The 144,179-nt window shown below is 43.9% G+C and overlaps 1 pseudogene; it reads left to right on the plus strand.

Moving 5' to 3' along the window:
- Positions 1–46,341: 46,341 nt before the first annotated feature.
- LOC141026029 (NAC domain-containing protein 75-like) lies at positions 46,342–106,462 on the plus strand (annotated as a pseudogene).
- Positions 106,463–144,179: the final 37,717 nt, after the last annotated feature.

Consider the following 144,179-nt stretch of genomic DNA (forward strand, 5'->3'; position numbering starts at 1 on the left):
ATGATGTCTTTAGTAAACAAGTTCGCATCAGATAATTCACATACATGTTATCTAAGTAATCAAGATCGCATGGTATAATTAACATATGTGATTTATACACTAAACAGATGGCATTCACATATATGATGTCTAAACTAAGAACATGGTGTTGAATATTGTGTATATGATGTTTAAACTATGCAATGCAAGACACCATATGCATGATATGAGCAATGTAACCGTGCCAAGTTAGAGCATACACCTCGGCGGGGGAATAGGACTGGTCATCTATCTATGAATCCTTCTCCGACGAGCTATATGGACCCAGCAAGAGATCTGCTTTGACAGGTAGCACTGTCTGCTCTGAAGACCTTGTTTTCACTCCAGATTTTTGCATGACCCACTCAAATGGCTGATTCACGGGTAGAGTAGTTGACTGTACAAACATTGTCGACAAATGGAAATGTAATGAAGAAAAGGAATGGCAAGATATAATTCAAATATATGATGTCTGGCTAAACAAGATGGCATTGCATATTTCACATATATTATGGCTAGCTAAAAAATATGAGATTGCATAGTTCACATATATGATATAGAAACTAAACAAGTGGCATTACAGAAAATGTCTAAACTAAGCAGATGACATATATGACATCGAAAAGTAAGCACTACAAGGCAACATATGCATGATATGACCAACATCATCATGCCAAGTTAGAGCAAACACCTCGTGGGGTAAATAGGAGTGGTCAGCTCCATTTGAATCCGCCTCTAAATAGATATCTTCCTCTGGATTACAATCTGGAGGGGGGGGGAGGGTTTGCCATTGCACCGACCATGGAGCGATGTTTGCATGACATTGTATTGCCGCGCAAAACTCTTCTCTTTTTCTCTACATGTTCAGCATGACTGTGTAAAATATCTCACATGAATACGAAAAAAATAGTGAGATTATGTAAGGAGAGCATGCACAAATCTAGAGTGATGGTAACAACCAGTGGATAGATCCAAAAACAATGATAGCAAGCTGATGATAACTTTAATTTAATAAAAAAACAGATGATGATTGCTTTACTGTTTGTTCCCCACCCAAGATGAATGATAACCCACAAGTATAGGGGATCAATTGTAGCCTTTCTCGATAAGTAAGATTGTCGAACCCAATGAGGAGCTAAAGGTGGAACAAATATCCCCTCAAGTTCTGTCGGCCACCGATACAACTCTACGCATGCTTATCGCTCACTTTACCTAGAACAAGTATGAATATAGAAGTACTTTATAGGTGTGATAGGATATGTTTGCAAGATAATATAGAGTGCAAGTAAAATCTAGGGGATGTTTAGATAAAGACACAACTAAGTTAGTTTTAGTAGAGAGCTTTTTGTCACAAGAAAGTTATTTGTCCTTAGGCAATTGATATCTAGACCGGTAATCATTATTGCAATTTTATATGAGGGAGAGGCATAAGCTAACATACTTTCTCTTCTTAGTTCATATGCACTTATGATTGGAACTCTAGCAAACATCCGTAACTACTAAAGATCATTAAGGTAAAACCCAACTATAGCATTAAAGTATCAAGTCCTCTTTACTCCCATACGCAAACAACCTACTTACTCGGGTCTATGCTTCTGTCACTCACGCCACCCACCATAAGCAAAACATATTGCAAACCCTATAGCGGGGATCGCTCACGCTTGAGCGACACGGAGAGCACCATAGGAAATCACCAATAATAAAACATGCAACTCAAACCAATCATGATCATCAATTAACCCATAGGACAAAACGGATCTACTCAAACATCATAGGATAGCCATACATCATTGGGAAGTAATATATAGTGTTGAGCACCATGTTTAAGTAGAGATTACAGCTGGGAGAATAGGTGTTACACCGCTGCATAAAGTGGGAGAGAGTTGGTGATGACGGCAGCGACGTTGTTGGTGTAGATCGCCGTCACGATGATAGCCCCAGCAGCGTTCCGGTGCCACCGGGAGAGAGGGGGAGAGAGCCCCCTCCTTCTTCTTCTTCCTTGACCTTCCGCCTAGATGGGTGAAGGGTTTCCCCTCTGGTCCATGGCCTCCATGGCATTGGAGGGGCGGGAGCCCCTCCGAGATTGGATCTCTCTCTGTTTTCTTTTGTTTCTGCGCTCCCCGATTCTGGCCTTTCACCGTTTCTAAAACTCCCGGAGATCCATAACTCCGATTGGGCTAAAATTTGAACATGATTTTTATCCGGATATTAGCTTTCCTGCTGTCAAATAAGGGCACCAACCGCCTTATGGAGTGGCACAAGGGCCTAGGGCGCGCCCTACCACCGGGGCGCCCCCCTCACCCTTGTGGGCCCCTCGGGCATCATCTCGCGCTGATTATTTTCCCCAAAAATCAGATATATTACAAAAAAATCTCCGTAAGTTTTTATCCCGTTTGGACTCCATTTGATATGGATTTTCTGCAAAACAAAAAACATGCAACAAACAGGAACTTGCACGAGGCACTGGATCAATATGTTAGTCCCAAAAATAGTATAATTTTTTTCCAAAATTATGTAAAAGTTGTAGAATATTGGCATGGAACAAAAAAATTATAGATACGATGGAGACGTATCAGCATCCTTAATTACTGCTCGTCCTCGAGTAGGTAAATGATAAAAAACATAATTTTTGATGTGGAATGCTACCTAGCATAATCTTGATCATATAATCTAATCATGGCATGAATATTAAGACTCGAGTGATTCAAAGCAATAGTCTATCATTTGACATTAAGAAAATAATACTTCAAGCATACTAATAAAGCAATCATGTCTTTTCAAAATAACATGGCCAAAGAAAGTTATCCCTACAAAATCATATAGTCTAGCTATGCTCCATCTTCACCACACAAAGTATTTCATCATGCACAACCCCTATGACAAGCCAAGGAATTGTTTCACACTTTTAATGTTCTCAAGCCTTTTCAACTTTCACGCAATACATGAGCGTGAGCCATGTATATAGCACTATAGGTGGAATAGAATATGATGGTGGAGGTTGTGTGGAGAAGACAAAAAGGAAGAAAGTCTCACGTCGATGCGGCTAATCAACGAGCTATGGAGATGCCCATCAATTGATGTCAACGCGAGGAGTAGGGGATTGCCATGCAACGGATGCACTAAGAGCTATAAGTGTATGAAACCTCAAACCTCAAACTAAGTGGGTGTGCATCCAACTTGCTTGCTCATGAAGACCTCGGGAATTTGAGGAAGCCCATCATTGGAATATACAAGCCAAGTTCTATAATGAAAAATTCCCACTAGTATATGAAAGTGATAACTCAAGAGACTCTCTATGGAAGAACCTGGTGCTACTCTGAAGCACAAGTGTGGTAAAAGGATAGTAGCATTGCCCCTTCTCTCCTTTTCTCTCATTTTTTTGGTTTTCTCTCTTTTTTTCTTTTGGGCTTCTTTGGCCTTTTTTATTTTCATAACCTCACGTGGGACAATGCTCTAATAATGATGATCATCACACTTTTATTTACTTACAACTCAAAATTACAACTCGATACTAGAACAAAGGTATGACTCTATATGAATGCCTCTGGCAGCGTACCAGGATGTGCAATGATCTAGCGTAGCAAAGATATAAAAAAACAGGAAAGCCATGGAAATATCATGCTAGCTATCTTATGATCTTGCAAAGCAATATGAAAATGAATGCTCAAGTTATGTATATGATGATGATGAAAGTTGCATGGAAATATATCTCGGAATGGCTATGGTAATGCCATGATAGGTAGGTATGGTGGCTGTTTTGAGGAAGATATTAGGAGGCTTATGTGTGATAGAGCGTATCATATCACGGGGTTTGGATGCACCGGCAAAGTTTGCACCAACTCTCGAGGTGAGAAAGGGCAATGCACGGTACCGAAGAGACTAGCAATGATGGAAGGGTGAGAGTGCGTATAATCCATGGACTCAACATTAGTCATAAAGAACTCACATACTTATTGAGAAATTTATTAGCTATCGAAAAAAGTACTACAAACATGCCCCTAGGGGGATAGATTGGTAGGAAAAGACCATCGCTCGTCCCCGGCCGCCACTCATAAGGAAGACAATAAAAAACAAATCATGCTCCGACTTCGTTACATATCGGTTCACCATACGTGCATGCTACTGGAATCACAAACTTTAACACAAGTATTTCTACCATCCACAATTACTCCCTAGCATGACTCTAATATAACCATCTTTATATCGCAAAACTATTGCAAGGAATCAAACATATCATATTCAGTGATCTACAAGTTATGTAGGATTTTATGACTAACCATGTGAATGACCAATTCCTGTTGACTCTCTAAATAGATATAAGTGATGGAAGAGAGTTTAATTCTTTCTACAAAAGATATGCCCACGCTGTAACAAATATAAGTGAAGCAAAAGAGCATTCTACAAATGGCGGTTTGATACGTCCATATTGCATCATGCTTTTATATTGATATTTATTGCATTATGGGCTGTTATTACACATTATATCACAATACTTATGCATATTCTCTCGTATTTATAAGGTTTACATGAAGAGGGAGATTGTTGGCAGCTGGAATTCTTGACTGGAAAGGAGCAAATATTAGAGACCTATTCTACACAACTCCAAAAGTCCTGAAACTTCACGAAGCATGTTTTTGGAATATATAAAAAATATTGGGCAAAGAAAGTACCAGAGGGGGGCCACCAGCCAGCCACACGGGTGGAGGGTGCACCCACGGGGGCATGTTTTTGGAATAAAAAAAAATATTGGGCGAAGAAAGTACCAGAGGGGCCCACCAGCCCGCCACAAGGGTGGAGGGCGCGCCCTACCCCCCTGGGCACGCCCCCCGATGTTGTGGGCCCCTGGCAGGCCTCCAGTGCCCATCTTTCACTACTGGAATCTGGCAATTTGCCGTCTGCCACCTCTTTGCCGTCCGCCAGCTGACGTCAAAGAGCCTCTTTGCCGTCTGCTTCCACAAAGAGGACGACAAAGAAAGTGCAGATGGCAAAAAGTCTATTTGCCGTCCGCTGCTTCTTTGCCGTCAGCCAGCTGACGGCAAAGAGCTAGAAGGCAGACGGCAAAGGGCCACGTGCGCCTCACAGGGCACGGCGTGGCTAGGTTAGGTTATTTACCGTCCGCCAGAGGATGACAAAGAGGAGACGTGGGCCAGCCCTAAACGGCCGCCCTCTTTGTCGTCTGTTAGTAGACGACAAAGAAGGCCCACTTAACGGGCCGAGCCGTCTCCCCTCTCTCTCTTTCTCTGTCTCCCTCCCGCGCGCCCGCCTCTGTCCTCCCCTGCCGCTCTGCCGCCGCCGCCCGCCAGCCCCGCCCCCCGTACCCAGCCCCCGCCGCCGTCCAGCACCCCCGCCCCCGCGCCCCGTCGCCCCGCCGCACCGCCGCGCCCCCTCGCCGGAGAGGCCTACGCCGGGCCACCCCGGTGCAGGACCCCTTCCCGCGGCCCTGCATCGCCCTGCCCCGCTGCCGCCCTCCTCCCCGCGGCCCCTGCGCCGCCCCGCCCCACCGGCCGACCTTGCCCTCCACCGGCGATCCCCTGCAAGTTGGTTCTTCCCCCTTTTTTTAGTTTATTTTTTAGTTTCTTTTAGTTTAGTTTCTGTTTTAGTTTTAGTTTTAGTTTTAGTTTTAGTTTAGTTTTAGTTTATTTTAGTTTAGTTTATTTTAGATTAGTTTTAGTTTTAGTTTAGAAGAAGAAGAGGAGTAGACGGAGGAGGAGGAGGGAGGAAGAGGAGGAGAGAGAAGAAGAAAGAAGAAGAAGAAGAAGAAGAAGAAGAAGGAGAAGAAGAAAAAGAAGAGAAGAAGGAAAGGAAAAAAGAGGGCGCCCGGGGACGAGCGGGTTAGGGGTTCGTCGGTGTCGATGGAACCCTAAATAGCAAGTATCGTCGGTGCGAGATACATGTGGCCGTCGGTGTCGAATACTACATCCATGTCCCACAAGTGACGCCGACGTCTGTCATCCCAAAGCAACTGTTCTCGGTGTCGATGGCGGTCGAACACCATTGCAAATTTGTCTAGCAGCCCCTGCGATGACGATTAAAAGGCAAGTGGTAAAACTTGAAACACCCAAACTGACTCAAGTCGGTTTGGTTGTTTGAAATTTCAAAACTTGGCTTTAATCCTCATCGCAGAGGCTGCCAGACAAATTCGCCAAGGTGTTCGACCGTCATCGGCCACCTGAACTATTGTTGCGGGACGCCGGGCGCCGGCTTCACTTGTGGGATGTGGATCTAGTGTTCAACGCCGAGCGCCACATGTATCTCGCACCGATGATACTTGCTATTTAGGGTTCCATCGACACTAAGGACCCCCTAACCCGCTCATCCTGTTGTAAAAATTTAGTTAGGTCGACGGAAGAAACAAAATTGCTATGTTATTCATCTTTCGATTTAAATGTGTAGTTATTTCGTCGCTGCGAGGGTCTGGTGTTCGACGAGCTCTGCCCCTGCATTAGTTGGTGAGCACAAATGACATCTCCTCCTCCCCCCTTCATTTGCTCTGTTCCGGTCTTCGTGCCGATGAAACTTGCTAGCTATAGGTGTCAATCATCAGTAGGCGTAACCACTATGCGTCTCCCGTTCGAAAGGGTTACATCTATATATATGCATGCATTTGCATATTTATAATCGTGATTCTTTCGAATTGTCCAACGTTATCCATGGACAGCCCGAGTATGTGTAGATTGGGTTCGTTTTCCCATATGCTCTGCTCCAGATCCGATGCAGAATTTCGTCAGTGCCTCCCTGTTGTTCTCCGGGTACACATCCTCTCTGCTTATTGCCGAGACGTGTATCAGGAGAACAGCGGGGAGGTGCTACCGAAATTTTGCGTCGGATCCAGAGCAGAGCATGGGAAAACGAACCCAATCTACAGATACTCGGGTGGGATTAGGACCTATCTTTACCTATTAGCGTGTAGGTTGCATGGACGTAATAAAACATACAAACTCCATTAACTGATGGATATGCATGGTTTGCTTAATTATGTATATATTTCTTGTGTGTCTAGTAGGAAGTCAATATGAGTGATCGTGCATGGATGTACACCGGTTACACTAGTCAGAAAGTTTGGACTGAGGAATGGTTAACAAAAACCAAGGGGTTTGTTAGAGCCGCATTTGCAAATGGCCAGGAATTAAGCTGGTGTCCCTGTGCCCGTTGCGACAACTATAAAAAGAGGTAGGAGCTTGAAATGAGTAAAGACCTGCAGAAGTTTGGTTTTACGCCTGGTTACACGGTCTGGACATTACATGGTGAGTCTGCCCAACGTGCCAGAGCCGAGGTGGTCCGTCGTCGCACCGACGAGCATGGTACTGGGACCGCAGACATGGTGCAAGACTTTGACGATGCTCGGGACTCGGACGAGGAGATGGTGGAATCTGCAAAGGCCTTCACTGAAATGTTGGAGTCCTCAAAACGTCCTCTCCACGAGCACACTGAGCTTTGTCAGCTGGATGCCATCTCACAAATAATGGCTCTGAAGGCTCAATTCAACTTGGGCAGAGAATGCTACGACGCGATGATGACAGTATTCAGACGATTTCTACCCAAAGGCCATGTGCTACCTCCAAACCTGTACTAGTCAGACAAAATCCTCCGTGCTCTTAAGATGCCCTATGAGAAGATACATGCCTGTGAGAAGGATGTGTCTTATTTAGGCTTCAGTATGAGGACTTGAACTATTGTCCCATTTGCAATTCTTCCAGGTATGTGGTGGTAGACAATGGTATGGGTGAGAAGACGCAGACCAAAATACCCGTTAATGTTCTTTGGTATATGCCAATCGTACCAAGACTTCAACGTCTTTTCATGGTCGAAGAGACGGCCAGACAGATGACATGGCACAAAACGGGCAAAAGAACCGAATTAGATGCAGATGGGAATGTGATGATGGTGCACACATCGGATGGTGAAGCGTGGAAGCGCTTCGATGCATTACATAAGGAAAAAACGGCAGATCCAAGGCATCCTCGAGTCGCCGTCAGCATAGATGGGTTCAGTGTGTTTGGTCAGATGGCAACCCCATACAGCTGTTGGCCCGTGTTTGTCATTCCAGTCAATCTTCCCCCCGGGCAGATTATGCAAAGAAAGAACATTTTCCTGACGTTGATAATTCCAGGGCCCAACTATCCGGGGAAAAATATGAATGTGTACATGCAGCCGCTTAAGGACGAGTTGCAAGAAGCTTGGGATAATGGGTTCAAGACATACGACGCCTTTAGCAAAGAGAACTTCATAATGCATGCCTGGTACATGTACTCGATGCATGACTTGCCGGCGTATGCGCTATTCATTGGCTGGTGTGTGCATGGAAGGTTCCCGTGCCCCACATGCAAGGGAGCTCTTGAGTTTCGTTGGCTGACGGCAGGGCACAAGTATAGTTGCTTCGACTTGCATAGACCGTTTCTACATCCTGGCCATAAGTTCAGGAAAGACAAGAAGTCCTTCATCAAAGGTAGAGTTGTCAAACACTCTGCACCACCTGCGTTGATAGGCCAACAGACCCTAGATCAGTTAAACGCTCTCGAGCCAGATCCAGAGCGTCCAGCGTATTTCAAGGGGTATAATAAGGAACACGCTTGGACTCACAAGACATGCTTCTGGGATCTACCTTACTTCAAAGACCTCCTTTGCCCACACAACATCGACGTGATGCACACTGAAAAGAATATTGCCGAAGCCATTTTTGGTACATTGTTCGGCATAGAGGGGAAATCAAAGGATAATACTAAGGCTAGAGTCAATCAAGAGGAACTATGTGATAGACCGTTACAAAACATGAAAGAACCGAAAGGAAAGGGGAACTGGATGAAGCGAAAGGCATGGTTCAATCTTGGAAGGCCAGCTATGAAGGAAATTATTTTGTGGGTGAAAATGCAGTTGATGTTCCCCGATGGGTATGCAGCAAATCTAAAGAGGGGAGCGAGTCTTCAAAAATTGAAAATATTTGGTCTAAAAAGTCATGATTGGCACATATGGATTGAGCGGATAATGCTGGTGATGTTGCGTGGCTTCATCCCTGAGGATGAATGGCTAGTACTGGCAGAGCTAAGCTATTACTTCCGTGTTCTTTGTGCGAAAGAACTATCGCCTGGCCTCCTAGAAGAAATGGAACAGTTGGCGCCGGAGTTGATCTGCAAGTTAGAGATGATCTTTCCGCCAAGCTTCTTTAATCCAATGCAACACTTGATTTTGCATCTCCCGACCGAGGCACGATTGGGGGGGCCCGTGCAAAATTGTTGGTGCTACTCAACTGAGAGGATGCAGAAGACACTTCGAGGAAAATGTAAAAATAAACGTAGAATAGAAGCATCGATGGTGGAGACATTCATCACTGAGGAGGCGGCAAACTTCGTGACATCACACTACGAAGCCAAAAAACGTCATTTGCATAATCCGAAGCCTCGGTACAATGCTGACGAACCTCAAAAGGGTCAATCCAACCTCAGCCTATTCAAAGGGAATCTCGCACCAGCCAGTGGTTGGAAACCAGTAAGGTTGGATGGTGAAGAATGGCGGACCATTTCGCTGTATCTCTTCAACAACCTAACAGAAGTGCGGCCGTACATCGGGTAAGATCTCGGTACATTGTTTCACAACTTCTAATTCCTTTGAACTTCTCTTATTCCTGGATATTTGATGCAGTGATACATCGCCATATTCTCGTATGGAGCGGTGATCCAAAAGGATCCCGTCGAAGAGTATGAGCTTCTGGCAAAACAAGGAGCCGAATATCCCAGTTTCATCTCTTGGTTGAAAAAAGGGTAATTTCCATTTGACCCTTTCATTTATTTGGCTAATTTGCGACTAATGCAACAGTCCTTTCGTATTAAACTTGTAGGCTAATTCAGAGATTATGGATGCCGAATTGAGACAAGTAGCTAATGGTTTTGACTATAATGTCCATTCATTTGACAAATACGGCATCAACGGGTATCGCTTTCGTACCTATGGAAAAGAGCTATCTATGGTCGACCGAAAGTCTACAAATTGTTGTGTCTTTGCTATCGGCGAAGGAGGTATCGAGTATTATGGAAGAGTTGAAGCAGTTTATGAACTTGAATTCTATGGTGAAAACCCACCAAACGTCGTAGTCTTCAGATGTTATTGGTTTCAGCCGAGGGAGACTAGAAGGACTCATGAACATATAGGACTAGTCGAAATCAAACAAAGCACCCATTTGGATGTTCCCGATGTCTATATTACGGCTCAACAGGCAACCCAAGTTTTCTATCTACCGTGGGCTTGTCAAAGTGATCCAAATCTCAGTGGTTGGGACGTCGTTTATGAAGTGCCGCCACGTGTTAGACCACCTCCCCCCAATGAAAAGGATTATGAACCTCACATTAACCAAGATACATATGACGAAGGAGAATTCTTCCAAGAAACACGTCTTTCCAAAAAATGTTTCAAGAACCGCTCTAATCTACCCCAGAACATTGGAGTAGACAACGATAGTGAATCCGACTTCATCCCTGGGCCGGAACAAGAAGAGCCGGAAGAAGAAGAAGTTACTGCTGCAGATGACCTGTCAATGCTTGAACGATTACGTAAAGGTGGCCTTCCACATGATGATGCATTTATTAATGATGATGATGAGCACGTCATTACCGATAGTGATGATGATGATGCTTCTATTAATGATGATGATGAGCACGTCATTACCGATCGTGATTATTAGGTATTCAAATTTTTACGTTGTACTTGATTTATATAGTTATTTGTATGATTGTATGATTTATATAGTTGGTATTTATAATTTTCTTAGTTTGCATGATTGTTTCTTATACATAGTGCCATGGTCTTGATGTCCGTCCCGGTCGGCCCTCGCCCGCTTTATGATTCGGATGTGGTAAATTCTCTTTTATAACTATTTGTTGCATTTCGCATTTATGACAATTATGGCCATCAAGTTGACATAGAGATATTTTAATCTAGGAGGTATGTGAACCGGAATTTGAAACGGACCCTCTTGTCGAGAAGTTAAATTTAGTTGAAAAAGAAAATGAGTATTTGAAAGAAAAAATTAAAAGAATTGAAGAAGAGAAGATGACATTAGAGTTGTATGTTGCCGATGTCATCGATGATCACAAGATGAAGATGAATGCAATGCGCCTGAAGCTTAAGAAGATTAGAAAATATGCCATTGATAATGAGGCTTGGTATCATTATGCCGTTGGATCAATTGTTACCTTAGTTGTGATCTTCATCACATTTGTTGTGGTGAGGGTAAGTTTTCTCTAGTGTTTTGCTTTACAAATGGATACTTAGCTTATTTTCCTCCTAAATGGCATAATTACCTAAGTTAGATAAAAAATGAGCTATACTTAGCTTATTCAGTTCATTTATGACATACTTAGCATACTTAGGTAAAAAATGGCATGATAATCTTTGTTAGCTCCAAAATGATATAGACTTAGCTTATTTTCCTCAAAAATGACATAATAACCTTACTAAGCTCCAAAATGACCTATTTACCTAGCTTAGCTCTAAATGACATACACTTAACATTTTTACCTAGCTTAGCAATAAAATGACATTTTTACCTACCTTAGTTAGAAGAAGAAGAAGATAAAGAAGACGAGAGGAGAAAAAGAAAGAGAAGAAAAAAATCTTCTTCTTTTTCTTCTTCTTCTTCTAACTAGTCTTCTTCTTCTTCTTCTAACTTTCATCTTTCCCAATTTGCAGATTTGCTTTACATGAGGAAGCTTGGATTCATGGAGTGTACTATTCTTCTGGTGCTTCCTCGTTGTTTATGAAAACTTGTTTGGATATGTTGCTGGAAACTTGTTTCTGGTTATGTATATATGGATATGTTGGACTTTGTTGACCTATGTTGTTGGATTTGATGAAATATGTTGTTGGACATGCTGTTGGATATGTTGGATATGTATGCATGTATATCTGTGTTTGAAACCATGTCTAATTAATGGGATTTAAATAAAAACAAGGGATATATAGCCTCTTTGCCGTCCGCTAGCAGACGGCAAAGAGGACACGTGGCAGTCACCTGTGCAAACTGGGAACACTGGCTGCCTATTTGGTCATTTTGCCGTCCGCTGGCAGACGGCAAAGTGACCAGCTATATCGTCTGCCGGCAGACGGCAAAGATTCAAACCTCTTTGCCGTCTGCTGGCGTACAACATATCTGGACATGTGGCAGCTTCCCAGTGCTGCCTAGCTAGGCTCTTTGCAGTCTGTCAGCGGACGGCAAAGAGCTTTGACTCTTTGCCGTCTGTCAGCGGATGGTAAAGAGCTTTAACTCTTTGCCGTCCGCTGGCAGACGACAAAGAGCGCCGTTAACCCCCTAATGGCCCTCACGCCACCGCACTGCCGACCGCTGTCTTTGCCGTCTGCTGGCCTCGGATGGCGGATGGCGTAATCCTTTGCCGTCCATTTCTAAGAAGCGGACGACAAAGCAGGCCTTTGCTGGCATGTGTACATCCGGACAGTTTGCCGTCTGCTAGCAGACGGCAAAGAAGTTTGCCGTCCGTGATTTATGCCTTTGCCGTCCGCCATGGCGGACGGCAAAGAAGCTGATTCTAGTAGTGTTTGGCTATATGGTGTGTTTTGACCTGAAAAAAATTAGAAGGAAGCTTTCGAGACGAAGCGCCGCCATCTCGAGGCGGAACCTGGGCAGAACCAATCTAGGGCTCTGGCAGGGCTGTTCTGCCAGGGAAACATCCCTCTAGGAGGGGGAAATCATCGCCATCATCATCACCAACAATCCTCTCATCGAGAGGGGGTCAATCTCCATCAACATATTCACCAGCACCATCTCCTCTCAAAACCTAGTTCATCTCTTGTATTCGCTCTTGGTCCCAAAACCTGAGATTGGTACCTGTGGGTTGCTAGTAGTGTTGATTACTCCTTGTAGTTGATGCTAGTTGGTTTACCCGGTGGTAGATTATATTTTCAGATCCTTAATGATAATTAATACTCCTCTGATCATCATCATAAATATGTTTTGTGAGTAGTTAGGTTAGTTCCCGAGGACATGGGAGAAGTCTTGTTATAGGTAATCATGTGAATTTTGTCTTCGTTTGATATTTTGATGAGATGTATGTTGTCCCTCCTCTAGTGGTGTTATGTGAACGTCGGCTACATGACACTTCACCATTATTTGGGCCTAGGGGAAGGCATTGGGAAGTAACAAGTAGATGATGGCATGCTAGAGTGACATAAGCTTAAACCCTAGTTTATGCGTTGCTTCGTAAGGGGATGATTTGGATCCATATGTTTCATGCTATGGTTTGGTTTACCTTAATTCTTCTTTCGTAGTTGCGGATGCTTGCGAGAGGGGTTAATCATAAGTGGGAGGCTTGTCCAAGGAAGGGCAGCACCCAAGCACCAGTCCACCCACATATCAAATTATCAAAGTAACGAACGCGAATCATATGAGCATGATGAAAACTAACTTGACAACAATTCCCATGTGTCCTCGAGAGCGCTTTGCTTTATATAAGAGTTCGTACAGGATTATCCTTTGCTACAAAAAGGATTGGGCCACCATGCTGCACCTTAGTTACTTTATTTACTTGTTACTCATTACGATTTATCTTATCACAAAACTATCTCTTACCGATAATTTTAGTGCTTGCAGAGAATACCTTACTGAAAACCACTTGTCATTTCCTTCTGCTCCTCGTTGGGTTCGACACTCTTACTTATCGAAAGGACTACGATAGATCCCCTATACTTGTGGGTCATCACGGTTTTCTATGTGAAGAGACATGCAATCCAAACTTCAAATGATATAAGCGAAGCACATGAAGCATTCTATAAAGACATACTCAAAAGATATAAGTGAAGTGCATGAAGCATTCTATAAATCAACCAAGGACATCTCATACAAGCATGGTGCATTATTAAAATAAAAGTGAAAAGCACACCATGCTCCAAGATTTATGCATATCATGTGACGAATAAAAATATAGCTCCAAGTAAAATTACCGATGATCGTTAGAAGAAAGAGGGGATGCCTTCCGGGGCATGCCCAAGCTTAGTTGCTTGGGAGTCCTTGAATATTACCTTGGGGTGCCTCGTGCATCCCCAAGCTTAGGCTCTTGCCACTCCTTATTCCTTCATCCATCATGATCTCACCCAAAACTTGAAAACTTCAATCACACAAAACGTAACAAAACCCTCGTGAGATCCGTTAGTATAATAAAACAAATCACCACTTTAAGTACTGTTTCAAACTCATTCATATTTTATTTTTGCATTGTAGCTACTGTAATATAACTTTTCCATGGCTTATACCGCCGATACAATCGATAGTTTCATCAAAACGAGCAAAACAATGCATCAAAAACAGAATCTGTCTTAAACAAGATAGTCTGTAGTAATCTGAACATCTACAATACTTCTGCAACTCCAAAAATTCTGAAAAATTAGGACAAAATAAAATATTTGTATAGAAGTACTGTGCAAGGAGTTTCAGAAACATTCGACGTTCGAGTAAAAAAATATGAAAATTCACGCACTTCAGCCAAAGTTTCTGTTTTTGCACTGCACAAACCAAATAATCAATCTAATCATCCTAAAGGAAAATCTTGGCACATTATTTTTATAATAGAATGTATTTGTACAAGGGTATAATTATTTTTGTTGAAAAGTTTATGTAATTCAAGATTTGCAAAGTTTCCATGGGCATGAACAAAGTTTAAGGAGCTCCTCCACTTCAACGGTGCTCGTCCTTCATACTTTCACTTCTCTTTTTGAAAAGGTTTTAGGTTCCCCACTTTTTTTAAACTTTATAAAAGCACACAACAGAAATAAATGACTCTCTAAAACTTCCGGGTTGTCTCCCTGGCAGCGCTTTCTTTAAAGCCATTAAGCTAGGCATATAGTTCTCAAGTAATGGATCCACCCGGATCCCAAGGTATATCAAAGCCAATTTTAATTTACAATGATTTGTAATTTAGTAGTGAGCACAAAGTAACATATATCATGTAACATCAAAGTCTAACTCTCTTCCTATGCATCGGCATGTCATAAAAGAACAATTCATGCACACATAGTGAAGGCCGATACATAGCATAAACAACTTCTTGCAATTTTATCGTATTGGAAACATAGAGAGGCGGTGATGTAGTTCCTCTCTCATAATAATTACAAGTAGGAGCAGGAAGCACATGCATATTATATTTATCAAAATCATCATGTGCAATAGTAGAACGCAACCCATCAATATAATCCTTAATAAGCGCAAACTTCTCTAATATAGTGTAGTTGGGAGAATTCAAAAAGATAATAGGACTATCAAGCGTGGGTGTAATAGCAACAATTTCATTAAAATTATCAAAGTAACGAACGCGAATAAAATTATCAAAGTAACGAACGCGAATAAAATTATCAAAGTAACGAAAGCGAATCATATGAGCATCATGAAAACTAACTTGACAACAATTCCCATGTGTCCTCGGGAGCGCTTTGCTTTATATAAGAGTTCGTCCAGGCTTGTCCTTTGCTACAAAAAGGATTGGGCCACCTTGATGCACCTTAGTTACTTTATTTACTTGTTATCATTATGATTTATCTTATCACAAAACTACCTGTTACCGATAATTTCAGTGCTTGCAGAGAATACCTTGCTCAAAACCACTTGTCATTTCCTTCTGCTCCTCGTTGGGTTCGACACTCTTACTTATCAAAAGGACTATGATAGACCCCCTATACTTGTGGGTCATTGAGACTCTTCTCTGGTGCCGTTGCTGGGGAGTGAAGTGCCTTTGGTAAGTGGAATTTGGTAAGGAAACATTGATATAGTGTGCTGAAATTTATTGTCACTTGTTACTATGGAAAATAATCCTTTGAGGGGCTTGTTCAGGGTATCTTCACCTTGACCGGAAGAAGAAAGAGTTGCTCCTCAACCTACTTAAAATATTTATTATGAAATTCCTTTGGGTATGATAGAGAAACTACTAGCTAATCCTTATGCAGGAGATGGAACATTACATCCTGATATGCACCTAATCTATGTGGATGAAGTTTGTGGATTATTTAAGCTTGCAGGTATGCCCGAGGATGTTGTCAAGAAGAAAGTATTCCCTTTATATTTCAAGGGAAAGGCATTGAAATGGTATAGGCTATTGGATGATATTGGATCATGGAACTACAACTGATTGAAATTGGAATTTCATCAGAAGTTGTATCCTATGCATCTGGTTCATCGTGATCGGAATTATATATATAATTTTTGGCCTCATGAAGGAGAAAGTATCACTCAAGTTTGGTGGAGGCTTAAGTCAATGTTATATTTATGCCCAAATTATCAGCTCTCAAGAGAAATTATTATTCAAAATTTATGCTCGGCTTTCTCATAATGATCGATCCATGCTCGATACTTCTTGTACTGGGTCCTATATGAAGAAGGATATTGAATTCAAATGGGATTTATTGGAAAGAATTAAATGCAACTCTGAAGATTGGGAACTCGACAAAGGTAAGGAGTCAGGTATAAACCTTAAGTTCGATTGTGTTAAATCTTTTATGGATACCGATGCTTTTCGTGATTTTAGCACTAAATATGGACTTGACTCTGAGATAGTAGCTACTTTCTGTGAATATTTTGCTACTCATGTTGATCTCCCTAAGGAGAAGTGGTTTAAATATCATCCTCCCATTGAAGTTAAAGTAGTAGAACCTATTAAAGTTGAAGAAGAAACTATTACTTATAATGTTGATCCTATTGTTCCTACTGCTTATATTGAGAAACCACCTTTTCCTGTTAGAATAAAGGATCATGCTAAAGCTTCAACTGTGGTCAACAAAAGTTATATTAGAACACCTACACCCCATGAGCAAATTAGAGTTGAACCTAGTACTGCTATGGTTAAAGATCTCTTGGTTGATAATATTGATGGGCATGTTATTTATTTCTGTGATGAAGCTGCTAGGATTGCTAAACCCGATACTAAAGATAAACATAGACCTGTTGTTGGCATGCCCGTTGTATCTATTAAAATAGGAGATCATAGTTATCATGGCTTATGTGACGTGGGTGCTAGTGTGAGTGCAATTCCTTATACCTTATATAAAGAAATTATGAATGACATTGCACCCCCTGAGATAGAATATATTGATGTTACTATTAAGCTTGCTAATAGAGCTACTATATCACCAATTGGGATTGTTAGAGATGTTGAAGTCCTGTGTGGGAAGATAAAATATCCAACTGATTTTCTTGTTCTTGCTTCCCCACAAGATAATTTTTGTCCCATTATATTTGGTAGACCTTTCTTGAATACGGTTAATGCTAAGATAGACTACGAGAAAGATATTGTTACTGTTGGTTTAGGGGATATGTCTCATGATTTTAATTTTTCTAAATTTCGTAGACAACCCAATGATAAAGAATTGCATAGTAAGGATGAAATTATTGGTCTTGCTTCTATTGCCATGCCTCCTAATGATCCTTTAGAACAATATTTGCTAGACCATGAAAATGATACGTTTATGAAGGAAAGAAGGGAAATAGATGAAGTATTCTTTGATCAAGGACCTATTTTGAAACACAATTTGCCTGTTGAAATCCTTGGGGATCCTCCTCCACCTAAGAGTGATCTTGTATTTGAGCTTGAACAACTACCTGATACTCTGAAATATGCTTATCTTGATGAAAAGAAGATATATCATATTATTATTAGTGCTAACCTTTCAGAGCATGAAGAAAAGAAATTATTGAAAACTCTGAAGAAGCACCGTGCCGCTATTGGATATATTCTCGGTGATCTTAAGAGCATTAGTCCCACTCTATGTCAGCACAAAATTAAATTGGAGAAAGATGATAAACTAGTTGTTGATCATCAACGACGACTAAATCCTAAGATGAAACAAGTGGTAAGAAATGAAATATTAAAGCTTCTGGAGGCAGGTATAATTTACCCTATTGCTGATAGTCAATGGGTAAGCCCTGTTCATTGTGTCCCTAAGAAGGGAGGTATTACTGTTGTTCCTAATGATAAGAATGAATTGATTCCTCAAAGAATTGTTACAGGTTATAGAATGGTAATTCATTTTTGCAAATTAAATAAAGCCACTAGAAAAGATCATTACCCTCTACCTTTTATTGATCAAATGCTAGAAATATTATCCAAGCATACACATTTTTGTTTTCTCGATGGTTATTATGGTTTCTCTCAAATACCTGTATCAAAAGATGATCAAGAGAAAACCACTTTACTTACCCTTTTGGTACCTTTGCTTATAGACGTATGCCTTTTGGTTTATGTAATGCACCTGCTACCTTTCAAAGATGTATGACTGCTATATTCTCTGACTTATGTGAAAAGATTGTTGAGGTTTTCATTGATGATTTCTCCGTTTATGGAACTTCTTTTGATGATTGCTTAAGCAACCTTGATCAAGTTTTGCAGAGATGTGAAGAAACTAATCTTGTATCGAATTAGGAGAAGTGCCACTTTATGGTTATTAAGTTATTGTCTTGGGGCATAAAATTTCTGAAAGAGGTATTGAAGTTGATAAAGCTAAAGTAGATGCTATTGAAAAGATACCATGTCCTAAAGATATCAAAGGTATAAGAAGTTTCCTTGGTCATGCTGGTTTCTATAGGAGGTTTATTAAAGACTTCTCTAAAATTTCTAGGCCTCTCACTAATCTCTAGCAAAAAGATGTTCCTTTTGTTTTTGATGATGATTTTGTAGAAGCATTTGAAATACTTAAGAAAGCCTTGATTTCTGCACCTATTGTTCAACCACCTGATTGGAATTTACCCTTTGAAATTATGTGTGATTCTAGTGATTACGCTGTTGGTGTTGTTCTAGGACAAAGAGTAGATAAGAAATTAAATGTTATTCAGTATGCTAGTAAAACTCTAGACAGTGCCTAGAGAAATTATGCTACCACTGAAAAAGAATTTTTAGCAATTGTATTTGCATGTGATAAGTTCAGACCTTATATTGTTGATTCCAAAGTAACTATTCACACTGATCATGCTGCTATTAAACATCTTATGGAAAAGAAAGATGCTAAACCTAGACTTATTAGATGGGTTCTCTTGCTACAAGAGTTTCATTTGCATATTATTGATAGAAAGGGAGCTGAGAACCCGTTGCAGACAACTTGTCTAGGTTAGAGAACGTTCTTGATGACCCACTACCTATTGATGATAGCTTTCCTGATGAACAATCAAATTACATAAATGCTTCTTGTAGTACTCCTTGGTATTCTGATTATGCTAATTATATTGTTGCAAAATTTACACCACCTAGTTTCACATACCAGCAAAAGAAAAAGGTTTTCTATGGTTTAAGACATTACTTTTGGGATGATCCACACCTTTATAAAGAAGGAATAGATGGTGTTATTAGACGTTGTTTACCTGAGCACGAACATGAATATATCCTATGCAAGTGCTACTCCGAGTATTACGGAGGACACCACGCTGGAGACAAAACTACACATAAGGTATTGCAATCCGGGTTCTATTGGCCCACTCTCTTCAAGGATGCCCGTAAGTTAGTCTTATCTTGTGATGAGTGCCAGAGAATTGGTAATATTAGTAGACGTCAGGAAATGCCAATGAACTATTCACTTGTTATTGAACCATTTGATGTTTGGGGCTTCGATTACATGGGACCTTTTCCTTCCTCTAATGGGTATACACATATTTTAGTTGCTGTTGATTACGTTACTAAGTGGGTAGAAGCTACTCCAACTCGTAGTGCTGATCATAACACTTCTATTAATATGCTTAAAGAATTTATTTTTCCGAGGTTTGGAGTCCCTAGATATTTAATGACTGATGGTGGTTCACATTTTATTCATGGCGCTTTCCGTAAAATGCTTGCTAAGTATGATGTTAATCATAGAATTGCATCCCCTTATCATCCTCATTCTAGTGGCCATGTAGAATTGAGCAATAGAGAGATTAAATTAATTCTGCAAAAGACTGTTAATAGATCTAGAAAGAATTGGTCTAAGAAACTTGATGATGCTTTGTGGGCTTATAGAACTGCTTATAAGAATCCTATGGGTATGTCTCCGTATAAAATGGTTTATGGAAAAGCATGTCATTTACCTCTTGAACTGGAACATAAGGCATATTGGGCTATTAAAGAGCTCAATTATGATTTCAAACTTGTCGGTGAGAAGAGGTTATTTGATATTAGCTCACTTGATGAATGGAGAACCCAAGCCTATGAGAATGCTAAGTTATATAAAGAAAGAGTTAAAAGATGGCATGACAGAAGGATACAAAAACGTGAGTTTAATGTAGGTGATCATATTTTGCGATACAACTCTCGTTTAAGATTTTTTGCAGGAAAGCTTCTCTCTAAATGGGAAGGCCCTTACATCATCAAGGAGGTCTATCATTCCGGTGCCATAAAAATTAACAATGCCGAAGGCAAAAATCCGAAGGTGGTAAACGGTCAAAGAATCAAACATTATATCTCAGGTACTCCCATAAATGTTGAGACTAATATAATTAATACCGTAACACCGGAGGAGTACATAAGGGACACTTTCTAGAACGTTTCGGACTCCGGAAAGGAATAGGTATGTGGTACGGTAAGTTAACCGACTCCAAAACGTTTCTAATGATAATTTTTCTCCGTTTTGGAATATTTAAAAAATTAGGAAAATTAAAAGTAGTCCGAAAGAGACACGAGGCGTCCACAAGGGTGGAGGGCGCGCCCTACCCCCTGGGCACGCCCCCATCCTTGTGGCCACCTCGTGTGCCCTCCGAACTCCGTTTTCTTGCATGATACTCCTTATGGTCGGTAAAAAATCATTATATAATCTCCCGGAGGTTTTAACAACCGTACCACGACAATATCTCATGTTTTTGTTTTGAGCTGTTTTTCTGACAGATCTAGATCACCATGACATCTCCAAGCGCCCCCAAGGACAAGATTTTTGAGAAGGTCATCAACCCCTACCTTGCGGAGGTTCTGCGACACCCTCAAGCCATTGAGATGCTTGAGGGGGTGCTGCACATCCGCGATGTTGAGGGGCCGAAGAAGAGCGGAACCATGGAGACAGGACTCGAAGCAATGGAGCAGCAAGTTTTAAAGTGTCATGGGATGGTGGAACGTGGACTCAACGCCAACCACATGATGAGCGCGGAGTTCAACAACAAGCACAAGCTGGACCCCAAGAGCTTTGAGGAGGCCATCTTCAGGCTTCATGAGAAAATCGAGCACCTCCAAGCCCAGATCTATCACCTGCAAAACCAAAACTGTGAGTATGAATATAGATTCAAGAGGATGAGTTTGACTGCAGATTTGAGGATCCCGGAGACCCGCTCATCTCTCTATGATGGTGAGCCTATGCCTTGGTAGATGGACGATAAACCTGCTTCATCAACAACCCCATCATCATCACCTCCGAGGAAAGAGACATAAATACATGGGTATGGGAACTCCCCTTGGCAACTGGCAAGCTTGGGGGAGGTGCCCCAGTATGGTATCATCACCACATCTTTATCTTTATTGTTTTTCTTAGTTTGATCCTTTTGATCTAGTAGAATAAAGTTTTTAGTATGATCTAGCTTTGAGTTTTGCTTCGATCTCTATCTATGTAATCGAGTCCTTGAGATTTATAATAAAGAGTAGTTTTGAGTAAAGGGCTTTGCTTTCTTGCTATGATCTTGAGGGAATTAAATAAAAGAAAATAATAAAAAGAAATAAAAAAGGATCATATATTGATCTTATGGAAAGTAATGACATCACATATATAGAGTATGTTGAATAGAAGTTGTTGAGAGTTGACAAACATAGTTTTGGTCATTGTTGCAATTAATAGTAAGTAATAAAGAAAGAGAGGCTTCACATATAAATAAACTATCTTCGACATCTTTGTTAATTGTGAGCACTCATTAAAATATGACATGCTAAAAAGTTGATGTTGGACAAGGAAGACAACATAATAGGTTATGTTTCCTTATAATCGAACAGAAGTTATATTGTCAAGTATCATCTAACATGTTGAGCTTGCCTTTCCCTCTCATGCTAGCCGAATTCTTTGCACCAAGTAGAGATACTACTTGTGCTTCCAAACATCCCTAAACCCAGTTTTGCCATGAGAGTCCACCATACCTACCTATGGATTGAGTAAGACCCTTCAAGTAAGTTGTCATCGGTGCAAGCAATAAAAATTCCTCTCTAAATATGTATGATCTATTAGTGTGAAGAAAATAAGCTTTATACGAACTTGTGATATGGAAGAAATAAAAGCGACGGACTGCAGAATAAAGGTCCTTATCACAAGCGGCAATATAAAGTGACGTTCTTTTGCATTAAGATTTTGTGTATCCAACCATAAAAGCGCATGACAACCTCTGCTTCCCTCTGCGAAGGGCCTATCTCTTACTTTTATCTTCTACCCGTATACTAGAGTCATGGTGATCATCACCTTTCCTTTTTACACTTTTTTCCTTTGGCAAGCACTATGTGCTGGAGAGATACGGATATATATATATCCACTCGGATGTAGGTTATCATAAAGTATTATTGGGACATTACCCTTGAGGTAAAAGGTTGGGAGGCGAAACTATAACCCCCTATCTTTCTCTGTGTCCGATTGAAACTTTGGACCCACAAATATTGCGTGAGTGTTAGCAATTGTAAAAGACTAAATGATAGTTGAGTATGTGTACTTGCTGAAAAGCTCTTTCATTGACTCTTTCCGATGTTATGATAAATTGCAATTGCTTCAGTGACTGAGATCATAGTTTGTGACTGACATAGTTTGTTAGTTTTCAATGAAGTTTCTGATTCATACTCTACCTTGTGAACGAATTTTTACTTTAGCATAAGAAATTATATGGCATTATATGTTGCTATTCTAAAGATGATCATGATGCCCTCATGTCTGTATTTTATTTTATCGACACCTCTATCTCTAAACATGTGGACATATTTTTTTATTTCGGCTTTCGCTTGAGGACAAGCGAGGTCTAAGCTTGGGGGAGTTGATACGTCCATTTTGCATCATGCTTTTATATTGATATTTATTGCATTATGGGCTGTTATTACACATTATATCACAATACTTATACCTAATCTCTCTTATTTTATAAGGTTTACATGAAGAGGGAGAATGCCGGCAGCTGGAATTCTGGACTGGAAAAGGCGCAAATATTAGAGACCTCTACACAACTCCAAAAGTCTTGAAACTTCACGGAGCATGTTTTTGGAATATATAAAAAATATTGGGCGAAGAAAGTACCAGAGGGGGGCCACCAGCCAGCCACAAGGCTGGAGGGCGCGTCCTACCCCCCTGGGTGCGCCCCCCGGCCCTGTGTGCCCCCTGGCAGGCCTCCGGTGCCCATCTTTGGCTATATGGTGTGTTTTGACCGGAAAAAAAATCAGAAGGAAGCTTTCGGGACGAAGCGCCGCCGTCTCAAGGTGGAACCTGGACAGAACCAATCTAGGGCTCCAGCGCAGCTGTCCTGTCGGGAAAACATCCCTCCGGGAGGGGGAAATCATCGCCATCGTCATCACCAACGATCCTCTCATTGAGAGGGGGTCAATCTCCATCAACATCTTCACCAGCACCATCTCCTCTCAAACCCTAGTTCATCTCTTGTATTCGATGTTGGTCCCAAAACCTTAGATTGGTACTTGTGGGTTGCTAGTAGTGTTGATTATTCCTTGTAGTTGATGCTAGTTGGTTCATCCGGTGGAATATTATATTTTCAGATCCTTAATGATAATTAATAGTCCTCTGATCTTGATCATAAATATGTTTTGTGAGTAGTTACGTTTGTTCCCGAGGACATGGGTGAAGTCTTGTTATAAGTAATCATGTGAATTTGGTCTTCGTTCGATATTTTGAAGAGATGTATGTTGTCCCTCCTCTAGTGGTGTTATGTGAACGTCGGCTACATGACACTTCACCATTATTTGGGCCTAGGGGAAGGCATTGGGAAGTAATAAGTAGATGATGGCATGCTAGAGTGACATAAGCTTAAACCCTAGTTTATGCGTTGCTTCGTAAGGGGATGATTTGGATCCATATGTTTCATGCTATGGTTTGGTTTACCTTAATTCTTCTTTCGTAGTTGCGGATGCTTGCGAGAGGGGTTAATCATAAGTGGGAGGCTTGTGCAAGGAAGGGCAACACCCAAGCACCGGTCCACCCATATATCGAATTATCAAAGTAACAAACGTCAATCATATGAGCATGATGAAAACTAACTTACAACAATTCCTATGTGTCCTCGGGAGCGCTTCGCTTTATATAAGAGTTCGTCCAGGCTTGTCCTTTGCTAAAAAAAGGATTGAGCCACCTTTCTGCACCTTAGTTACTTTATTTACTTGTTACTCGTTACGATTTATCTTATCACAAAACTATCTGTTACCGATAATTTCAGTGCTTGCAGAGAATACCTTGCTGAAAACCACTTGTCATTTCCTTCTGCTCCTCGTTGGGTTCGACACTCTTACTTATCGAGAGGACTACGATAGATCCCCTATACTTGTGGGTCATCAGGGTTTTCTATGTGAAGATAAACTGGCAATCCAAACTTCAAATGATATAAGCGAAGCATATGAAGCATTCTATAAAGCCATACTCAAAAGATATAAGTGAAGTGCATGAAGCATTCTATAAATCAGCCAAGGACTATCTCATTCCAGCATGGTGCATTATTATAAGAAAAAGGAAAGGCACACAACGCTCCAAGATTTACGCATAACATGTGACGAATAAAAATATAGCTCCAAGTAAAATTGCCGATGATCGTTAGAAGAAAGAGGGGATGCCTTCCGGGGCATCCCCAAGCTTAGTTGCTTGGGAGTCCTTGAATGTTACCTTGGGATGCCTCGTGCATCCGCAAGCTTAGGCTCTTGCCACTCCTTATTCCTTCATCCATTGTGATCTCACCCAAAACTTGAAAACTTCAATCACATAAAACTTAACAAAACCCTCGTGAGATCCGTTAGTATAATAAAACAAATCACCACTTTAAGTACTGTTGCAAACTCATTCATATTTTATTTTTGCATTGTAGCTACTGTAATATAACTTGTTCATGGCTTATACCACCGATACAATCGATAGTTTCATCAAAAGGAGCAAAACAATGCATCAAAAACAGAATCTGTCTTAAACAGGAATAAAAAAAGTGTATAGAATTACTGTGCAAAGAGTTTCAGGAACATTCGCCGTTCCAGTAGAAAATGAAAATTCACGCCCTCCAGCCAAAGTTTCTATTTTTGCACTGCACAAACCAAATAATCAATCTAATCATCCTAAAGGCAAATCTTGGCACATTATTTTTATAATACAATGGATTTGTACAAGGGGATAATTATTTTTGTTGAAAAGTTTCTGTAATTCAGGATTTGCAAAGTTTCCATGGGCATGAAAAAAGTTAAAGGAGCTCCCCCACTTCAACGGTGCTCGTCCTTCTTACTTTCACTTCTCTTTTTGAAAATGTCTTAGGTTCCCCACTTTATTTTTTGTTTTTAAACTTTATAAAAGCACACAACAGAAATAAATGACTCTCTAAAACTTCCGGGTTTTCTCCCTGGCAGCGCTTTCTTTAAAGCCATTAAGCTAGGCATATAGTGCTCAAGTAATGGATCCACCCGGATCCCAAGGTATATCAAAGCCAATTTTAATTAACAATGATTTGGAATTTAGTAGTGAGCACAAAGCAACATATATCATGTAACATTGAAGTCTAACTCTCTTCCTATCCATCATCATGTCATAAAAGAACAATTCATGCACACATAGTAAAGGCTGATACATAGCATAAACAACTTCTTGCAATTTTATCGTATTGGAAACATAGAGAGGCGGTGATGTAGTTCCTCTCTCATAATAATTACAAGTAGGAGCAGCAAGAACATGCATAGTATATTTATCAAAATCATCATGTGCAATAATGGAACACAACCCATCAATATAATCCTTAATAAGCGCAAACTTCTCTGATATAGTGTAGTTGGGAAAATTCAAAAAGATAATAGGACTATATTGCGTGGGTGAAATAGCAACAATTTCATTCATAACATAAGGAACTATAGCAAGTTCATCTCCATAAGCATAATTCATATTGGCATCTTGGCCACAAGCATAGCAAGCATCAAATTCATCAAAAAGGGATATTTCAAACAAATCAAAGGGATCATAGCAATTACCATAGCAATCTTCCTTCGGTAAGCACGAAGGGAAATTAAACAATGTATGAGTTGAAGAGTTACTCTCATTAGAAGGTGGGAACGGGTAGCTAATCCGCTCTCCCTCCTTTTGTTCTTTGCTCTCATCATCATCTTTTTATCCAATCAGCTCATAGTGTCATCAATTTCTTCTTCCCATAGACTCCTGCAAAATATTAATCTCTTCTTGGACAGCGGAGGATTTCTCAATAAACGCATCAATATCGACATTGTATTCGTAATTATCTTAACAATATTTAAGTATAGCAAAATCTCAGGCCTATAAACATCATCATCAAAAGCTTCATACTTCTCAAACAAGGATTCAATTTCATAAGCACCCTTAAAAGCAACGAATTATTCTATTCGTTCCACATCATAGTAATCATATATACCATTAGCATCAGAAGCCAAGGTTTCATTATCATTAAATCTACAAGAAAAGGGAAGGTGTAGAGCCTTCATCCTAGAGCAACAAGTATAATCATATCTCTTCCAAGCATACCAATGCAACATATAAATTTGATCCCATAAAAGTTTCCCTTTTTGTGTCAAGCGATACTCCCCAAAAGTATTCACGTTGATCCAATGTGTCTTCCATTATATAATTGAATGGGGTTTTCTCAGGATTGTTAAAGTAGTGCATAATATCTTTCACATAATGAGCATCGAGGGTTTTAGGAGGTTCCCCATCTCCATGAGTAACAAGTACACCTAATTTTTTGGTATTTCGTGTTCCATATCCATAACTAAAGATAGAGAACAACTTAGAACAACAAATAAAAACTACTTAGTGATAAATCAAACAAGCACACACGAGAATATTCACCCCACACTATTGCTCCCCGGCAACGGCGCCAGAAAAAGGTCTTGATAACCCACAAGTATAGGGCATCAGTTGTAGCCTTTGTCGATAAGTAAGAGTGTCAAACCCAACGAGGAGCTAAAGGTAGAACAAATATTCCCTCAAGTTCTATCGACCACCGATACAACTCTACGCACGCTTATCGTTCACTTTACCTAGAACAAGTATGAAACTAGAAGTACTTTGTAGGTGTGATAGGATAGGTTTGCAAGATAATACACTACATAAAAAAGACACATCCGTGACATTTTGGGCCGAACAATTTTTTTTTCTGTCATACTTATGACACTTCTATGACGATAATTGTGACAAAACCCGGTATCATCATAGATGTAGTGGGGTCCTACTTCTATGACAAAAAATCATGACAGAAAATGGACTTTTCGTCCTGGGCGGGCCGGAGACGCAGCTGCATGACATTCTTTGGGCTGTCCATGATGGAAAAAATCTGCGGTAGAAGCGAGGGCAAGGAAAATATCGGGGAGTTCTCAGTTACGGTGGGTGGTTGGGGGCAGAGCGATGCGTGTTTCTCTCATACGTACGCGCGTGTGTGAGAGGTGTTGGGCTCTAACTGAACCCGAGCGAGGCGTTGGGCTCTAACTGAACCCGAGCGATTGCACTAGCTACTTTACTGAACCCGAGCGATCGATCGATCCCTTGTTGTTAACTGAACCTGAGTGATTCCTTCGCTACTGCTGCTAACTGAAGCCGATCGATGCTGCCTCTGGATGAACAGTGAGTGTTGTTGGGGGGGGGGGGTTTGGATGAACAGTTCCCGGTGGGGGGTTGGATGAACATGACCCCGTGGTAGTAGAGGCCGTTGCCGCTAGATGAACAGGACCCCGATCGATCAAGCCGGTTGGGGGGTGGATGAACAGGACCCTGTGGAGGGCTAGATGAACAGGACCCCGTGGAGGGCTGGTTGAACAGTAGCCGGTGGAGGGCTTGATGAACAGTAGCCCATGGAGGGGTGGTTGAACAGGACCCTGTGGAGAGGGCTGGTTGAACAGTAGCCGGTGGAGGAGCGCGCGGTGGAGGCTGGATGAACAGGAGCCCGTGGATGAACAGTCGCAGGTGGAGGTTGGACGAGGTCAATGGTGGATGAACAGTAGTCCATGGAGGTAGTCGATGGTGGATGAACAGTAGCCCGTGGAAGCAGTCGACGGTGGAGATGAATAGTATCCCGTGGAGTCCCGTTTTGCGGTACGCCACACCCCTCCTAATGAACAGGACCCCGTTTCGACCGTAGCGCTCCAACAAGTCCGTTTCCTCCGTTTTGCGGTACGCCACACCCCTCCCAATCAACAGGACCCCGTTTTGACTGTTTTACGGTACGCCAGACCCCTCCCGATGAACATGATCCCATTTCGACCGTGACCGGTCGAACACATTGCCGTTTCCTTCGTTCTGCGGTACGCTAGGCCTCGTTTCTGTCGGCTGTTCCGTCCAAGCCGGTTGGCTCCCGATGAACAGCACGCGTTTCGTGGCCTCCCGATGAACACGACGCATTTCGTTGCCTCCCCATAAACACGACGATGATGCAGTTTCTCCATTCCGACCCAACCATGTACACGAGCCCTGGCCATACGTATGCGCGAGTAGGCATTCGAGACCCCGCCCGTATGTACGTACGTGGCCGTATTTACTTTCTTGCACCCTGGCCGCTGTACGTATGTGTACATGCTACGTGCGCGCCTCTACTATGACACATACGCGCCTCTACATCGACCAGTATGTACATACACATTCGCGACCAGAATGACAATGCTACGTACGCTTCGAGCAGGTGGATCCTGACTGTCACGCACTTCCTTCCGTGCGAAGATGTAGCTGGTGGGTCCTAGCAGTCAGGGGGCGAATCATTTTTTTTGCCCGTAAATATGGATGCACTTCCTTTCGTGTGAAGATATAGCTGGTGGGTCCCAGTAGTCAGGGGGAAACATTTTCATGAAATACGGTGGCCCGTCCGGTGGGTCCCTGCTGTCAGGTGGAGGAATTATTATTTTTCGCATAATAAGGAGGCACTTCCTTGCTGCGGCCGTGGTCCTAGCTGTCGGCCTCTCCACGTACAGTACTCTTCGGACGGAATTCGGTTGTTAACCACATTGACCACGCCACGCCGAGAGCACCAAGGCGGTGGATGATGGCGAGGCCTGAGAAGGGGACGACGCAGAGCCGGGGAAGACGCGGCAGTCGATGCCCACACGGAGAGGAGTACGAGGGTTCACTGGTTCGGCTGCGGTGTGAGGCTGCCGTCGCCGCAGGGCTGGCCAGCGGTGGGAGTAGTAGGGGGCGGTGAGGCCTCCGCGGCAGCACAGCCGGCCACGGGAGGCAGGAGCATGCGGCACGACCGACGCTGCTTTGGGCGGCTGGAGCAAGAAGACCAGAGGTTGAAGAAGCACTATGACCGTTGTATGGACATCGTACGGTCACTGGAGCTAGAATTGTTCATATTGACTAAGTTGACAAAGCCCTCCGTCCCCGTCAACTTAGTAGGCCCACATGTCAGCCTCCCACTATGCTAGGTCCCAGCTAGCAGGGGGAGTATTCATTTTTTTGTGCGTAATAATGAGGCACTTCCTTGCGTGGGAAGATATAGCTGGTGGGTCCGACCTGTCAGTGGGGGGAACATTTTTTTCACGAAATACAGAGGCCCTTCCGATGGGTCCCAGATGTCAGGTGGAGGAATCATTATTTTGCGCGTAATAAGGAGGCATTTCCTTGTGTGCGGCCATGGGCCCAGCTGTCAGCCTCTCCACGTACAGTCCATGTCCGATGGATGTCGTTCATTAACCACGGTGCGCCGAGAGCACCAGGGCGGTGGACGACGGTGAGGCCTAAGGAAGGGAACAACACGGAGCCGGGGAAGACTCGACAGTGGTCGCCCACGCGGTGGGGAGTACGAGGGTTTACTGGTCCGGCTGCCGTCGCCGGAAAATAACAGGTGGTGCGGGTGAGTAGAGGAATTGCCTGGCCAGCAATGGAGTAGGGTGGGGCAGTGCGGCCTATGCGGCAGCACAGCCGGCCACGGGAGGCGGGAGCAGGCAGTCCCACTGGCGCTGGTTTGGGCGGCTGGAGGAACATCCAACGGTCACTACTGCTAGAATCGTTTGTGGACTAAGTTGACAAAGCCTTTCATACACGTCAACCTAGTAGACCCACAAGTCAGCCTCCAAATCTGAACCAAACAGCATACAACCCGAAATTTCTAGCCAGATTCAAATTAATTTAAAAACTAAACACACCTTAATCTAAATCCAATGAAATTTTACCCGCACAAAAACAATGAAATTTAAAATATCAAAATCCAAAAGAAAAAAGTATTTTGGAACTAATTGCTTGTTTGTTGTATTTTTTCATTTTACAGCCCATTTAATATTACTTATAGCCCATTTTCTGGGCAAAATGCATCCCCTCCTCGTCTTGAAAGATTTTTGGCCCAACAGGGCGTAGAGAAAAAGTAGGCCTACGTTGGTTATTCTGCAAAAAAAAAGCTGGGCTAGCCATTTTCAGAAAGGAAAAAACAAACTGGGATGGTCATGTGCTAGACGGGCCACAGCTCCCGAACAACCCAGTTGATACCCTTCTCCGTCCTGAAAAAACAAAATTACTACGCGTGCTGCTGGGTCCCTACTGGCATCCTCACCATGTACAGTCATCTCCTTATTCCTCTCGGTTGTTGACCATGTTGACAACACTGGAGGGCGGCGCCATGGCGAGCGAACCAAGGCGGGGGATGATGGTGAGGCCTCGGATGGGAACGAACAGGAGCCTGGGAAGATGCGCAGAGTTTTAGGGTGTGATGTGGCCACGATGCGTGCGCGGCAGCACAGCCAGCCGTGGGAGGCGGGAGCAGGCGGTCCCGCCGGTGCTGGTTTGGCTTTGACGGCTGGAGGAAGTAAAGACTGAAGAAACATGACAGACGTTGAATGTCAATCCAATGGTCAAGGTTGGCACAATCATTTGTTGACTAAGCTGACACCAAGTAGCATACTTTTTTATATATAGGAAGAAAAGAAAAACTGGGCAGGTTCGCCTGATAACATTCCCGAAACTGCGACCGTTCGATCTTGCGTCGCAACTAAAATTGGGAGGAAAATGCGTTTGTCTGCTGTCCTCCTCCCAGGGAACGTTCGCCACATAAGTGACTAGCACCCTTGGTTTTCAACCGAGAGGTCTTGGGTTCGAGTCCCAGGAAGTCTCAATTTTGTCCTCCTTCCTTCCTCACAAAAAAGAAAGGAAATCAAAGACTTGAGAAGGCTTATAGAACAAGCTAGTGTACCAGTAAAGAGACGTTGCTGAGTTTTAGAAAAAAGAGAGACGTGCTCCTGTAGCTGCTTCGAATCCAAACCTAGACTATGACTATATATGGTGCTATGCTACTCTGCAAGAAATGAAACTGACATATCCAACGTTCGCTTCTCCTCTTCTCTACTTACTCTACCTAGCATCAAAAGCTCTGGCCGCAACAACCATGTCCGCTGGCTGCTCGTCCACTTGCTCTTCAGTAGGCAACAACCAGATATGCGCCAAGTCGCCACCTGTACCATCGCCTGTGGGTCTCATCACACCCCCGCCGGCACACGCACCGCAGCCGGTTGCTCATCGCAACCCGCTGTCGTTGTTGTGGTGCCACTGCTGCAAATCATGCAGAGTCATCCCTCGCATCTCAACCACAATCCTCAACCCTGGCCGAGTCTTCTACAAATGCCCGAATCATGGGGTAATAATATGTTTAAGTGTTGTTCTGCTGCTTTCAGTTGCTGATTTTTTTAATAGTTTGGTTGATGATCTATCAATTTGATGTGTGCAGAAAAGGGAAGATTCGTGTGATTTGTATTTCTGGTAAGTTGCTGATGTGGGGGAACACAACTATGTTGATTATTTGGTTAGCCGAGGAATCCCAATACCAGCAGGTTGGGGTGTTGGACATGTAACTGAAGGAACAGCAGAAGAGGAAGATGCAGAGTAGAAGGTTAAAGATGCAGTTCCTCTATTCATGGCCCAGCAACAGCTGCTGAATGGCCTTGACAACAATGAGGAGATGAAAGAGCTTGTGAAGATAATGGGCAAAATCGATCTGCTCTGTAGGATGATTGTCTCTTTATTTGAGTGTATGTAGCACTCGTGATGTATTCAGTGGCAATGACATGAGCACTTTGCTGAAACTAGTAATGAATAAAACCTGTGTAGCAGGCTGGGCGTAGTGTTGTGAACATCTAATGACTTCTATTAACAGAAATCGGGGGGTATCCCCTTTTTCTCATAAATAAATAAATAGCATAGGCCCTTTTGGTAATAAATAAATAAATTAGCAGAGGCCCTGTCGGGTCAGCTTTGTTCCCATTTGAAGACGTCGAGCAAATTGCAGTCCAACAACAAACTATGTCATCAAATTCAAGTTTCACAGCCAAATATGAGTACAACTAAACAACATTGTCATCGTGTTTTAGTCGTCATACAATCACCAAACACAAATGAACATACATAACAAGTGATGTTCTCACAGCAAAATACTAAACAACACGTTCATCAGGTTTCAGTTGTCATAGCAAACACAATTTCACATAGTAGATAAAAAACATCTTCTGACAGGCAAATACGACAAAAGAAATCTAATCATCATCCGCAGCAGCAACGTCAACATCTTCGCCATGTGTATCAGTCTGGATTGTAATTCCCCAGAGTGTCATCTTCTTCTTCATCCTCAATGTCCTCGAACTATGGCTTCTTCTTGATCAACTCTTGTATGTCCATAGCACGACATGCAATCTTTTCGCCAGCGTCATTGACGTGATGGTTCTCAAAGATATTAGGAACATCTGTGGAATCTTGTACATCAGGAGCAGTGTAAGCATCATCTTGTTGTGCAACTTCATTAAAGGAATTCCTCTGCTCAAACCTTTGCAATACTCTCCAGCCATCGCTACGTGCAAATGTCTCTTCCAAGAAAAGTATCTGTGTTGCTTGATTTGCCAAAATAAAAGGCTCGTTGGTCTGGTACGCCGCTTTGACATTAATTGATTTGAAATAATCATCAGCTCTGGGTTTTGCGATCCTGGAAAACATGTTATACCAATGACAGCACAACAGAACCACACACCGATGACTCGAAACTGGAGATATACTGCAACTAAACAATGTCTGTTATGTTAGCATACATTTCAGTTGTCTCTCTGTCGTACGTATCTGTGCTCATGATGGCACTGTTTTGTGTCTTCCAGCCTTCGTCGCGTGCAAGGGCGTTGTACCGCACATCTCCAACAACGCAAGATTCATAATGTCTTACCTGAGTATCAGGACCCATTGCTAGTGCGTAAAGGGCATCATCAACTGCCTGCCCATCCTCCCGCATCTTCTTAACCTATGGTTAGAGAATAGACAAGCTGATCATCTTATGTACTCAATATATTAAGAAAAACTGACAGTGCAATTCCAAAGCTTACATGGCTCTTGAACCATTTCGCAAGTCCTGCCATAACCAGTTTGTCAATGTTTCTTGGATTTTGCGGCAGTAACTCCTTTTTGTAGATGTTGCACAACATAGTGATCGCATCAAACATCTAAATATATAAGAATGTGCTGCAAGTTTAGTAGATTATGATGTATAAGCTGCAGTACTTAGCACTTACTTGATATAAGGTAGTATCTCAAGACATTTATTCAACACATACCAAACCATTTTGTCCAAATCTTCAGGTTTCTCCTCTTGTCGACTCTTCCCTGTAACTCGAACAGAATAATCGAAAACATTGAGCCCGGGATTGTCTTCACCCACCTCTTTGCTAAGCTGATCAGCTGTTTCAATGTATTTTGAGCAAAATGTCAACGCTTCTGTAGCAATGTAGGCCTCTGTAATGGAACCCTCGGGTCTAGCTATGTTCCTAACATAGCCCTTGAAAGTGCCTAGCCGCCTTTCAATAGGGTACATCCAGCCATACTGTACTGGACCTCTAAGTAGTGCCTCATCAGGTAGATGAACAGCCAAATGCACCATCACATCAAAGAAGGCTGGAGGATATATCTTCTCAAGGTCGCATAGGATAGTTGGTATCTTGTCTCTAAGATGCTCCAAAGCATCTACCCTGACATTTCTACTGTAGAGTTCCTTGAAGAATTGTCCCAACTCTGCAACTGCTCTGTATAAGTCAGGGCGGCCCAATCCTCTAAGGATAACAGGTAAAACCCTTTGAAGTAGGACGTGGCAGTCATGAGTTTTCAACCCTTGTACCTTGTTTCTATCTGCACTGACTCTCCTTTCAGTGTTGGAAGAAAATCCATGTGGGAATCTCACACGTGACAGGACCTCGCAGAATTCTTTTCTTTTTACCTTGTCCAAGACGTACACACCTGGTGACATATCCCGTGGTTTGCCTTCATCTTCCACCCGCAAATCCTTTCTGATACCCAGGTGTGTCAAATCAATCCTAGATTTTAAGGTATCTTTCGTCTTGCCTTCAAAATTAAGAAGTGTACCGATAATGCTGTCACATATATTTTTCTCGATGTGCATCACATCAAGATTATGCCGTAGATCCAAATCTTTCCAATACTCCAAGTCCCACAAAGTGGACCTGCGGGTAAACAATAATCTCTCTTCTGCCCTGCCACGCTTCCTTTTCCTGCTACCATTACGAGGATGGTTTCCTGGTGTAATATGCCTGACCTTCTCTAATTCCACTTGCAACTCATCAACGGTGAGCCTCTTTGGCGCATCGTTGTTTTCATGCTTTGCATTGAACACATGTCTTCGGTATTTTGTAGGACGCAGCTTGTCCTTGGCAAGGAAACATCGGTGTCCAATGTAACAAATCTTGCTAAGTATTGCGTATGACAGCGGATTCCTGTCACAGCGAACACATGCATTGTGACCATGTGTCGTTCGCCCTGACATAGTGCCCAAAGCCGGATAATCATGGATGCACCAAATTATAATAGCACGTAGAAAGAAATCAGCCGGTGGGCTGCTATATAGGTCTCGAGTGAGAACACCCCTCCATAGCTATTGAAGTTCCTCCACAAGAGGCTCCATGAATAAATCAAAATCCTTTTAGGACTTTTTGGACCTGGGATGAGCAAGGCCATCATGTAGTATGATTCTTTGGTGCAGACATTTGGAGGCATGTTGTAAGGGATAACAAGCACTGGCCACATGTTGTATGTGGCGCTTTGGTGGCCAAATGGGTTAAATCCATCTGAAGCTAAGCCAAGTCTAATGCTTCTCGGGTCAGCAGCAAGCTTTTTGTGTTTCTGATTGAAGCTTTTCCACTCACTACCATGTGATGGATGGCTCATTACATTCTGATCTCTGTACTCCTGGTTCCTAGAATGCCACAGTATATCCTCTCTTGTTTCAGCATCATGAAACAACCTCTGCAATCTTGGTGTAATTGGAAAATGTCACAGAACATTATGAGGAATCCTCTTCACAGCATCGCCATCTTTCCATCTTGATGATTTGCATTTCGGGCATTCACTTAAGCTGGCATAATCCTTCCGGAACAGAACACAATTATTCTTACAAACATGGATCATATCATATCCAATTCCAACTGCACGAAGGAAATTCTTTATTTTACTGTAGGTGTGTGGTAGCTCAAACGCATCTGGGAAAGCTTTGCAGAAAGCAGCCAACATCGCATCGAATGATTTGTTGGTCATCCGCTCAGATGTCTTCACCTGAACAAAGGTGACCATAGCTGAGAATACTGACAGCTTATTTCCTGGGGTGACAGCCACGTTGCATTGTTCCCACATGCGGGCCCATTGTTTTTCTTCTGCAGGTGAAAGTTCATGAAATGCATGAGCATTTCGTAGCATTGTTTCAATGCTGATCAAACTCACTGGCTTCGCCACCACCACCTCCTCCTCCTCTTCCACCTGAGCATCAGGCAGATCAAGATGGTGATCTGCTGCTTCCACATAGTCAGTAACATTGGCGTTCACAGCATCACCATGATGAACCCACCTAGTATATGTGACCGACATCCCATACAAGTGTAGATGATTTTGCACAGTTGACTGGGGTCTTGTAACTGAATTCATACAACTGCTACACGGGCAGAGCACATCTGATTTCGGACCACCGTACTCAGCTCTGATAAAGTTTATGAAGTTTTCAACCCCCTCGACCTCGTCTTCCATACCTTCAGCAGCGGCTCCGACGCCTTTTTCATCGTCTTTCCCGGCACGGGGCACTCCTTCCAGTTTTTCAACAGCTCATCGATTTCGGCACCGCTCCGCTTACGTGGAGGTCCTCGATGCTCAGCGTGACCATTGAATAGGTCTCCACGGTTTCTCCACGGGTCGTCCTGTTCGAGCCATCTTCGATGCCCCATGTACACGATTTTCCCAGACCAGCCATCTTTCCTTGACGTTAGCTCCTGAGACATCGTATCATCCATGCACCGCGTGCATCCGCAATATCGATGGCACACCTGGCCTGCGACATATCCGTAAGTGAGATAGTCGTGCACCATCGTGATCAGCGCGGCTCTCATGTAGAAATACTCGCCTTTGCTAGCATCCCATGTCTTGGCCGGTGTTTTCCATGACGTGTCTAACTCCTATTGAAGTAGCCCCAGATACAAATTAATATTATTTCCTGGTTGTTTCGGCCCTTGAATAAGCATGCTCATGTGAATGTACTTCAACTTCATGCACAACCAGGGGGGAGGTTGTACATCCATACAAACACGGGCCATGTGCTATGGTTTGTGTTCTGGTTGCCAAACGGATTCATGCCATCGGTACACACGCCGAGCACGATATTCCTTGCATCACATTCGAAATACCGATAGAAGCTGTTCAACACTCTCCACTGGCTTCCATCCTTGACGTGTCTCAGCTTCGGATCATCTCCATCGTCGGGCTTCTTCCTCTCCGCGTGCCAGCGCATTAGCTTTGCTTCCTTGGGATCTACAAAATACCGCTGGAGGCGGGGAGTGATCGGTAAGTACCATACATCTTTCTGGGGACATTTCTTCCCGGCCTTCTTGTATCGAGAAGCATTGCACACCGGACAGCTTGTTTTTTCCGCGTGCTCCTTCCGATAAATTATGCAATCGTTGATGCATGCATGGTATCTAACGTGCGACAGATCAAGAGGGCACACGATCTTCTTGGCCTCATGGACACTAGTAGGACATAGATTCCCCGTAGGAAGAACATCCTTTAGGTACTTGAGATGCTCATTGAGGCTAGTGTTGTTCCATTTGTTTTTAGCCTTCGTCTTCAGGAGTTGGAGCGTGAAACTCAAGCGGGTCACCTCAGGATTGCAACCATCATATAATGGAGTGTTCGAGTCTACCACCAGTTGCTCTAGCTTAGCCTCCTCTCTAGAAGCAGCTCTCTCAGTACTCGTCTCCTTGCGAAGCAGTGCTTGAACATGAGGGTCCCGCACGATTGAACTTAGTACCGACGAACTCTGCTGCGTGGAGTCCACGTCGTTCTCTCCGCCGCCATGTCCGGCCCCTTCTCCTCCGCCATGTCCGTCCCCTTCTCCGCCACCATGTCTGGCCTCTTCCCCGCCGCCATTATCGATCATCTCTTCATCTTGCCCCGTCTCATCATTGCCTGCCCCGCCGGCGTCCTCAACATCGTCATCCTCATCTTCAATTATCCACCGAGTATAGCCATCCATGAAACCAGCCATGAGCAGGTGCGCTTCAACATGACCATCATCATAGGGGTTGAGCCAAACTATTCCTTTGCATTTTCGACACGGACATAAAACCTCTGTCAGGTTATTTTCTTTCATGTCTTGCACCGCCGATCGCAACCACTTGTCCACCATCGTTCCACTGACCATCATGAACGTCTGCACGGTAATAATAAACAAATTGATTATAAAAATGCGTGCATGCATCAAATTCATACAAAAATTCGGTATGACCTTCCCGAAAAATAGGATATATATAGATCTAGAGTTTGCCCGGAATTCGCCGAAACGGAAATAAATCGACATTTCGGCAAAACATAGGCAACTCAAAAGCACAATTTGGCATCAACTCATGCCACACACACAATTTCCATCATATTGCCCAATTATCATATCACACACACATACACATATTTCCATTTTGCAAAAGCATGAAATTTTAATCACCTCTATCTCGAGATCGGGCACACGGTGGATATGATGATGTAGGGAGATCAAAAGTGCACAAAGCTCTTCTTGACAAAGATAGATCTAGTTAGGGGGCAAATAGGTCACTTGACTAAATGCTACATCTACCTAGCTAGCTAATTTGGGACGAGACAACTTCAACTAGTGGAGGGGGAAGGAAAAGTATAAAGGAGATGCATTAATGGAGGTGGTGTAGTTAGCTAGGAGTAATGAAGAGAGAGAAAGGTAGGTAGAAGAGGGAGAGTAATGGGGGGAGAAGTCTTGAGGAAGAAGAGTGAGAGAGGGAGGATGTTGGAGGTAGGGGAAAGGGAGGAGAGGAGATGGGGGAGGGGAGGACGGGTGGGAAAAGGTGGTGGGGTGCTGCGCCTTAGTAGTAGCGCGGGAGAAAAAGCGCGCTACTGCTAAGGGTGTAGTAGCATCGCGCTTTTCTCACATGCGCTACTGCTAAACGGGCCAACCGTGTGGACAATTTCAAAATTAGCAGCAGCGACGTGACCAAAAAGCGCGCTACTACCATTGCTTTAGCAGTAGCGCGCATCGTGCCACCGTGCTGCTGGTAAACTTAGGTTGTTGGGTACTGTCGGTACATTTTTGTAGCAGCGCGGTTTATCCATCACGCGCTACTGCTAAATTTTCATCAGCAGCGCGCTTTTCTTAACCTCGCTACGGCTAATTAGCAGTAGCGCCTCTTTTTGTGCCACGCTGCTGCTAAGATTCTGTGTATAAGGTTTTCCCTAGTAGTGCCTAGTGCTTCACAAGTAGATCTGTATGATGTGTGGACAACTCCATTTACTGTTCTCATGTCTTAGAAACATGTGCATCCTTTCTTGAGTGTAGTAGTATTCACATGTACTATTTTTTCTGATTGCTGGATGGGCATAATATATCCTTCCAACTGATCTTCATTTCTTCCTTTTGCTTCACTTCATGTATTTCTTCTTCAATACCTATTTTGACGGGAACTCTGCATATGTTAATTCTCTGGCTTCTTCACACATCTTGTGTGTCTCCATCTATTGTGTAAATTTAGTGATTCTCCCTCCTTTCCTTATTGTCTTTGTTTAATCTGTAGAATATGCTAAAATGACTTGTTGCTCATTTTCCAGGTGGAAAGTCAATCTTTCAATGTAGGGATCTCTGAAGTGCATTTCAAATTGAAATATTCTCCAACACGCGTCATCTCTTGATCTCATTGTTTTGTATTAGCACCGTGGATTGGTCATCGCCTTTATTTATGTATTTAAAAAGGTATCTTTTTTTATAAAGATCATCTGCACACCTCTTCATTTGTATGTGCTTGATATTTTCCAGTAAATATATGTTGTATGGGGTACATAATGTTGCTTCATGTATACTACTACCAGTCGTGCATCATTAGTGGTAAAGTTTAGAACCAAATGGATGATAATACACATGCGAGTAGAACTTTGTGAAGATTTTCTTACCTCACTTGTATCAAAGGTTGTCCTTTTGGTGTAGTTGCGTAGTGTGGGACATCCTCATGTATGATCAAAGACTGACTATTTTTCTTGTCTGCAATATCATTATCCTTTTCAATCTTGCCATTTTTGTTGATTGTCTGGATTTGCATCAATAAGATAACAATTCAAAATATTGTTTTTCTTGTCCAAGTTGAAATCAATTAGGAACCTCTTGTGCCTAATTGGAAGTGTTACCTTTTTAGCTGTAACATTCTCGTGGTATAAGATATAAAAGATTCACAATTAGTAATGGGTCACCTTGTTAGATTGCATATTTGATTTGTTTTAACCACCTTGGTAGGTTTCTCAAATTCCTTGCTGTGTGGACGACCTTTTGTTTTCATTCTTTATTCCTGCACAATAGAATATGCAAATATAAAGTTAAAGAGGACCATATTATAATATTATTACACAAAGTGGCACGCGACGGACGACTACAAATATCAATGGCGATGCGCCTGCTATTCTTTGGACTGAGGAGAGTACCTTGCTCTGCTGCTTCAGACCTGGGCCGGCCTTGCTCGTCCAAATGGTTGGTTGACCACTGATTACATATTACTTCTCTAGTTTAGGATGATCTGTTATTTTTTTACTTTTTACCTTCTAAATATTCATTTTTCACTGAAGTAAAGGAGACCAACTTTGTGCCGAAATCTTTAATGTTAAAGAGGATCTTAAGTTCCAATCATCACACGAAGACACAAATATTGAGTATTTTTTTAGTAGCAGTCGGCTGAAGCCATATGTACCTGATTAATGAGGTACTTCATTTAGACATCATTATTGAGGTACCGAGTCAAAATATTATGTGAACCATTATCTGTTCTACAAACTCTAAATGGATAGTGAACAGGAGATTTAGGGGCTGGTGACCGATGCAGGAAGACTATGCTGAAGTGCCACTTGTTGGATTCCCTACTAGCTTGCTTATGAAATAGAAGATTGATTAGATTGTCATATTACCAAATAGTCTTGATGCAAGCTTCCTTTTGTGTTTAGTGTTAACATGACTGTGAATAGTGGGCATAAAGTAATTCGACATTGTTAAATCACAACCATTAAAATTCCTAGATGAGGTCATGTGCTAGCTGAGAATGTATGGGTTACATAGCGTCTCAAGAAACCAAAATAGTTAGCAACATGCAATGTGCTTTCTCACCATTTTCAGTTTATCCCTTTCTAGTTGTAGAGCATTGGTCTCGTGTTAAACTCAGCACCGTCCTACATGTGTAAACATTAGTAAACCAAAACTTAATCATTAAGGTATGCAATCGAGGGTGATGTTTAGTTGAATTGATGTGAGAGATAAAATTCATGACAAGGGACTTACCAAGGGCATGCATGCGTGTATTAGACATCATCAACTTCACCTTCTCATGGCCATCCTTGGCAAAGTGTATACGTTACATCTCAGGTCTTTTTATTTACAAGTATAATTTCCTCTTTGTATGTCGTTGGTGTCTAACATGTTTGGGGCACAGGCTGCAGCCATCTGCACTGATGATCGATGTCATATGGAAATCATGTGGGAATAAGCATGCGCTCTCCAATCTCCATGGACGCCTCCGGTGCCTCGTCTGCCTCCATCTACACCCGCCGCTGCAGCGTGGCCCTGGCATCTTACTCTCCGCTGTTGTTGATGCCATGGCGTCGTAGGCATCTGTTTGCTGCTCAACTGCAGCATACCACCACTTGAAGCGGCTGTCAGAGTCCTAGGGCAAAATCCATCCCCATGCAAGCTCCCTCCACAGGGCATGGTGGCGGCGTGCGTAAAAAGGAGTCGAAAACCTGGGCAAGGGATCTTTTCCTCTTATTTTTGTGTTTGTGAAATCGTGTGGATCCTGAGAAATTGCATGGATCTGTGTAATGTGAATGTAATTTTTTTCTATGTACGTGTAAGCTAAAAAAAGATTTCTGTATGTGTATATGCCAACTCACGTGCACATACGGGTCATTTTTTAACAGAATTGAGAGATTGTTTAGAATTGAGAGATTGTTTATGATTTGGTGCGTAGGGTATATGGGTCCACCCGGTTATGAAGATCTAACAGTTCTAGATTAGGCCCACTGAATTAAAGGTCGGATGTTTCTAATTATTGTGGTATTTTCTAGACTAATTATCTTTTTTCTGGTTAACCCGTCAAGTACTTTTAAAATATAAATAGATGCACGCATGCGTCGGTTTAAAACACTATGATAAATTCTTCAAATATCGAATTCGCTTTTTATAATGAATTATGATCTCTATTCGTCTTTTACACCCACACAATCCTCTTATCTTTGTAGCTAGCGCTAACTTTCTCTCGTGCATGGACACGCCCGCATCCCTGTCACCCTCCCTCAGCATTCTCTAGCTTCATCACGCAAATTCGTCTTTTCACTTTAGGTCGTTCACCCACGGTGTGTGTAGGCCCCCCAGATCCTTCTTTACAGCACACATCGATCGATATGCCTCTCTAGGCAGGTGTGCCTACCACAAACACAAGCTTCCCCTCTTCTCTTCTCATCGTCCATGCCTCACTCCCACCACTCTTTTCATCTATCTCGTACTCGCACAATCCTTCCCCCTCAATATAGTATGCCTCTCGCACCACCTCTGAGATGCATCCCTCTCTCTATCCTTCTCCCCTCGCCTTATTTGCTTCTAACACATAAATGCATGTATACCGATCGATCTCCCTACATATACCTAGGTCGACTTTAACTATTTTACCCTCACCCATCGATCAACGTACCTCACAAGTTATGTCTCTCCTTTCTCTGACAGAGGACGATTGATCTTCCTATGTAGTTATGTCTGCTTACCACAGCCATATCGTCCCCCCTCATCATTTGCGCATGCCTCTTGACCCGTCTCTCACACGCACGCGCACAGACAAGCAGCCATCCCCTCTCTTATTGATATTGCAGGCGTGCCCTCCGTTTGTCTAGCAAGCCTCTCCCACCATTTGTTAGAAGCAACTCCACTACCACCCCCTCCAACACTCTAGCTCTGTATCTCTCCCAACCTTATTCCTCTCCCACACATATGCATGGATGCCGATCGATCTCCCTTAATACATAAGGTAGGACTCTCTCCTCCTCCACACATATACCAACCATTGTACCTCTATAGTTAATAAGGCCTCCCCCACCACACACCGATAGTCGAGCGTGAAAGTGCTAGTTATCGACTAGAGGGGGGTGAATAGGCGATTTTTATGAAAGTCTTCAAAACATGATAGTTTCAAAGACAAACAAGAGAAATGAACCTATTGATATGCAGCGGAAGGTAGACTACACAAAGCAAGCCATAGTCAAGTATTCAATGAACTGATAGCACGAAGACTAATAGCAGCTAGGTAGCAAAGATCAGGATGGAAGATAGTATGAAGCCAAACAATGATAGTAGTCACACAGTGAAGTCAAACAGGTAGTGTAAGCAGGCAATGACTTCACGAAGACAAACTGTAAGTAAAGAGAGGGAGATGATAAAACCAGTCACTTGTTGAGGACACAGGATTTGTTGGACCAGTTCCAGTTGCTGTGACAAATGTACGTCTGGTTAGGGAGGCTGAGATTCAACTCAGAAGACCACGTCTTCACCTTATTCCCCTTGAGCTAAGGACACCTAGTCCTCGCCCAATCACTCTGGTTAGTCTTCAGGGTAGACTTCCAAACCTTCATAGACTTCGTTCACCGGCGATCCACAATGACTCTTGGATGCTCAGAACGCGACGCCTAACCGGCTGGAGGATTCACAGTCCTCAAGTGTAACAAGTCTTCAGGTCACACGGACAGAAAGACTTCAGTGATGCCTAACACTCTTTGGCTCTGGGTGTTTGGGCTTTGTCCTCGCAAGGATTTCTCTCTCTCAAAAGCTTCGGAGGTGGGTTGCTCTCAAACGACAAAAGCCGTGCACTAACTCTGAGCAGCCACCAATTTATGGTGTAGGGGGTGGGCTATTTATAGCCACTAGGCAACCCAACCTGATTTGTCTGAAATGACCCTGGGTCACTAAGGAACTGACACGTGTTCCAATGGTCAGATTTCAAACACACGCGACAGCTTGACTTGGGCTACAAGTAAAGCTGACTCATCCAGCTCTGGATAAGATTTGCTCTCATTGTCTTCCCTCGAAGACATAGGATTTGGTTGAGCATCACTTCAGTCACTCTGACTTTGTTCATTGGGACCCCACTTAACATTACGGTGGTTCCTATGACTCAACAAAGAAGAAAAGGAAACAACGAAACAACTAAGTCTTCGCGCTGCATAGTCTTCATGCGATGTCTTCTCTTGCCATAGTATTTAATGTGAATATCTTCACATACCACCTTTGTCTTCAATGTCTTCATACATTTTTAGGGGTCATCTCCGGTAGGTAAACCGAATCAATGAGGGACTACTACCTGTTTTATCCTGCAATTCTCACAAACACATTAGTCCCTCAACCAGGTTTGTCGTCAATACGCCAAAACCAACTAGGGGTGGCACTAGATGCACTTACAATCTCCCCCTTTTTGGTGATTGATGACAAACTGGTTGAAGTTTTCAACGGGGATAAAAGTATGTGAAATTGTAAAGGATCTAGGTATTGTCTTCATAAGTAGCAAAAGGCTCCCCCTGAAGATGTGCATATAAGTAATTTGCTTTTGGAATGCAAATGCACATGGCAGGTTGTACTTGTGGAGATCCTCTTCAACTCATGAAGACAATTCATCATGCATGATTTGATATAACGAAGAAAATGACATGCATAATGAAAAATGGACGTCTGCAATATGACTTTGTACGGGATTTATCATCGCACATGCGGAATTTATCATCGCATCACAGAATAGCAAACAAGTAGCAGACGACCATCAAGTTTAAGTTACAACTCAAAGAACCAAATGTATCAAAAGCGAGAGTTGTAAACACTAGGCAAAATATAAAGCAACCACCCATATGGACCCGCTTGAAGACTATCAACTCATATGCTTCTCCCCCTTTTGTCAGTAAGGACCAAAAAGGTTTGAAGACATAGAGCCTCTACACGTTCCCAGAAGGAGTAGGAGAAGATGCAGGGTCGGCGTCAGGGTTTGGCGGTGCAGAAGAACTTGGTGCAGTGTCGATACACGCCGAAGTAGGAGGTGGTGAGGTAGCATCATCTTGGTCATCTATGACTCGTGCATTCACCGTTGCAGCTGAGGAGGAATAATCAGACTCTTCAAGAGACGAAGTTCATCGCAAGACATCATTCCTTGGAGGAGTGGAGTCAAACTTGAATCTTTCAGTGAAGCCATCGTCTTGAAGATCTGCTTCAGCACTCAGCAATGTCAAACTCTTCCATGACCTCCGACAGGTTTCATGTGTGACAAAGGCATTCTTGGTGGCAAGATTGCGAATGCGATTGATGTCCACCAAGAGGCTTTGCATCTGACGCTTCAGCCAGTAGTGATGTTTATCCTGTTTCTGATGCAGAGCAACGAGAAGCTCTCGGTCATTGAGAACACGAGATCGCTTCCCAGGCCTTTGAGCAATACTGCTTTCAGTGGCTTTAGTTTCAGCACGGTGAGGTAAGCATGTATTGCCAGCCAACAGATAAACACGGGTGACTGTCGGGACTCCTTCAATGGGTTGCGTTAAGCTTTGATGATCAGCGTTGTGAAGATAAATGGGCTCCTTGGCAGGCTCTGGGTATATGGCTTCAACTGACATATCAACCTCTGGCAAAAATATCAGATGGTTGCGAGCAGAGGGCTGATACTTGACAGCTGAATGAAGCTTGATGAGGCGCATAACCCATGGAGCATAGAATTTCAGTCCAAAGAGAGCAGAGCTTGATGCAGCCAACTGCCTGATAAAGAAGTCTTGAGCATTGAAGCTGATGCCTTTGAAGATATAAAAGACCAAAGTCTTCATTGCTCCTTCAAGTTTTGCTGCTGAAGAATGTCCTTTGACAGGCCATAGAGTTTGCCTGATAATATGATAAATAGTGCGGGGCAGATACTCGAGGTCTTCAACAAAGAACTCCTTTGGGTAATCAGCGTCATGTGGCAGAGGCTTGATCATGCTCAGCATTTGGCTCATGTTGGGCTCTGGCTTCTGAAAGATGCTCTCCAAAGCATTGCGGTGAAGCTGTCAACCAGGTTCATATAGTTCACCTGGAGTGGGCAGACCAGTAAGCTCAATAATGTCAAGAGCTTTAGCTTCATGGTGTACATTGCCTGTCATCCACTCAAGGACCCATGACTTCGGATCCCTGTTGTAGCCGCGAATGTGGAGGGTGGCATAGAATTGCAGCAGAAGCTCTTCATTCCAATGCTCCTTATCAGTCACAAAATTCAGCAATCCAGCATCACGGAAGCAGTCAAGGGCTTCTTCAAGGCATGGCAATCCAGCAATGCCTTCACAGTCGAGACGCATATGAGGGAAAATGCGCCCTTGGTCATAAAGAACACAAGAATAATAGCTACGCTGCTGATAGCTCCAGAACCGATCAGATGAAATACTTGGCTTGGAGTAGGGGTTCTTTGCCCTATCAAAGAAAGTGTTGTGCGCAATGAAGCCATTTGCATTGAAGGACCCTGGTGAAGTGGCAGTACCTGGAAACCTGGGCAGTCTTGGCTTCGGCTTCTGGACCTGAGGCCTGTGCTCGACATGGTAATCAAATTGCGGACCAGCAGCAGGTGGAGGAACCAGAATAGGCCATCTGACAGTGACCAGCTGACCATAGTTGTATGCTTGCTCGATAGTATGTGGCCTGCGAGGCGGTACAGGAGCTGTGGCAGTGACTTCAGGCTGCAAATTTTCATCAGGTGCAGCATTGACTTCAGGTGCTATCACTTCGGGCACCACATTGACTTCATGTGCCACATTAGCTTCAGCCATGACAACGTCATTGGCTTCATTGTTGGTGTTGGTGGTCTCCTCAGTATTGTTAACCTCCACTTGAGGAGCTGGAGGGTCGGACACGTTCTCCTCGAGAACAACTTGATTGGTTGGGGGTGTAGCAACACGTTCTTCTTCTTCTCTTGGTTCTTCTTGGTCATCGGCTGATGCAGCCGGAATATCTTCAGCCGCTTTGGCTTCAGACTCAGGGTTGTTCACAGTTGGAGAGGCTTCAGGAAATACTTGGCGTGAAACCGATTGGCGCTCTTCTCCTTCTGGAACACTTGACAGAGTGACCTGTGGCCTTGGTCCTTTACGAAGCCTGCGGAACGCTGGCGACGCTTGTGGAGATGGAGTTGGTTGGGCCACAAAGTCTTCATCTTCAAGCACCGGAGTGGTGACTTGAGTTGGGGGAGTAACTGGTGTTTCTGCTTGACGGGGGGAGTCTTGAGGGTGATCAGCCCATTAGTCATCCTGAGCAATTGGCGTCAAATGACAACCAATGCTGATGAGTTCGTTGTTCGTAAGAACAGGCGATGATACCACATTGTGCTCGATTTGAGGAAGGACTTCATCATCTTCAACCTTGTCTTGATGACCAATGTCTTCAGCTGTGGTGGCGTCAACAGCTGGAATGTCTTCAGCTTCAGGAGCCTCTGGGGAAGCAGGCTCATGAACTATCAAACGACGTTCTTGTTGTGCAGATGCAGGACGAGCAACAGAAATTGGCTCGACGACAAGGGGCTCTGTGGGAGCAGCCCGATCTCTCTTCTTGGTCTTGCGCTTCTTGGTGGGTGGAGCATCATCAGTGGTGTTCCTGGTCTTGCACTTTCTAGCTTTGGCTTCAGCTGCCCTTGTCTTCTGAAGTTCTGAAGCCACTGTGGGGACCTTAGGCTTCACGCCTGTCATACTGGCTAGGAAGACAATGTGAGGTTCTTCCCGCCTGGATGGTTCAGCTTGGTCGACAGATGGCTTCTTCTTCTGCTTGGCAGCCACCTTAGGGTCGATGCCAGGACACCCAAGTGCCTTGCGCTTCTCAGCTTCATTGTAAGCTTGAACACACTTGGCAGCGAGAATCTTCACGCGCTCACGAGAACCTTTGGCTTCATCACGTTTCTTGTGAAACGCTTCCTTGAGCTCATGCAGCATGACCTTGAAGTTTTGGACGTCTGCTACACTGAGCTTGGCCATGTGCTTCTTGAACTAAGCCTTTTCATAATCAATCTTGTGCTTCAGCTCAACAATTTTCTGAGCAAGAGCCAGCTCAGGAGCAATGGCGCCATGGAAGGAGACGCTTTGGCCAATGGGAAGTTGCAGATTGTCAAAGCTGAGATTGGGGGTGTCAAACCACTCATCAATGAAGTTGTTCAATACTTCCACGTCAAAGAGAGGCAAATCATTGAAGATTTCTGCCTCTTGCTTGCTCTTTATCAGCTGCTCAAGAGTGTCATCAGCAAGATCGTCGTCACTTGACAGATCAATGGCGTCGTTTTCATTCCTCAGAACAGCAGCAGGGGTCAAAGCTAGGCCATTGGTGTGCATGGGCTTCTTCTTCTTTTTCTCAGACTTGGAGATGCGTGAGAGATCTTCAGACTGCACACTTGGTGCAGGAGGAGTAGTGGCCAGAGGCTTTACTCGCGAAGCTTTTGGTGCAGGGGAAGGCTTCGAACCTTTAGGTTTCTTCAGCTTCTTAGGCTTCGGTGGTGCAGGCGCCTCGTCAGATTCAGCGTCATCTGCAAGTTGATCCACGTCTGTCCCTTGAACCATAATATGAGTGATGAGACCTTCTAGATTGTAGAAGGGCCCAACAAGATTGGGTTCAGCTTCGCGTGTGCCATCGGCACGAGGAGCAGAGGGACCTGGGTTGAAGTCTAATCCCCACAACTTGTTTTTTTCCTTGGCCGAGTTCTTGGCAAACTGGAAGTTGCGCTTGAACAGATTGTCATCACGACACCATAGCAATGAAGATGGGTCGGCATCTGCAGGCTGTGGTCCACGGACCATGCAAGGGTAGAAGCCTTGTTCAATGGCTTCAACTCTGGACCTGCGAGGAAGATTTTTGTACAAGATGTCTCCCCAGGGTCACTTGATGGCATTCTTCTCAGCATATTCCTGGGTCACAAACCTGTACTTGTACCATTGTTCTGCCCAATATCTTCGAATCCATTGGATTCGGGTTTTTCGCTGATTGTAGTCCTCCTCTGGATCTGTCTTGTACAGCTCATAGAGGCCAGGAGGCAAATCTCTTGATGTATTCCGATGGTGATGTCTGCCACCGTTCCTTGCAGACTTCTTTGTTGCCATGAAGTTCAGACTGAATGGCTTCAACACTGTCAAAGGCTTTCGTCTGCTGGTCAGACAGGAACTGGCTTCGGGAGAGTTGATGTGATGCTGTAAGAATTCTGCAAATGAATGCAAACTATGAGAACCAAGGGATTCTCCCACGGACATGTACCTGTGACAGCATTAGAGATGCGAGGGAAGGGGAAGAGGTCATATGCATTCTCAGAAGATTTTGAAGATAAATCTGTTTAGAAGACATTGACCTCATAGCGCGAAGACATTCACTTATATGTTGAGAGTTGGTTCCAGATTTGAACAAATCCAAGAGTAAGTACAAGTGAGGAATCTAACTACTTGTGAAGCATAAGTGAATACACTAGGCATCATATGAGATGCAGACATGATATATCCAACTTTGTGGAGGAAGAAACCACTTTTGGTAGAAATGATGAATCTATAGGATCAAAAAGATGGTAAAAAGAGGGTTTTAATTTACCACATGATGAACTGCTAGACGGAGTAGAAGATGAGGCTGAGCAGTTCGATCTTCTGTGCCCTAACTTGGCGACGGAGGACACCTACGGCGGCGGCGGAGAAGACGATGTCCGCGGCCGGCGTGAAGACGGTGTCGTAGAGGTCGCGGCAGCTAAGCGCTTCGTCACCGGTGTCGTCGAGAGCTAGCGGTGGCGCTAGGGTTTGTCGAGGTGATGAGGTGGAAGAAAGATTTTGACCGCGATTGGATGTGCATTTATAGGGAAAGGGACGGCACATCACAATTACGCAGGTGCCCCTGGCGGTTCACATCTGAGGGACACGGCGAACATGCAACACATTTGGAGTTGTCCCACGTTCCCACGCCCGCCTGGACTGTCGGATGGTCGTTCCGACTTCTCCGGGTTTCAGGCAATAAGAATTGAGCATTTAAAATATATTTAATGTTTGTCTCTATATCTTCTGCTGACAAGGACGCAAAGAAGACATTCGACAGTTTCAACAGAATGCATATGATTTGGATAGATAGAGTTTGAGGTAGAAAGCATAGAGTGGTACTTGTTTCAGATGGTTGCCATAGTCCTTGAGTGTTTGCTCCATCCATAGAAGCTGAGTGCAGCAAGATCCAGCAGCAATGTATTCGGATTCAGTAGTGGAGAGTGACACACAATTCTGCTTCTTTGAAGACCAACAGACAAGTGATCGTCCCAGAAAGTGACATGTGCCTGATGTAGACTTGCGATCCACCTTGTCACCAGCATAATCAGCATCCGAGAATCCAACTAGATCAAACTTTGAGCCCTTTGGATACCATAATCCTAATGTTGGGGTGTAAGCCAAATATCGAAGAATTCGCTTCACAGCTAAGTGATGCGATTCCTTTGGTGCTGCCTGGAATCGAGCACACATGCAAACACTAAGCATAATATCTGGCCTAGATGCACATAAATAAAGTAAAGAACCAATCATGGAGCGGTATACCTTTTGATCGAACTCTTTACCATTTGCGTCAGGACCCAGATGACTCTTGGTTGGCATTGGCGTCGTGTAACCTTTGCAGTCTTGCATTCCAAACTTCTTCAGGCAATCTTTGAGGTATTTCTCTTGAGATATGAAGATGCCATTGTTTTGTTGACGAATTTGAAGACCAAGGAAGAACTTCAGCTCACCCATCATGGACATCTGATATTGCTCTTGCATCATGTGTCCAAATTCATCACTATATTTCTGGTTGGTGCAGCCGAAGATAATGTCATCCACGTATATTTGGCACACAAACAGTTCACCATCATATGTCTTCGTGAAGAGAGTGGGATCCAGGGAACCAGGTTTGAAGCCTTTGCTCTTCAAGAAGTCTTTGAGTGTATCATACCAAGCGTGAGGGGCTTGTTTGAGTCCATACAGCGCCTTGTTTAGCTTGTACACCATATCAGGATGTTTTGGATCTTCAAAGCCAGGAGGTTGTGCAACATACACTTCTTCTTCAATCTTTCCATTGAGAAAAGCACTCTTTACATCCATTTGATATAGCAGGATGTTGTGATGATTTGCATAGGCTAGTAATATGCGAATAGCTTCAAGCCTAGCCACGGGAGCAAACGTTTCATCGAAGTCAATCCCTTCAACTTGAGTGTATCCTTGAGCAACGAGACGAGCCTTGTTTCTGACAACTTGACCATGCTCATCTTGTTTGTTGCGAAATATCCATTTTGTGCCTATTATGTTGTGCTTGCGGGGGTCAGGACACTTGACAAGTTCCCAGACATTGTTCAGCTTGAACTGTTGAAGCTCTTCTTGCATAGCTTGGATCCATTCAGGTTCCATGAAGGCTTCAACAATTTTCTTGGGTTCAGATATTGAGACAAAAGCAAAGTGCCCACAGAAATTTGCTAGTCGTGTTGCTCTTGAACGAGTGAGTGGACCAGGCGCATTGATGCTATCAATTATCTTCTCAATCTGTACTTCATTTGCAACACGAGGATGAACTGGATGAAGATTTTGCTCTTGCTGATCATTGTCATCGTTGGGAGGATTGTCTTTGGACGTCTTCTGGTTGATTAGGTGCAGAAATGATAAGTTCCTCTTCAGGCTGTGTTTCAGACAGTATGATTTCTCCAGTTCCCATGAGTTGGATGGATTCACTAGGTGGAACTTCATCTAGCACATCTGGCAGGTGCTCTCTTTGCAAGCCATTAGTCTCATCGAACCGCACATCCATAGTTTCAACCACTTTATAGTGAAAGAGGTTGAAGACTCTGTAGGAGTGTGAATCCTTTTCGTAACCGAGCATAAAACCGTCATGTGCTTTCGGTGCAAATTTTGAAGTGTGATGTGGATCCTTGATCCAGCACCTAGCACCAAATACTCTGAAGTAACTGCCATTTGTCTTCTTACCAGTGAAGTTCATAGGATGTTTTCTTCAGAAGCTTGTGAAGATAAACACGGTTGATGACATGACATGCAGTATGAATGTGCTTTCATGGAGTCTTGTATTCATCAAGCATTGTCCGTGCCATCTCAATGAGCGTTCTGTTCTTGCGCTTCACGATGCCATTCTGCTGAGGTGTGTATGGAGCAGAGAACTCATGAGTGATGCCTAATGTATCCAAGTAAAGGTCGAGGCCAGTGTTCTTGAACTCTGTGCCATTGTCACTTCTGATATGCTTGATCTTGACGCCATAATTGTTCATGGCACGGTTGGCGAAGCGTCTGAAGACATCCTGCACTTCAGTCTTGTAGAGAATTATGTGCACCCATGTATATCTTGAATAATCATCAACAATGGAGAAGCCATAGAGACAAGCAGTGGTAGTGAGAGTAGAGTAGTGAGTAGGGCCAAATAAGTCCATGTGTAGCAGCTCGAAGGGTTGAGATGTCGTCATGATTGTCTTCGAGGGATGCTTGGCCCTAGTCATCTTTCCAGCTTCGCAGGCACCGCACAGATGATCCTTCTTGAACTTGACGCCTTCGATGCCTATGACATGCTTCTTCTTTCGAGAGTGTGCAAGTTCCTCATGCCAGCATGCCCTAGCCTCCGATGCCAGAGCCAACACTCTGAAGCTTTTGCAAGAAGACATACGGCAAGTTGTGGTCCAGCTAAGAAATCTACCATGTACAGATCATCTTTCCGGTACCCTTCAAAGACTAGAGACTTGTCAGATTCCACTAAAAGAAGGCAACGATATTTTCCAAATATCACAATCATGTTCAAGTCACAAATCATTGAGACAGACATTAAGTTGAAACCAAGGGATTCAACAAGCATCACTTTATCCATGTGCTGATCTTTGAGATGGCAACTCTACCTAGACCCAATACCTTGCTTTTACCAGTGTCAGCAAATGTGATGTGACCCTTGTCAGATGGACGTAAGGTTGAGTCCATGAGAAGACTTCGATCACCAGTCATATGATTACTGCATCCGCTGTCCATGATCCATTCTGAAGCATGAGGTGTCATACCCTACAGTACAGTTAGGGGGATAGGCTTCACCAAGAGTATTGTGAAGCATAAACATTTGACGGGCAAGAGGATTATCAAAGCTCATATCAAGATTTGGACTGATAGGATGATTGGCAAGCGATTCAGGAACAAAATACATAGTAAGACCATTTGGGCATTTGATCTTGCGCCCTACAAGATGTTTTAGGTCCCCAGCAATAGCATCATACGCCTTTGATTTCCGGCTGGAGACCTTTCCCTGCAAAAGAAATTTAATTCTTTGTAACCACCCACATTTTCAGGGGTGGCTTAGAAGCAATGAGTCTAAGTGCAGCACCTGAGAACTTCGGCTTTGAAGCCCTAGCAAATAGCCTTGCAGGAGGTGAATAGTACTCATATGAATAAGCAGAATAGTTCTTAGTTTTATGAACATAGCGGTTTGAAGAAACACGCTCATATTCATAAGTCTGAGTATGGTTTCCCTGCAAAACATTGGCATTAGGGTGACTCAGGTGAGTCCTCTGTCTGTATGAAACCTTTGGACCATATGAAGCCTTTGGTCTGGGATTTGTCTTCTTCCCAGGCGGTGTCATGATGACATTCACAGGAAGATTCTCAAGACAACTTTTGGGAACCCAGATCTTCTTCATAGGTGGTCCATTCCTGCAGTTAGTACCAATATACCTGGCAAACACTTCACCATTCTGATTCTTAAACACTTTATAGTTTGCATCAAAGGATTCATCAATGATAATAGGGTTAGCACAAGTGAAGCCAGATAAGGTGGATGGATCCACTGAAGGTCCCTTTGCAGCAACCCATGTGGTTTTGGGGTACTGCTCAGGCTTCCAGTAGGAGCCATCAACATTCATTTTCCTCTCGAACCCAACACCCTCTTTCCTAGGGTTTCGGTTCAGAATCTGCTTTTTGAGGACATCGCACAGTGTCTGATGCCCTTTGAGACTTTTGTACATCCCTGTTTCAAGCAATGTCTTCAACCTAGGATTTTCATCAGCAATAGTAGTGGTATCCTCAGCAGAGGGGTTAGTTACCACATCAGCAGTTGAAGATATTGCAACTATAGCAAAAGTAGAACATTCAGCAACAGAAGTAGCGTTATCACGCTCAAGGCATTTTAGACATGGTGGTTCAAATCCTTCCTGAGCGGAATTGATCTGTTGAGCGCGAAGTGACTCATTCTCTTTTTGAAGATCTTCATGAGCCGCTCTCAATTTCTCAAGCTCTTGCTTCCTTTGAAGATAATCATAGGAGAGCTTTTCATGAGTGGTTGAGAGAGTTTCATGACGACTTTCAAGTTCCTAGTACTTAACATGAAGATTTTTTATGTCTTCAATTAAGGACTGAGAACGGGTCATTTCAGCGTCCAACAGGTCATCGCTTTTGTCTAACAGTTTTGAGTATGTTCCATAGCTTTCTGTTGTTCAATTGCAATTTTAGCAAATGTTTTGTAGCTGGGTTTGGATTCACAATCAGAGTCATCTTCACTTGATGTTTGAAAGTAAGCATCGCGTGATTTTACCTTGGCACCACGTGCCATGAAGCCGTAGGTGGGAGCAGAGTCGTCCTTTTCATTAGCTTCAGCGTTGGTGACGGGGCCATTGTCTTCACCGTTGAAGATGGACTTGGCAACGTAGGCTGTAGCTAGACCCAGACTTGCAACGCCAGGGTCGGACTCCTCCTCAGACTCCACCTCCGCCTCCTCAGAAGCAGACTCCTCCTCTGAATCCATCTCCTTGCCAACAAAAGCACGAGCCTAGCCAGATGAGCTCTTCTTATGAGATGAAGACTTGGATGAGGACTTGGAAGAAGACTTTGAGGATTTCTTCTTCTTATTGTCATCAGAATCATATTCCTTGCTCTTCTTCTTCTTCTTCTTCTTGTTCTCATTGTCCCACTGTGGACACTCAGAGATGTAGTGTACAGGTTTCTTGCACTTGTGACATGTTCTCTTCTTGTAGTCATGAGTGGAAGCTTCATCATTTCTTGAGCTGGATCGTGAAGACTTTCTGAAGCCCTTCTTCTTAGTGAACTTCTGGAACTTCTTCACAAGCATAGCAAGTTCCTTTCCAATGTCTTCAGGATCATCAGAACTGTAGTCAGATTCTTCTTTAGATGAGGAAACAACTTTTGCCTTCAAAGCACGAGTTCGGCCGTAGTTGGGACCATAGATATCTCTTTTCTCAGATAGCTGGAACTCATGTGTGTTGAGCCTCTCAAGTATATCAGACAGATCGAGTGTCTTGAAGTCAGGGCATTCTTGTATCATCAGGGCAAGGGTGTCGAACGAGCTGTCAAGTGATCTCAGTAGTGTCTTGATGATTTCATGCTTGGTGATCTCAGTGGCGCCGAGAGCACGAAGCTCATTTGTGATGTCAGTGAGGCGATCAAACGTGAGCTGGATATTCTCATTGTCATTTCTCTTGAAGCGGTTGAAGAGGTTGCGAAGAACACTGATCCTTTGATCTCTCTGGGTTGAGACGCCTTCGTTGACCTAGGAGAGCTAGTCCCAGACTAGCTTCGATGTTTCAAGAGCACTCACACGGCCATACTATCCTTTGGTCAGATGACCACAGATGATGTTCTTGGCAGTAGAATCCAGTTGAATGAACTTCTTGACATCAGCAGGGGTGACACCTTCACCAGTCTTGGGAACGCCATTCTTGACGACATACCAGAGGTCGACATCAATGGCTTCAAGATGCATGCGCATCTTATTCTTCCAGTAGGGATATTCAGTTCCATCGAAGACGGGGCAGGCAGCGGAGACTTTGATTATCCCTGCAGTCAACATAGCTAAAAATCCAGGTGGTTAAACCGAATCACACAGAACAAGGGAGTACCTTGCTCTGATACCAATTGAAAGTGCTAGTTATCGACTAGGGGGGGGGGGTGAATAGGCGATTTTTATGAAAGTCTTCAAAACATGATAGTTTCAAAGACAAACAAGAGAAATGAACCTATTGATATGCAACGGAAGGTAGACTACACAAAGCAAGCCATAGTCAAGTATTCAATGAACTGATAGCACGAAGACTAATAGCAGCTAGGTAGCAAAGATCAGGATGGAAGATAGTATGAAGCCAAACAATGATAGTAGTCACACAGTGAAGTCAAACAGGTAGTGTAAGCAGGCAATGACTTCACGAAGAAAAACTATAAGTAAAGAGAGGGAGAGGATAGAACCAGTCACTTGTTGAGGACACATGATTTGTTGGACTAGTTCCAGTTGCTGTGACAACTGTACGTCTGGTTAGGGAGGCTGAGATTCAACTCAGAAGACCACGTCTTCACCTTATTCCCCTTGAGCTAAGGACACCCAATCCTCGCCCAATCACTTTGGTAAGTCTTCAAGGTAGACTTCCAAACCTTCACAGACTTCGTTCACCGGCGATCCACAATGACTCTTGGATGCTCAGAACGCGACGCCTAACCGGCTGGAGGATTCACAGTCCTCGAGTGTAACAAGTCTTCAGGTTACGCGGACAGAAAGACTTCAGTGATGCCTAACACTCTTTGGCTCTGGGTGTTTGGGCTTTGTCCTCGCAAGGATTTCTCTCTCTCAAAAGCTTCGGAGGTGGGTTGCTCTCAAACGACAAAAGCCGTGCACTAACTCTGAGCAGCCACCAATTTATGGTGTAGGGGGTGGGCTATTTATAGCCACTAGGCAACCCGACCTGATTTGTCCAAAATGACCCTGGGTCACTAAGGAACTGACACGTGTTCCAACGGTCAGATTTCAAACACACGCGGCAGCTTGACTTGGGCTACAAGTAAAGCTGACTCATCCAGCTCTGGATAAGATTTGCTCTCATTGTCTTCGCTCGAAGACATAGGATTTGGTTGAGCATCACTTCGGTCACTCTGACTTTGTTCACTGGGACCCCACTTAACAGTACGGTGGTTCCTATGACTCAACAAAGAAGAAAAGGAAACAACGAAACAACTAAGTCTTCGCGCTCCATAGTCTTCACGCGATGTCTTCTCTTGTTATAGTCTTCAATGTGAATATCTTCACATACCACCTTTTCTTCAATGTCTTCATGCATGTTTAGGGGTCATCTCCGGTAGGCAAACCGAATCAATGAGGGACTACTACCTGTGTTATCCTGCAATTCTCATAAACACATTAGGCCCTCAACCAGGTTTGTCGTCAATACTCCAAAACCAACTAGGGGTGGCACTAGATGCACTTACAGAGCGCTGTAGGTAGGTATCCATGCCACAGAGACAAACTGCACCTGTCCCCTCTCACGTTCCAGTAGGCTAGCCACCCTATATCTTTGACGTGGGCACACACAAATTCGACGGCACTCTATTTTGATCGCGCACGCGCACACACACACACACACATCATCCCTCTCTTCGGTTCTATGGATACCTCAAGCCGATGATACCTCCACTCTCTTCTCGTCATCGCCCCCTCTATATATATGATATATCCAGGTCTCTATTTTCACACACATTACATATGTTACATTTTTTGACTGACACCCCCCCAAAAAAAACACTCACGAACCCACACACTATATCTCTCTACGTTTGTATCTCTCTCACACAACCCCACATAGGTGGTGTATGTACACGAAGAGAATAGGTGCACGTACTCACGCTTCGTGCCCAGCCACACCCGCGCGGGTACACGGTGGAGCTCATTTCTCTACGAAATGGCAGCCCACGTGCTAATTTGAACGCGTGTAGCGGTTGTTTACCTACGGAGGTCGTGTACCACGCGTGCACGAAACAAAGTTCGAATTGATGCGTTGGCACGTTATTTTTAAATAAAGTTATATCGCTCACTGGCACGTACACAGAATATAAAACAATTTTTATGGAGAAAAAGGAAGTCCGCTCCACTATATATAATGGAGCCTGCCTGTCTGGGTTTGTCTCTGTTCAGAGTATCTCACACAAGGCGGCGGTGGCCTCTCTCTCTCTCTCTCACTGTTGGTCACTGATCCGGCCGCATCCTGTCTGCCGGCGGAAAGGGAGGATGTGCATCATTTCTCCGTTCGATGGCGCCGAGGCAGCACGTCCCGATCTGCGGTACCCGCCGTTCTCTCTAACCAAGCTCTGGCGTGGTAGGGCCTACGCCACCTGCTCGCTGCCGCAGAATGGGCAGATCCCGCCTGCCGCCGCTCACCTAGTTACATCCTAACGACCCCCAGGTATCCCCTCCGTCCTTGCTCCACTCCCCGTCTTCCCACATCGCTGCATGTGGATCTAACATAGTTCTTTGCCCAAAACGTAGCTCGTCCGGTGTACTTTCCATATTGCAACCTCGTTCTCTCACCGTTTTAGACAAACACGACCGGGTTGTTATCTTCCCTTAGGTGGAATATGCTTCTTTTTTATCGTCGCATGTGTCATCAACTGTTATTGGCCAGTAATTGTTTCCTTTCTGCCTCTTTTTTGCAAACAGGGCTATCCATTTCACCTCGTTGCTATTGCGACCTTTTGGTGAACTGCACAAATCACTTTTTTCTTAAGAGTGTTTTGTGCAATTGTACTAAAATGTCACACGGGCAACGTCTACATTTCAGTGCGACTGCACAAAGGGAGATTGGTTTTGCTCTATCCTCCTCATCCAACTCCGAGCCCAATCTTCTCCAATTATTTGCTTAATCTTCTCTAACTAGTTAGTCTTAAGAGAGACTGCAAAGGTGACCAGCTTCTATTTGTGTGATTATTGTTTCATCAGCAGTCCTCTATTATCATAATCACACTTAATATCTTTGGAACAGGGATGCTTAGCTCTATTTTAGTGGAACTGCACAAAATGATCGGAATATTGCATGCTCCAGACGTCTACCTTTTTTTCCAACATGCCTTATTGATTTAGACAGAGCTGGGGGGACATTCCTGCCAATGAAAGCATGGATCAATTTTAATTTAACACCTTCTCACAACTTTGTCTTCAGTTGTGATGTAAATATTAGCTCTGATCTGCTAATCATTGAGATGCATTAGCATGGAAGTTAGTTTTTTATTGTTTCCGAAAGAGCATCGATGGCAAGACACATGAAACAAAAGCTGAAAGCACAGAGCATTGTACAATTTCATGTCGCTGGAAAATGATTTGTATAGTACGTCAATTATGTAAACAAATGCTGGAATCTTGATAGCATTGCCAGAAGCCTCTAAAGCATCTGGGTCCATGTGCCATGCACAAAATTATACTTCCTCCATTCCTAAATATTTATCTTTTTACAAATTTCAAATGGACATATTTTAGAGTGTAGATTCACTCAGTTTGCTTCGTATGTAGTCACTCGTTGAAATCTCAAGAAAGACAAATACTCTGAAGTATATTTAAGAACGGAGGGTGTAGTGCACAACCGCATGGGAGACTCAGCCCGGTTGTTGCGCCGCACTAATAGTGAGTAGTAATGAGCAGTCAAATCATAAGCCCCACCTTTTCCACTGTAAGTTGCTCTGAAGAAGCAACCATCAATACCCTCTAAAGTCTCTCTGCTGGTGGAAATGCATGGAGAGAAATGCATCAGAACGAAGTGCGCCCTGTAAACTGTGACGGAGGGAGGAGTAGTATGAGGCCCTGTTTGGATCACCGTTTCTATTTTGAATACACTTGTAAAAAATAAACACCTGCGGCCGTTGTTTCAGTTCCGACTGGAATTTGCACAGCGGCCAGTAACTTACAAGTGTAAGTTATATGCCTCCGTATTGAAATACAACCATTCCAAGCATGGCCTGAAGGTGCAAAACCAAGTACGCGTATGGCCAGTCGGTCAATGCACTTCCTCTTGGCATATCACTGACATGTGGGACCGGAGTGTGAGCAAACCGATCTCAATTGACGGCAAAATTGCCAACCCGCCGTTCCTTGAGAGAGACGAGGAGCGAGAACACATGGACGGCTCGCATGGAGGCCAAGATATATTCGAGCATGGTTGATCGATATCATCATTACATGTTCGATGTTTTTTAACACTACCATTGGGCTGCCGTTTTCCCCCTTCTCCCGAATAAATGTGTACTTTATCAGAGATTAAAAGAAAATAAGAGTACAGACGCTCTACCATGTGGTTCTAGTAGTAGTACTACTCATACAACTATAAACCTTGCGCTTGGCTCTTCGCCTCTTCGTGAAGTCGAACAATGATGGTACTCCGCATGTTGGGTACTAGAGTGTATGCCTGTGGCAATCTGACACTGAATGAACTGCTGCATGTCCATCGCCTGGGCGAGGGTAGGTTGCATTAGTCAAAAGGCATAAGCGAGCTTCACCTTGTCCTGCAAGCTTCTCCTCGTTCTGCGAGTTGACGCGAGACACCAAAAAGTAGTGCTAGTCCATACTCCCTCCTTTCCGGTTAATATTGCTTAATCTTTTTTGCGGGTAAATGAGAGAGCTTTACTCATATATAAGCATTCTTAGGACACTCAGCCAAGAGACTGGTCACTAGGAAGCGAGGTACCCCACAAAAAAATAAGAAGGAAGCGAGGTGTTTCATCAAGCCAGCTCTTGGCCACATTGAAAGTGCAGCAAGCACGGTTCGCACAAAGATGCGCCGCAAGGTTTGCTGACCTGTTTACATGCTGAATAACAAAAAAAGAGGAAATAGTACCGAGCGCTCCTATTTGTAAAAGGATCTGAGCCAGAATTAAGCAAGAATTGTGGCGAGTGTTCCATGCAATCAACTTCCATTATCACATGCGAGAACCCTCAAAGAGAACCAAATGTGTTGAAGATTGCTTTATCACAATTTTAAAATATAATAAGAATGCAGACGCTCCTCCATCCGGCTCCTAGTATAGTATAGTACATACATCTATAGTAGTAGTACTAGTACTAGTAAACTTTGCGCGTGGCTGTTCGCCTCTTCGGGAAGTCAAACAATAATACTAGTACTAGTATAGTGTATGCTTCTGGCAATCTGACACCAAATTAACTGTTGCACGTCCACCGCTTGAGCAAGGGAGAGCTTGCATTAGTAAAAAGTTTCTCCATGTCCTGCGAGCCACCGCGCGCAAGCTTCTCCCGTCCTGCAAGCTTCTCCTCGTTCGGCAAGTTGACGGGACACAACAAAGTAATGCTAGTCCATACTACCTCCTTTCTGGTTAATATGGCTTAATTTCAAACGAGATAAGTACACTGTCTGTCACTGTATACTTGTAAAAATACGGTCAGTGGACTTCATAATACGCTCATTGCGCTCAATATATACATTTTCCGGTGTTTATACGGTCACTAGCTCACCCTGGCTGAGTATGTGTGTGCATGCACGTGTAGGTTGAGCAGTTGAGCGTGACCGCGTGTGTTTCCGTCGTGTGCTCGAACATGCATGCATTAGGGCGTCTCGCGCTTTTTTGCGTCCATGTGTACGTTTCACTGTTGCATGCATGCACAAGGTTGTAGTCCCTTACATTCACATGTTCATAAGTCAATGCTTTGTCAAAACGTTACATGCAAGGTTTAATTATTTGTTGTTCACGCATGCATTCCCGATATTAATACATTGGTAAAGACAATTTCTTAAGGAAAACGAGCCCATGAATTGAGTACAAAGGGGACCAATAAGCCAGGACGGAGGGAGTACTAGTAGTGAACCGGAAGGAGGGAGTAGGTACTAGTAGTACAATACTACATAACAATGTGCAGTAACAAAATTCCTCTATGCGCATCCTGTCTACTCACGTATCATGCAAGAAAATAGAGATAAGTACAAGTGAGACTCAGGAACGGTCATACACGTAGGGGGAGTACGTGTAGGGGCCACTAAGGAGCAGTCAAATCACACAGTAAGTTAGTCGGAAGAAGCAACCATCATTTCACTCTTCAATGACACGTACGCAATATAAAGTGGTTGATATGGAGAGAAAAAGAAAACCACTATATATAGACCAGCAGGAGCCTAAGCTACAAGCCTGCTTGCTTGGGTTGCTCTCTTCACAAGCATAGAACAACAGTGGCCACACCGCTGGTCACATATCCGGCCTGATCCCGCCGCTGGGGGAAGGGAACAATGTTCTGCGTAGACGCGGTCGACATCAGCGAGGGAGAAAACCCACAGTCGGTGCATCCCAACCGCCCTTCTAGCTACAGCCCGACGTCCGAGGTAGTAGTACATCTTCCTTTTGGAGCCGGCTTGCTCCACTGCCGCAGCTCCCCACGTAGCTCCATCTCCATGTCGATCTTTTCTACTTCTACCGGCTTCTATTTGTGATGAGTTTATTTCTCATGAACTAGTGCCAGTACTATTATTCTAATCACACTTCTTCAATATCTTTGCCATCAGGGATGCTCAGCTCGATTTTAGTGGAACTGCACAAAAGCATCGTATGACCCGAGGGTGCCAGCCGTCTTTCCTTCGATAGGTTCTACCTAGCCAGGAAATTAAATCCTGTTTAGGGTTTAGGGTTTAAGTCATAGTGACCCCATCAGTAGTTTTTCTTTTGTACACGCTCTCACAACTTTTGTCTTTAGTTGTGAAGTAAAAATTGGTTATGATCTGTGAATCATTGAGATGCATCAGCATGCGTGTTAGTTTTCCTTTGTATTTGATGGAATGTTGTAACGGGGCAACCTTGGAGTAGGAATGAAAATGGAGTGGAAAGTTTCCGTTTTTTCAGAGAAAAAATGGAAACGGAGAGAAACCAATGTTTCGTTTCGTTGGATCGCGCCATCGAGCAAAACCAACGTTTAAATCACGTCTGTCGCATTCATGTCTCACCCTCCTCCACGGCTCCACCCCACACGGTCGCTCGGCATGCCACTCACCACAAACTGAGTATACGATAACTTTCCCGCCTGCTTGTCGATGGATCGCGCCATGGAGTACTAGCACTAGTGGAAGAGATTGACTAGGTGGGGGAGGACAGCTAGCTGTAGCACGGACTCCCAAGAAATTTCTACATGCATGTTGTGGCTGGCTATTGCGACTTTTGAACGTGGAGCAGTCGCGTGCACGGGGAAGCAGCGCGGGCGACGCTCTCTCGGCCGGCGCGCCGCTTCAATGCCGGCGCTAGTGAGAGGTCGCGTCCGCTCTGGCCGGTCATGTATGCGGCACTGACCGTTTCAGGCGGGAAGCACGCACATGTGATGAAGAGGGTTCGGGTTGGTCAGGAGCGGGCGTGGCAGTGGTCCGGACGCCCGCAAACAAGAGATGTTGTACGTTAATATTGCTGCGTATATAATTAACAATGTAAATAATGTGCCAGTTGGACAAATATGATTGGAGATGGAGATGGAATTTTACGTAAACACGGATATGCATGTCTATGTCTTTTTTTGCGGGAACAAACTTGTATTACTCACGTAGCCAGGCTACACTCGGAGTTACAAAGTTTGACAATGCCATCAGGGCCTGAACCTAGCCAAACAGCGATATGGCCACTAGTCCTACCATAATGAGCTAATGTATGACTGACAATGTTGTTGTTTCATCGAACATGAGCAATACAAGTATTTCGGAGTGCCATGAGCGATCTAATCTCACGCACCAAAAAACCAAACCGAGATCCATTAAGATCTTCATTCCTAATCCTCACCATATTTGTAGCTTCAAGGCAGTCGGTCTCGATATTGATATTTGGAGCTTAGACTCCCCATGTACTTTATTATATTAATATAATTTACCGTAGAAATACGGTGTGTGGGTCAAAAAAAGATTACTCCACCGCAATGCGAGCGACAAACCCTCTTTGATGGCCAACAATTCTGCTTCCATTGCGTTCGTGCAATAACACAAGCTTCTACATGAAGAGAAAATTATAGCACCCCCATGATCCCTTAGTATCATGCCTGTACCAGCAGTTCCGTTCTCTGGCAAGAAGGAACCATCCGTATTCAGTTTTACCGAGCCATCCTCAGATGCATGTCTATGTCTATGTGTGTGTGCGTGACGACTCTCGCGACCTGGAAGCGGGGGCGTGTTTTTGATCGAGTTTTCTTTCTTGGTACGTTAAAAAATTGTCCGCCAGTTTTCGTTTCTTTTTTCCGGGAACGCGCGTATTGTATTTAAAACCACTGCTATGGAGAGATTTTTTTACTCCATTGTATATATAGCCTCTTGTTTGATAGGGTTTCTCGCGTCTCGCTCTCTCACCCTCTCCATATCAAAACAAGATGACAGTGTCCACTCTATCTCTCTCCTCACTGGTGGTCACAGATCCGGCCGAATCCCGTCCACTGCGGGAGGTGAGGAGGTGCAGCGTTGACGTTGTCACCGTCGGAGATGGAGGAAGCCGATGCGCACCGTCCTCTCGGAGCCGGCGCTGGCGCGAACGAAGGTCCTCCGCGCCCTTGTTCGCTGCCGTCGTGTGGGCAGATCCCGCCCGCCTAAGCGACATCTCGCCCACCTGAGGTATAACTTCTTGTACAGGTCCAGCTCCCCAGGTCGCTGCATGCGGGTTTTCTTCTATGCGACTACTCCCCAGCTCCCCATGTATAGTAGCTAGGGTTCGTCGGCTGGTCCAACACCACTTACTATTATAGAGGAAATGCCACTCGAAAAGTTGTCCTGATTTATGCCTCGGTGGAGGTATACATGTTGTTTCGACAAAAAGTACATGGTGGTTGTGCGGTCATTGTCCATATGCTCCTATTGCTGCTGCTAATCTAATACTATCACTGGTTAAATGAAGAAATGTTTTTTTCTCAGGTATCCTGGTTTAGTTCCCATCAAGATAATCATGATGCTTCTGTTTGTTGGTGTACTTTTCATTAATTCTTTTTGACAATTGAGATGTCGTTGTTAATCTTGTACCACTGCCAAAACAAAGTAACAACACTACGTCCCTTTTTTATATTTTTGCAAACAACGATGCGTATCTCCATACCCGGGCATGTCTTCCTCAATTTTAGTGGAACTGCACAAAATTGGATGGCCATTGTTGTTCCGCCTCACTGTCCTCTGCCACGTGGTTCTTCCTTCCTCGAGCTTGATTAATGAGAAGAAACAGACCACAGTGAGGATTTGTCGAACTTCATAGGTTCCTCACCCAAACTTGATGCCAAATGGATGATGCATCACCACGATGACCTATCGATGCTCATGGTTGCGTCGGCTGGTGAAGCTAATCGATTTTCCACGAAAAACAAGCCATCTTCCACCAGTGCTCTTTGCTTGTTACCCACAAAGATGATATCCTTCATCAGTTCACCTTGGTTGCGTTGGAGACATAATCGTCTTTCATGTTAGTGCAATTTTATCACACAATTGGCTATGAACCAAATGTTTCCTCGAAGAAGGATCAACGTTGGTACTATGGGCATAAGTTTTGTATTGATTTCTAAGCCTTCTCACAACTTTGTCTTCAGCTCCCCTGTAATTTTATTTGTCCAGCTATTAACTTTGATTTAAAAAATGGTGTGGACTAAAAACCCGATGGACGTAGTAGCCCTCCATTTTTATTTACTCTCCATATTAGATTTGACTGAAGTCAAACTTTGTAAAGTTTGACCAAGTTTAGGCCAAACACAACAAACCATAATTATTGAGAGAGGGAAAACTGTACGTACTCTCAAACCATTCCGATAATTGAAATTAAAATTCTTTATTTGTACACACTCTCACACGTGTCCGATAATTTGGCGCATGTGTGGTTGTTCACTTAAGGGAGTGTAGTGTACCGCACCTGAAGGACAGGAAGTGCGACCAGGACGCGTGGATCGTTAGTTCATTGAAAGTAGTAGTTTTCTTCACTGGTACGTTAAATAAAGAGTTTCGTTTCGTACTTACACAATTTAAAACGATTGTTATGGAGAGAATAAGAAAACTACTCCGCTATATATTAGTAGTATACACGAGTACTATATGGACGCAGCTTCATTGACTTAGTGCACCTGCCTTTGGGTGTATGACAGGTGGGCCCAAAATGTGGCTGGCCCGCCTGTCATACAGCCAAAGGATAGTGCAGTTAAGGCACTGGAGCTCAGTCTGTAATACAGTATATATGTAGTACACTATATAAGGTGGGGCCTTAGTGCTTGTTCGCTAGGGTTTGCACTCTCCACACTCTCGCCGCACTACATATATGTACACGCTGGAGGCTCAGCGTTCCTTTTCTAGGGTTTGCTATATTCACAGTCTCTCACCATCTTCACCAGATCTAAACAAGACTGCGTTGTGGCCTCTATCTCTCTCACCCCCCACAGCTGGCGAAGGAGGCGTCCGGATCCCGTCGCACCGGGAACGGGAAGAGGTCCAACGTTCACTCTATCGCCTTCGGCGAGGGAGGCAATCCACTGCCGGCTGCGCTTTTCTCTTTCACCCAGCACCTGTGCGGGAGGGCCACCGACCCCTTCTTCCTCGCTGTCGTACGTAGTGTGGGTAGATCCGGCCTCCCACCGCATGCCTTGCCACATCCCGACGGCCCTAAGGTATAAGTTTCTTTGAAACCGTCATTGCTCTAGCTGCATGCGGATCTTTTTCGATTCTCTAGTCGAATCTAGGTCTTGGTTCAAAGGGGAAAGAAGGGTGCGGTGGGGTGGAGCATGAATCTAGGACGTGGTTCAATGAGGAAAGGAGGGAGGGAAAGTAGTATAGACTAGCTATCCAGCCGCTTTGTTGGTCGAAAAGGGAAAAAGGGGGTAACCCAGTACACACATCTGTAAGGAACCAAACTCTTTGTTGAAAAGGGAAAGAAACTGGGGGGGGGGGTCGGGTAGTTTGTGCAAGACTAGATTTGCTGCCCTCCCATTGGAAAAAGTTTCAAAGAGAACAAATATGGGACCAACGCGGATATGCTGCTTGGCTACATACTCTGCATCACCCATTTATACGTGTGGACGCACATGGTGCTGGCATGTCCCATGTCCCATGTCATGTCCCATACAACTATTTTGCTGTTGTTAATCTAAGAATGCTACTGGGAAATTGAAGCAATGCCACTGTTAAAAGTAAATTACATTCTTACCGAATGTTGTTTTGAGAGAATGTCTCTTTTAATATGAATCAATGCAACCGTTTTAGAAATGCTACTGTCCTACTTTGTTTTCCATCAAGATAAGTTAGATGCATCTTTTTGTCGTCGTTTGTTTCATCCTCCTTTATTGGCCAGTAATTGTTTCCTTTTTTGCCTCTATTAAACAGGGATATTTAATCAACTTGTTGCCTAGCAAACTTAAACGTCACACCGATGACTTTGCTTGATTTCAGTGCAACTGTACAAAACGAGATAGGATTTCCTATTCGTGTTGGCAGGTTCGTAGGTGATCTTGTGTGCGTCATGACAGGTTGGTACTTGCCTTCATCCACATGATCGTGCAGTTTGTTTTGAGATGTTGTGCTACTTGTATTGGTACTGTTTTAAATAAATGTTGAATTGAAGCTATTGTATTGCTGTCTTTTCCCATTAAGTAGTGAACAAAAATGGGACCAACCCAGACATTATGCTTGTTGCTTTGTTACAACAAACTCTGCATCACCCCCTTTATATGTGGATGGAAGCACATGTTGTTGTTGCGCCCACTCTCCCCTGGAACTGTTTATGCTTTTTGTTAATCTAATGCCGCTAGTAAAATTAAGCAATGCCACTCTCAGAATTAACTATTGAATCTTAGTTCAAAACTGCAACACTTGTTAGGGATTGGCGGGATTACCATTTTTGTGGCCGCATGTTTCATCCTCCTTTATTGGCCAGTAATTGATTCCTTTTTTTTCCTCTGTTAAAACAGGGATATCTAATCAACTTGTTGCTATTGCGACATTTTGCTTCGCTTAATTTTGGTGGAACTGCACAAAATGAGACCGGATTTCCATATATGTGTTGAGATCTCTTTTAGATCTTCCTCAGGAGTTGTTTCAAATCTTGGTCTTGAAAGGTCAGTACCTACTTTCCTCAAAATTAACTACTGAATCTTAGTTCAAAACTGCAACACTTGTTAGGGATCGGCGGGAGTACCATTTCTGTTAGGGATCGGCCGGAGTACATATTTAAGAAATGTATTGTTTAGATAATGTCTTTGTTATTATATATCAGTTAAAGTGTTCTACAAATGGTACTATCCTGCTTTGTAGTTCTTTCTACATGTTTAACCAAGGTATTGTTAAGATAATGTCTCTGTTAAAATGAATCAGTCGCATTGTTTTAGGAATGATACTTTTCTGCTTTATCGTTCTTTATACATGTTGAAACAAGGCATTGTTAAGATAATGTCTCAGTTAATATGAATAAATCACACTGATTGAGAATTTCTACTCTCCTTCTTTGTTTCCCATTAAGACAAGGTAGATCAGTAGATGTTTTTCTTCTGGGAGTACAAGTCATCAACCATTATTTCTCAGTAATTTTTCCCTTATACCTATTGTTGCTTACAGGGATATCAACATTAAAGCTCGGTTTTATTCCGACTTTGATTTTAGTTGAACTGCAAAAAAGGAGCCAATGTGTCTAAGGCAAACTGCTGCATTAGTGGGTCCAGTTGGTCTTACCACTTTGCAGAAAGAAGCAGTCACTGTTTGCGCTACATTACACCAGGAATGATCGAGAAGCTTTACAGAGTATTAGTAGACGTTGGTGACATGACTAGTCCGCAGAGAGCATAGGAAACTCTACAACACGTGGAGTGCACTGGGCAAAAAGTGCCCAAACAAGTACGAGAAGCCAGGACAGGTCTCCAAATCTGTCAATGTCATTCTAAGCAAAAATGATGGGGCATCTGGGTATGGTAATCTGTTTACCGTACTTTCAGTTTGTTAGTCCACCGATTGGTGGGTTGACACTGGGGCCAATATTCATGTGTGTGTTGCTGTGTCTTTCTTTTCTTGCAGCATATAAATACGATATCCACAGGGATGCTCAGCTTGATTTTAGTGGAACTGCACAAAATGTCCAGATGGTTTGTGTCCTCCATAATACATCATCATGCACAATACATCGAATGGTTCTCTAATCATTCATCGTCACCTTGAGCCACCGGACAATATGTTTGAATGGTGCTGCCAGCATCGGCCATTAAGAAGGGTAATAAGAAAGACAAAAAGAGAGATGGCTGCTTTACTTGTGGTTCGGAGGAACACTGGGCAAAGAAGTGCCCAAACAAGTACCAAGAAGCCAGGCCAGGACTCCAAGTCTGTCAATGTCACTCTAACCAACAATGATGGGGCATCTGGGTATGCTAATCTGTTTACCGTACTTTCAGTTTGTTAGTCCACCGATTGGTGGGTTGACACTAGGGCCAATATTCATGTGTGTGCTAATGTGTCTTTGTTTTCTGGCAGCATATAAATACGAAATCCACAGGGATGCTCAGCTTGATTTTAGTGGAACTGCACAAAATGTTCAGATGGTTCATGTCCTCCATAATATTTCATCATGCACAATTACATCAAATTGTTCTCTAATCATTCGTCGTCACCTTGAGCCACTGGACTATCAGATGACAAACCCTGCCCGTTCCACAATCATAGGCATTACATATTTTGAATGGGAAAAGCTTGTCAAAGTTGACATTATTTTAATATATTGGAATTGGAAAACCTTGTCAATTTTTGCTCATTGATGTTAGCCAGAAGACATGCATTTGATATTTTTGAGTGGGACGCCCTTTGCTGTGAGCAACGCCGATCGTTTTTTCCTATTCCTGTCTTCAGTTTAGAAGTAAATATTTACTCTGCTGAGATGCATAGTCACATGAATGTTGACTTATGTAAGATATCTTAAGAGTTTGTTCTGAATGTTTTCTATGTAATGCCAGGCCTTGTGAGTTTGATTGCAAAGTTGAGCTTGGAATGCTGTGGCATGCGGCATCATGAGCTGTTCAGCGTGCCTCCTGAGAATAATGCTTCATATTATTTTGCATGTTGATCTAATGCCCGTGATTTGCATGTCAAGAAGATCATCCTCTTCTGTTGTTTCTGTGCTTAAGAAGTTCATTGTCTTATGATTCATTCATAGCCTATACGACAACTCGGGTAGGTTAGAGGTGAAACCATATGATTTTCCAACAAACTCATCATCTTAGGCCGTAATTGGATCGTCGTTTTCCAACCAAAACCGCTTGTAAAACTGATGCTTGTAAATAAAAGCACATGGTCTCGGGCGAAGTGCTTGGTTGGTCGATTTCGACTAGTAAAATATACACTGGTCTCTCAAATTACACGCATAACCCGCCGGTTTTACTTACAGACCTCGGGCCCTTGGTTTCATTACACCTATAGTTTATGCGTTGTTTCTGATGACGAGTAAATTACACTTGTATCTTAATACAGGCATGAAATAAACCAGAGCTCCCAAGCGCGGCCTTACCGTTTCATGCCATCTCAGTCTCTCGAAGGTGCTCATAGGTGTCCGATGATCCTGGCTTCCTGAATGAGCAGTGGACGCTGTATCAGACCATCCGTAAGGCCCGCGAGGCCCTCTCCGTCGTCCTTCGAGTTGTTGCGCTCGCCGTGGCGCCGAGCATTGTCAACATGGTCAACGAACATGAGGATTCAGGAGATGACTTTATTTTGACTAGATGACAGTAGGGACCCACTAGGGCCATAGTCGTACGTACGCAAGTGCCTCTATTTTTTTTGCTTCCTCCTGGTTTCCTGACATCACGGTCCCACACCATTGTCAACCTATGTAGTCAATAAATCAGAGAATTGCACAAGGAACGGCCGACAACTGGGACCAAGCAGCTCGAGTAGTATTTGTGTTTTTGAGGTGTGAGCACTGCTGAGTTTTTCTTGAGCGATGTTTTCGTCGTTGTTTGGAGGAGAGCAGGGTATTAACTGGGTGGGCTGTGGCCCGTCTAGCCCAGGCGAGATATCCAGCCCAGATATTAATTTTTTTCAAGCTGAAAATGGCTAGCCCAACTATACTTTTTTTAGGAATACCTAGGCAAGGTCAACTTGTTATTCTCCGCCCCGTTGGGCAGCAAATCTTTCCTAGGAGGGATGCGTTAGGATTAACAGGAAAATGGGCTTTAATAAATATTAAATGGGATGTAATTATAAAAACTGGGCAGTAACTATAAAAATGCACCAAACACGTAATTAGTTTATAAAATATTATTTTTGGAATTTGAAAATTTTAATTTCATTAATTGTTGCGCACGCAATGTTTCGTTGGATTTTTACGTAATCCAAATTTATATTGAAATTGTATTTAATCTGACTAGAAATTTTGGGATAAAAATATTTTGTATCCCATCAAAACGTGGGATTTTTTTTGAATTCAGTTTTGAACGGTTGGTTGAAATTATTAATCGTTGTCCTTGCTAGAAAATGGGCTGTACTTTTAACAAACTGTAAATGGGCTGTAGTAAATTCCATTAGAATTCAAAAATGGGCTGTACATTCTTACAAATCGCAAATGGGATATAAGTTCTCTGCCACACACTTGTGGGCCTACTAAGTTGACGCGTCCCCTAAGAAAAAGTAAGTTGACGCGTATGCAAGGCTTTGTCAACTTATAGTCAACACACAGTTCTAGCAGCAGTGGCCATTGGATGTCCATCCAACGGATGTTGTGCTTCTTCTTCAGTCTCGGATATTCTAGCTTCAGCCATCCAAAAAATGATTCCTCCCCCTAACATATGGGGCGCACCATTTTGGAGGCTCACCTGTGGGGCTACTAAGTTGACGCGTACCAAGGGCTTTGTCAACTTAGTCATTATAAATGATTCTAGCTGCAGTGACCGTACGATGTCCATCCAACGGCCGTCGTGCTTCTTCAACCTCTGGTCTTCTTGCTCCAGCCGCCCAAAGCAGCACCGGTCGTGCCGCCTACTCCTGCCTCCCGTGGCCGGCTATGCTGCCGCAGAGGCCTCACCGCCCCCTACTACTCCCACCGCTGGTCAGGCCATCCCTCTACTCACCCACACCCCCTATTATTCTACAGCGACGGCAGCCTCACACCGCAGCCGAACCAGTGAACCCTCGTACTCCTCTCTACATGGGCATCCACTGCCGCGTCTTCCCCGGCTCCGCGTCGTCCCCTTCCTTGGCCTCGCCGTCGTCCACCGCCCTGATGCTCTCGGTGCGGCGTGGTCAACGTGGTCAAGGAACGACATCCATCGGACGTGGACTATACGTGGAGAGACTGACAACTGGGTCCATGGCCGCACACAAGGAAATGCCTCCTTATTACACGCAAAATAATGATTCCTCCACCTGACATCTGGGACAAACCGAAAGGGCCTCTGTATTTCGTGAAAAAAACGTTCCCGCCGCTGACAGCTCGGACCCACCAGCTATATCTTCGCACGCAAGGAAGTGCTTCCTTATTATGCACAAAAAAATGAATACCCCCTGCTAGCTGGGACCCACCATATAGGAGGCTGACTTGTGGGCCTGCTAAGATGACAGGGACGGAGGGCTTTGTCAAGTTAGTAAATATGAATGATTCTAGCTCCAGTGACCGTACGATGTCTATCCAACGGCCGTAGTGCTTCTTCAACCTCTGGTCTTCTTGGTCCAGCCGCCCAAACAAGCGTCGGCCGTGCCGCCTGCTCCTGCCTCCAGTGTCCGGCTGTGCTGCCACCGCTGGCCATGTCATCCCTCTATACTCACCCACACCTCCTGTTATTCTGCGGCGACAGCAGCCTCACAGCGCAGCTGAAGCAATCAACCCACATACTCCCCTCCGCGTGGGCATCCACTGCTGCGTCTTCCCCGGCTCCGCGTCGTCCCCTTCCTAGGCCTCGCTGTCGTCCACCGCCCTAGTGCTCTCGGCGCGGCGTGGTCAATGTGGTCAACGAACAACTTCCATCGGAAGAGTACTATACATGGAGAGGCTGACAGCTGGGTCCACGGCCGCAGCAAGGAAATGCCTCCTTATTACGCGCAAAATAATGATTCCTCCACCAGACAGCAGGGACCCACCGGACAGGCCACCGTATTTCATGAAAAAAAACATTTGCCCCTAACTCCTGGGACCCAGCAGCTACATCTTCGCACGCAAGGAAGTGCGTCCATATTACGGGCAAAAAAATGATTCACCCACCTGACTGCTGGGACCCACCAGCTACATATTCGCACACAAGGAAGTGCCTGACAGTCGGGACCCATCCGGTCGAAGCATACGTAGAGTTGTCATTCTGGTCACGAACGTGTACGTACATACTGGTCGATCGGTCTGTTTACAGGCTGCAACGATGAACCGTGGCCGTGTAAGGAAGGGCACGTGTGGTAGTAGAGGCGCGCATGTAGCATGTACACGTACGTACAGCGGCCAGGGTGCAAGAATGAAAATACGGCCATGTACGTACATACGGACGGGGTCTCAATTGCCTACTCACGCATACGTATGGCCAGGGCTCGTGTACATGGCTGGGTCAGAACGGAGAAACTGCATCGTCGTCGTGTTCATGGTTGGGCAACGGAATGCCTTGTGTTCATCGGGAGGCAACGGAACGCGTTCTGTTCATCGGGAGCCAACCGTCTTGGACGGAACAGGCGATGGAAACGAGGCTTGGCATACCGCAGAACGGAGGAAACGGCCTTGTGTTCGACCGGCCACGGTGGAAACTGGATCCTGTTCATCGGGAGGGGTTTTGCGTACCGCAAAACGGAGGAAACGGACTTGTGTTGGTCGTAACAAGGGTCCTGTTCATCGGGAGGGGTGTGGCGTACCGCAAAACGGGACTCCACGGGATATTGTTCATCTCCACCGTCGACTGCCTCCATGGGCTACAGTTCATCTACCATCGACCTCCTCCAGCCTCCACCTGCGACTGTTCATCCACGGGCTCCTGTTCATCTAGCCTCCACCGCGCGCTCCTCCACCAGCTACTGTTCAACCAGCCCTCTCGACGGGGGTCCTGTTCGACCACCCCTCCATGGGCTACTGTTCATCCAACCTCCACCGGCTACTGTTCAACCAGCCCTCCACGGGGTCCTGTTCATCCAGCCCTCCACGGGGTCCTGCTCATCCACCGGCTCGATCGATCGGGGTACTGTTCATCCAGCGGCAACGGCCTGTACTACCACGGGGTCCTGTTCATCCAACCCCCCACCAGGAACTGTTCATCCAAACCCCGTCAACAACGCTCACTGTTCATCCAGGGAAGGAGGCAGCAGTGTACGATCGGCTTCAGTTAGCAGTAGTAGCGAAGGAATCACAGTCGGGTTCAGTTAACAGCAAGGGATCGATCGATCGCTCGGGTTCAGTAACACGTAGCCTGCAGTGCAATCGCTCGGGTTCAGTTAGAGCCCAACGCCTCGCTCGGGTTCAGTTAGAGACCAACGCCTCGCACACACGCGCGTACATACGAGAGAAACCCGTATCGCTCGGCCCCCGACCACCCACCGTAACCGGGAACTCCCTGATAGTTTCCTCGCCCTCGCTTCTACCACGGTTTTTTCCGTCATACGGCCAAAAGAATGTCATGCAGCTGCGTCTCCGGCCCGCCCAGGACGGAAAGCCCATTTTCTGTCATGATTTTTTGTCATAGAAGTAGGAGCCCACCACATCTATGATGATACCGGGTTTTGTCACAATTATCGTCATAGAAGTGTCATAAGTATGACAGAAAAAAAATCGTTCGACCCAAAATGTCACGGATGTGTCTTCTTTTTGTAGTGATAGTGGGGAGTAACATATATGTGTGGTAACATGCAACACTTCATTTATTAGGCTATAGACACATCTTGCCTTGATATGTACATGTGATGTTTCTCATATTACTAGTAACTAGCTATGTTACTACTTTCCTCTCTTTCTTCATTTATTGCTTGCCACATCATCAACTTTATCTGGATATGTGTGATGTTACTACCTATGTTACTCCCATTGTGGGTAGTCTCATACTATAGTAAGACTATACCCACAGTGGGAGTAACATAGGTAGTTACATCACACATATCCACTTTCCTCCATTTCTTCATTTATTGCTTGCCACATCATCTTTTTATCTAGATATGTGTGATGTTACTACCTATGTTACTCCCACTGTGGGTAGTCTGGATATAAGGAATAAAATAATATATATGTGCTTATTAGTTCGAGGAAAGAGAAGAGAAGCGGGCTCTTGGTTAGTAGAGCCAGCTACAACAGGAGACCCAAGACACTTTGTGAGGCTGTAAGGTGGGCCAACTATTGATAAACTAATACGTATATAAAACTTATTATTGTACATACCCGCTAAGAGGTTGGCTGTATATGACATGTCAACTTCTTATAGCCGACCCTTGGCTGTATTATTAACCATGCTCTTAGTGAGGTAGCTAGTATATCATACACGACTAGCTAGTATCAAACTAGCCACAGTGGGAGTAACTTCAGCAGTAACACCGACTCCAACTCAGCAAACTTGCTTATGTGGCAATAAGTTAATGAGGAGAGATATAGTTTCAGTAACTTTGATAGTTATTCTAGCATCACATGTCCCAATGCAATATGAGTTTGCAACCTAAGAAATGAAGCTTTTGCATCACACTACACTTATGTTACTACCCACTATGAAGGTAGTAACATATATAGTCTAGGGATATGTGTATGTAACCAGTGTACTACTCTCCATTGTGGCTAGCTAGTCTCATACTCCCTCCTTTCCGGTTTAGCTAGGATGGTTCTAATGGTATTATCATAGGCGGTATCATGCATGCCAACTAGACTTTCTGGATGATGTGGCACACAAGAGAGGATGTGGTATCATATCATGATATACCGTGTCATATTAAATGTTGTACTACTACTTTGTGTGATTACTAAGGCAACCTAAGATGTTAACTTATGATACTATGCATTACGGAAGTAGCTAGTATCCTAGCTACACTATCATATATATGCATGATACTACTAGTATATATATATATGATACTCCCGATTACAACCAGCCTTATAGGGCTCAATTCAAAAATCTCACCAACCAAGGTAGATGGTGAGTGGTGGAATACCTTTTAATTTGTAGTTTGCAAGAACACCCAATTAATGCTTTTGTTTTCCTCAAAAATTTATGTTTTCTAATGTATTAATTGCAATACATGCATGCATATATAAAGTACATGCATTGGTCAACTTTCTCTTAATACTTGCATGCAATGATTTAATGCACCTTGGAATCTGGACATGTGATGGGGAACAACCAAATTGAGCCTTATAAAATGGAAAAACTAAAATTTTGAGATATGCCTATAAACCGGAAAGGAGGGAGTGTATATGCATGATACTAGTATATGATCGGTAATACCTCCGTAATGCGTGCATGCTAAGTATCATGAGTTAGTATCTTAGGTTCCTTATTAATTACCATGCATGACACAAAGTAGTACAACATTTAATATGATACGGTACCATGGTATGATACCACACACCCTCTCTTTCATCGTTTAACTGTGTTCCACATCATCCAAAAAGTCTAGTTGGCATGCATCATACCACTTGACACTCCCATATTACGACCAGCCTTATTAGGGTCGCCATAGTGGAGGTATCATAGCCGGTATCATGCACCCGGGAATTGAAAATATGATGATGTGGCAAAGAAGCAGTAACATAGGTAGATACCGTAACATATAAATATATATATATATATAAATACAGTCATCTATGATATATACTCCCTCCATAAATACAGTCATCTATGATATATACTCCCTCCATAAACTAATATAAGAGCGTTTAGGTCACTATTTAGTAATCTAAACGCTCTTATATTAGTTTACAGAGGGAGCTAGTTCTACTCTATGATACTATATATGCACTATCAAGGTACGTACGTAGTATCATACATTAGTATCATATGCATGATACTATATATATATATATATAGTACTATATGATACTCCCTATATAAGGCTGGCCATAGTGGTGGTATCATAGCCGATGATGTCATGCACTCGTAAATAGCAAGTATATATGCTGATGTAGCAATCAATTAAATATATATAAAGAGGGTTAGAGTAACATATAGTAGGTAGATACCGTATCATGTTAAATGCGATGCTAATTTGTGTCATACATGTCAATAAATATGATCTCTCTCTCACTATATATATATATGATATACTATACTCGATGTATTATACTATGCGCTATAATTAATTAAAGGTCGTATCATATGTACTGTATATTCATGATACTAGTATATGACACTCTCCACTATACTCATTATTTCTTACCGTGGAAAAAAATTGGAGGCGAAACGATGAACTCATGTTTTCATTCGAACAAAAATATGATGTTAGGTAATGTAAATATTTCAAAGAGCACACGGTTCACACACGAAATCTGTGTGTCCACTAAACCGTGGCCGATGCACCCCCACCCCTCTGCCACGCACGCGATCTGAATCGTGCGTTCTGATTGGCCAAAACCCAAACCCCACGGATCGTACGTCTGCACCGTTGGATTCTCCTTGATCGAACGACGATCCTCATCCCTTTCGACAAAACATATGTACATGTTTTCGAATAGTCCCTCCCAAAAAAATGTTTTCAAATAGCACACGGTTCACACACGAAAGCCGTGTGCCTACCAAACCGTGGCCGATGCCCCCCTCGCTGCGCGTCCGATCTGAGTCGTGCATTCTGATTGGCCAGAACCCAAACCCCACGGATCGTACGTCTGCACCATTGGATGCTCCCAGATTGAACGGCAGTCCTCATCCCTTTTGACAGGAAATGCAGTTCGGCTAGCAATTGATTTATATGCAAACATGCACGGTAAATGCCAAAAAATGTCTTACATATAGCACACGAGACCTGAAATGCGCCAGCAAATCAAACCCGTGGTAAAATTGTGATTGGTTTACGTGCGAAAAATTTAGATGAGAAACGATGAACGCACGTCTTCATTTCAAAATTAGTATGCCTTCATTTCAAATGAAATTATTCTATTTGTGCACACGAGCGCTTAGAGGCAACCGTTTGCATAGGCCTTTCCGTGCGCGCGGCGACCGGGGATATTTTTACCCTTTTCACCTAGGCCGCCAACACCCCCCCCCCACTGTCCGGCCGCGTTTCTCTCAACTAGTCCACCAAATCTCCTTCGCCAGCTCCCCCTCCCCCAGATCCACAGAAGAACCCTCTCCGGCGCTGCCATGCACACCCCGGCCGTGTGCCCGCTCTTCGACTTCAAGCCTACCTCCACTGCCATTCCTAACACGCGGCGGCCCGTGCCTCGTTGTCTTTGTTTGCTCGCCAGCCACACTCGAGCATATCGATGCAGTAACCCTCGCCTCTCCTGTGGTCCGGCCAGATTTGCATTAATAAGCCTGTTAGTTACTGCTCTCCATCGCGGTGAGGCATATTTCCTCGCAATCGCTCTTCCAATTTCGTTTCGTATGTTCCCAAATTGGCTATAAAATAACAGAGAGCGTATATATGTTCATTATCTACCTTCCTTACTACATATAAGCTGTATTTGTTCCAATAAGTTACTGCCTATTTACAGATCACGGGCGCCCGAGTCACACAAACTTAACAAATTAGCCATACATTTTCTAAATTATTGCATGGCATGTTTAGAAAGCTTGATACCAAGTTGTTAGTTTTATGCTTATCCTCCTTTCCTGAGTTTCGCATGTGTTCTCTATAGATGCCGAGGAGCAGTGACAGCACTCATTCAGGCCATGTATCTTCATCTGATTCGGACAACCCTAGGTCTTCAGCAGATTGTGAGGGATCAAGTAGTCTTGAACGGGATAGAGCTGCAGCAATTACCCTTCCGGTCAGGACACGGAGGAATGCTCCAAGGAAGCCCACACACCAGCCTAAAGGTGTATATGAAGTAACCAAGATTGATTTAAAGTCCTGGGCTCCGACTAAACCAGATAAAGCACGCATGAGGTTTAGGAGTGTGTGTGGATTTGTTGGCAGGGCAAGGCTCAACATTAATCTGCCGGGGTTTCAGAAGGCTGACACAGAAACACGGCGAAGGATAGTCCGGGAGATCATGGATCACTTCAATGTTCCAGAGCAGTGGAGAATGCAGGTGGAACACGCTGCACTGAAGAAGGCTGGGGATGCTTGGAGAAACTGGAAGCACGTGCTGTACAAGAAGTACTTGAGCGAAGGCAAGGACCCAATCCCCGCATACCCCCAAATTATAAAGGCACACTGGGAATAATTCAAAAGGGTCAGGGCAACTCCAAAGTTTGCTGCGAAGAGTTTCAAGCAATTGGAACTTCAGAAGAAGAACATACACCCCCACCGTATGGGTGTGGCAGGATACTATGGCATGAAACTGATATGGGAACAAGAGGACAAAGAAGCAGTAGCGGTGGGTGGGACTCTGGCCTTTAGTGAAATCATGGGCGAACGCGCCAGCGACTACTTGCGGGCACGTGCAAAGAGGCGTGATGACAAAACTTATTACTTTGAAAACGCACGTGACGCCAAACTGTATGAAGTGATGGTAGAGGCTTCCAAGATCCCTGGAAGGTTCTACAGGAACTCAGGACCATGTGACATTCTGTCCATCGCTCTGGACACAAAAGAGCCCCCTAGCCGTGCAAGGGGTATAGGTGTTAATGTCCCGCACAAGAGGGCTTTCACACTCAGCAAAGAAGAGAGACTCGGCATGAAAAAAGCGAGGAGTGAAATGAATCAGAATGCATTGTTTGAAAAGTTGAAGAAGGAGATTTATCCGGCTATTCGAAAGGATGTTGAGGAGTCAATGATGATGATGCAGAAGACTCTAACACTGACAGATAGCCAACAGATGGGAGGGGAGGCGGGCATGGATGATGCTGCTTATTGTGCGACAACACTGCACAAGAGTAGCTATGCATCAGCTGACCCCAGCGACACTGAGACTGCACCTGCTCGTGATTATGCTATATCTGATCTATCTGGAATGAAAGATAGACTTAAGGGCGTGCTTACACATTATGAAGGTACATTAAAATGTGCAACAGCCTGGGTTTGCCCACCCTTCTTGGAAGATGGCCTCTTCTTAGACAATGTGCCATTGAAGCCGGGCTGTGTGAAGTGCTACGTGACTGAAGTAAAGCCTGGATTCAATGAATTTTCCCTGAAGACTGTCCTAGGAGACTTCGATGAGCAAAGGACATTGGGAGAAACACTGTTACATCACATCTAGTGGCCATGAAAGGAAACAGAGTTCATCGATGAGATTCCTGAAGCCCCGCCAAGAGCAACCACTGTCGCCCCTCAACCGGTGACGCTCTCCTTGCCAGAGCAGCTCTCGCGGGCTGATGCATCAACCTATGATAAGCCGGACCGACTTTGTGGCGTACAGGCCATGTCATCCTCTGCCCTAAAGCAGCCAGTGCCAAGGCCTACAACTGCTGATGACGCACCACAGGTTCAGATGCCGGCCGCTGAAGCAGCGGGGGGAGACCCAGCTGCAGCACATGCTCAGCAGACCAACCTAGTGGAATAGACTGCTAAGTAGTCTGATGCTTTGGAACCGCCTGCTAAGCAGTCTGTAGGTCCATAACCGACTGCTCATCAGTCCGTTGATCCGCAGGCGCGTGATCAGCATACCAATGCGTCAGCACTTCCAGCTCAGCAAACCAACGTGTTGGCACGGCCTCCTCACCACACCGACAAGTTGGCACCACCTGCGCAGAAACCCGGCATAGCTTCAATGCATGGTCAGCAGTCCCATGCCTCTGCACCTACAGCCCATCAGTCCGTCACTGCAGCACTGCCAGCTCAGCGGACTGGCATAGATAAACAGTCTGCTAAGGAGTCTGTCCAAGCTTCACCGTCTGCTCGGCAGTCTACCATGCAGGCAACCAGACGTTCTGCCAGAAATGCTTCAAGTACCAAGAAGGAAGTGGCAAAAAAGGCTACACCCATGACCACGAGGAAGCGCAGCGGGAAAGTGAAGAGTAAAGAGAACGATTGCCTCTTACTTAAAGCACTCATCACCCAGAACCAAATTAACAGCAGCTTGTTTGAATCGGGGACTAATATTATTTCTGACGCCATGGATGATGAAGAAGTAGAATTGTTGCTTGCTAAAAGAAAAGCAGACGTACTTGAAGCACGCAATTATGTCCATGGCCAGCCATTTCTTGTTGGCGAATACTTTGATTAGTGCAGCTCCAGTTGCCGCGAGTTATATGAATATTGCATGGATCAAATGTCAGAAGGTCATCACCATTTGCTAGTACACTACAACAGAGATCATTTCCGACACGATGCTGGTTCCATCATTGTGAGTTTCGAGGACTTACATATCTTCATCAACTTCAACGTGCTCGATCCCACTCTTGTTAGATGCGTGACTTTGTAAGTACTTAACAAACTCTGATCAACTTCTCCATACAAGGCTGTAAATGATAAACAACTAACTGCATTTTATTCCTCTCAGGTGATTGAACACGCAGAGAAGACAAAGTGAGAGTGTGTATTTCATAGATCCTGCATTGGCAAATGGCACAGCATTACATGAAAAGGACCGACAGGACTAGGCCGTTAACACGGTCATCCATATCTTCGAAAACATGTCCCATGCAGAATCATTTCTCTGGCCATATCATGAAGGGTAAGTCAAGTAAACAACCACACATACACTGATTGTCTTTCAGATTCCGACATCATTCGTAAGTTCCTGGCTTTCTTAATATGTAGCAATCACTAGATATTGGTATTCATTGTTCCAAACAAGAACACAGTTTACTACATCAATTCTCTCAAAGAGTTAACAAACGCTCAGGATCTGACGCATCTTTTGCAATTCTTGGATAGGTATTGAATTCGATGATGTTGAAATTAATTTGCATTCATATCTGGTTCAATAATTGATGTTGTCAAAATTCATCATCATTTGCAGTGTGCTCGCATTGTGGGAAACTAAAATAGGGAACATGTTCAAGAGGAAACTACCTATGCAGCACGAGATCGTTTCTCCGATAACACACCGAAATCCATTATTTTCGGAAAATTTATCCAACAGTCTGCAAATACCTTTCCTTACGCTAGTCAAATGTTCAAGCTTCTAAATAAACCTCTTTCTATTTTGTCCAAAGAAAAAATAATACATCTAACATCGGTTAGGTTGTTCCTAACAGGACAAATACATGACTAATTCTGTACAAAACATTTCAGTGTCCTCAGCAAGAAGCAGGGACCAACCTTTGTGGATACTATGTTTGCAGACACATGATCTCCATCTGCAAATCTACTGACAGTTGTGACGATCCTCGCGAATTAGTACCGGTACGTCTATCTTAATTAATATCTTCTACTCCACTCATATGGCACATTCTGATCTTAAAAACCGAGGACCCCTGAACCGCTCCCGCCTGGTGAATTGCTGATGGTTAGGAGATTTATCAGCGACTTCTTCCTGGATCACTACATCAATACCACTGGTGATAATAAAGATTTCAACATGCCTTCTCCTAAAACATTGAGTAAGAGTTAGCCGCTAAACATATAACGCATGGATCCATTGTTTTCCATCTGATGAGGTTTCGTATTTTGTACACTATGATTAATTATGTAATGCATATATGTGTGGACAAATCATTGGAATTTAGCTACCATATGTTCAATTGCAATTGTTGCGAAATCTGATGAATGTTCTTCCTGTGGACACTATTTGTTCAATTGAATACTGTGGCGAATTTGCTTTTTGCGTCCGATTCAAAATGGGATATTTATGTTTATTTGTTCAATTAAATATTGTGGCGAATTTTCTTTTTGCGTGCCGATTCAAAATGGGATATTTTTGTTTTAACCTAGCAATTGCTCCGCATACGGTTCAACTAAATGAGTGTGTGCGATCCACATCGGAAAGCATACGTCAATCATATTGGAACCGTCGGTGATACACAGCAGATCGCGAACGATTCACAGTGCTACTACGTGTGCGTAGGTTCTTCGGAACCGTTTGTGATATCGCGTTATCGCACACGAGAACTAGGAGTAAACCGTGCCCAATGCAAAATACAATCCCAGTTGTATTTTTTAGGAAACGTGTGGGATCCCAAACGAAAAGCACACGTCACTCTTGCGGCAACCGTCGATGATACCTAACAAATCATAAACGGTCTGCAATACTTGTATGTGTGCGAATGGGCTCCTCAACCGTTTGTGATAGAACATTATCGCAGACGGTGATTGTTGGAAAACGTGTGCGACGGAGTCTAGCAAGGCAGACGGGTTACGCAGAAAACTCGTGTGCGATAGGGCACAAATCACACACAGTTCATATGTTGGCCCGTGTGCATTACATACTGTTTCCCAAATGGTTCGTTACAATAGATCGTATGGTTTCACTGCGTCATTAGAAACGCTCAATCACCGATACCACACGTGCGAAAGAATTTAGTGTGTGCTGCATCGCACATGATTACATTGTGGAAGGCCTCTGGATCACTGTTCCATATCCCCGACGGTTTCTGGGTCATGTGGGAAGGACCCCCTATCGCACACACTCACCTGGCGACGGTTTCGAAGGCTGTCGCGGAAAGGGGTAAAAAACCGTTTGTTTAGGACCGACGCGCACCAGTGATAGGTTCAACCACGAATGCATAATTCGATGCACATGTACATATACTCAAGAACTACAGAAGCACCAAGTAAAGAATGATGAACCACAATTCTACTAAAGACTGTAAAGAGAGAGGCAAAAGACATTCTGGTTGCTGGAGAAGGTGAAGTGGAATGCCCATATTGTGCCCTCCTCCATGCGTAATGCGCGCACGATTCTAGGCCAACCCATTGAGATGGCTGCCCGTCCATCCTTCACTGTCTTCATTACGACTTCTCGATGCTCATTGTAGTCTGGATGAAATAGTTTAACCTTCATTGCGTGTCAACCAATCATGTACTTTGTGACGTAATATTGAGTGAACTGCTTCAGGAACCACTGCGAATGAAAAAGATTCAGACATTGTTGTGTAACAACTCATTATGGGAAGTAAAAATAGAAGGCTGCAGAGTTTGTAGTTACCATCCTACAGCTCACTGTTGTGTTGGATAGAGCATAAACAAATAATTTGCTTGCCACCATTCGTATCTTTTTGCTAATAATCCTTATCAGTTTCCTCACTTGATGCTTGTTCATGAATATCTCATTGCCCCATACACAAAAAGGGTGGAGGCGTGGATCCTGGCCAAGGTCATATGTACCTACAAGAAATAAGTCAATATTAGAAGCTAACAAGTGTCCAGGCCTGGATCTATATGCACTACATTATTGAATGACGAGGGGAGTACAAGCCGAGGGATGAAGCTAACCTCGGCGGAAAACGGTGGCCACTCCCGTTGTCGTCCTGCATAAGTAGTGGAAAGGCATGATAAGTACAGCAACCTTAACATCAAACAAATATAGCAAAGGTAGACAACATCATCTCCAAATGATAGCTTGAATGTGTTGGTTTCAGCATGCTGTTAAAGCATATATAAAATGGAAGGCAATGTTACCGACAGTAGGCTTAACAGCCATCAAATATTGCAATTCAAACTGGTATTGTTGAAAATGAATAGAACGTAGGTAATGCTTAAACATCACACTGGATAAATGTGTAAAACTGAAATAAAGGGCATGTGTTACCTTCACTAAGCATAACTGGAACCAAATATAGCCGTTCAAGCTGGTATTGATGCAGTCGAGCGGCACAGTTCCGACTTGCACATAATGAACAACACATTGTGAATGACTGAAATAAACAAGGCATAAATGATTGGTATAACAACCAAATATAGCCATTGAAAACTGGACATAGTCTCAATGCAACCAACCTAACAAGCAAATAGAGATAAACATGGCATATGCTTGAAAACTGGACAAATGCTCACTGCAACCAACCTAACAAGCAAATACAGATAAACAAGGCATCTTCTTGAAAACTGGACAAATGCTAAAAAAAGTAACCTAACAACCAAATACAGATAAACAAGGCATCTGCTTGATAACTGGACAAATGCTCACTTCAACCAAACTAAGAACCAACTACATATAAACAAGGCATCGGCTTGATAACTGGAAAAATGCTCACAGCAACCAACCTAACAACCAAACACAGATAAACAAGGCATCTACTCACTATAAACAACCAAATATAGCCATTCGTGAAACTAAAGTGGACAATTCATACTTAAACATCACATAGCCCTATTGAACAATACATTTTTTGCATAATTGAAATAATTAAACACGACACAGTTATAGCACTGCACGGCAAATGAGACTACAACAAAGGGTATGAGTTGGCAAGCTAGAAAAGGTAAGATTTGCTGATAGGATGTTGCCTCACATTTGATGAATGGGATCCTTCCAGTTGGAAGAGCACATACCCATGGTGCGCTCTCTGATGTCACAGATGGGCTGTTTCACCTTGGAAGAACCTTTGTGGGTGCCCTCCTCGTGGTCGTGGTCGTGGTCGATGAGATCTGACATGGCAATTGAGGATCCCAAGCCGCCGCCGTAGAACGTGTCCTTCAGAAATGACAAAATGGGCTCGATGGCGTATAAGGATCGCAAATCCTTGACCGCTTGGCGGAGGAGATCAGCGGCAGGGCCGTCGAAGAGATCGACGGCGGTTCAACCAGAGGGGTTGGGGATGGACCACGTAACCTATGACATGGCTCGTGTGAAGCCGTCGCTGTCGACGAGCTTGATGTCGTAGCCAGCTTTCCCGAGATACAGTAATACGCAAGCCCGCTGACATGAAGCCTTCGACATGGCAATGTAGTCAACATCTTCGCCAGCTTCCATGGCGACGTGTTGCTCCGGAATCGACGGGTTGGGGCGAATGGCAGCTACCTCGCCAACATCTGCCGGAGAGGCCATGATAAACCTCTTCTTGGCCGAACGCTCGTCGGGCTCCCCGGGATACGTGGTCGAGCTTAGGCTGCGACATTCTGGAGCAGGGGATGTGGATATGGCGGGGAGGGACACCACAAGCCTCATCTAAAAACTCAGGGGATTGGGGCAATGGTATGGGAATCGCTGGGTAACCTGAACTTATTATCTAAACTAGGAGGAACAACCAAACCGGCATGGGTTGGCAGCGGCGCCGGCTGCGGCCACGAGCTAGGGTCGAGGGGGGAGGGCTGGGTGGGGGGACTGTGGAGGGGCGGGGGATGGTGGTGTTTGAGGATACGCCACGGCTACTGAAAATTTTAGTAATGGTGGGTGGAGACGATGGTGGACGAGGGAGGGCGACGGTTCAAATGCCTCGGCTACTGCAATTTTACTATAAGGTCAGTGCTGGAGGAGTGTGGGCGACGGTTAAAGTATGTCGGCTACTAAAATTTGGGTAAAGGAATTGATGCACAGAGAGAGTACCCAAGACCGCGCACAGTCCAATAAGAATATGCGTGTATGATAATAGGGAAATGTGGCGGAACCGCCGATTTTTGCAATGCTCAAGGCGGCTAGTTTGTTTTTATATTTCTAGCTAGCTGGTCTATCATGCATGATTCATCCTAATTTCTAAATAAACTTACCCACCTTTAGCTTGCACAGTCGTGGTGATTTTACAGCGCACTTGCATCGCACACGGTTCAGCCAGTACCTTCACCATTTGCTTGCGCTTGCGCAGTCGTGGTGATTTTATAGCAAAAAATAACCTATAAAAACATAGTCTACAAATTAGCAAAACAAGGGTACCAAGGTTTATATAATTAGCATGACAGGTCATTATAGAGATAAAGTAACTATAGAGATATGTATCTCTATAATGACCGTGTCATGGCGATTAAATGAATCTTGAGATATGTAACTTCCCACCGGGTCACCCATCCTTGGAATACTCCAGCCCGAGCACGCTTAACTTCTGCGTTCTATTCGACTAGGCTAGCGGATGGGAAGCGGCACCTTGCTGATAGGAATTGCCTCCTTGCCTTTAAGGCATTTCACGCTGGTCACCCTATGGGACCTACTCCCTCCTATCAAGCACATCTGTGCTTTTAGAAACTGTGTGCGATATTTACATGGCTGGTGTGTCGCCGTCTAGCCTTCAATGAGCACTGACACTGGTAGCGGGAGACCGATGGGAGAAGAGGCGGAAACCGATGAGAGGACTGGCGTGAAACGGTAGCCTATTTAGAAAACATAGTAGAGAAGGAAGCGTGAGCTAGCATGACGCATGCGCACAGTGCTTACTCATACGTCTCCAACATATCTATAATTTTTTATTGTTCCATGCTATTATATTATCTGTTATGGATGTTTAATGGGCTTTATTATACACTTTATTATTATTGCGACTAACCTACTAACCCAAGGCCCAGTGCAAATTGTTGTTTTTTTGCCTATTTCAATGTTTCGCAGAAAAGGAATATCAAACGGAATACAAACAGAATGAAACCTTCGGGAGAGTGATTTTCGGAACAAACGTGATCCATAGGACTTGGAGTGGACGTCAAGATAGAAGCAAGGAGGCCACGAGGCAGGGAGGCGCGCCTACCCCCCTGGGCGCGCCCCCACCCTCGTGGGCCCCCCGCAGCTCCACGGACCTACTTCTTCCTCCTATATATACCCATATACCCTGAAAACATCCAGGAGCACCACGAAACCCTATTTCCACCGCCGCAACCTTCTGTACCCGTGAGATCCCATCTTGGGGCCTTTTCCGGCGCTCCTCCGGAGGGGGAATCGATCACGGAGGGCTTCTACATCAACACCATAGCCTCTCCGATGATGTGTGAGTAGTTTACCGCAGACCTTCGGGTCCATAGTTATTAGCTAGATGGCTTCTTCTCTATCTCTCTGGATCTCAATACAAAGTTCTCCTCGATCTTCTTGGAGATTTATTCGATGTAACTCTTTTTGTAGTGTGTTTGTCGAGATCCGATGAATTGTGGGTATATGATCAAGATTATCTATGAACAATATTTGAATCTCCTCTGAATTCTTTTATGTATGATTTGTTATCTTTGCAAGTCTCTTTGAATTATCAGTTTGGTTTGGCCTACTAGATTGATCTTTCTTGCAAGGGGAGAAGTGTTTAGCTTTGGGTTCAATCTTGTGGTGTCCTTTCGGCAGCAAGGCACGTATTGTATTGTTGCCATCGAGGATAAAAAGATGGGGTTTATATCATATTGCTTGAGTTTATCCCTCTACATCATGTCATCTTGCCTAATGCGTTACTCTGTTCTTATGAACTTAATACTCTAGATGCATGCTGGATAGCGGTCGATGTGTGGAGTAATAGTAGTAGATGCAGAATCATTTCGGTCTACTTGTCGCGGACGTGATGCCTATATACGTGATCATGCGTAGATATTCTCATAACTATGCACTTTTCTATCAATTGCTCGACAGTAATTTGTTCACCCACGGTAATACTTATGCTATCTTGGGAGAAGCCACTAGTGAAACCTATGGCCCCCGGGTCTATTTTCCATCATATTAATCTCCCATCAACTAGCTATTTCTGTCGCCGTTTATTTTGCAATCTTTACTTTTAATCTTTATCATAAAAATACTAAAAATATTATCTTATCATCTCTATCAGATCTCACTTTTGCAAGTGGCCGTGAAGGGATTGACAACCCCTTTATCGCATTGGTTGCAAGGTTCTTATTTGTTTGTGTAGGTACGAGGGACTTGCGTGTGGCCTCCTACTGGATTGATACCTTGGTTCTCAAGAACTGAGGGAAATACTTACGCTACTTTGCTGCATCACCCTTTCCTCTTCAAGGGAAAACCAACGCATGCTCAAGAGGTTGCAAGAAGGATTTCTCGCACCGTTGCCAGGCAGTCTACGCACAAGTCAAGACATACCAAGTACCCATCACAAACTCTTATCCCTCGCATTACATTATTTGCCATTTGCCTCTCGTTTCCTCTCCCCCACTTCACCCTTGCCGTTTTATTCGCCCTCTTTTTCCGTTCGCCCTTCCTCTTGCTTCTTGTGTGTCCGTGTGTTAGATTGTTTGCCCTGCTGTCATGGCTAGTCCTTCTATCATTGTTAGTACTCCCGATCATGAAGTTCTTAATTTTAAACAAAGGGAGGGAGAAAATCTAAAAGACGCTTGGCATAGAATTTGCAATGTTCAGAATAGATCTACTAGGAAGCAATCCACTTGCGTTCTTCTTCACAATTTTTATGTAGGCATCACCCCTTGGAATAGATATATTCTTGATACCATTACTGGAGGGAATTTCTTGGGTGGCCATACTTTTGATTCTTATAATGCTATGATAGATTTGTTTGGCCCACCACCTCTTTTGGTTAATGGAACTATTTTAACTTTGGAACATGTGATGCAAAGGACTGGAATTATTGAAAATAAAGTTGCCACTGTAGAGTTGATTGAAAATTTGGATAAAAAGATCCACAACCAAATTACCCAATACGGATCTAAGGTAGGAGTTTCTCTTAATTTTTTTAAAGAAAAGGAACCCATAGTTAACGAAAAGATAGATCAAGATTCCACAAGAATTGATAAAATTGAGGATATTATTACCAACTTAGGGTCTGCCATTTCTGGAGTAAGAAATACTCCAAAACCTCCTAATGCTAAAGTTGCCAAATTAATGTATGTTCCTAAAAATAAGGGTGAATCTTCTAGTAAGGAAAATGCGGATCTCAAATCAATAAGTGTTCACCCCAACTTTTTCGCTATCATTAAGGAACCTTTTGCTACAAATGAATTTCTTGATTTCTTGCCTAGGAGTTTGATCATTAATAAAAAGAAGGAAACTCCTAAGGGTATAAGTGTTCTATTGAAGAATTACCAACCAAAGATGACAACACCTAGATCTATCCTTGCCTTTATGCCTAGCTAGGGGCGTTAAACCATAGCGCTTGTTGGGAGGCAACACAATTTTATTTTTATTTCTTGCTTTTTGGTTCTGTTTACTAATAATTTTTTTCATCTAGCCTCTGTTTAGATGTGTTTTCATGTTTTAATTAGTGTTTGTGCCAGGTAGAACCTTTAGGAAGACTTGGGTGAAGTCTTTTTGATCTTGCTGTAAAAAACTGAAACTTTAGCGCTCACGAGATTAGCTACAACTTTTTACTGGAGAGTGATATTTAGTTGATTATTTTTGAAGATGATTAATAGATAAATTCCTCACGTCCAGAAATTTATTTTAGAATTTTTGTAGTTCCAGAAGTATACGTTTGATATAGATTACTACAGACTGTTCTGTTTTTAACAGATTCTGTTTTTAGTGTGTTGTTTGCTTATTTTGATGAATCTATGACTAGTATCGGAGGGTATGAACCATAGAGAAGTTGGAATACAGTAGGTTTAAAACCAATATAAATAAAGAATGATTTCATAACAGTACCTTGAAGTGGTGGTTTGTTTTCTTTCGCTAACGGAGCTCATGAGATTTTCTGTTAAGTTTTGTGTTGTGAAGTTTTCAAATTTTGGGTAAAGATTTTGCGGATTATGGAACAAGGAGTGGCAAGAGCCTAAGCTTGGGGATGCCCAAGGCACTCCAAGGTAAAATCCAAGGAAAACCAAAAGCCTAAGCTTGGGGATGCCCCGGAAGGCATCCCCTCTTTTGTCTTCGTCCATCGGTAACTTTACTTGATGCTATATTTCTATTCACCACATGATATGTGTTTTGCTTGGAGCGTCTTGTATGATTTGAGTCTTTGATTTTTAGTTCAACACAATCATCCTTGCTGTACACACCTTTTGGGAGAGACACACATTAATCGGAATTTATTAGAATACTCTATGTGCTTCACTTATATCTTTTGAGCTAAATAATTTTGCTCTAGCGCCTCACTTATATGTTTTAGAGCACGATGGTGGTTTTATTTTATAGAAATTACTGATATCTCATGCTTCACTTATATTATTTTGAGAGTCTTTTAGAACAACATGGTAATTTGCTTTGGCGATAAAATTAGTCCTAATATGATAGGCATCCAAGATGGATATAATAAAAACTTTCATATAAGTGCATTGAATACTAAGAGAAGTTTGATGCTTGATCATTGTTTTGAGATATGCAGATAGTGATATTAAAGTTGTGCTAGTTGAGTAGTTGTGAATTTGAGAAATACTTGTGTTGAAGTTTGCAAGTCCCGTAGCATGCACGTATGGTAAACGTTGTGTAACAAATTTGAAACATGATGTGTTCTTTGATTGTCATCCTTATGAGTGGTGGTCGGGGACGACCGATGGTATTTTCCTACCAATCTATCCCCCTAGGTGCATGCATGTAGTAATTGGTTTTTGATGACTTGTAGATTTTTGCATTAAGTATGTGAGTTCTTTACGACTAATGTTGAGTCCATGGATTATACGCACCCTCACCTTTCCATCATTGCTAGCCTCTTCGGTACCGTGCATTGCCCTTTCTCACCTTGAGAGTTGGTGCAAACTTCGCCGGTGCATCCAAACCCCATGATACGATACGCTCTATCCCACATAAACCTCCTTATATCTTCCTCAAAACAGCCACCATACCTACCTATTATTGCATTTCCATAGCCATTCCGAGATATATTGCCATGCAACTTTCCACCGTTCCGTTTATTATGACGCGCTTCATCATTGTCATATTGCCTTGCATGATCATGTAGTTGACATCGTATTTGTGGAAAAGCCACCATGCATATTATTTCATACATGTCACTCTTGATTCATTGCCCATCCCGGAACACCGCCGGAGGCATTCATATAGAGTCATATTTTGTTCTAGTATCGAGTTGTAAATAAATAGAAGTGTGATGATCATCATTAATAGAGCATTGTCCCAAATAAGAAAAATAAAAAAAGAGAAATGCCAAATATAAAAAAAAGGAAAGGCCCCAAACAAAAAGGAAAAAGAAAAAAGAAATAAAAAGGGACAATGCTACTATCCTTTTTCCACACTTGTGCTTCAAAGTAGCACCATGATCTTTATGGTAGAGAGTCTCTTGTTTTGTCACTTTCATATACTAGTGGAAATTTTTCATTATAGAACTTGGCTTGTATATTCCAACAATGGGCTTCCTCAAATGCCCTAGGTCTTCGTGAGCAAGCAAGTTGGATGCACACCCACTTAGTTGCTTTTGTTGAGCTTTCATACATTTATAGCTCTAGTGCATCCGTTGCATGGCAATCCCTACTCCTTGCATTGACATCAATTGATGGGCATCTCCCTAGCCCGTTGATTAGTCGCGTCAATGTGAGACTTTCTCCTTTTTTTGTCTTCTCCACATAACCCCCATCATTATATTCTATTCCACCCATAGTGATATATCCATGGCTCACGCTCATGTATTGCGTGAAAGTTGAAAAAAGTATGAGATTACTAAAGTATGAAACAATTGCTTGGCTTGTCGTCGGGTTTGTGCATGATGAGAGCATTCTTGTGTGACGAAAATGGAGCATGACCAAACTATATGATTTTGTAGGGATGAACTTTCTTTGGCCATGTTATTTTGAGAAGACATAATTGCTTAGTTAGTATGCTTGAAGTATTATTATTTTTATGTCAATATTAAACTTTTATCTTGAATCTTTAGGATCTGAACATTCATGCCACAATAAAGAAAATTACATTGAAGAATATGCTACGTAGCATTCCACATCAAAAATTCTGCTTTTATCATTTACCTACTCGAGGACGAGCAGGAATTAAGCTTGGGGATGCTTGATACGTCTCCAACGTATCTATAATTTTTGATTGTTCTGTGCTATTATATTATCTATTTTGGATGTTTAATGGGATTTATTATTTTTGGGACTAACCTACTAACCCAAGGCCCAGTGCAAGTTGCTGTTTTTTTGCCTATTTCAGTGTTTCGCAGAAAAGGAATATCAAACGGAATCCAAACGGAATGAAATCTTTGGGAGAGTGATTTTTGGAACAAACGTGATCCACAGGACTTGGAGTGGACGTCAAGAAAGAAGCGAGGAGGCCACGAGGCAGGGAGGCACACCTACCCCCCTTGGGCGTGCCCCCACCCTCGTGGGCCCCTCGCAGCTCCACCGACCTACTTCTTCCTCCTATATATACCCATATACCCCGAAAACATCCAGGAGCACCACGAAACCCTATTTCCACCGCCGCAACCTTCTGTACCCGTGAGATCCCATCTTGGGGCCTTTTCCGGCGCTCTCTCTTTGGATCTCAATACAAAGTTCTCCTCAATCTTCTTGGAGATCTATTCGATGTAACTCTTTTTGCGGTGTGTTTGTCGAGATCCGATGAATTGTGGGTTTATGATCAAGATTATCTATGAACAATATTTGAATCTCCTCTGAATTATTTTATGTATGATTTGTTATGTTTGCAAGTCTCTTCGAATTATCAGTTTGGTTTGGCCTACTAGATTGATCTTTCTTGCAATGGGGGAAGTGCTTAGCTTTGGGTTCAATCTTGCGGTGTACTTTCCCAGTGACAGCAGGGGCAGCAAGGCACGAATTGTATTGTTGCCATCGAGGATAAAAAGATGGGGTTTATATCATATTGCTTGAGTTTATCCCTCTACATCATGTCATATTGCCTAATGCATTACTCTGTTCTTATGAACTTAATACTCTAGATGCATGCTGGATAGCGGTCGATGTGTGGAGTAATAGTAGTAGATGTAGAATCGTTTCGGTCTACTTGTCGCGGACGTGATGCCTATATACATGATCATGCCTAGATATTCTCATAACTATGCACTTTTCTATCAATTGCTCGACAGTAATTTGTTCACCAACCGTAATACTTATGCTATCTTGAGAGAAGCCACTAGTGAAACCTATGGCCCCAGGTCTATTTTCCATCATATTAATCTCCCGTCAACTAGCTATTTCTGTCGCCGTTTATTTTGCAATCTTTACTTTTAATCTTTATCATAAAAATACCAAAAATATTATCTTATCATCTCTATCAGATCTCACTTTTGCAAGTGGCCGTGAAGGGATTGACAACCCCTTTATCGCATTGGTTGCAAGGTTCTTATTTGTTTGTGTAGGTATGAGGGACTTGCGTGTGGCCTCCTACTGGATTGATACCTTGGTTCTCAAAAACTGAGGGAAATACTTACGTTACTTTGCTGCATCACCCTTTCCTCTTCAAGGGAAAAACGAACGCATGCTCAAGAGGTAGCACTTACCCATGTACTGCATGTGCTGTCGAAAGGGATGAGGGTTGCCGTTCGATCTGGGAGCATCCAACGGTGCAGACGTACGATCCATGGGGTTTGGGTTCTGGCCAATCAGAACGCATGACTCAGATCGCGTGCACGGCAGGGGGGAGGGGGGTGTCTCGGCCACGGTTTGTTAGGCACACGGCTTTCATGAGTGAACCATGTGCTATTTGAAAACATTTCGTGAGAAGAATTTCCGTTTTTAAATCCCAGTAAATCCAAATCACCCAAAAATCGAGAAACTTGGCACGGTGTCACAACATGGCACATATATGTCGAGGAATTTTTTTCGACCATTTTGGCGCAAGTTTTATTACAAGCCTCTTACAAACCGGAGCTTCTCTCAAACAAGCCTCGCGGTTCTGATAGGGAAACTGCTAGAAAGGGTGATGCAGCAAAGTAGCATAAGTATTTCCCTCAGTTTTTGAGAACCAAGGTATCAATCCAGTAGGAGGCCACGCTCAAGTCCCTTGCACCTACACAAACAAACAAGAACCTTGCAACCAACGCGATAAAGGGGTTGTCAATCCCTTCATGGCCACTTGCAAATGTGAGATCTGATAGAGATGAGAAGATAATATTTTTGGTATTTTTATGATAAAGATTAAAAGTAAAGATTGCAAAGTAAACAAAGATAGAAATACCTTGTTGAAGGGAGATTAATATGATGGAAAATAGACCCGGGGGCCACAGGTTTCACTAGTGGCTTCTCTCAAGATAGCATAAGTATTACTGTGGGTAAACAAATTACTGTCGAGCAATTGATAGAAAAGTGCATAATTATGAGAATATCTAGGCATGATCATGTATATAGGCATCACGTCCGTGACAAGTAGACCGACTCCTGCCTGCATCTACTACTATTACTCCACACATCGACCGCTATCCAGCATGCATCTAGAGTATTAAGTTCATAAGAACAGAGTAACGCTTTAAGCAAGATGACATGATGTAGAGGGATAAACTCATGCAATATGACATAAACCCCATGCTTTTATCCTCGATGGAAACAATACAATACGTGTCGTTTCCCCTACTATCACTGGGATCGAGCACCGCAAGATTGAACCCAAAGCTAAGCACTTTTCCCATTGCAAGAAAGATCAATCTAGTAGGCCAAACCAAACTGATAATTCGAAGAGACTTGCAAAGATAACCAATCATACATAAAAGAATTCAGAGAAGATTCAAATATTGTTCATAGATAATCTTGATCATAAACCCACAATTCATCGAATCTCGACAAACACACCGCAAAAGAAGATTACATCGAATAGATGTCCAAGAGAATCAAGGAGAACTTTGTATTGAGATCCAAAGAGAGAGAAGAAGCCATCTAGCTAGTAACTATGGACCCGAAGGTCTGAGGTAAACTACTCACACATCATCGGAGAGGCTATAGTGTTGATGTAGAAGCCCTCTGTGATCAATGCCCCCTCTAGCGGAGCACCGGAAAAGGCCCCAAGATGGGATCTCACGGGTACAGAAGGTTGCGGCGGTGGAATTAGGTTTTCTTGGTGCTCCTCGATGGTTTGGGGGTACGTAGGTATATATAGGAGGAAGAAGTAGGTCGGTGGAGCCACGAGGGGCCCACGAGGGTGGAGGGCGCGACCAGGGGGAAGGCGCGCCCCCTTCCTCGTGGCCTCCTCGTTGGTTGCTTGACGTACACTCCAAGTCTTCTGGATCACGTTTTTTCCAAAAATCACACTCCCGAAGGTTTCATTCCGTTTGGACTGCGTTTGATATTCTTTTTCTGGGCTGGGCCTCCGGTTAATAGGTTAGTCCCAAAAATAATATAAAAGTGTATATATAAGCCCATTAAACATCCAAAACAGAATATATAATAGCTTGGAACAATCAAAAATTATAGATACGTTGGAGACGTATCGGAAACGTGTCCCCCCTTGTGGGGGAAATGATAATCACTGCCTCTTTTCACCTTGTATTTTCTTCTACCGGCAACATGCAATGACAAGATATCCGTGATAAAATTCAAACTTATTCAGGGTTCGTTTGGCCTTTATACACTAATTGAGTTTCCTAGGCATTTAATGTCCATAATTCAAATCTGAACTACAAATACATGCTCAAGTTCACCAAAATGGCTAGAAAAATTATACATGTGTCCTTGGGTGCATGTTTAGGTCCCATGCCAGGAATGGGAACGAATTACAACCTTACCGGCATCCTGGCTCGTCCTTAAACATTTGGAATCTTGGTTTTTAAATCCTCGTAAATCCTAAACTCACCAGAAAGTCATGAAAGTAGGCATGGTGTCACGTCATGGCACATATATGTCTTGGTAAAAACTTTGTACAATTTGGGCCAAGCTTTATTACAAACATCCTACAAACCGGAGCATCTCTCAAAGAAGCTAGCCTCGTCGTTCCGATAGGGAAACATGTTCCCCTTGTTGTCGAAACATAATCACTACCTCTTTTCGCCTTGTATTTTCTTCTACGGGCAAAATTGAACGACAGGATATCCGTGCTGAAATTTGAACTTATTCAGGGTTCGTTTGTCCTTTTTATACACTAATTGAGTTTCCTAGGCATATTTAATGTCCTCAATTCAAATATGAACTTCAAATACATGCTCCAGTTCACCAAAATGGTTATAAAAACTATACATGTGTCCTTGGGTGCATGTTTAGGTCTCATTTAAGGAATGGGAAAGAATTACAACCGTACCGGCGTCCAGGCTCGTCCTCAAACATTTAGAATCTTGGTTTTTAAATCCCCGTAAATCCTAAACTCACTAGAAAGTCATGAAAGTTGGCATGGTGTCACGTCATGGCGCATATATGTCGTGGTAAAAACATTGTCCAATTTGTGCCAAGCTTTATTACAAACCACTTACAAACCGGAGCTTCTCTCATAGAAGGCCTCGTGGTTCCGACAGGGAAACGTGTTCCCCTTGTGGCGAAACGTAATCACTGCCTCTTTTCCCCTTGTATTGTCTTTTACAGGGAACAGGGAATGACATGATATCCATGATGAAATTTAAACTTATTTAGGGTTCGTTTGGCCTTTTTATACACTAATGAGTTTCCTAGGCATTTAATGTCCATAATTCAAATCTGAACTACAAATACATGCTCCAGTTCACCAAAATGGCTAGAAAAATTGTACATGTGTCCTTGGGTGCATGTTTAGGTCTCGTGCCAGGAATGGTAATGAAATAAAACGGTACTGGCGTCCTGGCTCGTCCTCAAACATTTGGAATCTCGGTTTTTAAATCCCCACAAATCCAAAACCCACCAGAAAGTCATCAAAGGTGGCATGGTGTCACATCATGGCACATATATGTCGTGGTAAAAACATTGCCAATTTGGGCCAAGCTTTATTACAAACGTCTTACAAATCGGAGCTTCTCTCAAAGAAGCCTCGTGGTTCCGATAGGGAAACGTGTTCCCCTTGTGGTGAAACATAATCGCTCCCTCTTTACGCCTTGTATTTTCTTCTACGGGCAACATAGAACGACATGATATCCATGCTGAAATTTAAACTTATTCAGGGTTCGTTTGGCCTTTTTATACACTAATTGAGTTTCCTAGGCATTTAATGTCCATAATTCAAATTTGAACTACAAATACATGCTCAAGTTCACCAACATGGCTAGAAAAATTGTACATGTGTCCTTGGGTGCATGTTTAGGTCCCATGCTAGGAATGGGAACGAATTACAATTGTATCAGCGTCCTGGCTCGTCCTTAAAACATTTGGAATCTTAGTTTTTAAATCCCCATAAATCCAAAACTCACCAGAAAGTCATCAAAGGTGGCATGGTGTCAGGTCATGGCACATATATGTCGTGGTAAAAACATTGCAAATTTGTGCCAAGCTTTATTACAAACCTCTTACAAACTGCAGCCTGTCGCAAGAACCCTCGTGGTTTCGATAGGGAAACATGTCCCCTTGTGGGCCAAACGATAATAGCTCCCTCTTCCAGCCTTGTATTTTCTTCTACACGCAACACGGAAAAACGGGAGATTCGCGCTGAACTTTGAAATTATTCAGGGTTTGTTTGACCCTTTTTATTCATTACTTGAGTTTCCTAGGCATTTAATGTCCATAATTCAAATTTGAACTACAAATACATGCTCCAGTTCACCAAATGGCTAGAAAAATTGTACATGTATCCTTGGGTGCATGTTTAGGTCTCGTGCCAGGAATGGGAATGAATTACAACGGTACTGGCGTCCTGGCTCGTCCTCAAACATTTGGAATCTCGGTTTTTAAATCCCCATAAATCCAAAACCAACTAGAAAGTCATCAAAGGTGGCATGGTGTCACGTCACGGCACATATATGTCGTGGTAAAAACATTGCCAATTTGGGCCAAGCTTTATTACAAACGTCTTACAAATCGGAGCTTCTCAAAGAAGCCTCGTGGTTCCGATAGGGAAACGTGTTCCCCTTGTGGTGAAACATAATCGCTCCCTCTTTTCGCCTTATATTTTCTTCTACGGGCAACATAGAACGACATGATATCCACGCTGAAATTTAAAATTATTCACGGTTCGTTTGGCCTTTTTATACACTAATTGAGTTTCCTAGGCATTTAATGTCCATAATTCAAGTTTGAACTACAAATACATGCTCAAGTTCACCAAAATGGCTAGAAAAATTGTACATGTGTCCTTGGGTGCATGTTTAGGTCCCATGCCAGGAATGGGAACGAATTACAATTGTATCAGCATCCTGGCTCGTCCTTCAAACATTTGGAATCTCAGTTTTTAAATCCCCATAAATCCAAAACTCACCAGAAAGTCATCAAAGGTGGCATGGTGTCAGGTCATGGCACATATATGTCGTGGTAAAAACATTGCAAATTTGTGCCAAGCTTTATTACAAACCTCTTACAAACTGGAGCCTGTCGCAAGAACCCTCGTGGTTTCGATAGGGAAACGTGTCCCCTTGTGGGCCAAACGATAATAGCTCCCTCTTCTAGCCTTGTATTTTCTTCTACACGCAACACGGAACAACGGGAGATTCGCGCTGAACTTTGAAATTATTCAGGGTTTGTTTGACCCTTTTTATTCATTAATTGAGTTTTCTAGGCATTTAATGTCCATAATTCAAATCCGAACTACAAATACATGCTCTAGTGCACCAAAATGGCTAGAAAAACATACATGTGTCCTTGGGGTGCATGTTTAGGTCCCATGGAATGAATGGGAATGAATTCAACCGTCTCGCCGTCCTGCCTTGGCCACAAACATTGCGAATCTCGGTTTTTAAATCTTTGTAAATCCAAAACTCACCAGGTAATCATGAAACTTGGCAGGGTGTCACTACATGGTACATATAATTACCCAATTTGGGCGAAGCTATATTACAAGCCTCTTACAAACCGAAGCTTCTCGCAACCGTGGGTGAAACGATAATCGTTGCCTCTTCTCGCCTTGAACTTTGTTTTCTACAGGCAACATAGAATAACAGGAGTGTCGTGCTTAAATTTGAAACTGTTCAGGGTTCGTTTGGCCATTGTATATATTACTAATTAAGTTTTCTACGCATTTAATGTAGTCCATAATTCAAATTTAAACTACAAGCACATGCTCAAGTGAAGCAAAATCGGTGGGAAATCGTACATGTGTCATTGGGTGCATGTTTAGGTCTCATTTAAAGAAGGAGAATGAATTACAAACTTGTCGTCGTCCTGAAACATTGAGAATCTCGGTTTTTAAATCCCAGTAAATCAAAAACTCACCCAAAAACATGAAACTTGGCATGGTTTCATGACATGGCACATATATGCCCTGGTAAAAAAATCATCTAGTTTGAGAAGAGGCGCACACATTAGTAGCCAGCGAAGTCCTTTTTGAAACAAAAAGCTGACACGTTAATATCGCAAACAGTTGTATTATATGAACCGTGTCAAAATTTAACCATACTCGGTGGCGTGCATGCAGCTGCTTGATTAGACAGGACGAGCGCGAGAAGTACGCGTTGTAGGCTCGATGGGACGCGTGCATCCTATCCACCTCGCAGGCTCGGTGGGACACGTGCGAGCGGCAAGGACGCCCATGCTCATCGGGAAGCGAGCTATTTGACCTCCATGCACCAGCTGTCACACGCCATGCTCACAACTTCTCCATTAATGGGTTAATTAAAGCACCTGGACGGAGGGTGTTTGCTTGTGATCCCATGGCAGCATTTGCTTTGTTCGTGGTTTCAACTCGTATTCCGGCCTAATTTAAATTGCCACATAGGGCAACGGATAATACGACCACAAATAAAATGGCAACGGATAATACGACGACAAATTTACAATGGCGCAGATAATAATTGTCTTACATATTCTGGATAATTTAAAATGCCATATGCGGCAAAGCCCGGAAGACACGGGGGCAAGAGAAGAAGGAAATCACAGACAATGATCTGGATCGCTACTATCTCTACTCGTCGATGGATCACCGGGCGACGACATCCTCCAGCTCCTTCAATTCCTCACGACTTTGCTTGAAAGCAGCCATGGATTCCTCCACCTCCTGCTCACGCTCGATCTGGAGCTTCCTCAAGTCACCCATCAGTTCCTCTACAACCGCTGCCAGCGTCATCCCCGAGGCACTGCTCTGCTCATGCATCATCTTCCAGCCGGCGGCCTCCTCCTCCTTCTCGGCGAGCGCCTTGAGGAGCTTAGCATTGTCACCCATGAGTTGCTCGACCGGTCGCCTTGTCAACCGAGGCATCGCTGATCTCGAGCAGCTTCATCAAGCCGTCGACCAGCTCCTGCTGCTTAATGAGGCCGGCGAGAATGTCGTCGTTGCCGGCCAAGGACTTCAACAACGCTAGCTCGTCGCGATTGCCGACACGGCGAGTGCGCTTGTGAGAGCCCTCGCGTGCCCGTGAGAGCTCGTTCGAGGGCTCCGTGGCGCGCCAGGACATCTCTGCCGCGGCCGCTGCTTCGCGGCAGGACCTCTCTAGTGCTTCCGCAGCCTTGGTCTTTGCTGCCTGGTTATATGTCCACCCGAAACTCCTCCTACCAGTCATGGCGGAACAACTTGACAGGAAAGACCAGTATCGTGGGAGATGAGGAGAGGACCTGTGAAATAATTTTCGAGTGGGTAGTTTTCATAGCCCGGTGCTAAGTGTGAACACATATTAGTTTGATCAGTGTGAACACATATTAGTTTGATCTATGTGAACAGATTTGCAATTACTTATTGCGTTGTAATCTGCAATGTGACGAGAAACAAAGTCAAAATTTATTGATGGTTCTGGGCCTACAAAGCCCTGTTTCTGTTGTTCTGCCTCGTCACAAATAGTTCTTTTGGATCAACCGTATGTCACGCATCGGAAGCCCAAAACATGGGCCCTTGTTCTGGGATGTACGTGTACGTGTCTGCCCACTATCACACACGATCATGATATCACCATCGTGTCCTATGGATGGGCCGTCGTGTCTCCCACGGGGTGCCAGAAGGTTAACCACGTGGTTGCTCACCGTGGCATCCCTGCGCGCGCTCTGCTTGCCGATGAGGCAAATTTACAATGGCAATGGTTAATAATTTTCTTACATATTCAGGATAATTTAAAATGCCACATGCGGCAAGGCACAAAACACTCACGACCTACTTATGCATACAATTATAATAAAATATAGGCTAAAAGGCTGAGCCGGTGGCCTTCCGATGATGGTCTTCTCGGACTCCATGATCAGCATATCACCCTTGCGGCCGTTCATTATCTGTAACTTACTAATCATCGCACACGAGTACTCGCAGACGCGTCGTGTGCGATACTCCTAGCCACCGCAAGCAACTAGTTTTCATTTTTCAAAGTTTTTTGTACAAACAGAATTGCACACGAACTTACTATAGTAACCGTGTGTGTTCTAATTTCACATCGCAAACAGTTCATCCGAGTGGGTAGCTTGCTGCGTATAACACACATCTGGTTTACACGAATCGTTTTGTTCTTTTGGCTCATCACAAATGCTGCATATCACACACATCCTGTTAAGATGAACCGTTTCCGTTCTCTTGCCTAATCGAAAACAGTTTGCCCGACTGAACTGTATGCCGTATATCACACACACCTTGATCTGGCCGACTCTTTCTGTTGCATTCCCTAATAGCACATAGTTCATCGGAGCAAATTGTATGCCGTATATCGCACACACATTGATATGGCTGCCCATTTCTGTTGTTCTTCCTCATCATAAACAGTTCTGCTGGATCAACCGTATGCCCAGCATCGCACACGTAACTAAAATATGAACGGTGTTTGATGTCTCTGCCATCGCAAATGTTTTGCATCTTTATTGAAGGTTTTTTTACATCCCGTTTGCAATTAATGCATCGCACACAGTTTTGTCAAAGGGTCTCTGATCGTAGTGTCGCGTTAGGAGCACCCTGCAGTAGTGGTGACATATCAACCAATAAGAGATGTGGGCCGTGCATGCTTTCAATGGCTTGAGACTTTCAAACATGACATGCAGTGGTTAATTCATTGCATGCAATGCTACTAACTAGCAAAAAAACATTAAGTTCTCTCGTTTTCCCCTCCGCCTTGGTCGCGATGCACTTATACACCTAGGCGAAGGGAGTACTACCTTGGTTGATTATTTTTATTGACCTGTATATAAACCTCCGTCCTGGTTTAATGGTTCCCTTCGTACTTTGTCTAAAATTTTGACCGTAAATTAAACTAACAAAGTGTCAATGCATGTCATAAAAAAACTATACCATTAAAAACTATGTTCAAATACGAATCCAGTGATATGATTTTTGGTGAAATGCACTAACATTTTATTAGTTAAATAGATGGTCAAAGTTTGACACAAAATACTACTAGTACTGCTACATTATTGGCGCCGGGTGCCTTGGCCAATGTTCATCTTGTTGGAAAGGATGAGCGTAGAGGCATAGGGATATTGTAGATAGGAAGTCTTAGTGATCCATTATTCCCCATCTCGGTCAGAGAGAACTATTCAACTAGTCTTCACAGTGAAGTGAAAATACACGCTGCAGCAGATGGGACACTTAATAAATAAGCTGAATGAGCATGTTGGTGTTACTAAATTAGCCTTAGCCAGTACTGCCATCATGTTTGCCAGTGGAGCACGCTTCTGCAAATACTCTCTCCTCTATTAACTAATATATGGGACCTCTTGAGGAAGACCCACATGTCATCGGCTTAGCTATTTACACTCCGAAGGACGGTATATCCTGGTAGTAGTACTAGTAGAATTGAGATTTAATGCACTTTCTTCCCCGTCTTTCCCTCTTCTTTCTCCTCTCTTCTTGTTCCTCCTCTCTTCCCCATCGTCGGATGCACACCATTCCCCCCGCTCATTGCTCGCCTGCCCGCGCCATCTTCCTTGGTAGCTCACGCATACCTTATCCCCCCGCTCACTGCTCGGCCACACACGCCATCTTCTTTGCTCGCCCGCCTGAATCCACTTCCACGCTTGCTCGCAGGCACCGAAAACCCCAATCACTCAGCGCCCTAAAAATCCCTATGGCAGAACCGACTGACACGCAGAGCCGTGATTGGAATTCCCTCCCCGTTGTTCTCTTGGAGCAGATCTGTAATCGTATGGACCTGCTCAGCACCGTCCGTATGGCCGCATGCTCGGTGTCTTTGTACCGTCTACTCGTCTGCAACCGGCCGACCCTTTTCAAGACACCCTGCTTGCTGATGCCCAATCCTCACAGGTAGCCCATACACTGACTTGATGACCCTATGGAGGTTGCCGTGGTGCCCCTCGACATGTACCACTACCCGTCCACGTGTCCTTCATGCACGGCCACTACTGGGCGGGCATGAAGGCCAACTGGATCGTCTTCATCCACCAATCCGGTAGTCCGTGGCATCTCGTGGATATCTACACCTAGCAAGAGATCACCCTTCCATCATTGGATACCGCCGCCATCGAGCCTCACGGCCCGCCGGACACTCCTGCCTACTACGCACGAGACGTATCAAGCTTTTGGCTCGACCTCTGTTTGCTGAAGGTTTTAATCTGTGAAGTGCCCTCACCATCAGAAGACTACATGGATTACAAGCTCATTGCCTTGTTCAACACGGGATTAGTCTATCTGGAATCCGGTCGCCATACATGGTTATGGCTCATCGTCAATCCCGTTGAGCCTCCATTTCTGTCTGATGCTATAGTGCATGATGGCATCGTTTACGCGGTCGACCCATAGATTGGTTGCCTATAATGGTGGAATCTATAGTCGTGTAATTGTTCTATCTCATCTCATCTTTACCTTATGAATACGAATGCCTGTTGATTGTTATAAATTTAGAATAGATAGTATGTCTATAACCACATCATTGCTATATGTTCCTCTCATTTCCTAGATTTTTATGACCACACATGTTATTGTTAGAGTTGATATGAGAACAATTGGCATCTAATGATTGTTAGAAAAGATATTATGAGTATAACCTTATGATTGCTATATGTTACTCTCATTTCCAAGATTTTTATAACAACGCATGTTATTGCTTAGAGTTATATGAGAACAGTAGTAAGTGCTATGGTAGAATATGAGTAGGCCCTGTCATAGTTGTTTTTCTCTCATTGTTACATGATGTTCGAACCATGACATATTGCTAGAATATGAAAGCCATTGGCTTATTTTTTTAACTTGGGGTATGATTATGACCACGGCATTGCAATTCTATGTCGATGATATGTGTCACTGTTATAATAATCTTAATTTCATACATACTCTGAACATGATTTTATATTTTTGTCCTTTTGGTCATCAATTTGATTTTTTGCAGCAGACGCAAATGCGGAAGCCTTCATGATTCCAGGACCTGGAATCATACCACTCAATGGGTGGTGGTTTATCGCTCGTTCAACTAACGGCGGTCATTAGATGCTCATTCGCACGTACCAAATTGACCAAACCATTTCATCAAACCACATGCAGTACAATATCTGGTGCGTTCATGACTGTGATGGCTATGGCTGCTTTGTGTTCGAGAAAGATCCCAGCTCCGTTGGGCCAGGCGTATTCAACCGGAGGCGGGTTTACAGCGTCGGCAACCACTCCATGTTCCTCGTGCTCAATTATCTGATCATCCAACCAATCATCGATCATATCACCGGCGATGATTACCGTGCTATGCGACTTCCATTCGCCAGGGGGAACTGTGTTTACACATCATACCATGGGTTTCATGAATCATCATATCCAAAGATTTGTCGACACAGCTTGTTGCCAGATAATCTTCAGTGTGTGAAAGGCATCAAGCTTCCATGCGATGGATGGCTTTTGCATACCCGACATGCGGTGATGTGGTTCATGCCAACAACAAATATGCACAACTTGATTCGTACTGATATCTAGACTGAGCCATGTATCTTGCTGCTTTAGCATGACCCTCTTTTGTTGGATATTATGTACTGTTGTTATTTTGAAGCACTCCTATGGTTTGAAGGATAGATACCTTTCTGGGACCAAGTGCATCCAAACTCACCTGCGTAGGATGTACTGATAATGATGATGGAAATGCTGTGCAGAAGCCATATATATATATATATATATATATATATATATATATATATATATATATATATCAGTTAGGCTTAAAGTGCGTACTTGTTGGTGAAAGTGTTGTCCAATGGGAATTATATTTTGTATTACTCATGTAGCCTACAAAGTTTGTCGCACGGCCTTGTAACTTCTTACTCCATTTCTAAATTTGTACTAGTCCTCTATAACGTATATTGAGCTACTCGTACTACTACCTCCCTCCTGGTTTATTGGTCCCCTCGTAATTTGTGTCAAATTTTGACCATAAATTTCACTAACTAAATGTTAATGCATGTAACAAGAAATTGTATCGTTTGATTCATATTTAAACATAGTTTCCAATGGTATAATTTTCGGTAACATGCATTGACATTTTGTTAGTTAAACCTATCGTTAAAATGTGACACTAAATACGACTAGTAAGTAGTACAGTAGTAGTACTAGTATACGTCGGTCAAATTATTCATCTTGTCCTCACATTGAATTGACGTGACAACACGCTGCGCATGAGGTGACACAAGAGTCCCGGCGGCATGTTCGGGTATTGTGGACTTCAGATTTGGAGTACCACTTATCTGTCGAAATCTTTCATCATTCACTTAAAACAGTCGATTGATCATACATTGAGTACCATAAAACTGGAATTAACCGATGCAAGTCCAAGAAGGATTGGCTGATGTTGCCGTGTGGCGTCAAGTTCGATCCCATGGATCAAGACCTGATTGAGCACCTTGAGGCCAAAGTGAGTGCTGACAGCGCGAGATCTCACCCTCTCATCGATTTGTTCATACCAACCATCGAGAGCGAGCACGACAGATGCTACACCCATCCTGAGAAACTTCCAGGTGAGACACCGATCGGCCGTCTACTTGCACAAACATATTCCTTTGCTTATAGCTCTATTTTTATTTTTAGACGCAGACCTAGTGAAGCAATTACAATTTGACAGTTAATAAAAAGTGAAACAAGTGACTGCAACATGCCAAAGATGTTATGAAAATGCCAACTACATCCACTAAAACCTGTATTCGACAATACTGCAGGTATCACACTGAGTGGACTAGGCAAGAATTTCTTCCAGCGCAACTCCAGGGCATTCAAAAGGGGCACGTGGACATGTCGCAAGATACAGTCAGAGTGCGGCATGCATGCGATGTGGCACAAGACCGGCACTACCTTGCCGGTGATGGTCAACGGCCGGCAGACAGGCAGCAAAAAGGTTCTGGTGGTGCACACCAACAAGAACGTTGACCAGCAGAGGACCAACTGGGTGATGCACCAGTACCACCTCTAGGACCTGGAGCAAGAGAAGGAGTGGGAGCTAGTCCTCTGCAAGATTTTCTACCAGACGAACACTAGGGCCAGGACTAAAAAGATTATAAGTTAGTTTGGTACTGGTACTTGTACTACCTGGTCGTCTGCAAGTTGGTATTGTTGTTAAAGATCTTTCGGTATGAACTTCGCATTTGCTTCCAACCATCATGTTGAGGGTCGACGTGGATATAAAGTTGAATCATTTGTTTCGAAACGAATTTTCAGGCACCCGATTTTTATTTGATGGGTAGCATAAGCACCTGCCGTTCGAATTCCCAGTTCTCCAATTTTTTTACATCCTCGAAGTACGCAGGGGATCCATCCGGTTTCACAGGCTGATAGTTGGACGCAGCACGTCTGAACTAGGATGTGGCATGCCAAGCCCAGCTGCAAATTGTTAAAAGAGAAGAGCGATGGATTTGGGCCTTCCAGAACAGTTAAGTGTCGCGACCTCCATCGTGAAGCTCTTCCCATGGACTAAAAAAGGCATAGTCCATTATTATTACTTGAAATATGTAAAATATTCCATAATGAAAATAAATATGTAAAATGCAACGAGTTTAGTCTGCTTTCACTGAAAACCATCTGATTTGCATGAAATTTGTCCGTGGAACCACAAGACGGCTGTCGTACAGAGCCTAACCGTACGGAACTAGCAGGTCCATGGTCGTACACAAGCAAGTGCATGCACTTATTATCATGATGGAAAAATAATGCTGATGTCTGAGACGGTGAAACCCATGAAGTCTTCAACGTACTCAATAAAAGATAGAATTCTGCAAGTACAGACCGATAACTAGGATCCAGCACGTATATTGTTTTTTCAGGTCAAGCAAGTTTCAACTGGGTTGTTGACTGCCCAGGCTTGGTTTTGTTTTTAACAGGCCCAGCCCATGACGACAACGGGGCACAAAGATCCAGCAGGTATCTATTGGCCTCTGGCCCGCCAGCGTTAGTTATATTTTGGCTTAGATCATCCGCACACAGTTTTTTTACTGATTCAAACACACAGCCCAGTTCTATTTTCCTCTTGAAACGCCATGTCCTACTTCCGTTTTCTAATCTCTACCTATAGTTTTACTAGTTCATATACACGTATCATTATATTGAAAATACATAAAGTTCCCTTTTCATATTTACATCCTTATTTTTTCCCTCCCTGCGCTGATTTTTTTACCACTGGTTTTCCCTTAAACTAACTCAATTGGCGTACCTCTTATTTGCTTACAAAAACGATTTTTTTTCAAATCAATAAGTTCTTAAAAAATAAATGTTTATCATTTCTGGATTAAAATAGTTCGGACTCCACCGAAATATGCAAAATAAGGTTGAACTTTTTGACTGTGGTCCTGGGCAGAAAATGGGCTGTAATAAATTCCTTAAGAATTAGCTAATGGGCTGCAAATTATTAAAAAATAGCAAATGGGCTCTATGTTGTCTGCCACAGATTTGGAGGCTGACTTGTGGGCCTACTAAGTTCATGCATACACAAGGTTTCTCAAAAAAAAGAAACTCAGTCAACAATCGACTCTACCAGCGTCAGACCGTTAGATGTCACTCTAACAACAATCGTGCTTGTTTAGTCTTTTATCTTCCTGCTCCAGCCACCCAAATCAGCACCGCCCGAACCGCCTGCTCCCGCCTCCCATGGCCAGCTGTGCTGCCGAGCAGGCCTCATGGCCCCACCATACTCGCATCCCTGGCCTGGATATCCCTCTACTCACCCACACCTTCTGTTATTTTTGGGCGACGGCAGCCGAACCAGTCAACGCTCGTACTCCCCACCGCATGGGCAACCACTACCGAGTCTTCCCCGGCTCCGTGTCATTCCCTTCCTAGGCCTCGCCGTCATCCACCGCCCTGGTGCTCTCGGGGCGGCATGGTCAACGAACGACATCCATCCGAAGTGGACTGTACGTGGAGAGGCTGACAGCTGGGTCCATGGCCGCACCCAAGGAAATGCCTCCTTATTACGCGCAAAAAATGATTCCTCCACCTGACAGCTGGGACCCACCGGAAGGGCCTCTGTATTTCCCAAAAAAGCCGTTCCCCCCGCTGAAAGCTCGGACCCACCAGCGATATCTTCGCACGCAAGGAAGTGCCTCCTTATTATGCATAAAGAAATCAATACTCCCCCTGCTAGCTGGGACCCACCATAGTGGGAGGATGACTTGTGGGCCTACTAAGTTGATGCGGACGGAAGGCATTGTCAACTTAGTCAATATGAACGATTCTAACTCTAGTGATCGTACGATGTCCATCCAACGGCTGTAGTGCTTCTTCAACCTTTGGTCTTCTTGCTCCAGCCGCCCAAACCAGCGTCGGTCGTGCTGCCTGCTCCTGCCTCCCGTGGCCGGCTGTGCTGCCGCGGAGGCCTCACCGCCCCTACTACTCACACCGCTGGACAGGCCATCCCTCTACTCACCCACACCCCATGTTATTCTGTGGTGACGACAGCCTCACACCGCAGCCAAACCAATGAACCCTCGTACTCCTCTCCGCGTGGGCATCCATTGCCGCGTCGTCCCCTTCCTAGGCCTCGCCATCGTCCATCGCCTTGGTTCTCTTGGCGCGGCGTGGTCAATGTAGTCAAGGAACAACTTCCATCAGAAGAGTAATGTATATGGAGAGGTTGACAGCTGGGTCCACGGCCGCAGCAAGGAAGTGCAACCTTATTACGCGCAAAATATTGATTCCTCCACCTGACAACAGGGACCCACCAGATGGGCCACCGTATTTCGTAAAAAAACATTTCCCCTTGACTGCTGGGACGCACCAGCTATATCTTCGCACGCAAGGAAGTGCGTCCATATTACGGGCAAATAAATGATTCTCCCCCTGACAGCTGGGACCCACCAGCTATATCTTCGCACGCAAGGAAGTGCCTCCTTATCCTCCCTGACAGTAGGGACCCACCTGCTCGAAGCATATGTAGTGTTGTCATTCTGGTCGCGAATGTGTACGTACATACTGGTCAATCGGTCTATCTACAGGATGCAGGGATGAACCGTGGCCGAGTAAGGAAGGGCACATGTCATAGTAGAGGCGCAGACATAGCATGTCACGCAGTCCCGCCAATATAGTGTAAACGTATGTACAGCCAGGATGCAAGAAAGTAAATATGGCCACGTACGTACATACGGGCGGGGTCTCTAACACCTACTCGCGCATACGTACGGCCAGGGCTCGTGTACATGGAGAGGCAGCGATGACATCCTGTTCATCGGCAGCCAATTGGTTGGGTTGGAACAGAGAAACTGCATCGCTGTGTTCATCGGGAGGCAACGGAATGCCTGGCATTCATTGGGAGCCAACCGACTTGGATGGAACAGCCGAAACAAGGCCTGGCGTACCGCAGAACGGACGAAACGACCTTGTGTTCGACCGCCTACGGTCGAAATGGGATCCTGTTCACCGGGAGGGGTGTGGCGTACCACAAAAGGGAGGAAATGGACTTCTCTTCGACCTCCTACGGTCGAAACGGGGTCCTGTTGATCGGGAGGGGTGTGGCGTACCGCAAAACGGAGGAAACGGACTTGTGTTGGAGCACTACGGTCGAAAATGGGGTCCTGTTCATCGTCAGGGGTGTGGCGTACCGCAAAACGGGACTCCACGGGCTATTGTTCATCTCCATCATCGACCTCCTCCAGCCTCCACCTGCGACTGTTCATTGATGGTGTCTCCCTCCTGCCTCCACCTGCTACTGTTCATCCACGGGCTCCTGTTCATCCAGCCTCCACCGCTCCTCCACCGGCTACTGTTCAACCAGCCCTCTCCACAGGGTCCTGTTCATCCACCCCTCCACGGCTACTGTTCATCCAGCCCTCCATCGGCTACTGTTCAACCAGCCCTCCACGGGGTCCTGTTCATCCACCCCCAACTGGCTCGATTGATCGGGGTCCTGTTCATCCAGCGGTATCGGCCTCTACTACCACAGGGTCCTGATCATCCAACCCCCACCGGGAACTGTTCATCCAACCCCCAACAATGTTCACTGTTCATCAGGAGGCAGCAGGTTCGATCGGCTTCAGTTAGCAGCAGTAGCGAAGGAATTGCTCGATCGGGTTCTGCTAAGAGCCAGATCGATCGATCACTCGGGTTCAGTAACGCGTAGCCTGCAGTGCAATCGCTCGGGTTCAGTAGGTGAATGCCTCTCTCAGGTTTAGTTAGAGCCCAATGCCTCGCACCCACGCGCATACGTGTACGAGAGAAACATGCATCGCTCGGCCCCGACCACCCACGATAACCAGGAACTCCCCGATATTTTCCTCGTCCTCACTTTACCACGGTTTTTTCCGTCATGGATGGCACAAAGAATGTCATGCTGCCGCGTCTTCGGCCCGCCCAGGACGAAAAGCCCTTTTTTGTCATGATTTTTTTGTCATAGAAGTAGGAGCCCACCACATCTATGATGATACCGGGTTTTGTCACAATTATCGTCATAGAAGTGTCATAAGCATGACATAATTTTTTTTCGTTCAGCCCAAAATGTCACGGATGTGTCATTTTTTGTAGTGCATGCTTGTGAAGACCTTTAGGAATAGGGGGTTACTAGTGAAGGAAATATGCCCTAGAGGCAATAATAAAGTTGTTATTTTATATTTCCTTATTCATCATAAATGTTTATTATTCATGCTAGAATTGCATTAACCGAAAACTTGACACATGTGTAGATACGTAGACAAAACATCGTGTCCCTAGTAAGCCTCTACTATACTCGCTCATTAATCAAAGATGGTTAAGTTTGCTAACCATAGACATGTGTCATCATTTGATGAACGGGGTCACATCATTAGGAGAATGATGTGATGGACAAGACCCATCCATTAGCTTACAATATTGATCGTTCAGTTTTATTGCTATTGCTTTCTTCATGTCATATACACATTCCTTTGACTATGAGATTATGCAACTCCCGGACACTAGAGGAATACCTTGTGTGATATCAAACGTCACAACGTAACTGGTTGATTATAAAGATGCTCTACAGGTATCTTCGAAGGTGTTTGTTCAGTTGGCATAGATCGAGATTAGGATTTGTCACTCCGAGTATCAGAGAGGTATCTCTGGGCCCTGTCGGTAATACACATCATAAGAAGCCTTGCAAGCAAAGTGACAAATGAGTTAGTTGCGGGATGACATATTATGTAATGAGTAAAGAGACTTGCCGGTAACAAGATTGAACTAGGTATGAAGATACCGACGATCGAATCTTAGGCAAGTAACATACCGATGACAAAGGGAATAACGTATGTTGTCATTATGTTCCGACCGATAGAGATCTTCGTAGAATATGTAGGATCCAATTTGAGCATCTAGGTTCCGCTATTGGTTATTGACCGGAGAGGTGTCTCGGTCATGTCTACATAGTTCTTGAACCCGTAGGGTCCGCACGCTTAACGTTCGATGACGGTTTAGTATTATATGAGTTATGTGATTTGGTGACCGAATGTTGTTCGGAGTCCCGGATGAGATCACGGACATGACGAGGAGTCTCAAAATGGTCGAGAGGTGAAGATTTATATATAGGATGATAGTATTCGAACACCGTAAGTGTCGTGGAAGTGTCATGGCATATGTCCACATGGAAGGACTTAGTTGGGGAGCCATTGCGATGAGGTTAGCTTAAAGGGGTTAAACGGGACAAAGGACACGAGGAGTTTATACCTGTTCGGCCCCTTGCGGTGAAGATAAAAGCCTAGTCCAGTTTGAGGTGGTATTGCTAGGGTTTCGATTACGTGGGAGCGAATATGCTTTGCCCGGCTTTCGATCTGTCGTTTCTTTCCCTAAGCCGCTGTCGGGCCGTCCCCTTATATACATGGGTTGACGCCCCTTGACCTACAGAGTCCTGGCCGACTCATACAAACATGTCCGGCTCGGTGACTTAGCTTACATGCCTTATAATACAAGTTACATACATATGGAGGTCTATACTCATGGGCCTTAAGCCGCCTCTCGGTTTGGGCCACTTAATAGGCCTACTTCATGAACCGCCATCTTCCACATACTCATGGGCTTTGTCATAGATGAACCGCCATCGGGATAACCCGACCCCTCCTGGACGGGTCATATCCAATAGTCATATCCCCAAATTTAGGCCCCAGGTTGATTTGAACTTGTTCATGTCAATCTTCAACACTTAGAAAAAATCCTTCTTCGTCTTCCTGTGAAATACTGTAACCCGCCATGATGTCATCTCCTAAAATTGCGATAATCTGCCGTGACGTCACCTGTGATTAATACTACACACGACCCAAATCTTAAAAATCTTTTCCTTTACTGACCCTTCAAAAATCGAGACGCCCGCGCCGTCACACATCCGTTTTACTGTCTTATAAATAGGGCCACGGGTTTAGTTTTCATTCTCCCCCTTTGCCTTCTCTCCTTCTTCTTCCTCCTCGCGACGCTCCAGTGCGCTTGAGCTTCGCCGCCGTCGGCCTTCACCCCCATCGTCAACTACGGCTGCTGCATCACCCTGAACAGACCGGAATGCCACGACGCTCCTCCGCTGTCAATCAGCGTCGGTAAGTCTTCCCCTTTCCTCTTCATAGATCTGTGTTAGGGTTTCTCTGTTCATCAGTGTTCGTCACTGTTCTTCGCTTTCTCCGTCCTAGATTGCATAATTTTGATCTGAAAATAGCACAGATCTCGCGCGGTAACAGTTTTAGCACTTATTTGATATCAAACCATATCTTTCTTGCAATAGATCTCATCTGAGCACCCCTACTCTTCTGCTGCCGCCACCTTAGGTTTAGATTTATTCCATTTTTCTGAATAGTTGCAGATCCAAGCTTATAGCTTCAATCTACGAAACATGTTTGTCCCAACACTTAATAAAATTTTGCTCTTGTCAGGTCTTGAATACCAGTACGTGTCATGGCGGCTTACATGTCCGGCTTACAATTACTCATATATCATTAGTCCTCACATAAACTGCCATTATGAATATATACTATAACTGTTAACTTGTGATTTCACTAACTGATTTGAACCGGCAAAATGTTCCTTTCCCTTAGGTTTTCTCTCTTCACAATGCCGCTAAAGACAGTCTATACATGCAATTGGTTCCCCTCCGTCGTCACTGAGGGCTCATTCAGAGACTTTGTCAAAACCGGGTACTTGCCCGCAAAGAGCATTATGCATTATCGTGCTCCTGAACCGGGCGAAGAAAGACCTCAGCCAAAGGATGGCGAAGTCATTGTATTCACTGATCACATGAACCGAGGCTTCTCACCACCCGGCTCTAAGTTTTTCCGAGATGTTCTGCACTTCTTCCAACTCCATCCTCAAGACATCGGACCCAACCCCATTTCAAATATCTGCAACTTTCAAGTCTTCTACGAAGTATACCTTCAAGAGGAGCCCAGCATCGACCTCTTCAGGGAATATTTTTATTTGAACTGCCCGAATGAGTTCGCGAACGGGCCCAGCCTGGAACTTGGCGGAATCTCGATTCAACGTAGAGGAGATTCCATCTTCCCTTATGCATGTCTGCCGAGTCACCCCAAGGATTGGAACCAGACATGGTTTTACTGCAAAGATACCTCTCCGGCTGACGAGAATCCACTGCCGGGTTACCGCATCGAGCTCTTAGACCCAAAGCACAATCTTCCTGAGAAACATACCACTGCCGAACGGGCAAAACTTGCTCCTACTATTGCAAAGGTTAAAGCTCTGCTAGGACACGGTTTAACTGGCATTGATCTGGTCAGGTGTTGGGTTTCTTGGCGGATCATACCCTTGAGTCGCCGCACCGGCTTAATGTGTACTTACAATGCTGGTGTAAAGGATCCGCTGCGCCATAGTTCTGCGCCTTTAATTGGTGAGGCAATTCACGAAATGGTTAAGTCTCTTCTAAATGAAGATCCGGAAGATTGCATTAAAGTGGGTCTGGCCCCTTTCTACAAGCTTAACCCGCCACCGGATGTGAGTCTCTGAACTTACTTACCTTTACCTCATTATTCAAATACTTTATTAACTCAACCTTTAATGGCCTTTACAGGCTAAGTTCGACTTTTGGAAAAAGAAGTATTATCATGAAGCTGCCAAGAAGGCCAGGGCTACCAAGAAAGCCGCCAAGAAATCCGCCAAGAAGACCACCAAGAGAAAGAAAAAACCAAGCGCCTCTGACATGCTTAATCTGGATGACACCTTTGAGTCGGAGGTAGCCCTTGACTCTCTTGGCTCGTTTTTCAATCATCTTATTGACACTGACTATTATCAGGATGACACGGGAGCCAGCCAACTAGCTGAAGAAGAGGTAACTATTATTTCCTCCGGCTCAGAACCTTTGCCAAGACAGAAACTTCGACAAGTAACCCGAAAAGTAAGGTTTTCACAACCCTTGGCTTATTTAGATCCTCACTTTCTTTTGAAGCAACAGCAACACGAGAATCGACGACAGACCCGGACCAGTGGAGGTGAAGAATTGTCCTCCGGCTTACCGAACACTCCCGCTCCTCGAAAATGTCGAAACGAGGTTCTTTTTAACTTAAACTCTTTTTACCCGCTGGCGGGTCTCATTTGCCTACCACTTAACTCCGATGATTCAATTAACCAGGAGATTGCCCGTTCTTCCTCTGGCGACTCATTACAAACCGAGTTACCGGCTTTTAAAACCGCCCCTGGGTAACAATAATTACCTTTTACTTTCTATCTCTTTATACTCTTACACTTGTACTGACTTGTCACCGCCTGTGCACTGGACAAGCAAAGCCTAGCAAGAAAACAAGGGTTTCCAAGCCAGCTGAGGATCCTAAAGTTGTTGAATCGGAACAGCAAATCTCTGCACCTGATGCTTCTGAAAAAAACAGATGACCCTGCCCCTGATGTTCCACCTGAGATTCCGGATCTCTGCATTGATGACACCAACATCAATTCTTTGAACCCTGCACCATCAAGCCCGCCTAAGCCATCGGAGACTCATACTGATGATGTTCTGATCACTGGCACCGGCTTTACAGACCCGGGAAATCCAACAGCTTTGGCCAAGCATACTGCCAAGCAAGAGGTTATTGAAAGGCGGAAGATGAGGTTTGACGTCTCCCATTATACACGTTTCTGTTTTGTGCAATACTGCTGATCTGCCAGTTTGGAAGACGATCATTTTATTCTTATGATAGTATTGATTTATGCAGATCAGACTTGATTATTCTCCTGCACACAAACAAGTCAAAAGTGCCCTGGCGGCTTTCCGCCTGGCGGGTCATGATACCCAATTCAGGCCACTGGGGACGAACAGTCCATAACCAGGGCCGATCTGACCATAATGCTTAACATAACAAAATACCATACCTGTGGCATGTGCTTAGACTACCGGCTTAGCAGCTTTATGCTGTTTGGAGGTTGTAGCACGATAACTCCAAACATAATATTATGATACTCTGATGACTTAGAGTCTGCCATCCTGGCGGGTTGTAGAGACCCAAAAAATGCTTCAAATATGAGCCATAATTAGGGTAGCTTGGCCTGATGCGTAAAAACCAGATGGCAAAAAGAAATCATAAAAAGAAATCAAAAAATTCAAGGCTTTTGAAGGCTGCCAAGCCAAAGTGTCTTCTTCGATGAAACTAGCCTGAGCCACTGGAAGGTACGTGCTATCCGTGAGCCTGACTCACAGTACCCAATCGACATTTGAACCCAGATAAAGTCAGGTCTTGCTTAAAGATAGACTTATCATGAGTACGCGGGGTCAGAGTAACAACATACATCACGGGCCAATTTATCCAAGTTTCAAGGAAGGTGGCTTATGAAGCCCGGGTCTATCCTGACTATCTGTAAACCGTGCTCTCACGTGACAAGCCGCCATTTGAACCTTAACAAGCTCAAATCTTTGGTCGAATACGCCTTTAAGATTGATCGTTAAGAGTTCGTCGGGTCAATCGGGATTACCCGATGGAGTTGAAGCAGCTGGTATACAGGTAGGATGACCCGGAAAGGTTATGTCCTCTTTGGTCGAATACGCCTATGTTTGGATAAGATAACCTGGTCAAGAGGGTAGTAACGCTATGTTCTCTTTGGTCGAATACGCCTATGTTTGAACAGGAAGCCCCCAAGTGACATATTGACAAGTCGTGGTCGTCAGGGACCTATGTTTGAGCTATGTTGTGCATCCAACTCTCTTTGGTCCCTGAAGTTTGGGCGTCGAGCCTCTTAAATCAATATGTAAGATGATGATAAAGACTCAGCTTTGAGGAAGTGAAACAGCAGAGGCCCTGAATTATCAAGGATTCCGGCTTTATTATACTTCTTATAATATATACATCATCTGACTATGTACATCATGAGAGCCGGTGACTCAAGTATAATAGGGCCGAAGATGAGCTATATTCCACGGCCGACGGTTCTCCTCCTCCGACTTGGGTGAGTCCTTGTGGTCTCGAACATCGATAAGATAGTATGACCCATTATGCAGATTCTTGCTGACCACAAAGGGTCCTTCCCAAGGCGGCGATAGCTTATGCATATCCTTCTGATCCTCGATGAGGCGGAGCACTAGGTCACCTTCTTGAAAGGTTCTGGTTTTGACCCGGCGGCTGTGATAACGACATAGGTCTTGCTGATAAATCGCTGAATGAGCCGCCGCGAGATCACGCTCCTCATCCAATAGGTCAAGTGCATCTTGACGTGCCTTTTCTTTATCAGCTTCAACATAAGCCGCCACTCGGGGTGAATGATGACGGATGTCACTTGGGAGAACAACCTCTGCTCCATAAACCATGAAGAAAGGTGTGTAACCCGTAGATCTGTTGGGGGTTGTATTGATACTCCATAACACTGAGGGTAACTCCTCTACCCAACAACCTGGCGTTCTTTGCAAAGGAACCATAAGCCGGGGCTTGATACTTCGCAGAATCTCTTGATTTGCTCGCTCTGCCTGACCATTGGACTGAGGGTGAGCCATAGAGGAAACGTGAAGCCGGATATGCTCTCGTTGACAAAATTCTTTCATAGTGCCCTTAGAGAGATTAGTACCATTATCTGTTATAATGCTGTGTCGAAAGCCAAAACGGAAGATCACCTTCTTCATGAATTGAACCGCCGTTGCTGCATCACACTTACTAACCAGCTCTGCTCCAACCCACTTAGTAAACTTATCATCTGCCACCAAAAGGTGGGACTTCTTATCCTTGGACCTCTCAAAAGGCCCAACCATATCAATCCCCCAAGTTGCAAGCGGCCGAGTAACTGGAATCATCCTCAATTTTTGAGCCGGCACATGAGCTCGCCATGAATACTTCTGACAACCGTCACATTTGCTTACCAAATCCTCAGCATCCGCATGAGCCGTCAACCAATAGAACCCATGACGAAAAGCCTTGGCTACAAGAGATTTAGAGTCGGCATGATGACCAAAATCTCCTTCGTGAATCTCTCGTAGAATTTCGCAGCCTTCCTCAGGAGAGACGCAACGCTGAAACGCCCCTGTGACACTGCGATGGTGCAATTCCCCATTGACAATTCACATTGACTTAGACCGCCGGGTTATCTGTCTAGCCAAGATCTCATCCTCTGGCAACTCAGCCCGGGTCATGTAAGCAAAATATGGAATTGTCCAATCAGGAATAGCATGAAGAGCCGCCACCAATTGTGCTTCCGGGTCAGGGACAGCAAGAGCCTCCTCTGTAGGTGATTTGACAGAAGGGTTAAGCAAAATATCCAGGAACGTGTTAGGTGGCACCGGATTACACTGAGACCCTAACCGGCTTAAAGTATCAGCCACCTCATTCTTCCTGTGATCAATATGCTCAACTTGATAACCCTTGAAATGACCTGCAATAGCATCAACCTCGCGGCGATAAGCTGCCATCAGTGGATCCTTAGAATCCCAGGTGCCAGAGACTTGTTGAGCTACCAGATCTGAATCGCCAAAACACCTCACCCGGCTTAAATTGATCTCTTTAGCCACCCGAAGTCCATGGAGCAAGGCCTCATACTCAGTTGCATTGTTAATACAAGGGAACATTAGCCGGAGAACACAAGAAAATTTATCACCTCATGGGGAAGTCAAGACAACTCCAGCCCCCGAGCCCTCCAACTGCCTGGATCCATCAAAGTGAATAGTCCAATATGTGTTATCCGGCTTTTCCTCAGGCATCTGCAACTCTCTCCAATCATTGATGAAATCCACAAGTGCTTGGGACTTGATGGCCGTACGAGGCACATACTTTAAACCATGGGGTCTAAGCTCAATGGCCCATTTAGCAACCCGTCTTGTGGCTTCCCTGTTTTGGATGATGTCTCCTAAAGGAGCAGAGCTAACCACAGTAATGGGATGACCTTGAAAATATTGCTTGATCTTCCGGCTTGCCATGAAAACCCCATATACAAGCTTCTGCCAGTGTGGATATCTCTGCTTGGACTCAATAAGCACCTCGCTGATGTAGTAAACCGGCCGTTGAACCGGATATTCCTTGTCTGCCTCTTTCCTTTCTACCACAATAGCTACACTGACAGCTCGTCCATCGGCAGACACATATAACAACAAAGGCTTTTTATCAATAGGAGCAGCAAGAACCGGTGGCTCGGCCAATTGCTTCTTAAGCGCCTCAAACGCTTCATTAGCAGCATCACTCCAGACGAAATTATCTATCTTCTTCATCATCTGATAAAGACGAATAGCCTTCTCACCTAACCGGCTTATGAACCGGCTTAGGGCCGCAATACGACCCGCTAGACGCTGAACATCATTGACACACGCCGGCTTAGCCAACGAAGTAATGGCTTTGATCTTCTCCAGGTTAGCTTCAATGCCTCTGTTAGAAACCAGAAAGCCCAAGAGCTTGCCTGCTGGTACACCAAAAACACAGTTGGCCGGGTTAAGCATCATCTTGTAGACCCGGAGATTGTCAAATGTCTCCTTCAAATCATCAATCAAGGTCTCTTTCTTCTTGGATTTCACCACAATGTTATCTACATAAGCATGAACATTACGCCCAATCTGATTGTGAAGGCAATTTTGCACACACCGCTGGTAAGTCACCTGGGGACTCTTGAGCCTAAAAGGCATAGACACATAGCAGAAGGCTCCAAACGGAGTAATGAAAGTTGTCTTCTCCTGGTCCTTAACTGTCGTCTTGATCTGATGATAACCAGAATAAGCATCCAAAAAACTCAAACGCTCACAACCCACCGTAGCATCAATGATTTGATCAATACGAGGGAGAGGAAACTGATCAGCCGGGCAAGCCTTGTTTAAGTCCGTGTAATCCACACACATTCGCCAAGTGCCGTTCTTATTAAGAACCAACACTGGGATAGCCAACCACTCAGGATGAAAAACTTCAACAATAAACCCGGCCGCTAAGAGCCGGGCCACCTCTTCACCAATGGCCTTCCGCCTCTCCTTGTTAAATTGATGAAGAAACTGTTTGACTGGGTTAAACTTCGGATCAATATTAAGAGTATGCTCAGTGAGTTCCCTCGGTACACCCGGCATGTCTGAAGGATTCCATGCAAAGATGTCCCGGTTCTCACGGATGAACTCGATGAGCGCGCTTTCCTATTTCAGATCCAGATTAGCGTTGATGCTGAACTGTTTAGATGAGTCACTAGGAATGAAGCCAACCAATTTAGTGTCATCTGCCGACTTAAACTTTAACGAAGGATCATGCTCTGTGGTTGGCTTTTTCAAGGACGTCATGTCTACCGGGTCAACATTATCCTTGTAAAATTTCAGCTCCTCCATTGCATAAAATGATTCAGCTGAAGCGGCATCACCTTCTTCACACTCCAAAGCCACCTTTCGAGTCCCATGCACGGTGATGGTGCCCTTGTAACCCGGCATCTTAAGCTACAAATAAACATAACAAGGCCTTGCCATGAACTTAGCATAAGCTGGACGCCCAAACAAAGCATGATAAGGGCTCTTGATCTTGACCACTTCGAAGGTTAAAGTCTCAGACCTGGAATCATGCTCATCTCCAAAGGTAACTTCTAAAGATATCTTACCCACTGGGTAGGTTCACTTACCTGGCACCACACCATGGAAAACAGTGTTTGACGGCTTAAGATTCTTATCAGTCAATCCCATGCGACGGAAGGTCTCATAATAAAGTATATTAATACTGCTGCCTCCATCCATGAGTACCTAAGTAAATTTATAGCCTCCGACCTGAGGCGCCACCACCAGTGCCAGGTGACCTAGATTATCAACCCGGGGCGGGTGATGCTCACGACTCCACACAATAGGTTGTTTTGACCACCGTAAATAACGTGGCACCGCCGGCTCAACAACATTCACTGCCCTCTTGTGAAGCTTCTGATCACGCTTACACAGACTGGTGGTGAAGACGTGATACTTCCCACTATTCAACTGCTTCAGGTTGCTCTGATAACCAGACTGTTGCTGCTGCTGATTTCCCTGATTACTCTGCTGGTTGTAACCACCTTGGTTGCCCTGGCCATGAAACCCGGAACATGAGCCGCCGCCTCCATGACCCGGACCATGAGAGCCGGATCCTGAACCGCCGTTCGGGCCACGGTTGTGCTGGACAAACTCCCTAAAGTGTCTCATTATACTGCAATCCTTCCACAGATGAGTAGCCGGCTTCTGATCCGTTCCGTGTTTTGGACATGGCTGATTTACCATTGCATCAAGGTCAAACCTTGTCCCTTGAATTGGCCCTCCCTTACAACGCTGGCTATAATTTTGTGCACCGGTGTTAGCCATAAAATCATCAGCCTTGCGCTTACCGTTGCCGCCCTGATTGGTAGGGTTGTACTGCTGTCCCTTCATACCGCTACTCTTCTTTCCCTTTCCCGATCTTTCATCCTCAGAGTCGGGGTCCTTGGTACCATCAGAGTCAGCATACTTAACAAGAGCCGCCATAAGCTCCCCCATGTCGTTGCAATGACGCTAAAGCCGCCCAAGCTTCTGTTTGAGTGGAATAAAATGACAATTTTTCTCCAACATTAAGACCGCTGAACCGACGTTGATGTTATCTGAGGAATGTATGATTGTCGAGACCCGGCGCACCCAGCTGGTCGTTGACTCACCCTCAGCTTGAACACAAGAAACCAAATCCACAATCGACATGCATACATGTGTCTTTGACATTCTGGATAAACCGGGTCTTTGGCCGGCAACCCCTTCAACCAGGTACGAGCCGTCCCTTCCAGCATCATGGTGAAATACTTAGCATATGCAGCCTCGCTAACATCCAACATCTCCATGGCCATCTCATAACTCTCCACCCAAGCCTCAGGGGGATGATTTGCTGTGTAATTAGGCACCTTACAAGGGCCTTTGAAGTCCTTGGGCAGACGCTCGTTTCGTGTAGCCGCCGTTAAACACGGCACACCAAAAGCTCTAGAAGCTACACCCGCCTCAAATGAAACCGTCGGGTAAACCGGCGCATGCTGATGAGCCGCCAGCTGAGCCGCCAGCTCGGCCTCCCGATGTGCTCTGCCCTGGTCCACCAAATCCAGTGCATTGGCACCATTGCGTGTCGGGTCATGTCCATGAGGTTGGTTACGGCGTTGCTCAGTACTCGAAACTGTTGGCGAGTCAATGTGCCTACTGTAGCTCCGGTTTGGACGAGGGGTCGAATGAATCCGGTCACGACTATAGGAATAAGCCTGCTCCTGTACCAAAGCCGTTTGAAGAAGCTCCCTGGACCTTCTGGTTTCAATCGCCGTTGGAGTCTCACCCTCGACTGGTAGAGCCGCCAATCGTGTAGCTGTAGCAATCATGTTGTCTAGAGGGGTGGAGTAATGACCCGGTGGTGTCACCACATGCTGAGACGGGGTGTTATTCATATCCGGAGAGCCGGTCATGCGCGGCCGACCCGGCGTTCCACCCCCTCATGCTTCACCCGTCTGATTGGGTTACAGGCCCCTGCCCCAGGTGTGTTGAAGAGGTCCCTCGACTCATAAAACGAGGGCAGACGACTCCGTTGCTTTCTCCTCAAGACTTCGTTTGAAGCATTTTGATCCACCATAAGCCGGTATGAATCTGCTTGAATCCGCTGTGCTTGAGCGTTCAAAACGGCCCATTCTGCAGCCATCCTGGCGTTTTCCACTGCCAGGTCTGCTTTAGCTTGTGCAATCTCATCATGCAATTTAGCCACTTCCACCTTATGTTGTTCCTGGTTGTCTGGGGTTACGTCAACCTCCATCAGAGTGTCCAGATCGTCCAACAGATCTTTCAAAACTTGAGCCGGCGGGCGCGTTGAACCACCAGCACCGGCTGCTGTCATCGCCGCTGCACTGGAAGTCATGGCCCTAGCGGCTGTCGAGCCAAGAACCGGCTGAGTGCCAGCCATGAAGATTGCCACCCTGTTCGGCGGCTCATGGGGGTCCGGAATACTGTCGCCATCGGAACAGCCCCCAAGCCGTCCATCTTGTAGTTGATACATTGAGTTGGTCTCGCCCGTGGATGACTCACCATCAGAGTAGATGGCCATCTCACCGCCAGACATAGAGCCTTCCAATTGAGCCCCGTGGATAAATCCAACGAAGGCACGCTTCACGGAAGGTAGAACCCCGGCGGGTCGTGCACGCTGAGCCATCACGATGATGTCGGTGTAGATGTCCGGGTTAGGGACCGGTTCGCCGATCTTGCCGATGAGGACATGGATTCCGCCGAAGGGGACCCGGTACCCGTACTCAATTGAGCCGGCCTCGGGGCCCCGGCCTGCATTGTCAATGTAGAGCTTGCCGCGATGACTCTTGGTCACCCGACCCATGGCGTATACCTTGATCCCTTTGAAGCTGCCCCTCAAGAACTCAAAACCACCGTGCGCAGGCCCCACGGTGGGCGCCAACTATTGTGGAAGTGTCACGACAGATGTCCACATGGAAGGACTTAATTGGGGAGCCATTGCGACGAGGTTAGCTTAAAGGGGTTAAACGGGACAAAGGACACGAGGAGTTTATACTGGTTCGGCCCCTTGCGGTGAAGGTAAAAGCCTAATCCAATTTGAGGTGGTATTGCTAGGGTTTCGATTACCAGGGAGCGAATACGCTTTGCCCGGCTTTTGATCTGTCGTTTCTTGCCCTAAGCCGTTGCCGGGCCGTCCCTTTATATACATGGGTTGACGCCCTGTGGCCTACAGAGTCCCGGCCGGCTCATACAAATGTGTCCGGCTCGGTGACTTATCTTACATGCATTATAATACAAGTTACATACACATGGCAGTTTATACTCATGGGCCTTAAGCCGCCTCTTGGTTTGGGCCCTTTAATAGGCCTACTTCATGAACCGCCATCTTCAACATACTCATGGGCTTTGTCATAGATGAACCATCATCGGGATAACCCGGCCCTCCTGGGCGGGTCATATCCAACAGTCATATCCCCAACAGGAAGTGTTTCAGATAGTATCGGGTATTTATCGGAGTACCGGGGTGGGGTGGGTTACCGGAAACCCGGGGGGGGTAATGGGCCTTATGGGCCATAAGAGGGGAGCACACCAGCCCACAAGGGGTGCCACGCCCCCCTTTAGGCAGAAGGCCGAGTAGGATAAGGAAGAGGGGGTTCGGCCCCTCTTTCCTTCCTTCCTCCCTTCCCTCTTCCCTTTTTTCCTCCTTCCGGTAATAAGGAAAGGGGGGGGAATTGGCATAGGACCCCAAGTAGGATTCCTCGTACTTGGGCCGCCCCAAGGCTGCTCCCCACCCCCTCCCTCCTATATATACGTGGGTAGGGGGTGCCTAGAACACACACCAACAATTATTAGCCGTGTGAGGCACCCCCTCCATAGTTTATGCCTCCGGTCATATCTTTGTAGTGTTTAGGCGAAGCCCTGCTCGGATCACTTCACCATCACTGTCACCACGCCGTCGTGGTGACAGAACTCATCTTCTTGCTCGATACCTTTGCTAGATCAAGAGGACGAGGTACATCATCGAGCTGAACGTGTGCAGAACTCGGAGGTGCCATATGTTCGGTGCTTGATCGGACGGATCTAGAAGAAGTTCGACTACATCAAACCGGGTTGTCAAACGCTTCCGCTTTCGGTCTACGAGGGTACGTGGACACACTCTCCTCCTCTCGTTCCTATGCATCTCATAGATAGATCTTGCTTGAGCGTAGGAATTTTTTGAAATTGCATGCTACATTTCCCAACAGTGGCATCATGAGCCAGGTCTATGCGTAGATGATATGCACGAGTTGAACACAAAGAGTTGTGGGCAGTGATAGTCATACTGCTTACCACCAACGTCTTATTTTGATTCAGCCATATTGTTGGATGAAGCGTCCCGGACCAACCTTACATGACCACGTTCATGAGACCGGTTCCACCGACAGACATGCAACTAGTTTTGCATAAAGGTGGCTGGCGGGTGTCTGTTTCTCCTACTTTAGTTGAATCAAATTTGACTATGGCCGGTCCTTGTTGAAGGATAAAACAACAAACTTGATAAATTACCGTTGTGGTTTTTGTGTCGTAGGTAAGAACCGTTCTTGCTAGAAGCCCGTAGCAGCCACGTAAAACTTGTAACAAGAAAGTAGAGGACGTCTAAGTTGTTTTTGCCGGGCATGTTGTCATGTGATATGTTTAAGACATGATGTGACATACATTATTGTATGAGATGATCATGTTTTGTAAGATATATGACAACCGGCAGGAGCCTTATGGTTGTCTCTTTATTGTATGAAATGCAAACGCCATGTAATTGCTTTACTTTATCACTATGCATTAGCGATAGTTGTAGAAGCAATGTTAGCAAGACGACCACGACGCTACGATGGAGATCAAGGTGTCGAGCCGGTGACAATGGAGATCATGATGATGCTTTGGAGATGGAGATCAAAAGCACAAAGATGATGATGGCCATATCATGTCACATATTTTGATTGCATGTGATGTTTATCTTTTATGCATCTTATTTTGCTTAGTACGGCGGTAGCATTATAAGATAGGCTCTATGTTCACATACAACGGGTGCAAGACAATTTTGCACATGCGGAATACTCGGGTTAAACTTGATGAGCCTAGCATGTACAAACATTGTCTCGGAACACTGGAGAACGAAAGGTCGAACGTGAATCATATAGTAGATATGATCAACATAGAGATGTTCACCATTGATGACTACTCCATCTCATGTGATGATCGGACATGGTTTAGTTGATTTGGATCACGTATCATTTAGATGACTTGTGGGATGTCTATATAAGTGGGAGTTCTTAAGTAATTTGATTATTGAACTTGCAAGGGATGGAAAAGACAATTCCCGAGCTCTTCGCAATGCTTAAGGCTGCGGAGGCAGAAATCAAGAAGGAGCATCAAATGTCGATGGTTAACAAGACCGCTAGTTTCAAGAAAAAGGGCAAAGGGAAGACGGGGAACTTCAAGAAGAATAGCAAGCAAGTTACTACTCCCAGAAAGAAACCTAAGTCTGGACCTAAGCCTGAAACTGAGTGCTTCTACTGCAAAGGGACTGGTCACTGGAGCGGAACTGCCCCAAGTATTTGGCGGATAAGAAGGATGGCAAAGTGAAAGGTATATTTGATATACATGTTATTGATGTGTACCTTACTAATGCTCGTAGTAGCGCCTGGGTATTTGATACTGGTTCTGTTGCTCATATTCGCAACTCGAAACAGGGGCTACGGATTAAATGAAGATTGGCGAAGGATGAGGTGACGATGCGCGTCGGAAATGGTTCCAAGGTCGATGTGATCGCCGTTGGCACGCTAGCTCTACATCTACCTTCGGGATTAGTTTTATACCTGAATAATTGTTATTTGGTGCCAGCGCTGAGCATGAACATTATATCTAGATCTTGTTTGATGCGAGACGGTTATTAATTTAAATTAGAGAATAATGGTTGTTCTATTTATATGAGTAATATCTTTTATGGTCATGCACCCTTGAAGAGTGGTCTATTTTTCTTGAATCTCGATTGTGGTGATACACATATTCATAATATTGATGGCAAAAGATGCAAAGTTGATAATGATAGTGCAACATATTTGTGGCACTGCCGTTTAGGTCATATTGGTGTAAAACGCATGAAGAAACTCCATGCAGATGGCTTTTGGAATCACTTGATTATGGATCATTTGATACTTGCAAACCATGCCTCATGGGCAAGATGACTAAAAGTCCGTTCTCTGGAACAATGAAGCGAGCTACTAACTTATTGGAAATAATACATACCGATGTATGCGGTCCGATGAGTGTTGAGGATCACGGCGGGTATCTCTATTTTCTGACCTTCACAGATGATTTGAGCAGATATGGGTATATCTACTTAATGAAACACAAGTCTGAAACATTTGAAAAGTTCAAATAATTTCAGAGTGAAGTGGAGAATGATCGTAACAAGAAAATAAAGTTTCTACGATCTGATCTCGGAGGCGAATATTTGAGTTACGAGTTTGGCCTTCATTTAAAACAATGTGGAATAGTTTAACAACTCACGCCACCTGGAACACCACAGCGTAATGGTGTGTCCGAATGTCATAACCCTACTTTATTGGATATGGTGCGATCTATGATGTCACTTACCAATTTACCACTATCGTTTTTGGGTTATGCATTAGAGACAGCTGCATTCACGTTAAATAGGGCACCATCTAAATCCGTTGAGACGACATCGTATGAACTGTGGTTTGGCAAGAAACCTAAGCTGACGTTTCTTAACGTTTGAGGTTGTGACACATATGTCAAAAGGCTTCAGCTTGATAAGCTCGAACCCAAATCGGAGAAATGCGTCTTCATAGGATACCCTAAGGAAATAATTGGGTATACCTTCTACCACAAATCCTTAGGCAAGATATTTGTTGCCAAGAATGGAAACTTTCTAGAGAAGGAGTTTCTCTCGAAAGAAGTGAGTGGGAGGAAAGTAGAACTTGATGAGGTAATTGTACCTTCTCTCGAATAGGAAAGTAGCTCATCACAGAAAACCGTTCCCGTGATGCCTACACCAACTAGAGAGGAAGCTAATGATAATGATCATGAAACTTCAGATCAAGTTACTACGGAACCTCGTAGGTCAACCAGAGCATGTTCCACACCATTGTGGTACGGTAATCCTGTTCTAGAAGTCATGTTACTAGACCATGACGAACCTATGAACTATGAAGAAGCGATGATGAGCCCAGATTCCGATAAATGGCTTGAGGCCATGAAATCTGAGATAGGATCCATGTATGAGAACAAAGTGTGGAATTTGGTTGATTTGCCCGTTGATCGGCAAGCCATAGAGAATAAATGGATCTTCAAGAAGAAGACTGACGCTGATGGTAATGTTACTGTCTACAAAGCTCGACTTGTCGCGAAAGCTTTTTGACAAGTTTAAGGAGTTGACTACGATGAGACTTTCTCACTCGTAGCGATGCTTAAGTCTGTCCGAATCATGTTAGCAATTGCCGCATCTTATGATTATGAAATCTGGCAAATGGATGTCAAAACTTCATTCCTTAATGGGTTTCTTAAAGAAGAGTTGTATATGATGCAACCAGAAGGTTTTGTCGATCCTAAAGGTGCTAACAAAGTGTGCAAGCTCCAGCAATCCATTTATGGACTGGTGCAAGCATCTCGGAGTTGGAATATACGCTTTGATGAGGTGATCAAAGCATATGGTTTTATAAAGACTTTCGGAGAAGCCTGTATTTATAAGAAAGTTAGTGGGAGCTCTGTAGCATTTCTAATATTATATGTGGATGACATATTGTTTATTGGAAATGATATAGAATTTCTGGATAGCATAAAAGGATACTTGCATAAAAGTTTTTCAATGAAAGACCTTGATACGTCTCCAATGTATCTATAATTTTTGATTGTTCCATGCTGTTATATTATCATTGATGTTTTATAATCACTTTATAGTCATTTTATGTCATTTTTGGTACTAACCTATTGACATAGTGCCAAGTGCCAGTTGCTGTTTTCTGCATGTTTTTTTACACCGCAGGAAATCAATAACAAACGGAGTTCAAACGCAGCGAAAGTTTTTCTGGAATTTTTTTGGACCAAAAGACATCCAGTGGGCCGGAGAAGCACCTTGGGGGTTCTCTGAGTGGAGCACAACTCACCAGGGCGCGCCTAGAGGCGCAGGCGCACCCAGGTGGGTTGTGCCCACCTCGGGTGCCCCCTAAACCACATCTTTGCTCTATAAATACCCCAATATTCCAGAAACCTTAGGGGAGTCGACGAAAATCAATTCCAGCCGCCGCAGAGTCCATAACCACCAGATCCAATCTAGACACCATCACAGTGGGGTTCACCACTTCCATTGGTGCCTCTCTGATGATGCATGAGTAGTCTCTTGTAGACCTTCAGGTCCGTAGTTAGTAGCTAGATGGCTTCCTCTGTCTTATTTGATTCTCAATACAATGGTCTCTTGGAGATCCATATGATGTAACTCTTTTTGCGGTGTGTTTGTTGGGATCGGATGAACTTTGAGTTTATGATTAGATCTATCTTTTTATCCATGAAAGTTATTTGAGTCTTCTTTGATCTCTTATATGCATGATTGCTTATAGCCTCGTATTTCTTCTCCGATATTTGGGTTTTGTTTGGCCAACTTGATCTATTTATCTTGCAATGGGAAGAGGTGCTTTGTGATGGGTTCGATCTTATGGTGCTTGATGCCAGTGACAGAAGGGGAACCGACACGTATGTATTGTTACCATTAAGGATAATAAGATGGGGTTTATTTCTACATAACTAGATCTTGTCTACATCATGTCATCATTCTTATTGCATTACTCCGTTTCTCCATGAACTTAATACACTAGATGCATGCTGGATAGCGGTCGATGTGTCACTACTGGAATCACGATCTTTGCCGGCAGCCAGCTCTTTGTCGTCAACTAGGTGTTGGCAAAGAGGGTCTTTGCCATCAACTTGACAAAAACTGACGGCAAAGAACATGTTTAGAAGCTTAGAAGCTTTGCCATCAGCTAGCCGGCGACAAAGAGGGTGGGTGGCCCACTAACGAGAAGAACTTAACGACCACTTTCTTTGCCGTCAACTAGCGGATGGCAAAGAAAGTGCCCCACCTAACGGCCGTTCCCCCCGGCCCCACCCCACTAACTCGGCTCTTTGCCGTCGGCTAGCAGACGCAAAGAGATTTGACCTATCAAAAAAGGTCAGCGCCCGCGCCATCCTCTTTCTCTCCCCTCTCTCTCTTCCCTCCCCATGCCCGAGCCGCCCACGCCCCCGCCGACCCCACCACCCCCGCCGCTGCCGACCCCCACCGCACCCGACCCCCGAGGCCCCCCGCCTCCCGGCGCCTCTCCGTCGAGCCGTCCTCCGCCACCCGCCGCCGCCCGTCGCCGCTCCGCCCCTGGTGAGGTTCTGCCCTTTATTTTTTTCTTTTTTTCTTGCTGTTTTAGTTGATTTAGTTTCTTTAGGTTATATAGTTGATTTTGGTTAGTTGCTTTAGGTTAGTTGATTTAGTTGCTTTAGGTTAGTAGATTTAGTTGCTTTAGGTTAATTAGTTGATTTAGGTTAGTTGATTTAATTAGTTGCTTTAGGTTAGTACATTTAGTTACTTTAGGTTAGTTGATTTAGTTGCTTTAGGTAAATTAGTAGATTTAGTTGCTTTAGGTTAGTTGATTTTAGGTTTGTCGGTTTTAGGTTAGTTGAGTTAGTTGCTTTAGGTTAGTAGATTTAGTTGATTTAGGTTAGTAGATTTAGTTGCTTTAATTAGGTTAGTAGATTTAGTTGCTTTAATTAGGTTAGTAGATTGTATATTGTAGGTTAGCTTTTTTTAGGTTAGTAGATTGTAGGTTAGATTTTAGGTTAGTTTTTATATTAAGAAGAAAAGAAGAAAAAGTTGAAGTGAAGAGGAAAACGGACAATAAGGAAAATGAAGAAGAAAAAGAAGAGAAGAAGAAGAAGAAAAAGAAGGAAGAAGAAGAAAAAGAAAAAGAAAGATCGAGGGGGAAAGGAGTTTATTTTAGGTTAATTTAGTTTAGTTTAGGTAGCCAGGTTAGTTTCTAGGTTAGTTAGGTTAGGTTAGTTATCTTTAGACTAGGTTAGGTTAGTTTCTAGGTTAGTTAGGTTAGGTTAGTTATCTTTAGAATAAGTAGAAGCTGTTAGTTAGGTTAGTTTGATCTTCTAGGTTAGTTATCTTTAGACTAGGTTAGTTAGGTTAGTTTCTAGGTTAGTTTCTAGGTTAGTTAGGTTAAGTAGTTTGAGGGGTGTTGGAGATATAACTATTGGGTTAACCCGCCCAGGAGGGGCCGGGTTAAGACACGGCGGTCTATCAAGACAAAGCCCGTAAAGATGCTGAAGATGGCGGTTCACTATGAAGACTCGTTAAAACGCCCAGAGCCCAGAGGCGGCTTAAAGCCCATAAGTGTAAAACGCCATATATGTATGACTTGTATTGTAAGGCATGTGTATTTGGTCACCGAGCCGGACACGTTGTTATGAACCGGCCGGGATTCTGTAAGCTGTTGGGCGTTAACCTGTGTATATAAAGGGACGACTCGGCAGCGGCTTAGGGCAAGAGACAACAGATCGAAAGCTAGGTCCAGCGTATTCGCTCCCTGGAAATCGAGGCATAAGCAATACCACCTCAAACTGGATTAGGCCTTTACCTTCACCGCAAGGGGCTGAACCAGTATAAACTCATGTGTCCTTTGTCCCGTTTAACCCCTTTAAGCTAACCTAGTGCGATGGCTCCACGACTAAGTCCTCACACTAGGACATCTGCCGTGACAATTCCACGACAAGGGGTTTGAGGTCATACATGCTAGAATTTTCTTGGAATTTATAGAGAATATTTCCTATGTAAATGTTCCAAAAGTTTGAGGGGTTTGAGGTCATACATGCTAGTTTGAGGGGTTTTGGTGTTGTTTTCACCCACCAAATTTTTTATTATGTTCATGTTGTACTAATTTCGTTTACTCTTTGTCATTGCAGGTGTTGACAGATGGTGGGCGCGGGTCGAGAGCGCTCCGAGACTCCTTCTTCCTCGGCGCGTGCTGTGAGGGGTGGCTATATTCCACCCCAGCAGCTTCGTAGAGCGCTCATAGACAGCATGGCGACACCGGCATGCCCTTCTTCTTCGGCCGGGAGAGGTTGGGGGAAACCGAAGAGGGGATCTAGAGGTGGACGTGGTGGCGGTAGAGGTAGGAAGCTTGTTGTGCCTTCCTCGCCACCACCCGAAGCTGATTCTCTGGACCACCAGAGTGCTCCGTCTTAGGTGGAGCCGTCAGACTTGGACCCGTCTTGGACTCCGGTCCATGAGCCTCGGGCTGACGAGCCTCGTGTCGCCGAGCCTTTGTCCCAGGAGACTCGGGCCCCAGAGTCTTCGTCCCACGAGACTCCGGTCCCAGAGTATTCATCCCAGGTGACTCCGGAGACTAGTGGCCATGCTGATGGCGAGGTGACCTGGTTTGACGATAGTTTTAGCGATGGCGAGCTGGTTCAGCAGGGCAAGAAGGTGTACCAACATGGTGGTACGAAGCTCCCGGCCGTGCCGGTGACCCGCGATCAGAGGTGGTTGATTCAGCCTAACAGGGAGAAGTAAGTGCATTTACTCTGTTTTAACCTTTGTCCTTCATGTTTCTTCAAATTAATATCAAATGTGTTGGCCTTGTCATACTGCAGGGGTTGGATACACCCCGATGGTGTCCGCAGGCCCAACCAGGTCCTTGGTACTCTGGTCCGGTACCACTTCCCAGGGTGCGTCATGTTGCCCGGTGAGGGTCAGGCTCCACAGCTAGAAATGAGCTGGGAGCTGTACGTGGCTGCCCCGACTCCACCAGAGGAGAGGGTCGACGGTGTCGTGTGCGAGACAGTGGCCGACATTGTGAGGCGGCGGTTTTGGGTAATTTCTACTTTACAGAATTAAAAATCAACATTACCTAGTGATTGTACTAATCAGTGTTGTCTTGTTCGATTGTAGACCTTCTACAGGGTTCTTGAGGAACACGAGGCGGAGGCGGCTAGGGTTCTCGAAGCCGAGTGCAAGTGCCTACTTCAGAACTTACGTCATGAGGTTAGGGCGCATGCTGTTCGAGACTAGTACGCCTCAAATAACACTAGGAGGGCCAAGAAGAAGTGTCGTGGAAAGTATCTGAGTAAGGAGAAGTACATGAAGGTAATTACCTATTCTTAAGGCCTTGTACTTAGTTTCCTTGATTTCATTCGTAGGCGTAGCGCTGAAATTTCTCTTTGCCAAACTTAGGTGCCCCCGAGATGGTGTGAGGATATGATGGACTATTGGAAGGCGTTGGTGGATGAGTGGTGCTCTCCCCAATGGCTAGCCCAACACGACAAGGCCAGGGATAAGCGTTCCCAAATGCGAGGTGTGCCACACCATCAAGGGAGCTCCAACCTGTTTGAGTACGGGGATCACTGGGTATTTGGTTTCAGCCCTTAACTAATATGTTGTTCCTCTCTTTTAGGAGAAACACAACAAGAAGGAAGTGCGACCGCTGTATGACCTCTATGCCATGGCCCATATTGCCCTGTTCAAAAAGGCCAAGCCATTCTCTAAGGATGACCTCGATCATCCAGAGAGCTTCACCAACATCTCCTCCCACAACAAGCTCGTGAGGTACAGAGACTAGGGGAAGGCGACGAAAGAGGATGACTTCAACCCGAGCCAGAGTCCTTTTGATACAGAGCTCGTGATGCTATCTGGTGAGGGGAAGAAACATGGCTCGTCAACCATTGGGGATGGACTCATACGTTGTCTTAGGGAGATCAAGAAATGCCACGCGAAGTCTCTTCCTGACATACCGCCTTGACCACGGCCAGTGGACCTTGCCGTCGAGGCTAGGGCCCAGGAGCTTCTGGCGGAGGCAAACAAGCAGGCCAAGGAGAGGGAGATCGAGGTGGAGCAGAGGATGGCTAGGATGCTAGAGGAGGAGAGGAACCGGAATGACGCGTGTCACCATGCCCTATATGAGCTCCTCGTGGTAAGTATCTCCTGCTTAGTAGCCAAATCATGCATGTAATGTTCGTTTCATTACTAACTAATATGACTGACTCGTGAAATCAAAATGTGCAGTCCATGTGCGAGAAAAACGGCCAGACCCCTCCGCCGATGCCTTAGATTGGTATAGCGCACACGGTGAGATTCATTTGAATGGTCATTAGTTAGTAGTATTCACATTTCAGTTGCATCATGCTAACGAGACATTGCAAATGATCTTTGGTGCAGCATGCCTCCCGACAAGCATCGACCGATCCTTCTCTATCTCGCACTGGCGCAACCCCGACCCCGTCTGGTCCTTCTCCGTCTGACACTAGCGTAAACCCGACCGGCCCTTCACCTACGTGATGATGGTAACATTTCTCTAGTGTTTTGCCTACCAAATGCATAAAGACCTAGACGTAGCTTTATTTCCTCCAAAATGGTTACCATAATGACCTAGACTTAGCCAATGTTCCTAGAAAATGACATAATTAGCTTACTTAGCTCCAAAATGATCTATACTTAACTAAATTAGCTCAAATATGCTTAGTTACCTAGGTTAGCTAAATAAAGACCTATACTTAGCTTACTTATGTCAAAAATGGCATAATATGCTTAGTTAACTAAAAAATGGCATAATTAGTTAAGTTAGCTAAAAAATGACCCATTGTACCTAGGTTTGCCCCAATATGATCCATTTTACCTACGTTAGCTCCAAAATGAGCAAGTTTACCTAGGTTAGCTCCTATATGATCCATTTTACCTACGTTAGCTCCAATATGATCCATTTTAGCTAGGTTAGCTCCAAAATGATCCATTTTACCTACGTTAGCTAAAAAATGGCACAATTACTTATGTTAGCACAAAAATGACCTATACTTACCTTAATTTCCTCCAAATTGACATAATAAGCTTAGTTAGCTAAAAATGGCATAATTACCTATGTAAGCTCTAAAATGACACAAATAAGGAATGAGAAGAAGAAAGTCAAGGAAGAGGAGAAAAAGAAGAATAGAAGAAGAAAGAGAAGAAAAAGAAAGAATAAAAGAAGAAGAATGAGAAGGAAAAGGGTAAAAACCTTCTTCTTCTTCTTCTAGTCTTCTGCTTCTTCTTCTTCTTCTAGTCTTCTTCTTGTATTCCTTCTTCTTCTTCTTCTTCTAACTTGCTTACTCCCATTTTTGCAGATTTGATTCACTTCATGGAAGCTGGATTGATGGACTGCTAGTTTTTGTTTTGGTTTTGGTTTTGTGTTGATAAACAATGTATGTTGAATAACTCCGTGGAACTATGTATGTATGTTGATGAACTCCGTGAAACTATGTATGTATTGGATGCTTTAATACCCTATGTGTTCTGTTGCGTTGATGGACTGCTAGATGATGGATACACGGGCTATGTTTGAGGCTGAAACTATATATATAATTTATGTCTTTTGAAAATGCAAGGATATAACAAAAAACAGAAAAAAGAGGGGCTATACAAGAGCTTTGCCATCCGCTGGCAGATGGCAAAGAGCTTTGCCATCTGCCACGTGGCAGCTACCTATGCAACCTGGGACACAAGCTGGCCTATTTGGTTACTTTGCCGTCTGCTGGCAGACGGCAAAGAGTGTTGCACCTTTGTCGTCTGCCAGCGAAGGGCATAGCTTGACACGTGGCAGCACCTAGGGGCTAGCCTATTTCACTACTTTGTCGTCTGCTGGCAGACGGCAAATGTGCAATTGTCTTTGGCATCTGCCAGCGGACGGCAAAGCACACCGTTAACTCCTTAACGGACCTAACCTGGCACTTGTGCTGTCCAGCCTCTTTGCCGTCTGCTGGCCGACAGTAAAGAGGGTTTCATCTTTGCCGTCCGCCAGCAGACGGCAAAGAGCCCTTCGCTGTAGCCTATTCAGTCGGACCTGTTGTCGTCTGCTGGAGGATGGCAGAGGCCTTTGCCGTCAACCATGGTGGACGGCAAAGTGCCTGATTCATGTAGTGTGTGGGGTAATAGTAGTAGATGCAGGCAGGAGTCGGTCTATTAACCTTGGACGTGATGCCTATATAATGATCATTACCTGGATATCGTCATGATTATTTGAAGTTCTATCAATTGCCCAACAGTAATTCATTTACCCACCCTTTGCTATTTTTCTCGAGAGAAGCCACTAGTGAAATCAACGGCCCTCGGGTCTCTTTCTCATATTATTTGCCTTTGCGTTATATTTTCCTTTGCTTTTATTTCCAGACCTATTAAAACAAAAATACAAAAATATCTTGCTGCACTTTATTTTATTTGGCGTTCGATCTATCAATATTTACAACTCTCTCACATCCGTTTGCCAATTTCTGGCACCGTTACCCGAAAGGGATTGACAACCCTTTTAATACGTCGGGTTGCGAGTATTTGTTATTTGTGTGCAGGTGCTGTTTAAGTAGTGTTTCTTGGGTCTCCTACTGGTTTGATAACCTTGGTCTCATCACTAAGGGAAATACCTACCGTCGTTGTGCTGCATCATCCCTTCCTCTTTGGAGAAATACCGACGTAATCCTAGCCGACATCAAAAGGAATTTCTGGCGCCGTTGCCGGGGAAGATCATCAACATCTACCAGGTTCCTAATCACAAATCTCATCTCCTCGCAATTTACATTATTTGCCATTTGCCTCTCGTTTTCCTCTGCCCCACTTCACAAAAATTTGCCGTTTCATTCGCTGTTTTCTTGCCAGGTCTGTTTTTTGAGTGCAATCTTGTTGCGTAGTCACCATGACTCAAGAGAACACCAAGTGGTGTGATTTATCAATTACCAACAACAGTGATTTTATTGGCACTCTGATTGCTCCCGCCAGTAGTGCGGAATCTTATGATATTAATACTGCTTTGTTGAATCTTGTTATGAAAGATCAACTTTCTGGTACTCCTAATGAGGATGCCGCGTCCCATCTTAACACATTCGTGGAATTATGCAATATGCAAAAGAAAAAAGATGTGGACAATGATGTTGATGAAATTATTTCCGTTTTCTTTGTGTGATTATGCAAAAATTTGGTTTTCTTCTTTGCCTCGCAATAGTATTGATTCTTGGAATAAGTGCAAAGATACTTTTATCAGTAAGTATTTTCCGCCCGCAAAAATTATTTCCCTTAGAACCCGGATCATGAATTTCAAGCAATTTGAACATGAGCATGTTGCACAATCTTGGAAAAGGATGGAAATGATGCTAAGGAATTTCCCAACTCATCGGTTAAATCTTTGGATGATCATACAAATTTTTTATGCGGGGTTGAATTTTGTTTCTCGTAATCTTTTAGATTCCACCGCGGGTGGTACTTTTATGGAAATTACTTTGGGTGAAGCCACCAGATTTCTTGATAATATCATGGCAAATTATTCCCAATGTCATACCGAAATAACTCCTACTAGTAAAAAAGTTAATTCGGTTGAAGAGATTTCTTCTTTGAGTGAAAAAGTTGATGCTCTTATGAAATTGGTTTCTAGTAAAAGTGCTCCTATTGATTTCAATGATATGCCTTTGTCTACTTTGATTGAGCAAAATAGTGATGCCGTAGATGTGAATTTTATCTCGCAAAACAATTTCAATAACAATGCTTATAGAGGTAATTTTAATCCTAGGCCTTTTCCTAGTAATTCCTCTAATAATTATGGTAATTCCTATGGAAATCCTTCTTATAATAATAATAGGAACACCTCTGATCTTGAGAATAATATTAAAGAATTTCTCTACACACAAAAAGTTTTCAACACTACCATAGAAGAAAAGTTGAATAAGGTTGATGATTTGTCTAGAAGTGTTGATAGGATTTCTCATGATGTAGAAAATCTCAAGATGAAATTTTTTGTGCCAAAAGTTTATCAATCAATTAAAAGAACCGCTATGCTTTGAGCTAAAAGAGAATTTTTAGAAAAAGTGTTTTCTAGTGATTTCTTTCATAAAAATGATGAAAATCTTAAATTGATTGGTTTTTCTTCTATTGATTCCTCGTTGAGTAAAATTAAGATTGATGAAAAAGGGACTGGAGAAGAGTCAAATTTAGCTAGAAGGCATACCGATAATTCGGAGGGTGAAAATCTTGTTGAGAAAATTGATAAAAGTGGGTTTGAAGAGGTCAAAATTTTAAACTAGTGATGTGCTCACTCTTTTGTATTACGAATACTTTAATTATGATAATTGCTCTTTGATTGATTGTATTTCTTTGTTGCAATCCATGATAAATTCATCCCATGCTTATGAACAAAATAAAGCTTTTACTAAACATATTGTTGATGCTATGATGAAAGCTTTAGAAGAAAAGTTGGATTTAGAAGTTTCAATTCCTAGAAAATTACATGATGAATGGGAACCTACTATCAAATTCAAGATAAAAAATTATGAGTGTTTTGCTTTATGTCACTTGTGTGCTAGTGTTTCTACAATTCCGAAATCTTTATGCGATGTGCTTGGTCTTACCGATATTGAAGAATGTTCTTTAAATTTGCACTTGGCAGATTCTACTATTAAAAAGACTATGGGAAGAATTAAGATGTTCTTATTCTTGCAAATAGGAATTATTTTCCCATAGATTTTATTTTTATTGATATTGATTGCAATCCGTCTTGTCCAATTATTCTTGGTAGACCGCTTTTACGCATTATCGATGTCATGATTGATATGAAAGAAGGCAATATTAAGTTCCAATTTCCACTAGGAAGGGTATGGAGAACTTCCCTAGAACAAGAATTAGTCCAGCATATGAATCAATCATGAGGGCATCTTATGGATCTCGAAACAAAGATGACAAAACTTAGATCCTTTGCTTTATGCCTAGCTAAGGGCGTAAAACGATAGCGCTTGTTGGGAGGCAACCCAATGAATAAAATTTATTTTTTTCCTTTTGCTTTCTGTTCTTGAGTGTTTGCAAAATTATGCTACTGTTATGATTGTGTTTTTTGTGTTTCAATTAGTGTTTGTGCCAAGTAAAGCCTTTAGGATCTTCTTTGGTGATAGTGGTTTGATCTTGCTGAAAAACAGAAACTTTCGCGCTCACGAAAACAGTTCTCATTTTTAACCAGAGATTTATAAAATACCAATTATTTTTGCAGAAGATTAATATACAAATTTCTCAGGTTTTCCTAATTTCTCAAGATTTTTGGAGTTTCATAAGTATTGAAAATATCCATATTTCTACAGACTGTTCTGTTTTTGACAGATTCTTTTTTCTTTGCGTTGTGTGCTTGTTTTGATGATTCTATGGTTTTCTTTGATGAGTTTTTGCCATAGAAAAGTTGGAATACAGTAGATATAATGCAAGAATAAAATATGAATGGGTTACAATAGTACTTAGACTAGTGATTTGTTTTCTTATACTAACGGATCTGACAAAGGTTTTGTTGAGTTTTGTGTGATTGAAGTTTTCAAGTTTTGGGTTATCTTACGATGGATGAAGGAAGTCTTAGCTTGGGTATGCCCATGGCATACCAAGCTATTATCCAAAGTGGCATCCCCTCTTTGTTCTAATGACCATCGGTATTTTACTCGAAGCTATATTTTTATTCGTCACATACTATGAGTTTTGCTTGGAGCGTCTTGTATGATATGAGTCTTTGCTTGTTTCGCTTTGTGTTTTAAGTCTTGATTACATGCTTGACACACCTATTTGAGAGAGACAAAACTATGCCATGACTTGTTAGAACTGCTCTCTATGTTTCACTTAAATTTTTTTGAGCTATGTATTTTCTCTAGTGCTTCACTTATATCTTTTTGTGCACGGTGTGCTTCAGTATTTTTGAAGAAATTCTCTCTTGCTTCACTTAGGTTTACTTGAGAGTTCGTAAAATTTTAAAGAAATTCTCTCTTACTTCACTTAAATTAATTTGAGAGAAAGAAAAATTGTGCTCATGATCTTCACTTATATTTGTTTGAGCATATCAAAAGCAACACATGAAAATTAGTTCCAAAGGGATAGATATCCAAGAAGCATATAATTAAAACTTTCATGAAGATCATTGGACAAAATAAACTTGATTCTTTGTAATTGTTTTGAGATATGATGATGTGATATGTGAGTCATGTGGGTGAGTAATTATGCTTTAGTAAGAATATTGGTGTTAAGGTTTGTGATTCCCTATGCAAGCACGAAAGTCAATAGTCATGCAACGAAATTACATCCTACTTGTGGTGCATTATTTGGTGTTAATTATGCTTAATCCTCTCTTATGAGATTATTCGTTTCTTGTTTGGTCGCTTCTCAATCTTTTGCTAGCCTTCATTTTGCACTAAGTATGATCACTACTTGTGCATCCAAAATCCTTTAAACCAGTTTGCCACATGAGTCCACTATACCTACCTATATGCGGTATTCTTAGGCCGTTCTAAGCAAATTTGTATGTGCCATCTCTAATATTCAAAATAAATTTCTCTTTTGTGTGCTCGAACCGCTCGCGAGGCGGTGAGGGGTGGCTAATATTTTCCATGCTAGATGTGTTATTCTCACGATGAGTGTTTATTCACTTGTCATTTCACGAGAGTAAGGCAAAGGTATTAGGAATGCCCAGTCCCGAAATAAAAAATTAATTTAATTTATGTCTTCAAATATTAAATTCCTTGGAAAGTGTTGGTATGGAAGGCACCCGTGGATATGGTTAGCCATGGAAAGTGAAAGTATGGTGGAAAAAGTAATAAACTTTATTTTCTGTTTAGGAACCGCCTATGATATATCTAGCATGAAAAGTGTTGGGAAATCTAAGTCATTTTCATTGGTGGGAAAAGTATGCCTCTCAAAATGTTTTTATCTCTCAATTTTTGCTTTGAGCTCTGGCACCTCTACAAATCCCTACTTCCCTCTGCGAAGGGCCTTTCTTTTAATTTATGCAATTCTTATTTTAATTTGAGTCTCCATCTTCTCTTATAAAGCACCAACTAGAGGGCACTATGATCGTACTTGAGCATTGGGTGTAGCTAATAAGCGAGTGTGTTACATGAATGGATCAATGATTGAGCATGATGGGCTAGGGATAAATTATTTTAGCGTTGAATTTTGAAAGACATGGTTGCTTGTTGATATGCTTGAGTATTTAAGTACCATGTCAAAACTAGACTATTGCTTTGAACAATAAAAAAGTCCAAATGTCCATGCCATAGATAAAAGAATATGAGATGACATGTTAGGAAGCATTCCACATCAAAAAATTTCTTTTTATCATTTACCTACTCGAGGACGAGCAAGAATTAAGCTTGGGGATGCTGATACGTCTCCAACGTATCTATATTTTTTTATTGTTCCATGCTATTATATTATCATTCTTGGATGTTTTATATTCATTATATAGTCAATGTATATCAGCTTTTGGTACTAACCTATTGACTAAGTCCCAAGTGCCAGTTGCTATTTTTTGCATGTTTTTTACATTGCAGGAAATCAATACCAAACGGAGTCCAAACGCAGCGAAACTTTTTGTGGATTTTTTTGGACAAGAAGACATCCAGTGGGCCGGAGAAGCACCCGGGGGGTGCTCCGAGGGGAGCACAATCGATCAGGGCGCGCTTGGAGGCCCAGGCGCGCCCAGGTGGGTTGTGCCCACCTCGGGGTGCCCCCTGAACCGCCTCTTTGCTCTATAAATACCCCAATATTCTAGAAACCTCAGGGGAGTCGACGAAAATCAACTCCAGCCGCCGCAGAGTCCAGAACCACCTGATCCAATCTAGACACCATCACGGAGGGGTTCACCACTTCCATTGGTGCCTCTCCGATGATCCGTGAGTAGACTCTTGTAGACCTTCGGGTTCGTAGTTAGTAGGTACATGGATTCCTCTCTATCATTTGATTCTCAATACAATGGTCTCTTGGAGATCCATATAATGTAACTCTTTTTACGGTGTGTTTGTTGGGATCGGATGAACTTTGAGTTTATGATCAAATCTATCTTTTTATCCATGAAAGTTATTTGAGTCTTGTTTGATCTCTTATATGCATGATTGCTTATAGCCTCATATTTCTTCTCCTATATTTGGGTTTTGTTCGGCCAACTCGATCTATTTATCTTGCAATGGGTAGAGGTGCTTTGTGATGGGTTCGATCTTACGGTGCTTGATCCCAATGACAGAAGGGGAACCGACACGTATTTATCGTTGCCATTAAGGATAACAAGATGGGGTCTATTTCTACATAAATAGATCTTGTCTACATCATGTCATCGTTCTTATTGCATTACTCCGTTTCTCCATGAACTTAATACACTAGATGCATTCTGGATAGCGGTCGATATGTGGAGTAATAGTAGTAGATGTAGGCAGGAGTCGGTCTACTAATCTTGGACGTGATGCCTATATAATGATCATTGCCTGGATATTATCATGATTATTTGAAGTTCTATCAATTTCCCAACAGTAATTCGTTTACCCACCGTTTGCTATTTTTCTCGGGAGAAGCCACTAGTGAAATCTACGGCCCCCGGGTCTCTTTCTCATATTATTTGCCTTTGAGATTTATTTTCCTTTGCTTTTATTTTCAGATCTATCAAACCAAAAATGCAAAAATACCTTGCTACACTTTACTTTATTTGGCGTTCGATCTATCAGTATTTACAACTCTCTCACGTCCGTTTGCCAATTTCTGGCGCCGTTACCCGAAAGGGATTTTCAACCCTTTTAATACGTCGGGTTGCGAGTATTTGTTATTTGTGTGCAGGTGCTGTTTACGTAGTGTTGCTTGGTTCTCCTACTGGTTCGATTACCTTGGTCTCATCCCTGAGGGAAATACCTACCGTCGCTGTACTGGATCATCCCTTCCTCTTTAGGGAAATACCGACGTAGTTCTAGCCGACATCAGACCTCGATGAAGCTGCTTATAAATTAGGCATCAAGATCTATAGAGATAGATCGAGACTCTTAATAGGACTTTCACAAAGCACATTCCTTGATAAAGTTTTGAAGAAGTTCAAAATGGATCAGTCAAAGAAAGGGTTCTTGCCTGTGTTACAAGGTGTGAAGTTGAGTCACACTCAATGCCCGACCACTACAGAAGATAGAGAGAAAATCAAAGCATTCCCTATGCCTCAGCCATAGATTCTATCATGTATGTTATGCTGTATACCAGACCTGATGTGTGCCTTTCTATTAGTCTGGCAGGGAGGTACCAAAGTAATCCAGGAGTGGATCACTGGATAGCGGTCAAGAACATCCTGAAGTACCTGAAAAGGACTAAGGATATGTTTCTCGTTTATGGAGGTGACAAAGAGCTCGTCGTAAATGGTTACGTCGATGCTAGCTTTGACACTGATCCGGATGACTCTAAGTCACAAACCGGATACATATTTATATTGAATGGTGGAGCTGTCAGTTGGTGCAGTTCCAACCATAGCATCGTGGCGGGATCTATGTGTGAAGAGGAATACATAGCTGCTTCAGAAGCAGCAAATGAAGGAGTTTGGATGAAGGAGTTCATATCCGATCTAGGTGTAATACCTAGTGCATCGGGTCCAATGAAAATCTTTTGTGACAATACTGGAGCAATTGCCTTAGCGAAGGAATCCAGATTTCACAAAAGAACCAAACACATCAAGAGACGCTTCAACTCCATCCTTGATCAAGTCAAGGTGGGAGACATAGAGATTTGCAAAATACATACGGATCTGAATGTGGCAGACCCGTTAACTATGCCTCTTCCACGAGCAAAACATGATCAGCACCAAGACACCATGGGTGTTTGAATCATTACAATGTAATCTAGATTATTGACTCTAGTGCAAGTCGGAGACTGAAGGAAATATGCCCTAGAGGCAATAATAAAGTTATTATTTTATATTTCCTTATTCATGATAAATGTTTATTATTCATGCTATAATTGTATTTACTGGAAAGTTGATACATGTGTGGATACATAGACAAAACACCGTGTCCCTAGTAAGCCTCTACTAGACTAGCTCGTTAATTAAAGATGGTTAAGTTTACTAATCATAGACATGTGTTGTCGTTTGATGAACGGGATCACATCATTAGGAGAATGATGTGATGGACAAGACCCATCCGTTAGCTTAGCATATTGATCGTTCAGTTTTATTGCTATTGCTTTCTTCATGTCATATACACATTCCTTTGACTATGAGATTATGCAACTCCTGGACACCGGAGGAATACCTTGTGTGCTATCAAATGTCACAACATAACTGGGTGGTTATAAAGATGCTCTACAGGTATCTCCGAAGGTGTTTGTTGGGTTGGCATAGATCGAGATTTGGATTTGTCACTCCGAGTATCAAAGAGGTATCTCTGGGCCCTCTCGGTAATACACATCGTAAGAAGCCTTGCAAGGGAAGTGAAAAATGAGTTACTTGCAGGATGATGTATTATGGAATGAGTAAAGAGACTTGCCGGTAACGGGATTGAACTAGGTATGAAGATACCGACGATTGAATCTCGGGAAAGTAACATATCCATGACAAAGGGAATAACGTATGTTGTCATTACGGTTCGACCGATAAAGATCTTCATACAATATGTAGGAGCCAATATGAGCATCTAGGTTCCCCTATTGGTTATTGACCGGAGAGGTGTCTCGGTCATGTCTACATAGTTCTCGAACCCGTAGGGTCCGCATGCTTAACGTTCGATGACGATTTAATATTATATGAGTTATGTGATTTGGTGACCGAACGTTGTTCGGAGTCCCAAATGAGATCATGGACATGACGAGTAGTCTCAAAATGGTCTAGTGGTAAAGATTGATATATAGGATGATAGTATTTGGACACCGGAAGTGTTTCGGACAGTATCGGGTATTAATCGGAGTACCGGGGGGCGGGGTTACCGGAAACCCCGGGGGGAATAATGGGTCTTATGGGCCATAAGAGGGGAGCACACCAGCCCACAAGAGGTGGCACGCCCCCCTTTAGGCAGGAGGCCGAATAGGAGAAGGAAGAGGGGGTTCGGCCCCCCTTCCCTTCCTTGCTTCCCTCTTCCATTTTTTCCTCCTTCCAATAATAAG

The sequence above is a fragment of the Aegilops tauschii genome, chromosome 6, assembly GCF_002575655.3.
Source record: "Aegilops tauschii subsp. strangulata cultivar AL8/78 chromosome 6, Aet v6.0, whole genome shotgun sequence".
NCBI classification, from domain to species: domain Eukaryota; kingdom Viridiplantae; phylum Streptophyta; class Magnoliopsida; order Poales; family Poaceae; genus Aegilops; species Aegilops tauschii.